The sequence below is a fragment of the Hypanus sabinus genome, chromosome 5, assembly GCF_030144855.1.
Source record: "Hypanus sabinus isolate sHypSab1 chromosome 5, sHypSab1.hap1, whole genome shotgun sequence".
NCBI classification, from domain to species: Eukaryota; Metazoa; Chordata; class Chondrichthyes; order Myliobatiformes; family Dasyatidae; genus Hypanus; species Hypanus sabinus.
The window spans coordinates 111400426-111522321 of NC_082710.1; the positions used below are offsets into that span (position 1 = coordinate 111400426).

Here is a 121896-nt window from a genome sequence, read left to right on the forward strand (position 1 = left end):
GCCCAAAAATGATGTTGTATTTGTCATAAGAAGCTGCCAGACTTGGAACAATGGACCCTCAACGTCAAATGGAGGGATTTCATCTGGTGAAAAGCCACAGGTGAACAAGCAAGCCTGGGGTGAGGGAGGCTGCTGACACTGCAAGAGGGTTTGCATTTACCTCGGCCTTACTGAGATACTACTGCTACCCACCCTGCTTCCTTTCACCTCCTGAAGTTAAATCGTCCAACCGTGGCTGCCAAGTTCCTTAGTTCGAGATTTGCCTCTCGACATCTACTACCTCTGGACTACATAACAAAATAGGAGTGGGAGTAGAGTATCTGGTCACTCAAGCACAAAAGCATCAATATACTGCTCTGGAGGATTTTATCAGGTGCATGGTCTCTTTCTCTCTCAGCCTTTCTGTCCTGTATACACAGTCCAGTGCCATATTCTGATGTCGTGCTTGCTTGTTACAATGTGCTGGTGTTGGATTCTTGTGAATTTTCTATAACTTGCCCTCTAAGTATTTTCAAAAGGAGGCTGGGTAGGTACCACGAGGTACACAAAGATTAAGGAGATGAAATATGAGTAGATTTGTCACACATTCCTCAAGGTATCAGACCACTTAATTTGGTGGCATCCGTCGGTCTCGAGAGACCATGGATCTGCGCCCGGAGTTTCCAGGGAGCAGGCCTGGGCAGGGTTGTATGGGAGACTGACAGTTGCCCAAGCTGCAGGCCTTCCCCTCTCCACCGCACCGATGTTGTCCAAGGGAAGGGCACTAGGAACCATGCAACTTGGCATCGGTGACGTTGCAGAGCAATGTGTTGTTAAGTGCCTTGCTCAAGGACACAAACACACTGCCTCAGCTGAGGCTCGAACCAGTGACCTTCAGGTTACTAGTCTGATGCCTCGCCCACTAGGCCACGTGCCAACACGAGAGCATTTAATATTAGCATAGTAATTAGAGACTAAGGGCAGTGATGGGGAGCTACGACATGATTGGAAGCCCATTACCAGTGGCATATCATGGGCATCTGTACTGGGACCGACTGTTTATTATATACACTAATTACCCTAATACTAATGTCAGAGGCGTGATTGGATGACACAAGAATTAGTGGCATTGTGGATCGTGTGAAGGGTAGTTTCAGGCAACAAGAAGACTTTGATCTGCTCAAAATCCAGTTTAATATCAACAACATGTCATGGAATTTCTTGTCTTTGCAGCACGGTACAACACATAATAACAGGAAAAATAAACTGAATTACAATAAATGTATATTAAAGAGTTAAATTAAATAAGTAGTGCAAAAATAGAAACAAAAAAGTAGTGAGGTAGTGTTTGTGAGTTTGTTGTCTATTCAGAAATTGGATGGCAGAGAGGAATAAGTTGTTCCTGAATCGCTGAGTGTGTATCTTCAGTCTTCTGTACCTCCTACCTGATGGTAGCAATGAGAAAAGGGCACGTCCTGGGTGATGAGGGTCCTTCATGATTGATGCCACCTTTTTGAGGCATTGCTCCTTGAAAATGTCCTGGATACAATGGAGTCTATACTGCCCATGATGGATCTGCCTAAGTTTACAACTGTCTGCAGCTTATTTCGATCCTGTGCCCCTCCCCATTCCAGATGGTGATGCAGCCAGTTAAAATGCTCTCCATGGTACAACTGTAGAAATCTGCACATGTCTTTGGTGACATACCAAATCTTCTCAAACTCCTAATGAAATAATAGCCTCTGTTGTGCCTTCTTTGTAGCTGCATCAATATGTTGGGTCCAGGTTAAATCTTCAGAGATATTGACACCCGGCAACTTGAAATTGCTCACTCTTTCCACTGCTGATCCTTCTATGAGGACTGGCATGTGTTCCCTTGTTTTACCACTCCCGAGGTCCACAAACAGTTCTTTGGTCTTACTGATGGTGATTGCAAGGTTGCTGCTGCGCCACCACTCAACTAGCTGATATATTTCACTGTCATCACCAGCTGAAATTCAACCAGCAATAGTTGTATCACCAGCAAATTTATAGATGGCGTTGGAGCTGTGCTGAGTTACATAATCATGGGTGATAGAGAGAGTAGAGCAGTGGGCTAAGCACGAGCCTGGAGGTGCACCAGTGTTGATTGTCAGTGAGGTGGAGATGTTATTTCTGGTCTACACAGATTGTGGTCTTCTGGTTAGGAAGCTGAGGAACCAGTTACAGAGGGAGGTACAGAGGCCCAAGTTCTGGAGTTTTTAAATATTAACCCCTGAGCTATAGTCAATAAACAGCATTGTGAAGTAGGTATTTGTATTGTCCAGGTGATCCAAGACCTTGTGGAGAGCCAGTGAGATTGTATCCTCTGTAGACCATTGTGGCAAAGGGCAAATTGCAGTGGGTCTAGGTCCTTGCTGAGGCAGGAGTTGACTCTAGCCATAACCAACCTCTCAAAACACTTCATCATCGTAGATATGAGTGTTCCTGGGTGATAGTCATTAAGGTAGCTCATCCTGCTTTTCTTGGGCACTGGTATAATTGTTGTCCTTTTGAAGCAGGCGGGAACTTCTGACTGTAGCAGTGAGGAATTGAAAATGTCTTTGAACATTCCCCCGCTATTTGTTGGCACAGGTTTTCAGAGAATCACCAGGTATTCCATCAGGACTCGTCACTTTGCGAGGGTTCGCCCTTTTGAAAGACAGCCTGAAGTCATCCTCTGAGACAGAGGTCGCAGGGTCGCTGAGTTAGTGGGTGTTGCAGGAATCCACATAGTTGTTGTTTTATTCTCCCTTTCAAAGTGTGCATAAAAGGTATTAAGCTCATCTGGGACTGAGCATCACCGGGGCAGCAGATGGAATTTAATCCTGATAGGTACTGAATGATATACCTTCAGAGGACAGATAATCTCCAGGAATGACTTGACAGAGGGGACCGTATGCAAGTTATCTGGGTTTGCTGGTAACATGAAAGTAGGTGTAGGAAAAGTTGGACTGAAGATATTTGGACTCAGATACAGGTACACTGAGTGGATAAAATCTTGGTAAGTGATGTTTAATGAGGGCGTGGACTGAAGTAGGAAGAATTACAAAGCTTTCTAAAAATTCTCAGGCTGCATCTGGAATATTGCATTCAATTTGGGTTGTCCCATTACCTTCTAACCCTCTTTCTATCACAATTAAGGGTGATAAGATGGGCTCTTGAGCTCACAATCTACCATTATGATCTTGCACTTTTATTGTTTACATGTAGTGCACTTTCTCCCTAGTCATTACACTTTATCCCGCATTGTTACTGTCTTACCTGGTTCTACCTCAATTCACTGTGCAATGATTTGATCTGTATGAATAGCGTGCAAAACTAGGTTTTTACTGTATCTCCCTACATGTGACAATAGTAGACCAACTCCAGTAATAACCCAAATCCAATTCCAATACAGGCTTTGGAAATGTGCAGAAGAGGTTTTCCACTATCTACAGAGGACAGGTGTTATAAGCAAAGACTGGGCCATCTGGGGTTGTTTTCTCAGGAGTGGTGGATGCCTGATATACAGGATGAAATTATGAAAGGCATAGATAGAATAGACAACCAATATCTTTTTACCCACAGGGTGAAAATCACTAACAATACAGGGCATATGCTAAAGATGAGAATGCAAAGTTCAAAGGAAATGTGCAGGGTAAGTTTTATTTACCCAGAGTGTTCTGGGGGTGTAGAATTCACTGCAAGGAGTGGAAGGAGATGCCACAAAGGGATTTAACAGGCTTTTAGATGGTTATGCGAATAGCACAGAATGAAGAAACGAGCACTACTGTAATCAGAAGGGTCTGAGTAATTAGTTCCTGTTCCTGTACTGTACTGTTCTATGTTTGAAGAATCAAAACTCAGTATTATCAAAATGAAGAGAGATTTTACATTTAATACAGAGAATTGAAGTGACATGAACATGTGTCAAGGACAAAAACACATCAAAACATGTGCAGGAATAGTCCATCCTTCTCATCAAGCTTATCCTGCCAATACTCCCACTGCTGGGGTGTGAGCAATTTATCCTGTGAAATTTCCCTTCCTGTACATACAGCCCATTGTCAAACATCTAATACATGTTGAGTATTAGATACATGTGGTGCAATACAATACATGTTGTGGTGGGGAGGGAGGAAGCTGAAGGTCAGTAGGTCAGAGTGGGGAGGGTTTGAGTGGTTCTGTGGATGAGGGGTTGGGGCAAATGGGGTTTGAGGCAGGTGCTGGATGTCAGGAGAAGGGTTGGGTACAGCGAGAGGAGGAGGAATGGGAATATCAGGAGCAGGGTGGGTCTGGGCAAGCATAGACCATGTGTGTCCTGTGGTCAGACGGCTAATGGGCTACAGAGCAGGAGATGTGGGTAACAGTGAGTGGGTGGGTGGTAGGCTGTCTGTCTCTGGGCAAGTTCTTTCACTGCACTTGGTATTCAGATGCAGCTGATTGGACCATCTACAGCAAAAGTCATGAGACAAGTATGAGGGGATGCACTTTGGTAGGACCAACCAGGGTAGGTCTTACACACTGCACGGTAGGGTACTGAGGAACCTCATCCTCAATAATGCACTGCATCATTTACCCAGCCACTGAAGTCAGGCTAACTGACCAGTAATTTCATTTCTTCTGCCTCCCTCCCTTCTTAAAGAGTGCAGTGACATTTACAATTTTCCAGTTCACCACAACCATCAGAATCTAGTGAATATTGAAAGATAATTACTAATGCCTTCACAACCTCTTCAGCTACCTCTTTCAGAAGCCTGGGGTGTAGTCCATCTGGTCCAGGTCACTTATCCACCTTCAGACCTTTCAGCTTCTCAAGCACCTACTCCTAGTAATAGCAACATTCACTTCTGTCTCCTGACTCTCTTGAATTTCTAGCATTCTGCTAAGGTCTTCCACAGTAAAGACTGACACAAAATACTTAAGTTCATCTGCCATTACCTTGTCCAGCATTACTACCTCTCCAGCATCATTTTCCACTGTCACCTCTCTTTTACTCTTCACAGGTCTGAAAAACCCTTTGGTATCCTCTTGTACATTATTGGCTAGTTTACCTTCATATTCAGTTTTGCCTCACCCTCCCATAAGGATACTTTTTCTTCTTTGGGATGTATCTACCCTGTGCCTTCTGAATTGCCACCAGAAACTCCAGCCCTTGTTGTACTGCAGTCATCCCTACTAGTGTCCCCTTCCAATCAAATCTGGCCAGCTCCCATCTCATAGCTCTGTAATTCCCTTTACTCTGCAATACTGAATCATCTGACTTTATCTTCTCCTTCTCAGCTGCAGGGTGAATTCTATCATAACATGACCTCTTATCCTCAGGGTCCCTTTACCTTAAGCTTCCTAATCAAATCTGGTTCACACACACACATGGAGAGAGGCACATATGCACATACACTGACAGCAGAGTGGGATATAGACACACTCGCAGACAGAAAAATGGACACACACACGCACAGAACTGCCAATGGCCTAACTTCTCCTGTCACCTGCTCCAACTGGTGTTACCTGAGATCTATGAACTGCCACAAGTGACCCTGAGATGCAGGCAAGCAAAGGCTGTAATTTATTGACACAACTATCCAGATCCAGAGGGTTGACGTCCACTGTGCCCCAACCGTAAGCAAACATGCCTGACCCATCCACCTAAAACTCATCCAGCAAGGTAGCCCAACCTGAAGCACTGTTTCCATCACATTTAAACTATGCTGTTCTGGAGTGTGTGACAGGACTGTGTGGAGGGAGCCTCACCCTGTGTCTGATCCTGTCCCTGAGAGTATGTGACAGGATGGTGGGAAAGGAGCCTCACCATGTGTTTGACCATGTCACTAGGAGTGTGTGATGGGACGGTATGGAGGGACATTCACCCAGCATCTGATTCTGTCTCTGGGGTTGTGTGATGGGACAGCGCAGGGGGATTACCCTGTCTTTAAGAGTGTGTGGTGGGACAATGTGCAGGGAGCCTCACCCTATGTCTGACGCTGTCTCTGGGAGTGTGTGATAGGACAGTGTGGATGGTCCTCACTACTTCCCAACAGAGCTCCTCTCCAGCCCTCTGCTCATAACAGCATGTGGTTTAGAGGCTCTTAGAAAGGAGGCAATGCCAGAGACAATGGAGCAACACAACCTCACTAAAACCCAGCGGTCATGAGCAGGTATCCTGAGGTGATGATGGAGCGATAAGCATTTTCCTGGCTGGGGCTAACATTGATGATTTCCCTTAGGATGGAGGGAGTAGAATGGAAGGTTGGAACAGGGTGAAATCCTTGGCAACTGCCATGTCGGTAAACCTATTACTGCCCTGAGAATTTATGCCTTCCATCTTGAAATTGCTTGGGTGTCATGGAACTCATGGGCCACTAAGTAAACAGCTTGACTGGAAAAGAGCAAGAATTGGGCAATCCTGGAATTTACTGACATACATGGAAACATTGACTGGATTTGAGGAATGAGTGATAGGGGAGATTTCTCCTTCTATTGTTGCTTATTGGCAGTTGGCAGACCAAGTAAAGAGGTGCATTACTGCCACCCACTGAACTTGAGTGTGAAGAGGATTCAAGAGAATCAACCCAATACCTACCACCACCACTACCACCCTCAAGAAGAAATAATACTAATAATAAATACAACACCCAATGCCATTGACTTAAACTGTATTAAACAACCCAACAAGATTTGAGAATTTAAATATTTGCTCATGCTTCTCTTGTGCTTCTTGACCATACACCATACTATCCAAAGCAATGATATTGCTTCCCAGGATCTGCCTTCTCTCCACTCATATGCCCTATATTTCAATAGTACACGTGAGACTGTCTCTGGAAGTTGATGCTATCCACATTCACCTGAAGTATGTTTACCAAGTCTAAACAATGTGATAGCTTTTAAACTAGTATGGCCAAGTCTCTAACTAACCGTAATTTCACTTCTGAGCACTCTTTTCCTCAAAAGTGAAGTAACATTTTTCAAAATTCCAAATAAATATCTCCCTTTCAATTATGTGTTCCATGGTCTGCTCCCCACCCCCCCCCCCATCAGAGTGAGAGAACGTGGTCCTTAATTAAAGCTTTTGCCTCCCCCTTATTTAGTGGAATGTTAATATCAATACCACTGACCTTCACAGATTGTTTAACCAACCTATCAACTACTTAATTTCCTTCCAGCACACTGGAAGCTGGCATCCACATTCCTACATCTGGATGACTGTTGGACACACCCACTATAAGACTATACAATACAGAGAGGAATCAGAACAGACTACAATCCAGTTTAACTGTACATCCTCTGTACAATCAACGCAAAAAGGATTGCCACCATTTCAATAGCATAAACTGAAAGTTTATTGGCACCATTTTTCTAATTAACACCCAAAATTCTGGAACACAGACTGCTGGATCAATGTAATGAGATGCTGGGTCTTCAGAGCCATCTGAACCGAAACCATTCCATAATATTGCTGATGCAATATTGTCAACACTACCTGTTCAGTTACCCACTGGGCATGTTCTGACATCCTCTCCCAAAGAGTCAAATCTACCCAAGGTAAAGGAAATAGCCAGGGAGGAAAAATGGATAAAGCCACACTCAGAGCCTAAGTTATATCAGACAGAACAATGTTTTCTGCCTGATCATTTCCTTCCCACCCAAAACGGCAAATCTTGTGATCAACAATTCCCAACAATCTTTCAATATATTGTTAGTTGGATGACCACTGAGGTGTACCCAATAATTCATAGGCATCCGCAGTCTCTGTAAATACAATGGCAACTGAGTCATTTCTGACTTCAGAGTAGCAATGGAAGGAGACCGAACAAAACCACAACACAAACATAAAATCTGGGGCTTGAATAACATCCAGTGATTTCAAAAGTGAGGGGGCAGCAGACCTATATGCAACACAGCCATAATCCAACTGCTCTAATTAATACATAATACAAAGTAATCATAGAGACCATATTAGCACTACCCCCCCCCCCCAAATCATATCCCACCAAACACCACAGTACATTAAGGACAGTCTTAAGTATATCCCAAGTATTTTACTGACAGGAAAGTTTCACATCCATCCACAGACTGAGGAACCTAATCACTGACACCTGTTCCAATGTCTGTCCTCACAACCTGAAGTCAACTATGGGCTTATTGATCCATGTACTAAAACAAATAAACTGAGTTATTCCTACTGAAAACTCCCACTGCTCACCCCACTCCAGCAGCCTGAATCTTAACAAGTATACATTCCCGCACCTTTTCCATACAGCCCCATCATCAGCACACAAGGACTTAGTTTTGGTATAATCATTTTTGCTGGCGGTTAGAAGTTCTTTATATGATGCATGGCTCCAGGGTTGAATAGCTAATGGGTTCTTTTTTCCTCACCTTTTTCTTGCTTTAGTACGGTTTTTTCTTTTCTTCTCTTTTTTTTTTGGTGTGTCACCATATTTTTCAATCCTTAATATGTTTTTTTTTTCTCTTTTGAGACATTGTAGGTGTTACTTACTTCAATATACTCTTGTTATTTTGGATAATAATAATAGTAATAAAAAGATTTGAAAAGAAATGTCAGGATCAACTTTAGAAAAAAATATCATTTATTATAATATTAAACAGGACAGGACTATGAACACTCCCTTGTAGAGTGCCATTATCCATTGGATAAACCTTAGAGTGCTTCTTACCCACCCTGACCTGTATGGTCTGAATCAAAAACATCTTTAACCCAATTATGCATTTGTGATGGAGAACATTTGGTAAATGCGACACACACACACACAAACATTGCCTTGTGTGTCATTACGCTGAGAGTACATATTGTGTGTGTCTTCCCATATATTCTCATAACGTGAACTAAACTGTGTCACAGTCCCGATCGTTTATTCCCTAGTTTCCTTTTATTTCATTTGATTGTGCCACGGTTCTGACCGTTAATTTCCCAATTGCTTCTAATCTTCTTTGATGATGGCACACCTGGTTTCCATCAGGGCCTGCAGTATAAGAACCTTGGTGTTACAACCACTAGTCGCCAGATTGTTGGTCTTCTTCCTGTTTCCCGACTACTTAGAACCGTTTGTTCCAAGTTTAGTTCCAATTTCTAGGTTTAGCTATGAGACTCCGTCTCTCTGAGTCGAGGCTCCGTGTCAAGATCTCTCCCGTTTGCTGTTTGGTGTTTATGCCCGTGTAAGCATCCAAACTCAATCTCCATCCCTGTGTCCTGCACTTGAGCTCACTTCCTTCACTCTTTGCAACAAACTGATGTGCTTAGATTGGCTTTATGGTGTCTTTCCTGCCATCTATGGTGGAATATTCCATTTCTTTAGTAACGGGGATATGTAAATATGTTTTATGTTGTTTGTATACTGTATTTAAGTTAAGTCCTGATGAAGGATCTTGGACCAAAATGATGCCTGTTTTCTATAGATGCTGCCTGGCCTGCTGAGTTCCTTCAGCATTTTGTGTATATTACTTTGATTTCCAGCATCTGCAGATTTTCTCTTGTTTATTAAGGTAAATACTTCTGTTTATTTTGTAATACGATTGTAACTACATTGTGCGGTGCATCATATTCTAGTTCATGTTAACTTTGTGGGTAATTAAAGATGATATATCCTGGTGTCTAATAAAACAGGGCTCTCACCTTTAGTAGGAGAGAAAGATGGAGACTACCAACAGTTCACACTGGCCAAGTGTGAGAACCAAAATATTATTGTGTTTTCTGGTAGATATCTTTTTATGAATATTGGCAGTTTTCTTTTCACTATTTTTGCTGATTTTTGTATTTTGATGTAACTATCAAACACCCTTGCTCTAAAGTGCTAAGTGACTCCAGCCATACTTTATTTGATCATAACCCATGTTTCTAATAACATACAGTATGTCCACCAATCCCAAAACTTCTCAGTTTTTCCAACCATCCCTCCTTCCAGAGCACATCATAAGCCTTCTTAATATCAAAGAAGACTGCCAATATGATCTCCTTATTCACCTGCCTTTCTATTATCAGATTCCAGGCACAACACACAGTCTAGAGTCATCCTACCTCATGAAAGCCACATTAATATAATGATAGTAATCTACTTCCCAAATAAAATACTAACCTGTCAGTCACCAACCTCTCCATAAGTTTACACATATTTGAAGTCAAAGTAATTGGCCTGTAATTAGAAGGATCTGACTATTCTTTCACAAACAAGAGAACATCTGCAGATGCTGGAAATCCAAGTAACACACACAATATGCTGGAGGAACTCAGCAAGCATCTATGGAAAAGAGTACAGTCAACGTTTCAGGGCCAAGACTCTTTGGCAGGGCACCTGCTGCAGACACTCCTGCAGAAGGGTCTCAGCCCGAATTGTCCACTGTTCTCTTTTCCATAGATGTTGCCTGGCCTGCTGAGTTTACCAGCATTGTGTGTGTGTTACTCTGACTATTCTTTGCCTGGCTTCAGGACTGAAATTACCACAGCTTGCTTCCACACTGATGGAAGATGACCAGCAATCCAATGTTGATTGAACAAATCTACGTTGAAGCTTGCTGTCAGACATGTGGGAAAACATACAATAACAATGCCCATTTTTTTCTGGTCATGCATGTTTAATCCTATAAAATACTTGTTTGAGTTCAGATAATGAAAACATCAAGCACTGAATCAGTACAGTGCCTATCCCCATTAACTCCAGAATTAGCCAGGCCACCAGATCGTTAATGGCACCTTGCTTACCCATAAAGCTCCGCGCTTCAGAAGTCGCTATTGGTGACCCACCGATCAAATGCTTATGCGTAAAAGTTGCAAATAATTCCCGAAAATTGCACATGGCTCAGTGGGAAAAATGGCACTGGAGGATACTTGGGAGCAGGGCTCGGGGCGGGGGCTTCATCAGTACCAGCGTCCGCACACTGACTGAGGGACAATTGCTGCTTGCTCCGGACAGACCATGGCGCCGGACGATCCTGTTCCTTTCTCTCCCTCAGCCTCATGATCCGTCCCCGGGACACGGGGAGCTCTCTGCTGACGAGCGCAGGTACTGTACTGGCGAATGCGCATCGCAGAGGCAGTAGCGGATAGATGGGACTCCCGTTCTGGATACAGAGGCACCGCCAGCGCTTTCCCCGCTGTCTGTAAGCCAGGTTTGGAAGCGTCGGTGGAGAGAGTGGGAGTGGGTGGATCTCGCAGAAACCGCCAAGCTCCAGCTATCTCAATCCAAGGATTCGAAACTCGGAATACAAAAATATCTCCGAGTTGATCTCGGATGAAAAATACATCTTCCAGTCAATGAAAATGTCAGTTAGTGCTGCATGGGGGGGGGGGGGGGGGGAACAAAATTCTTCCATCAGCTTTAGTCCTCGTGAAAATCATCTTTGTTCTGCCTCCTCTTGTTCAAGACCTTTCTACTCGTGAGAACGTGTTTGAGTGAATAATAATATCAAAATACCTTTGTTTCCTGGGTAACCTGTAGCTTTCACATCACAAAAATGCCACAGTCCAGTGAAAAATCTACTGTCCTCCCCTTCATGTTCATTGGCATTGCCGTCGATGAGTTCATCACGGTCACGGGGTGGGGGGACTCAAAGTAAAAAGTCTCCAGGAGCAGCCGGGGAATAGCTTCTGCCCTTTGTAGTGCTGGAGGACGTGACCAGAACATGACATAATCCCAATGGAGGAAGATTAACTAAATCAAGTCACAGAATGAAGACAGCTAGAATCCAAACAAGAATTTATCAACCTTTGCCTTAAGTATACCCAGTGACTTGCCCTCCACACCTGTCCCGATCAGCTAGTTCCACAGAGTCACTACTATTGAAATTTCCCTTCATCTCCGTTTGTAATGGACGTCCCTTTATTGAGGCTGTGTCCTCTGGTCTGAGCCCCTCACTGTAGGAAATATCCTCTCCATGTCCACTTTATCGAGACCTTTCAACATTCGATGGATTTCAAATAGGTCACCCCTCATTTTTCTGAATTCCAGTGAGTAGGGGGCTTGTCCGGGATGTTTCTGTTGGATGATGTGGGATCGCCCTGTTTAAATCAATGCTGGTGTGCCTCGGTGGGATTGTGGTTAGTAATGCGTGCATATTGAGTGGGGTGGATATTTGTAACCGGGATGAAGTGTTAATTCGATTTTTGAGTATGGTTAAAGCTGGTGGCAAAGTTAAAATCGTAGCATGAATGTTTGATAAAATGGCGGGCTGAGATCTTGTTCTAGTTCAGACTAGTGCTGATGTGAAGGTGGTGGGACTGCCAGAATCTTTCGGTGCCCCAGGGGAGGCGAGGCCACGGCCTGACAGGCAGCTGCCGGAATTGAGTTCTGGCGAAGTGGCAGAGCTGAGAACTGAGATGTTCCAGGTGGTAGCAGCGGATGTGGATCCTCTGTATGATAGGACTGGCAGAGGCCCCCCCCCCCAAGGGGATGGAGTACGCAGAGGGTTATGGGCGGCTGGGGTTCCGCGAGAAGAGGGGCCGGTAGCGTGTGCTTTAACAGTGGGGAAGAGGGACCCTTCCGGCTGGAATGTGAGTGACAGGAGGTCCCTCGGAGAGCAAGCCCATGGGTGTCTAAGCAGGGAGAGTTGCTGGGAGACATAGGAAACCCAGGGGGGTAACAGCCTGGTGTATCTGGGGGAACACGTTACCAGCAATATACCAAGGAACACCCGAAAGAAAAGGACCCTGTTTCTGAAGGCTCAGTGGGACCACGCTCCAGTGTGTCATTATGGATAGATGGAATCTATGCTAAAGCCATACCCAACAACGGGTCGCAGGTCACATTACTGTACCATTTGTTTTTCAACCGGTATCTGAAGCATTTACCCTTGACGCCATTCAGTACACTGGAGATTTGGGGTATCAGTGCTGGTGATTACATCGGTTATCGGTCAGTGAAACTGGAGCTCTCGGAGGCTGATGTGTGGGTGCCTGAGGTTCTGGAATTGTTCATTCTGATGTGTCCGGACCCTGTTGAGACGGGCGGTGTTTCATTTCTGGAGAGAACCAACACCCCGCTTGTTGTGATGGAAAATAACTGGTTCTTTGAGTCTCAACAGTAGAGGCCTGGACACACACAGTTATAATAATAAGGTATTTATTTACAAGGGGAAGTCAGGTCAACACAAGCAACTACAATACACAGAAAGCAGTGTGGGGACAGGGTACAGTTACACATACAAAGAACAATGGAAAAGCACTACAACAGCTACCCCCCTTGACCTTGGATAGCTGTGGCTCCTTTATCAGGAGAAATGATTGACCTTCCCAAACATAAATCAATGCACTTACCTACAATGAGGTGGTCTGTAAGAGAGAACGAGCCAAGGCCAAGTCTCATCTTTTAAAGCATGGGGCTGGACGACATAATCCAATTAAGGTGACCAATAATTCAAGTGTGCATTGATTAGTTGGGAGGGACCAAATGTTGACTGGCATGTGGTGTTTCCTCCGACCAGCCAGGTGGCAGCGCGTCTGTCACGTGGCCGGTATCTCTGGATACACCCCAACCCTCGGAAGACGCACCACATAGCCAACACACATAAGAGGGTGACACAAAATCGCATATCCCAGAAATAACCAATTTTGAGCAGCTAAGTAAATGCAGAGACACTCTTAACCCGCGGGCATGCGCAACATAGTATAGAAATGGCTATGATTACAAGAATGAGTGCGCTGGACCAGTGAATGACAGTTGCCCACCATCCCTCCAGGGACCCAAACGGCCACCAATTGCCCCATGAGGTGTTGTGCTGGAGGAGCTGGTCCCTTGATTTTTGAATTTGAGCCACCAAGTCCCGAATGTGAGCAGCCAAGTGAGTGATGTTGCTGGACTCATCAGGGATAAAGGTACAGCATTCCTTTCTGCACACGTTCCACCATCAGCAGCGAGTAGTAGTTCAGTGCCATTCGGTTCTGCAGGGCGACCATCCTGACAGCTGTCAGTTCAGCCGCCGTTCGGGTGAGGGCATCCTCCGTGTGTTGCAGTGCCACTGCCGTCTCCTTGGCCAGAGTCTCGAGCACACTGGTCATCTGGATCACCTCCCGGGACAGCCGGGCCGGACCATCCTCCGTGTGTTGCAGTGCCACTGCCGTCTCGTTGGCCAGAGTCTCGAGCACACTGGTCATCTGGATCACCTCCCGGGACAGCCGGGCCGGACCATAACTGGGAAAGGCTATCATCCAGAACCTCCCTGCCTCTGTAATGGCCCTCTTGTCCCGGTGGCCGCTGTACACCGGATGCTCCCCAAGGTCATTCAGGGGGTGGATGAAGGGCACCACATATGCTAGAAAGCAGCAGCCGTACCAGCTCGTGGGGAGCCACGGGTAGGCATGGTGGCCGCAGATCCAGTGGGTCCCGTTCAGGGTCCAGGGAGCTCCCAGCTGAGCGGTATCGTCGGCAGTGGTCACTGGGGCACCCGGGTACCAGTTTCGCTCACAGTTGCTGTGACCAACTGAAAAGTTAGAAGTGTACTCAGTGCGGAGTCTGCACCAGCATTCGTTAGGTCTACTCAGTGGCTGTGGAATAACTCTGAGGGTGGGGACTCGGGTGGAGGGAAATACCAGTTCCTGAAGCACCCACCCCATCGGGGGTCAAGGGAAGAGATGTTGTGTAATGGGGAGGAGAGTGGTGGGGGACTGCCAGCAGGCCCCCCCCCCCCCCCCCACACACAGATATGCCAAAACCAGCAGGGGCAAACAATCTGTGTAAACAGTTCATCTCAATGTCATCTGGCGGGATTGGCGTGAGTGGCAGCACATCATCAGCGTGCACTGGGGCCCACAAGCAGATCCAGCAGTCCGATCTGTTGGAGTTGCTGGTAAACTCGTAAGCGACCCTGAGGAGGGTGTTGGCAGCTGTCACGGAGCCAATCATCGCAGCGACCAGGAGGGATGACTGGAGTCGCACTATTGTCCTGTGGAGGGAGGCAGGGGTGAAGGGGTGGGGGTAGGTGTAGGAGGAAACTCATTCCCGTCTGGTTAAATGCCAGGTATGTATACAGGACAAATCAGATTTACCCGGAATGGCAACCCAGCGGGTGACCCTGGACCGCGCGTGACAATTTCTCCCTTTCTGGGGAGGCTTTGTGGCTGTCGGATCCATACTCTGCCCGAGTCCTCGGTCTCAGGGGGTTCGGTGGATTCCCAGTCGGAAGATGGGGACTGTGCCAGGTGGCGGGCCAGTGGGGATCCCCCTTGGCTAGCGGGCCGTGTGTTTAACTGGTCAACGGCCTGCTGAAGGACACTTAGCCACCCCTGCAGCGTGCGAGAGGGTGACCGAGTGCGTATTTTTTCCTTGAGCAGGCCGTTCAGTCTTTCAATTAAGCCCCGATGCCTGGGGGTGGTGGGGTATATGGAACAGCCACGAAATCCCCTTCTCAGCTGCCCAGGTCTGGGCTTTGGTCCCAGCAAAGTGTGAGCCCTGATCGGATTGTACCTCCCATGGGACCCCATAGAGAGAGGAGAGGTGCTGTAATCCTCTGATGGTGCCGTTCTGGTTGGCCCTCTCACAGGGCACCGCCACCAGGACACCCGAGTATGTGTCCACCATCGTGAGGACATACTGCTTCTTATTCTGTCGCGGGAGCGGTCCAATATAGTCAATTTGACATACCTGACCCGCCCCCGTGCCGTGACGAATGTGGCCCGGTGGCCCTATCAGCCAGTCCTGTGGCTTGACTTGCTCGCAGATGGGGCAGTTATCTACAGAGGTTTTACATTGATCAAGTGTCAAGGCGACACCGAATTGTTCAGCCCAGCGCCACGTGTCATCGGTCCCTGAGTGGCCACCTTTGTGGTGTGCCCATGCAGCTAGTGCACTGGGATCTGTGTCGGGGTGGAAGTGGTGGCAGATGATATTTGGGCAGCCTGGTCCACAGCAGCACTAAACTTTGCCTTGTGGCGACCCATTTCCTGGCACATCCGAACCGACTCACAATTAGATAGCCTACGGGGGTTTGCGAGCACAGAGCTTTGGAGCCTCTGCGCCATGGGGGGCAGGTTGAGGGAGGCTTAAAAGTGAGGCTGAAGATTTCGAATAAAGTTTTTTCCTTCGACTGCAGTTACCGACTCCGTGTCGTAATTTTAGCGCTGCGTGTAGCACACCGCTACAGCCTCTTCATTATCTTTCTGGGTATGGGCATCCACATGGTGGACAGCCGCCAGCTCGGCAAGTTGACTGGAACCCCCCTCCCCCTCGGTGGTTAAAATTTTACCCGTGGCGGGATGAAGTGCTGCCGCTTTCCAAAATTGTTTACCCCCTTTCCAGCGGCTGGAACCAACTGTGAACCAGGCGCGCAGTTTGCTGTCGGGGTCGAGGGAATCGAAGGGTTGACCCCAACATGCTGGGGAGGGTTGTACCTCGGGGTTGTCCGGGGCAGGGTCCTGGGACTGGGGGAAAGCCATCTCTTGTTCATGGAGGCGGCTGACTCTTCAGGATGTATCACTTCCACTTGACGATGGAGGACCTCTGGGCACAGCTCTCCTTGTGGGTAGAATCGGGGGACTTGACCTATCGCGTTATGGGGAGATGGGGGCAACGGACGACAGGGTCGGTCCTGTTTGGTATTCTGTGGCGAGGAGCGCCAGGTAGCAGGCTAGTAGCTGGCGCTTGAAGGGGCTGTAGCGCACTGCCACTTCAGGTAGGGACTTAGTCCAGAAACTGAGGGGGACTCTACGCCCTGGGGTCTTCTGCCAGAGGCTCCTCTCAGCGACCGTCTCGCTCGCTGAGACCTGTAACTCAAAAGGCAGACCCGCCTGGCGGGAAGAAAGTGGCATGGCTTGTTCCACCGCTAGTTTCGCCGTATCAAAGGCAGCCTGTTCCGCTGGCCTCCAGGGAAATGTGGATTTTTTCCCAGAGATCCTATAGAGCGGCTGGAGAAGCATGGTCAAGTGGGGTATCTGCTGCCGCCAATAGCCCAGGAGCCCCACGAATCTCTGTGTGTCAGTTTTATTCGAGGGGACAGCAAAATTAAACATTTTATTTTTGGCGGCATTGGGTATGCTTCTGTGCCCGGAGTTCCATTGTACTCCGAGGAAAATGACACCTTGGCTGGGGCCCTGTATCTTTTCCATATTAATGGCCCAGCCCCGTCCCCTGAGGGATTCGATTAGCATGTGAAGGGCCTTTGACACAATGGGCTCGGAAGGACCTTGGAGAAGAATATCGTCTATATAATGTGCAATCGAAATGTCCGGTGGGAATTGGATGTTGAGTAAATTGCGGGAGACAAGGCCATGAAATAGTGGAGCTGTGAATGTAGCCTTGGGGTAGGCGATTAAATGTGTATTGTCTGCTGTCCCAAGTAAAGACAAACTGGTCTTGGTTATCTGAGTGCAGGGGAATCGACAACAGCGTACCAGGGTTTGTGGGGACGGCCTGCGATGTCTTCAATAAGGGTGACAATGTCAGGTACAGCGGTGGCGAGGGGGGGGGGGGTGCAGCCTTGTTCAATTGCCTATAATCAATGGTCATCCGCCTGGAGCCATTCCTCTTACGGACGGGCCAAATGGGGCTGTTGAAAGGCGAGGCAGCGGTTCTAATAATTCCCTCCCGTAACAGGGCTTGAATGGTGTCTGCGATTTCTTCCCCCCCCCCCCGCCCCCGGCACTCTGTACTGACTGTTACAGATGATCTTGGGGGGAGGGGGAATAACAATTGGCTCCCACTTAGCCGCCCCGACGACAATAGTGGCTCGCGCGATGCCGAAGGTGAACTTGCCCCTGTTTGTTTCAAGTGATTGTCCCTTTAAAACATTGATCCCGAGGATACATTCCGGGGAGGAGGCAATAAGGACTTGTACACGTCTGGGGGAATGGTTGCCTATGGCTAGGCGAAGGGTGACCTCCCTAGCTGGTAACAGGGAGCCCCCCAATCCCTCTATCTGCATGTCCGTACCCCTCCATAAGGCAGGATTGCCTGGGATAATCGTGTGCTGGGGGCCAGTGTTGACAAGCACCATCCACCTCTGTGTGCTTCCCTTTCCCCAATGTACTGTGACGGGTATATGTGGCCTCAGGTCCACCTCTGTGTGTTTCCCTTTCCCCAGTGTACTGTGACGGGTATATGTGGCCTCAGGTCCACCTCTGTGTGTTTCCCTTTCCCCAGTGTACCGTGACGGGTATATGTGGCCTCAGGTCCACCTCTGTGTGTTCCCCTTTCCCCAGTGTACCGTGACGGGTATATGTGGCCTCAGGTCCACCTCTGTGTGTTTCCCTTTCCCCAGTGTACCGTGACGGGTATATGTGGCCTCAGGTCCACCTCTGTGTGTTTCCCTTTCCCCAGTGTACTGTGACGGGTATATGTGGCCTCAGGTCCACCTCTGTGTGTTTCCCTTTCCCCAGTGTACCGTGACGGGTATATGTGGCCTCAGGTCCACCTCTGTGTGTTCCCCTTTCCCCAGTGTACCGTGACGGGTATATGTGGCCTCAGGTCCACCTCTGTGTGTTTCCCTTTCCCCAGTGTACCGTGACGGGTATATGTGGCCTCAGGTCCACCTCTGTGTGTTTCCCTTTCCCCGATGTACTGTGACGGGTATATGTGGCCTCAGGTCCACCTCTGTGTGTTTCCCTTTCCCCAATGTACTGTGACGGGTATATGTGGCCTCAGGTCCACCTCTGTGTGTTTCCCTTTCCCCAATGTACTGTGAAGGGTATATGTTGCCTCAGGTCCACCTCTGTGTGTTTCCCTTTCCCCAATGTACTGTGACGGGTATATGTTGCCTCAGGTCCACCTCTGTGTGTTTCCCTTTCCCCAATGTACTGTGACGGGTATATGTGGCCTCAGGTCCACCTCTGTGTGTTTCCCTTTCCCCAGTGTACTGTGACGGGTATATGTGGCCTCAGGTCCACCTCTGTGTGTTCCCCTTTCCCCAGTGTACTGTGACGGGTATATGTGGCCTCAGGTCCCCCGGGCGGGAAAGGGCGAGAGAGCAAATGCGCCGGGGGCCTGGCCTTCATCCTATGGGAGGGGGGAGGAGGGCTGCCACGCCGGGGGTGAGCTGTCTGACAAGCTGTCTGAGTTCTGCTTTGAGGGCCTTCGAGACAGTTTCGGGCAGGGGAGGAACGGAGGGTGGCTCGGTGTGGGCATGGTCTGGTCTGGCGGTCTTTTTGTAACTAGTCTTCCCCCTGCAATGCTTCTTCCACAGGGCATATAGGGTGGGGGTGGGAATGCCATCTATCTGGTTACGATCCACCCCTGCATGCAGCAGGTCCATGTACAGCTGCTTGCGTGTATATCTGCGAAGGATAGTGTCTAGGGCCCTTGTCTCGGTCTTCCGGACCTGCGTAGGTGCCCCCCTCTGCATATATTCTAATCCCTTCAGGAGGGTGATGGCATCCCTTATGGTCCTATCGCTGGCTGGTGCCATGATGGGCAGGATTACAGACTTCAGATCGGGGCGCGCGGTCGTGACCAAGTATCCCGCTAGGACACCAGTCACTCGTGTGTTTTCAAGGAAGTTGCGGTCGCAGGCACCTTGAAAGATGCCATTGACCAGTGCCCATTCCCTGATAACCCGGGTGCCCTCACTGACCGTACCTCATTGCGGGCGCCCGTGTAGATCCCACTCCAGAAGTGTGGGACAGCGAGCTCGTACCGTGGTCACTACCCGATCCCACAGGGTTGTGCCGTCGCAGATTTCCGCTTGTGGCGCCCACAGCGCATTGTTTATGCTCTGCTGGTCAGAGGGGCTTCCCAGGGCGCTTGTCTCCTGACGGGAGAGGCTTCCCGGGGCGCTTGTCTCCTGATGGGAGAGGCTTCCCAGGGCGCTTGCCTCCTGACGGGAGAGGCTTCCCAGGCCGCTTGTCTCCTGACGGGAGAGGCTTCCCGGGACTCTTGTCTCCTGATGGGAGAGGCTTCCCGGGGCGCTTGTCTCCTGATGGGAGAGGCTTCCCAGGCCGCTTGTCTCCTGACGGGAGAGGCTTCCCGGGACTCTTGTCTCCTGATGGGAGAGGCTTCCCGGGACTCTTGTCTCCTGATGGGAGACGCTTCCCGGGGCGCTTGCCTCCTGATGGGAGAGGCTTCCCAGGACGCTTGTCTCCTGATGGGAGAGGCTTCCCGGGACTCTTGTCTCCTGATGGGAGAGGCTTCCCAGGACTCTTGTCTCCTGATGGGAGAGGCTTCCCAGGGCACTTGCCTCCTGATGGGAGAGGCTTCCCGGGACTCTTGTCTCCTGATGGGAGAGGCTTCCCAGGACTCTTGTCTCCTGATGGGAGAGGCTTCCCGGGGCGCTTGTCTCCTGATGGGAGAGGCTTCCCAGGACTCTTGTCTCCTGATGGGAGAGGCTTCCCGGGGCGCTTGTCTCCTGATGGGAGAGGCTTCCCGGGGCGCTTGTCTCCTGATGGGAGAGGCTTCCCGGGGCGCTTGTCTCCTGATGGGAGAGGCTTGCCAGGACTCTTGCCTCCTGACGGGAGAGGCTTCCCAGGGCGCTTGTCTCCTGATGGGAGAGGCTTCCCAGGGCACTTGCCTCCTGATGGGAGAGGCTTCCCGGGACGCTTGTCTCCTGATGGGAGAGGCTTCCCGGGACGCTTGTCTCCTGATGGGAGAGGCTTCCCAGGACTCTTGTCTCCTGATGGGAGAGGCTTCCCAGGACGCTTGTCTCCTGATGGGAGAGGCTTCCCGGGGCGCTTGTCTCCTGATGGGAGAGGCTTCCCGGGCCGCTTGTCTCCTGATGGGAGGGGCTTCCCGGGACGCTTGTCTCCTGATGGGAGGGGCTTCCCGGGACTCTTGTCTCCTGATGGGAGAGGCTTCCCAGGACGCTTGTCTCCTGATGGGAGAGGCTTCCCAGGCCGCTTGTCTCCTGATGGGAGAGGCTTCCCAGGGCGCTTGTCTCCTGATGGGAGAGGCTTCCCGGGGCTCTTGTCTCCTGATGGGAGAGGCTTCCCAGGCCGCTTGTCTCCTGATGGGAGAGGCTTCCCAGGCCGCTTGTCTCCTGATGGGAGAGGCTTCCCGGGACGCTTGTCTCCTGATGGGAGAGGCTTCCCAGGCCGCTTGTCTCCTGATGGGAGAGGCTTCCCGGGGCGCTTGTCTCCTGATGGGAGAGGCTTCCCGGGGCGCTTGTCTCCTGATGGGAGAGGCTTCCCAGGCCGCTTGTCTCCTGATGGGAGAGGCTTCCCGGGACGCTTGTCTCCTGATGGGAGAGGCTTCCCAGGACTCTTGTCTCCTGATGGGAGAGGCTTCCCGGGACGCTTGTCTCCTGATGGGAGAGGCTTCCCGGGGCACTTGTCTCCTGATGGGAGAGGCTTCCCGGGGCACTTGTCTCCTGATGGGAGAGGCTTCCCAGGACGCTTGTCTCCTGATGGGAGAGGCTTCCCAGGCCGCTTGTCTCCTGATGGGAGGGGCTTCCCGGGGCGCTTGTCTCCTGATGGGAGAGGCTTCCCGGGGCACGTCTCCTGATGGGAGAGGCTTCCCGGGGCACTTGTCTCCTGATGGGAGAGGCTTCCCAGGCCGCTTGTCTCCTGATGGGAGGGGCTTCCCGGGGCGCTTGTCTCCTGATGGGAGAGGCTTCCCGGGGCACTTGTCTCCTGACGGGAGAGGCTTCCCGGGGCACTTGTCTCCTGACGGGAGAGGCTTCCCGGGACTCTTGTCTCCTGATGGGAGAGGCTTCCCGGGACTCTTGTCTCCTGACGGGAGAGGCTTCCCGGGGCACTTGTCTCCTGATGGGAGAGGCTTCCCAGGCCGCTTGTCTCCTGATGGGAGAGGCTTCCCAGGCCGCTTGTCTCCTGACGGGAGAGGCTTCCCGGGACTCTTGTCTCCTGACGGGAGAGGCTTCCCGGGGCGCTTGTCTCCTGATGGGAGAGGCTTCCCAGGCCGCTTGTCTCCTGATGGGAGAGGCTTCCCGGGGCGCTTGTCTCCTGATGGGAGAGGCTTCCCAGGCCGCTTGTCTCCTGATGGGAGAGGCTTCCCGGGGCGCTTGTCTCCTGATGGGAGAGGCTTCCCAGGCCGCTTGTCTCCTGATGGGAGAGGCTTCCCGGGGCGCTTGTCTCCTGATGGGAGAGGCTTCCCAGGCCGCTTGTCTCCTGATGGGAGAGGCTTCCCGGGACTCTTGTCTCCTGACGGGAGAGGCTTCCCGGGACTCTTGTCTCCTGATGGGAGAGGCTTCCCAGGGCGCTTGTCTCCTGATGGGAGAGGCTTCCCGGGGCACTTGTCTCCTGATGGGAGAGGCTTCAGGCTTCCCAGGGCGCTTGTCTCCTGACGGGAGAGGCTTCCCGGGGCACTTGTCTCCTGATGGGAGAGGCTTCCCGGGGCGCTTGTCTCCTGATGGGAGAGGCTTCCCAGGGCGCTTGTCTCCTGATGGGAGAGGCTTCCCGGGGCACTTGTCTCCTGATGGGAGAGGCTTCCCGGGACACTTGTCTCCTGATGGGAGAGGCTTCCCGGGACTCTTGTCTCCTGATGGGAGAGGCTTCCCGGGCCGCTTGTCTCCTGATGGGAGAGGCTTCCCGGGACTCTTGTCTCCTGATGGGAGAGGCTTCCCGGGCCGCTTGTCTCCTGACGGGAGAGGCTTCCCGGGGCACTTGTCTCCTGATGGGAGAGGCTTCCCAGGACTCTTGTCTCCTGACGGGAGAGGCTTCCCGGGGCGCCTGTCTCCTGATGGGAGAGGCTTCCCAGGGCTCTTGTCTCCTGATGGGAGAGGCTTCCCGGGGCGCTTGTCTCCTGATGGGAGAGGCTTCCCGGGACTCTTGTCTCCTGATGGGAGAGGCTTCCCGGGGCGCTTGTCTCCTGATGGGAGAGGCTTCCCGGGACTCTTGTCTCCTGATGGGAGAGGCTTCCCGGGGCGCTTGTCTCCTGATGGGAGAGGCTTCCCGGGGCGCTTGTCTCCTGATGGGAGAGGCTTCCCGGAGCGCTTGTCTCCTGATGGGAGAGGCTTCCCAGGCCGCTTGACTCCTGATGGGAGAGGCTGAGGTTGAGGCCCCACCTCGTCCCACAGCTGGAGCAGCCAGGCGGCCGGGTGCTCGCCCGGTCGTTGGCGGTACCGCTCCGCCAGTTGGGTCAGCTCCTTGGGGGAGAAGTCCCGGGTCTCCGTGGTCTCGGAGTGACTAGGGGAAGGTCCGAAAGTCTCCCCCTCATTCCCTTCCTCCCTGCGGTGAACCTGGGACCATGTGGTGACGGGTCGGGTATGTTGGAGCTCGGGTGAGAAGGGGGAAGGGTGGTTGTGGGACCTTGGTTCCTCGGGCATCCCCTTGACGCCACTATCCAGCCGGATGTCCCCATCCCCCAGCCATGCGTCCAGCTTGTCGCCGCACTGGACGAAGGCTCGAATCTTTAACGGGTCCGGCTGCCAGCCAGACCGACGGGCTGCCCTGGCCTGCTGAAGTTTTATGAGGCGACAGGCAAGTTCAGTTCCCCTAACTTCAAGGTCATCGGCTCGGACCTGGGTAGCCTGTGCTGCTTCCTTCAGCGTGCAACAACGCTGACTGAGGTGTTCAATTTCCCTGTCCTTCTGACCACACAAGTGCTGCAGGTAATCAGTAATTCTAACCTGGCCTCCGCAAACAACCAGAAGGCACCCCTTTGACTCCCCTTGGCTTTGGGGAACCCTGATTCCTTCAGGAGGGAGACCACATGAAGGCCCAGCTTCTCTCCACGGGGCTCTAACTGCTCAGACCAGTCCACTGGTTTTCCGTGGTCTGTCAGCATGCTGGCCGGACTCTCAAATCCCTCCCTTTCATCAGCCCACCCGGGGTCTTATCCTGGGTGCCTGCACTGGCTTTCTTTCCCTTATTCCAGAACATTACCCCGTGCTTGTGTCCAGCCCAAATCTATGAGATCCTGCTTGCAGCCCCAAATGTTGTGATGGAAAATAACTGGTTCTTTGAGTCTCACAGTAGAGACCTGGACACACACAGTTTTAATAATAAGGAATTTATTATTAAAGGGGAAATCAGGTCAGCACAAGCAACTACAATACACAGGAAGCAGTGTGGGGACAGGGTACAGTTACACGTACAAAGAACAAGGGAAAAGCACTACGACAGCTATCCCCCTTGACCTTGGATAGCTGCGGCTCCCTTACCAGGACCAACGATAGACCTTCCCAACCCTGCTAGTGAGGAGGCTCATGGGGGCCTGTCAGAAGACGGCGGGTGAGAGTGGTTTGGGGACATTGTCCATGCACCCAGAGTTTTGAGCTGCTTTTGAGGAAGTGCGTGGCAGCATTGGGCCGAGTATTGAATTTAAACGAGGGACTGTGTGGTTCACCCATTCAAATCCAATGGTGGTATGGCCCGGGGAAGTAGCAAGAGTGATGGGGACTCTAAAGTTTCCCGGAGTGTCTGAAGTTGAAGCCCTCTTAGTAGACGCTCCGGAATACCACGAGGGGGAAAAGTTAACTGCTGAGGACACTCCGTTTAGAGAGAGGTCAAGGCAACTGGTCCCTACAGACGTGGAAGTCATGTGGCACAGCATTTCTGTGAGTTGAAGGAAACCGGGATCATCGCTGAGTCTCGAAGCCCCGATGCGTCCCCAATAGTGGTGGCCAGGAAGAAGAAAGGGGAAGTACACGGGTGTGTGGACTACAGGACTCTGGACAGGCGCACCATCCCTGACCAGTATGCGGTCCCGAGGGTCGGAGACGCGCTGGCCTATCTGAGTAGTGTGAAGTGGTTTACTGTGCTGGATCTGAGGAGTGGATATTACCAGACCCCGAGGAGTGAGGCCAACAAAGAGAAGACAGCCTTTATATGTCTCCCGGGATACGTCCAGTCTGAAAGGATGCCCCAGGGCATATCGGGAGCCCCTGCAACCTTCCAGCGGGTCATGGATAATACGGTGGGGGATATGAACTTGCTTGAGGTGTTGCTGACCCAAATGCCGGTGCTGGCTTTTGTCCGATTGCCATGTGTATTGCACACAGACGACAGCCACGAAGGTTTAGGAAGCATCCGGTATCAGGATCAGGGCACTGAGTTGAGACCCGTGGCATTTGTCAGTCGGAATTTGTCACCCTCCGAGAGAAATTATCCCCTGCCCAAGTTGGAATTCTTGGCAGTGAAATGGGCGGTGGTGGATGAGCTGTGTGACTGTCTCTATGGGGCCAAGTTTGGGGTGAGGACAAACAACAACCCCCTAACTCGTATCGTGACCTCAGCGAAAATGGATGCCACAGGCCATCGGTGGTTGGCAGTGTTGTCTGTCTATGATTTCAGCCTGAAGTACCAGCCGGGGAGCCGGAACAGGGATGCGGGTGTTTTGTCACGACGGGTGCGTGAGGGGCAGGACATGGATGAGGAGTGGGAGAGCGGTTTTGCCCCTGGGATGAAGGCTGAGAAGAAGGAAAGGAATACTGAATCAGAGGATGAGTCAGCTTGCCATCAGCGGGAAGGCTGAGAAAAATGAGAGGAATACCGAATCAGAGGATGATCTGGATGTGTGGTACATGCTGCTTTTCGCTAACTCCCCATTGATTGAGGAAGAGACTCCTGGCCCTTCTCCCACTGAGTGAGGTGAGGTGGGGGAGGGCTATCTGTGGGCTGCCTGGGTTACAGCAGGACCCTGAAGGAGAGGAAGTGGGGCCTGGACATGGAAGAGGGCGCTCTGAGTTGCAGGGGGCATGAGTGATAGATCTGAAGAGGTTTTGGCAAGCAGAGCCGAAGTATCCCCAGTAGCATCCGAACCTGAAGAGTTAGGTGAGGGGGTATGGAGGTCCCAGAGAATTAAGAAACCACCAGATAGGGTGGCCTGTGTAGCACCTGGGGGTCAGGGTGTGATATCTACTGTTTGGGGAGCTATGTCACTGGTTTTTGCATCTGGATTGGGTTTGTGTTTTGCAGGAACGTTTAGCAAACTATCTGAACGTCATGAGGACATGACTAAATTTGATGGGGGCAGAGTGTAACATGCTGTAAGGCTTCACTGCTAAGGCTAACGTAATGACTTCTATGTAATGTTAATTGACGAGGTAATGGTTTCTCTGTATTAGTAATGTTTGGGTTATAACTAGAGATAACAGGTGACTATCCAATGGGGGAAATGTTATTCTTTTGTGTGTGTCTGAAAGCTGTTGGTTTTGTAGGCTTTTGCAAGAAGGCACAAGGGGAATGAAGAAAGGAAACAGAACTTGAGCGAGTTGGTGGGCCGCCCAATCAGCCGGGGATCGACAATGCACGGACCAGATCGAATGGTGGATAGAAGATCCTGCTGAGTGAGTGCCATGATTTGTGCACATGACTGTTTAATAAGATTATTGGTGCCTTTTTCTTTTATATTTTGTTTCTGTACTAACCATTATAGTCAAAGTAAGAATTATAAATCTTAATTGTTTAACCACATATTTTGTACTGTTTGTTATTTCGGGGTACTGATTTGGCACAGGGGACACATCGCGCAGCATCCACTCAAACGAGATTTATTAAGTTTAGCTGGGCAAGGGGGTTATCACCCCCTAGATTAAGTTCACAGTTCACAATACTCCAAGTGAGGCCTCACCAGTGCCTTATAAAGCCTGAGAATAACATCCATGTTTTTATATTTCAGTCCTCCCAAAATAGATGCTAATATTTCATTTGCTTCATCACCACTCACTCAACCTGAAAATTAATCTTTAGGAATCCTGCAAGTTCCTTTTTACAACCCCGATTTATGAAATTTCTCTTCATTTAGAAAATAGTCTAACTTCTACTAAAATACATGACATACACGCCAAGACACTGTATTCCATCTGCCATTTCTTGGCCCATTCTCCTGATCTGTTTAATTCCTTCTGTAGCCACTGCTTCCTCAGCACTACCTGCCCCTCCACCTATCTTCGTATCATCTGCAAACTTGACCACAAAGCCATCAATTCTATCATCCAAGTCGTTGACATATAATGTAAGAAGCAGTCCCAACACAGACCCCTGTGGAACACCACGAGTCACTGGCTGCTAACCAAAAAAGGCTCCTTTTATTCTAACTCTTGGCCTCCTGTCAAGAAGCCAGTGCTCTATCGGTGCTAGTATCTTTCCTGTAATACCACAGACTCTAAGCATGTTTACCAGCCTCCTGTGTGGCACCTTCTCAAATGCCTTCTGAAAATCCAAGTACACAACATCCACCGATTCTCCTTTGCTTAACCTGCTTGTTATTTCTTTAAAAATTCCAACGGATTTGTCAGGCAAGATTTTTCCTCAAGGAAACCATGTTGCCTACAGCATATCCTTAGCAATTGACTCCAACATCTTCCCAATGTCAGACTAACTTGCTTATAATTTCCTTTGTTCTGCCTCTCTCCATTCTTCAAGTGCGGACTGACATTTGCCACTTTCCAGTCCTCAGGATCCATGCCAGAATCATACTTGTGTCTAATTGTCTTTCATTACAAATACTACTTCCCCACACATCAATTAGTAGAATAAAGACAGCTGTGGTCTCCATTTAACAAGCTTATCATCTCGCATTGAAGGGCATAATAGTGTGGGTTTTATATGTGTTATGTTACAATTGATCGAGCAAATAATTATGTCGAACTACAATGGCCAATTTCAACGTATCATCTGTCTGTTGACGTTGCAGTCGCTGACTCACAAATGTCATTGCGTAGTGTCAGGACTGCAGAGTGGAGATGCATTTTTCTTTTTTTTGTACTTTATTTTTTATTGAAATTCTGCAATTATTGAAGCTGTGTGCAGTTAGTTTGCCGCACTTCAGTTCATTTTTCACTGAGCGACGAAGTAGGACGGCGGTACGCTTTTGATAAGACAGCCACATGTGCTTCCGATATACTGTATTGTAGAAAATTTCTTATAAACTACTGTCAAGACAAGTTGCAATCAATCTTGTCCTCCAGTAACTAGTTATCACTTATGCAAGTGGTCACCAACCTTTTTAAGACCAAGATCCCCTACCTTGGCCTTAGTGAAAGGCAAGATCGACCCCAGATCAATTAGTTACACACATGTGCACCGGGGCAGAAAAGACCGGAAGTAAAACCCCGCAACCCAGAAGTAGAAATAATGTATGAGCACACACGCAGTGAGGTAGCTGCTCTGCTACTTACAAAACCCTGAGCCTGGATTAGGTCATGTGTGAATATTTTAGCACCAGGTTCCCCACAAACATTCAGTGTGCCAAACAGGTTTAGAGGCGGTGCCCATCTGTCCGCGCTCCAGGCCTGTAGCAACGACACTTCCCGCTGGCTGCGCGAGGGTGTCACTGCACTTAGGCAACTGATGACCTCGCATGCATTCAAGTTCAACAGTGGGCGTGACAGGAAATGAGGAAAGGTGCAGTTGACTGACATCATTTCCTCGCGGCCTGGTGGTTGGGGACCACTGAATTACAGTGTAGTGTGGGGAAGCTACATGCATGCTCACTGGGCAGAAAGAACGGAACTAAAACCCCGCAACCAGGGAACAATCTCTCAACAGTATTTGTATATTTAATTTTCATTTTTTTTTGGGATCTACTGGGAAAGTCTCAAAGATTGACCAGTCGATCGTGATCGATGGGTTGGCGACCACTAGCTTATGCAAACCACAAGTACCATTTATTTACTGACGCCCTGCTGCCTCCTTTACTTTGGAGCCTGGATTCTTCATGTATAATACACCTTAAGAAAAGTTTCGAATAACTTTTGATTCATTGCAAATACAGCGTGACCTACATATCGTGCTCATTCCCTAACATTGCATCCTTCTGATTATTAAATAAAATAATTCTTGCATCAAATGTATCCTAATCAATTATATGAATATCACAGATACCCTTGAAAGCCATGGATGTCTATGACGTGGAGCCTCTGTGTCTGAAGCTGTTCTCTCTCATTTATTTGTAGATACGGTGACACTTTTATTTTACTAATTATAACCAAAAGCTTGGCCTTTAGTAATTTTTAGAGCATATTACCCAACTTGTACTCAGTTGAGTTAACAAAGCTGTGTCTATTATCTTTGCGTACAAGAGCCGTAGATTTATGGACAGCCTGTGATTTATGGTAGGACGTGAAAGCTTGTCAGTTTCTTGCACAGCTCTCTGATTTCATAGTATTAGTTAGATTTACAAAGGTTCACAATTCAATCAAAGAACCGTTTTAAATCATGTTGTGTGACATTTTGAAACCCTGCTTTACGTGATTCCTCTTCATATAATAAATAAAAGCTTTATTTTAGTTTACTGTTTCCCCGACTCTGGAATTTAGAACCTCTATCACATCCAGAAAAAGTAGTTCCTCCAACTTCCAGCCAGCTTGGTAGTAGGAGTGTGCAAATGCAATTTCAATCTGACTCCACCATTTCATGATTAACACAAGGATAACATGCGCTCTCAGCTGGAATGGATGCTAAAATCTCGATATTTTAACCTCTTATTGCAAAGAAAGTTATGTTTTTAAAATGTGATACTGGGATATGAAGCTGCTTCCCAGTTATGTCCCGGCACCCCTAATTCCGCTGAGAGTCTCTATATTCAACACATCCTTCCTTCTCAACATGTTCTAGTGTGAACAATTTCCACCAGTTCTTTTTTTCTCAATGCCAACAGGACAAAACTTCCTACTAACTTAACGTATTTGAAAATATGAAATTGACATATATGAACAATTTTTCGATTTACATTTGAACTTAAACTTCAGCAATTTCGGATATAATATCAACACGTGATATAATACAATTCGGATATAATATAGACACAATAATCAAACGAAGAACTTAATTTTCAACATTAACTTCTGTTACAGAGCCGAAGCAAAGAGAGAGATGATGTTGTGCTGCTCTGTAGAATTACAGCGAAGTTATTGATAAAGTTGTGGCGGATCTCCTGACCACGATCAATTAGTTGGTTTGTTTGTTTCCGTTTCCTTTATCTGGCAACGTGCGTGAATGATTGAAGAAAAACTGAAGTAGCAACAATAACAGAAAAGGCGATGGTGTAGCGGTGTGCTACACGCAGCGCTAAAATAACGACACGGAGTCAGTAAACTGCAGTTAAAGAAAGATTTTATTCGAACTTCACAGTTTGCTTTAAAGCCTCTGTAATCCCACCCTCCCCGGGTTCGGATGCTGTAAGGGGCACGTACTCACAATCCCCCGCAGGCTTTTCCCTTTGTTGGTGAAGCAGACCTGGCGCCCTTTTGGGACTGGCCTTTGTGCCGGTGCGCTGGCTATTTGTGAGCCGGTTCGAGTGTGCTAGGAAGTGGGTCACCACATAACCCTCCCCCCCCAGAACCGGCGATACACCCCCCCAATGTCCACAGTCTGGGCCGGACCCTGTTTGGGAGGTCGGCCTCTGCACCGTGGTGCAGGAAACTCGACCGGTTGCGCAAAGTCCACATGGGCTGGTTTGAGTCGGTCCACCGTGAAAACCTCCTTTCTCCCCCAATGTCCAGCACGAATGTGGACCCGTTGTTCCTAAGCACTGTAAATGGCCCCTCGTAGGGCCATTGCAGTGGTGGCCGATGCCCGCCCCTTCGTACAGACACAAACTTACAGTTCTACAGGTCTTGGGGTACGCAGGTCAGGTTCTGCCCATGCTGCGAAGTGGGTATGGAGGCCAGGTCACCGAGCCTCTCACGTTGTCTGCCCAGGACTGCTGCGGGTTCTTCGTTGTGCCCCCTTGGGGCTGGTATGAACTCCCCAGAGACGACCAGGGGTGCGCCGTACACCAACTCGGCTGACGAGGCGTGCAGATCGTCTTTGGGCGCCGTGCGGATGCCGAGTAGGACCCAGGGAAGCTCGTCCACCCAGTTAGCTCCTCGCAGGCGGGCCATGAGGGCCGACTTCAGGTGACGGTGGAAACGCTCCACCAGCCCGTTCGACTGTGGGTGGTAGGCAGTGGTGTGGTGCAGCTGTGTCCCCAAAAGGCTGGCCATAGCTGACCACAGGCTGGAGGTGAACTGGGCGCCTCTGTCGGAGTTAATGTGGGCCGGTACACCAAAGCGAGATATCCAGGTGGCGATCAGTGCCCGGGTACAAGATTCGGAGGTGGTGTCGGTGAGCGGGACCGCCTCTGGCCATCTTGTGAACCAGTCCACGATAGTGAGGAGGTGCCGCGCTCCTCGCGACACTGGCAGGGGGCCCACAATATCCACATGAATGTGGTCGAAACGCCAGTGGGTGGGGTGGAACTGCTGCGGCAGAGCTTTGGTGTGCTGCTGCACCTTGGCCGTCTGGCAGTGCATGCACGTTCTGGCCCATTCACTGACCTGCTTGCGGAGACCGTGCCAAACGAACCTGCTGGAGACCATCCAGACGGTTGTCCTGATGGAGGGGTGTGCTAAGTTATGAATGGAGTTGAAAACACGTTGCCGTCAAGGTACCGGGATGACGGGACGGGGCTGGCCAGTGGCGACGTCACAGAGTAGGGTCCTCTCACCCGGGCCTACGGGGAGGTCCTGGAGCTGCAAACCAGAGACTGCGGTTCTGTAACTCGGGATCTCCTCGTCTGCCTGCTGCGCCTCTGCCAGCGTCTCAAAGTCTACCCCTTGGGAAAGGGCATGAATGTTAGGGTGAGAGAGCGCGTCCACCACGACATTGTCCTTTCCCGAGACGTGCCGGACATCCATCATGTATTCAGAGGTGCAGGACAGATGGCGCTGCTGGCGGGACGACCAGGGATCGGACACCTTCGTGAATGTAAAGGTAAGCGGCTTGTGGTCCGTGAACGCGGTGAAGGGCCTATTTTCTAAGAAGTTCCTTGAAATGCCGGATTGCCAGGTATAGCGCCAACAGTTCCCGGTCGAAAGCACTGTATTTGAGCTCGGGTGGCCGCAGGTGTTTGCTGAAAAACGCCAGGGGTTGCCAGTGACCCGCGATGAGTTGCTCTAGTACTCCACCGACTGCCGTGTTAGAGGGCGGTAGGGACGTACATTCTGGGGTGCACTAGCATCGCGGCGTTTGCCAAGGCTTCTTTCATTTTAATGAAAGCGGCGGCGGACTCCTCTTTTCAGGTAATGTCCTTGCCCGGACCCGACATCGGGGCGAACAGGGGGCGCATGATCCGGGCAGCTGAAGGGAGGAAGCAGTGGTAGAAATTCACCATACATACGAATTCCTGAAGGCCTTTGATCGTGGTGGGTCGGGGGAAATGGCGGACTGCGTCTACCTTAGCGGGCAGGGGGGTCGCCCTGTCTTTAGTAATCTTGTGGCCCAGGAAGTTGATGGTGTCGAGCCCGAACTGGCATTTGGCCGGGTTGATTGTTAGACCCTATTCACTCAGTTGGGCGTAGAGTCGACGGAGGTAGGACAGATGCTCCTGACGACTGTTGCTGGCTATGAGGATGTCGTCCAAATAGATGAAAGCGAAGTCCAGGTCGCGTCCCACCACGTCCATTAACCGCTGGAACGTCTGTGCGGCATTCTTCAGTCTGAGCGGCATGCGGAGGAACTCGAAAAGGCCGAACGGGGTGATGAGAGCCGTTTTGGGGACGTTGTCCAGATGCATCGGGATTTGATGGTATCCCCGGACAAGGTCTACCTTGGAGAAGATCCGTGCGCCGTGCAGGTTTGCTGCAAAGTCCTGAATGTGCGGCACAGGGTAGCGGTCCGGTGTTGTAGCCTCATTCAGCCTGCGGTAGTCGCCGCATGTTCTCCAGCCCCCTGTCGCTTTGGGCACCATGTGCAGGGGGGAGGCCCATGGGCTGTCGGACCGCCGTATGATCCCCAATTCCTCCATCTTCTTGAACTCCTCCTTCGCCAGTCGGAGCTTGTCCGGGGGAAGCCGCCGAGCACGGGCATGGAGGGGTGGTCCCTGGGTCGGGATGTGGTGCTGTACGCCGTGCCTGGGCAAGGCTGCCGTGAACCGCGGTGCCAGAACCGATGGGAAATCCACCAGGACTCTGGTGAAGTCGTTGGACAGCGAGATGGAGTCTAGGTGTGGGGCCGGCAACTGGGCTTCTCCCAGGGAGAATGTCTGAAAGGTCTCGGCGTGGACCAGTCTCTGCCTCGGCAGGTCGACCAGTAGGCTGTGAGCTCGCAAAAACTCCGCTCCCTGGAGCGGTTGGGCTACAGCAGCCAGTGTGAAGTCCCACGTGAACCTGCTGGAGCCGAACTGTAGCTGCACCTGACTGGTGTCATAGGTCCTTACTGTGCTGCCGTTCATGGCCCTCGGGGGGGGGGGGGGACCCGGTGCCCTGTTGCTGGTGTCGTAATTTGTCAGAGGTAAGATGCTGATCTCGGCACCGGTGTCGACCAAAAAACGGCGTCCTGACCTCTTGTCCCACACATACAGGAGGCTATCCCGATGGCCAGCCGCTGTAGCCATCAGCGGTGGCTGGCTCTGGCGTTTCCTGGGAACTTGCAGGGCGGGCTACAACGGCGGGCTTTTGTGCCCCACCGCTGGTGGTAGAAGCACCTTTGTTCATTGGTCTCCTCACCCCTGCCCCTGGGGTTAGCGGGCTCTGTGGCCAGGCCTGGTCTGGTTTGCGGCTGGGAGCGTGGCCTGGTGATCTGTGCGACGGACACCTCACTCTCCTTCTTGGCATTCCACAGCAAGTCCGCCCGGGCTGCCACCTTCCGGGGGTCGCTGAAATCCGCGTCAGACAGCAGCGGGCGTATGTCCTCGGGCAGCTGCTCCAGGAATGCCTGCTCAAACATGAGGCAGGGCTTGTGTCCTCCGGCCAGAGACAACATCTCGTTCATCAAAGCCGATGGCGGTCTGTCTCCCAAACCATCCAGATGCAGTAAGCGGGCAGCCGGCTCGCGCTGTGAGAGTCTGAAAGTCCTTATGAGCAGGGCTTTGAATTCCGTGTACTTGCCATCCGCTGGGGGAGACTCCTCAACCTGGGCCGCTGTGTCCTGGTCAAGGGAGCTCACTACGTAGTAGTAACGTGTGTCCTCTGAGGTTATCTGCCGAACATGGAATTGGGCTTCTGCTTGCTGGAACCAGAGGTGAGGTCGCAGCGTCCAGAAGCTTGGCAGTTTCAAAGAAACTGCATGAACAGATGCGGCGTCATTCATATCCGGTCCAAAAATCGTTTGGACCGTCGGGGTCACCAATTGTAGCGGTGTGCTACACGCAGCGCTAAAATAACAACACGGAGTCGGTAAACTGCAGTTAAAGAAAGATTTTATTCGAACTTCACAGTTTGCTTTAAAGCCTCTGTAATCCCACCCTCCCCGGGTTCGGATGCTGTAAGGGGCACGTACTCACAATCCCCTGCAGGCTTTTCCCTTTGTTGGTGAAGCAGACCTGGAGCCCTTTTGGGATTGGCCTTTGTGCCGGCGCACTGGCTATTTGTGAGCCAGTTCGAGTGCTCTAGGAAGTGGGTTGCCACAATGGTCCAAAAGAATGACGTGGTGTAGATCTATCTAGTGTCATGTACATTAATACCGGCAGTTACTTATGGGCGAACAAGCGAAAATCTGCAAATGCTGGAAACTTGAGCAACACACACAAAATGCTGGAGGAACTCGACAGGCTGAGTGGCAGCAATGGGAACTGCCGAAAGGTTTCGGCCCGAAACATCGATTTTCTCTTTTCCGTAGATGTTGCCTGGCCTGCTGAGTTCCTTCTGCATTTTGTGTGTTACTTACGGACAGTGTATTTTCATGAAGACATTAAATTGAGCCTTAATCAACAAATATTGGCTGGAAACCATCAACTTTTCACCCTCCCCCTTTTGAATGCTGTCGACCCGATCTGAGACATATCTGACCCTGGAACTTAGGAGTTAACATATTACCCAGGTGTATATTGTGCCAACAGAATCTCATCTCTATTCCTCTGACTAAGGAAATTCCTATTGCCATTGCAGTCTTCTTCACATCTCTTGTCTTCTGAGCCACAGCACCAGATTCAGTGCCAGAGACTCGGTCACTGTGGTTGCCCCCCCTCCCCCGTAGGTCACCCTCCTCAGCAGTATCTGAAGTAATATATTATTGAGGGAAACGGCCATGGGGTACTCTGCACTGCCTTTGCATTCCTCCTGACAGTCACCCAGTTACCTGTCTCCTGGTGACTACCTCTCTGTAGATCTTATCTATCACCTCCTCATTCTCCCGTATGGGCCGAAAGTCACCAATCCGCAGCTTCAGTTCCTTAATACTTTCTCAATACACTGCAGCTTGCTGCTGCTGGTACAGATGTCTTTCTCCTGGAGACTGAAGGTCTCCCAGAATTCCCACATCTCACACACAGTACAACACACTGCCCCTGGAGCCATTCTCACTACTGTGCCCCACCAGAAGAGGAATGAAGAATTAAGAACAGAAAGAGTAACCTACCCCATACTTTACCTCGCCCAAGCCTGATCCTGCTGAAGCCTGATGAGCCAAAGCCCCTCCAAACACTGGCGCACTCACAATAGTCATTCCAAGAATGGCAACTCCAATTACACTTGCTTTTGTAAAATTTTATTTGCTCTTTCTAATGAATCCTGCTCAGTGATTGGTCGCAGTCCAACTCTGGAAAAACTGCCCCCAAGTCCTGCCTTTTAAATCTTGAGTGTGGACCCGATTGAAAAGGTAGCTCACTTCACATACTCCTGCTCAGCGATTGGTCACAGTCGTGCACCTCCTGCAAACAAGGCTCGTTAATGGCTACAATATCACAATTCCAGGTGTTGGTCCATACCCTGAGCTCAACCGCCTTTCTTACGATACTCCTTGCACTGAAATATATGCAGCTCAGGGCACTAGTCGCACCATGTTCAGCCTTTTGACTCCTGATTTTATCTGAGGTCTTACCACCATCTGTCTCCACAATCTCTCCAATAACTGTTTTAGTACTCTGGTTCCCATCCCCCTGCAACTCTACTTTATACCTCACTGGCAAACCCTCCAGCTGGGAGATCAGTCCCCCTCCAGTTCAGGTGCAAACCGTCTGGTAGAGAACCCAATGATCCAAAAGTCATATGCTCTCCCTCACAGACCAACTCCTTAACTGTATAAGCTTCCTATTTCTGGCCTCACTAGTGTGTGGCACAGGTAACAATCCGAAGATCACAACCCTTGAGGTCCTGTCCTTTAAGTTAGCGCATAACTCCTTGAACTCCCTTTGCAGAACCTCATCACTCGTCCTATCCATGTCATTGGTATCTACGTAACTGATGACTTCTGTTCACCCTCCTTCTTAAGAATGCTGAGGACTCTATCCGGGATATCCTGTACCCTGGCACCCAGGAGGCAAGATACTACCTGGGGTTTTCATTCTGTTTTCTGTACCCCTGACAGAAAACATATTTAGTCATTTCTATTTGTTTCTCATACTCCATCGTCCCCTCTGATTGTGTTTAGTGTTCTAGCTCCATCACTGCACGATATGGAAACTGCACTGGGGCAGCAGACAGGAAGCTCTACCTTGGGAAGTCAAAACCACTCAAAACGTCACTGACACCAGCTTGCCTGCCATCAAGGTCATGTATACAGAAGAGGTATTGGAAAAGGGCCAGTAACGTCATGAAGGATCCCACCAACCCTGATCATGAACTGTTTGTTTGTCCCACTCCCAACAGCAAAGAGACTAGCATTCAACTCGGGATCATCAGACTCAAAACCTTACTTTTTCCAAGCAGCAAAGCTACCTCTAACCCACTTCTCCACACCCTCAACAACCACTACATTATTATTCCCTGTCAGTCACCTTATGTACAGGCACCCCTGTGCCCAGTGTCACCTTATGGACATACAATTAATCTATGTATATGAGCCATCTTAAGTATTTAGATTTATTGTGTTGTGTTAAGTGTGTTTTTTGTGGTGCCTTGAATGTGGAATAACAGGTATTTCATATCCTTTACACTCGGCACTGCAAATTACATTAAACAATTTTGAATTTTAACGCTTGTGTGACCCATGTGGCAATTTTAATCCAAAAAATTACCCTGACAATTACATCTTTTATCAAGTTATCAGGAGTGCATCTTGATAGCCCCTGCTGGTTGTGAATGGAGTAACAGCTTCTTGCAGTCACTCCTACCTTACTTACTTTGCTGTTTCCAATCTGTTCTGAAACCTGACTTTTAAACGTGATATTTTTTACTATGAGTACGAGGAGTGACAAAGGTACTAAAGAAGAAGCTCTTGCCTTTTTGGGTTCTATAATGGATTTGCTTTGAAAACACAGAAAAGAATCTTCCAACGAGTTCCAACAACTTAGATCTGAATTTAAACTAATGGATGCAAAATTGGATTCTATTCAAAAAACCTTAACATGCCATAAGGGGGGCGTTGAAGGCAGACCCAAATGCAAGACACAGTCACTGAAGTACTGGGAACTGGATTGGACTAGAGTTAGGGACGGGACTGGACACAGACTAGAAGCTGGGACAGGAGCACAGACTTGTGCTAGGACTTTGGCTAGGAAAGCGGGGCCAGGACGAGGAACTGGGAACTAGGAGCCTGGGCTTGGACTATGAGCCAGAGACTGGACAAGGACCCAGAACCTGGGTCTTGACTCGGGCTTGGACCCCGGAACTAGGCGAAGACATGACGTGGCTACAGGACTGGACGAGGTTAGGGTTCTTTGAGGCACTCCTGGGCAGGACAGGGCACTCCTTCTTAGAGCACAGGGCCAGGCCCCTTCCTTGGATGCTGGGCCGGGATGACTGCCGAGGTAAACCGCCAAGGAAACTGTCAGGAATTCAGATGGGGAGGGAAGAGAACAGTCCTGCTTCAGGGTAACGGCAAGGATGGCCTGACTTACCCCACGGAGGGAAGGACAGGAAGGGAGTTCAATCCGGGGTGGCTTCGAGTCTCGGGGCGGCCAGCAACCTTGGCTGGCTATGGAAACTGCCGAATTCATAATCCAAACTCAGGTTGGAGGAACAACACCTTATATACCGGCTGGGTAGCCTCCAACCTGATGGCATGATCATTGACTTCTCTAACTTCCGTTAACGCCCCTCCTCCCTTTCTTACCCCAACCCTGACATATTTAGTTGTTTGCCTGTTCTCCATCTCCTGAGGCCTCCCGTCCCATGATCCTTTCCCTTCTCCAGCTCTGTATCACTTTCGCCAATCACCTTTCCAGCTCTTAGCTTCATCCCACCCCCTCCAGTCTTCTCCTATCATTTTGCATTTCCCCCTCCCCACACTGCTTTCAAATCCCTTACTATCCCTCCTTTCAGTTAGTCCTGACGAAGGGTCTCGGCCCGAAACGTCGACAGCGCTTCTCCCTATAGATGCTGCCTGGCCTGCTGTGTTCCAACAGCATTTTGTGTGTGTTGTTGTTTGAATTTCCAGCATCTGCAGATTTCCTTGTGTTTGCTCTTTGAATTCATATCTTGCTCGGAGTAGCAGACAGCCACTCAGCTGGCCCCGGAAACGGTTGAACCCATACTCCAATGATTACTCCGACTAGAGCAACAAGGCTCCCACCAGGCCTAGAGATCACGAATGGCTGCTCTAGCCTTCCCCTGGCGGGTTGCTCCAAGGGGATACTGACGAGACGAACCAGCACTCACACTCTCTCTCACTCTCCGTCTTGTTTTACGGCGGTTGGCACCCAGCTTAGTGGTGCATTACCGCCATCTTCTGCTCCGGAGTGTGCGAAAGTCTCACATTCTAAATGCCTTCACCCAATCGCACACACACACCTACCCTAACCTACACTTTATTCTCCCCATCCTAGTACCCTATTCCTGTTTATCCATCATATCCTATAAAAAACCCCTGTACCCTTAAGAAAGCTAAAAATACCCTAACCTGTGTTCTTTCACCCATGCCCAGCAACCCTTATAATGTGAATTCCTGCACCCCCAATTCCCTTAGATTAATTCTCATCATCTCCTTTGTATCCCATACTTTCTGCAACTCAGAAATACATGTTCTACTGACTCCTCTTCCTGACATTCCTCACGCAGTCCTGTCTGGTGTTTCCCTATCAATTTCAATGTTTGGTTTAGTGCACAGTGCCCCAGCCTTAACCTAGTCCACACAATTTCCTCTCTTCTGTATCTACTACCTACCCTAGCACCTGCAACACTTTTTTGTATTTGATATAAATGCCTCCCTTTCCCCTCCCTGTCCCATCTTTCTTGCCACATTTGGTTGATTTTTTTCCCAGATTACACACTTAACCTCTGCTTTACTGATACTAAGGTGCATTTCTATATTTTCTTTCTTTAACACCCTCTTTGCCAACTCATCCACCCTTTCATTACCCTTCACCCCTACATGAGCTGGAACCCATAGAAATTTAACCTGACCTCCCTGATTTGCAACTCTTGTGACTGACTGAAGGACTTCATGAAGTACATCTTGCCAGCTGTTTGAGTGAGAAGACCTTAAACTTGCTAGTACTGAAGATGAATCTGAGCATATCAACGCTTTGACTAGTCTAGCTTTCTCCACCCAACACTGCCATCATCTCCACTGTATACACCGCTAACTTATCAGATGTTCTTCTGCTGGTTGCAATTGCTTTTGATGGTATAGCCACCCCAAACCCTGTCACTCCTGTTTCAGGTTCCTTAGCACCATCTGTATAGACCTGAGTATAATCACTATACTTTTCCATCACATGACAGTTAAATGCACTTACCAAATCAGTTTTATATTTTCCTTTCCTTTTTACCTCTAACAAATGCCAGTCTATGTCAGGCCATACCAGCTTCCATGGAGCTACAACCGGATAAACTACTGAAGGACTTATCCTTAGATCAAACACTCCATTCTTTAGCAATATCATTCCCTACCCGACTAAAGTTTTCCCTCTGAAACTTCCCATTTTCCCAGGACTCCTGCAACACTCCTTTAGCAGGGTGAGAATCATTGTGTCCCTGCAAATTAGCTAGTAGTTTGCCATCAATTGCATCCTTCTTAATTCCAAAGGCATTACTCCCATTTCTACCTGCAGGGCTGATACCGGTGATGTTTTAAAAGCCCCACTGCACACTCTCAAAACCTGAACCTGAATCACATCCAGTTTCCTTATAAGAGACCGAGCTGCTGATCCATAAGCTGCACTTTTATAATCCAACACCGATCTTACTAAAGCCACATACATTCTCTTCAATGCTGAACAACTTGCTCCCCATTCCCTACCAGTCAAACATCTCATCACACTTATTACTTTTTTACATTTCTCCTCAACTTTCCTGATATGGTCTGCCCATGTTAATCATGAATCAAATATAAGTCCCAGAAATTTAAATGATCCAACCCTTTCTAATTCAATCCCATACATCCTTAACTTCTTCCCTACCTCAATTCTTTTCCTAGTGAAAAAATACAATTTGAGTTTTTTCTGCTGAAAATCTACATCCCCAATCATAACCCCACTCTACCACTTCATCAATTGCTCCTTGTAGTTTCCTGATTATATGCTCCGTGTTCCTGCCTCTTTTCCACAAGGCCCCATCGTCCGCAAACAGTGACCTACCTATATCCACTGGTACCTTTGTGAAGACATCATTGATCATAATGATGAAAAGTAACAGGCTAATCACACTACCCTGAGGTGTGCCATTTCCCACTATGTACTGTTTTGATCATTCTGATCCAATCTGAACTTGAATTTTTCTACCAAACAAAAAATCTTTAATCCAATTAAAAACTCTCCCCCAACCCCCATCTTGTGCAGTTTAATTAATAATCCTTCCTTCCACATCATATCATAGGCTTTTTCAATGTCAAAAAACACTGCAACTACTGATTCTTTATTCGCCTGGGCCTTTCTTATTTCAGTCTCTAACCTTATCACTGAGTCCATGGAATTCCTTCCCTTCCTAAAACCACTCTGATAACTTGCCAGCATTCCTCTCTTCTCAAGATCATACGATAACCTTTCTGTTATCATCCTTTCCATTACCGTACATATATTTGATGTTAGTGCTATTGGCCTGTAGCTAGTGGGTTTTGACGGATCCTTGCCAGGTTTCCTTATTGGAATTGTTACTGCTTCTTTCCATGCACTTGGTAATCTTCCCTCCTCCCACACTCCGTTGTAAAAATGCAATAACTTCAAGAGCGCTCCTTCTCCTAGATCTTTCCCTGGGGAGGTTGGTCTCGATCTCTTTATTGCTCTCACCATTTTTGCCAAAGTAAATGGATCATCAATTATTTCATCTGTTTCTTCCCTCCTGTTTAACACACCTGGGTATAGACTCATTGTTCTTTCCCTTCTCCTTCTCCCTTCTTCAGACAGATTTTCTGAACTGTGTATCTGTACAAACAACTTGGCCATGATCTCAGCTTTATCCCTGCAGGAGACTGCTGTTTCCTCCTCAGATATCATTACTGGATATTCCTAATCCCTTCTATCTCCCCCATCCTCTTAATCATTCCTCATACCTCTCCCACAGGCGTTGTTCTTCCTATTTTGTTGCAAAAACTCCTCCAACTTACCCTTTTAGCTTGACGTATAGTTCTTCTTACCACTGCCTGTGCCTTCTGATATTGAATCAAATGTTACATATCATGGGTCCTTTTAACTAGCCTGAATGCTCTATTTCTGTTTTTTACAGCCTGACAACATTCCTCTGACCACCATGGTACTAGTTTTCTATTCATCCTATTTTTACTCCTGGGTATAGATCCTTCTGCTGCCATAATAATTGCTGAAGTCACCTGACTGTTTAATTCATCTATATTTCCAGAAATGTCAATCTTTGTCAATGCTTCTTCACTTATCTTCTGGAACTTACCCCAATCTGCTTTTCCAAACACCCACTTTGGGATTCCACCACCTGGTCTTACTTCAACTCTTTCACCCACTGAATATAAAACTGGGTAGTGATCACTGCCTGCTATTGAAACAGTCCAAACTCCCCAGTTACTAATGCCAGTCAAGACATTAGACACTAACGTAATATCAAATACCGCCTCAGTACCTGTTGTTATGTTTATCCTTGTTCCTCTACCATCATTAATACATACCAAATCCCTTTATTCCATCAAATCTTCAATTACCGTTCCATTTGAATCTGTAATCGGATCCCCCCCATATTGTGCTGTGAGCATTGAAATCTGCACACCACACTATTTTATGTCTGTTTTGTCCTTGTATCCTTAGTAGGCTGTCCAAATCCAACCTTTTACATGATTGTAGTAATTAATTATAACCACTCCCTCCCCTCTCTCCCACACTTCCACCACTATGTATTCCTGATCATCTCCTTTTTCCAGTACCCTATATGGTATACTTTGCTTGATTAACATAGCATAACCCCCTCCTCCCCCTAGATTTCTATCTTTCCTTATCATTGTATACCCATGAACCACAAAGTCTAAAGCTGGTTTCAACCAAGTTTCCTGAATTCACACTACATCTGGTTTTACAACCATTTCCTTAAAAAAGTCCTTAAATTCCTGGCCATTGGCCAGTAAACTCCTTGCATTCCATTGCAAAAGAATCACCATAATGAGTATTAACCAACCTATGACACTTCCTGGCTTGACTGATTAGTGAGGTTCTCCCTCAGTTCTTCCCATGTCAGTCCTACTAACCCTAAATGGTTTACTGCTGCTTTGACCACCAGCTGAATTTGATCACTTTTTGACTTTACTTCAGCCGTACTATTAATCACTCCTGCAATGAATGTTACTAGAGCGTTTTTGTCTACATAAATCCTGTCATTTACTCTTCGCTGCATCTCTTGCATCCCCATTGCTCCCTGTTCATTAGGAGCATTATTCTGTTCTCTTGACATTCTTACAGCTTCTGCATAAGTAATCTTTCTTTTCACTCTTATTTCTTGAATTTTCTTCTCCCATCTCGAAACCTCACACCCACTATATGCCACATTATGAGCTCCTCCACAATTACAGCATTTTGCTTGCACTCCTGTTCCGCACTTTCCATATTCATGATCACCCCCAGATCTAGCACATCTCCTCTGCCTTTTACAGTTTTTAACAATGTGTCCAAACCTTTGACAATTATAGCACCTCAATGGCTTTGGCACATATACCCTTACTGGGTAGCTCATGAAACCCAGGAACACTTTCCTTGGCACTCTTTCTTCTTCAAATTCAATCAATACTGATTCACTTTCCTTTTTCATTCCCTGCTTCATTGTTTTCAGTCTTAGAACATTAATTACTTTTCCCCCTTTGATATTCCTCTTTAACTCCTCCATGTTTATACTCATTGGTACACCCGTGATCACTCCTTTACAACCACCATTTCGTGCTCCCACCCTCCTTGTATATTCCACCTTGCATTTTCCTATCTCTTTTAGCTTAAGTGCTTTCTCAAGTTGTTCCTCATTCACACATCTTACCAATAGATTGCCTTTGTTAAGGATTTTGCAAATACTATTTCCCCTATCTTATTTGCCAGAGTTGTTAGCACAAATGGGTTAATTTTCTTCATGTGTCCTTGCGCCTTCTCATTAAACCTAATTATGACAACACCTCCTCTCTGAACTTGTTCATCTTCCTCACTTTCAGAACTATCTCCACTGTCATTTCTTGTTCTTTTATTCCCTTTGTCTCAGTTTTCATTCATCCATCTCCTCACTATCTCCTCATTCCCTTTATTTCTCCCTTCACAATAATCCATTTCTCCCCAGCTGCCTACCTCTGATCCCAAATCCCTATCCCACTCCTTTTCCACTCTCTTTCCCTCAGCCCCTCCTCTTGCCTTGTCTGCCATTACCAGACCCGGGCAGCCCCCTCCCAGCAATTCCCACCTCTATCCAGCACCCCACTTGACCCTAGGGCCACTCATATTCCCAGCCCCAAAACGAGCATCAGGTGCCCATGATTAAGCCCAAATGAAACAAGGGACAGCCAGAGGACCTGGAGTCCAGAGTCCACGGACCGGACCATGAACCGGAATGCGGACTTCATGGACCAGTCCATGACATAACTGAGCATGATAAACGAATAGAAGAGAATGAAGAAACACTGACGATTTTGGGTGCAAGAATGGATGACCTGCAAAAGTTTTGTGAAAAACAATCTAAATCTAATGAGAAATTAAGACAGAAGATTATCAATTTAGAAAACAGAAGCAGAAGAAATACCTATGAATTCTGGGTCTTGAAGAGTTAACAGAAGGTGATCAGCCTACTGAATTCTTTGTAAGCTTTTTGGTACAATTATTTCCTAAAATCTTACCGTCTGCACCTATGATCGATTGAGCTCATAGATCGCCTATCCTGAGACCACCTCTGGGAGCCAATTATCAGTTATAATTTGTTTTCATGAATTTCAAACGAAGGATCTAAAGTAGCTAAACTTCCTTGTGATTTAAATGCTTTACTTAGAGAATAGTATTTTAATGAGTTAATACCGAGTGTGATTATATGTTATGAATTTTATTGTTTTTTTATTATTTCATACAATTTTTCTCAAGGTTTTTTATCAATATGGCTTAGTTTGGGTATTTTTTGTTCTATTGTTTTGTGCCTATAATAATTAATCTATTTGTGTCCTTGTTATGAGGGCTAAGCCTTTTTTGCCTGTTATTTAGTCTAGCTTGGAATACAGTTGATCTTGGAATTAATTAGGAGCCCATCAGCAGGCTGTTTTGGGAGGGTGATGTCATTAGTTGCAGCTGCCAGCCTTCTTTTTGCTGGCCCTTCTGACTTTGGTAGGGAGGAGTGGGGGATGGCTTTTTCTGGGAGTTGTTTTGGGATGTTAGCCAATGCTGTTGCTTGGTTACCCTATTTCAAGGCGTATTGCTTGGTTTCAATGTTCATTTTACTGGTTATTACTTTAATTGCTGCATTAAATAGTATTAATACTGGGTCATACTATTAACTTACTCTGTCTTAACGTGAAAGGATTAAATCCCCCTGAAGCAAATAAGATTTTTGCCTATGTTAAAAAATTCAAGGCCTCAATTATTTTTTTTTACAAGAAACATATATACATAAGTGTGATAACTTACATCTTGTCAGTAGATGGAAAGCACTACATTTTCACTCCTCTTTTCAGGCTAAGTCTAGAGGAGTTTCGATTTTTATGGATAATACATTTTCCCTTCTCCAACATAAGGTAGTGTCTGATACTAATGGGCGTTTTGTCATAGTGTCAGGAAAATTAGATAATAAATTAATGGTATTTACCAATCTGTATGCTCCGAATATGGATGATCCAGGATTTTTTGAGCGTTTTTTTTTTCCATTTTTGCCAGATTTGAGCCTTTACTCATTGGTGATGGGAGGAGATTTTAATTGTTGGTTAGATCCAGTTTTAGATCGGTCATCCTTTAAAACAGCGACACCTAATAAATAAGCTTTGTTTATTCAATCTTTTTTAATGAAATGTGGTATTGTTGATGTATGGCGTTTCTTACATCCACTAGATAGGGAGTACCCATTTTTTCCATGCCCATCATACATATTCCAGGATTGGTTATTTTTTTATTGATAGTCAAATGATTCCTTTCGTTCGATCCTGTGAATACAAAGAAATTGTTGTTTCAGATCATGCTCCTGTGCTTTTTTCTTTAAATTATTCCCTGGTCTTCTTCAAATAAGCAGATCTTGGCATTTTAATTTAACTTTGTTATCTGATAAAGTTTTCTTAAAATTTCTGGAGAGACAGATTATTCTTTTTTTTGAAGAAAATACTTTGTAAGAGACTTCTAGTCTTATTAGATGGGATGCATTTAAGGTCAAATTATTTCTTATACTGCAAGTGTCAAGAAAAAAGCTAATAAAGAGAGAATTGAGTTAGCTAATCAGTTAAAACAATTAGATCAAAAGCATAGGTTCCAGATCCTGCTTTATATAAAAGGCATGTTGAAATTCAAACTATATATGATCTTCTTTTAACATATCCAATTGAAACTCAACTTTTAAAAGATAAAAGTCAATTTTATATCCATGGAGACAAAACAGGTAAATTATTGGCCGTTTAAAAACCTTTATAGCTAAATGGCAAATTAAAGGAATTTGTAAAGCCAATGGTGATAGGACAACAGACCATTTAGAAATAAATGATATTTTTAAAGAATTTTATTCTAAACTTTATAGTTCTGACCCTCCCAAAGATAACAATGTAATGAATATTTTTTTAGATTAATTAAACATTCCTATACTTTCTATTGATAACCAAAAACAGTTGGATCAACCTACTTCGTATGAGGAAATTGCCGAGGCTGTACATTCCTTGCACTCAGGGAAGGCTCCAGGTCTTGATGGATTTTCTGCAGAAATTTATAAGTATTTTTCCTCACTGCTTATACCTCATTTATGTGTAGTTTTTTTCGGACTCCTTTAAGTTGGGTAGGTTGCCAGAATCTTTTTATGAAGCTTCTATATCGCTTATTCTCAAAAAGAATAAGAACCCAACCAAATGCTCTTCATACAGACCAATTTCTTTACTTAGTGTTGATACTAAAATCCTATCTAAAGTCCTGGCCTGTAGAATTGAAAATATTTTACTGATATTATTTCTGATGATCAGACAGGATTTATTAAAAATCAATATTCCCACTTTAACATTCATCATTTATTAATCATTATTTATTCCACTTCCAAGGAGGTATCAGAATGTGTGATTTCTTTGGACACTGAGAAGGCTTACGATCGAGATGAATGGAATTATTTATTTAAAACTGTAGAAAAATTTGATTTTGGGCCCAATTTTATTCACCGGATTAAATTACTGTATCTATCTCCTTCTGTCAGGGTCCTTTCTAATTTTCAGTATTCCAAACCTTTTAAACTTCAACATGGAACTAGACAAGGTTGTCACTGAGCCCTTTACTCTTTGATTTGGCCTTAGAACCCTTAGCTATTGCTTTTCGAGAATCTATTGATGGTACTGGTATTCTAAGGAGAGGGACTGTTCACAAAGTTTCACTTTATGCTGATGATCTATTGCTTTTTATTTCTAATGTCCAGACTTCATTACCTCCTGTGCTTTCTTTACTTTCTTGTTTTAGCCAGTTATCAGGATACAAACTGAACTTATATAAGAGTAAACTTTTTCCTTTGATTAGTTTGTCATCAATTAATACTAACCTTCCTTTTAAAATTGTAAAAAATCAATTTACCTGTTTGGATGTAACAATGACCAAGAATTATAAACACCTATTTAATGAACATTTTCTTACCTTACTGAATTTTGTAAAAAGGACACTATCAAACTGGTCGCCCTTTTCATTATCCTTCATTGGCTGAATCAACTCTATTAAAATGAATATTTTACCTAAATTTATATACCTTTCAGGCATTACCTGTTTTTATTCCTAGATTTTTGTTTTGATTCTCTTGATTCTATTATATCTTCTTATATATGGAAAAACATTCTCCACTAAATAAAGTTCATCTTCAAAAATCTAAGAAGAATGGAGGTTTAGCTTTACCAAATCTCAGGTTTTATCATTGGGCAGTCAATATAAGAAATCTTACGTTTTGTACATATTATATTAACCGTGAGGACAGTCCGATATGGGTTTCTTTAGAAGCTATGTCAGTAAACTTCCTATTATTTCTCTTCTTGGATCCTCACTCCCTTTATCTTTTAGTAAACTAACTGAAAATTTGGTAGATAAACATACTTTGAGGATCTGGATACAATTTAGGAGATTCTTTGGTCTATGGAGATTTTTTTTGTCTAGTCCCATTTGTTTTAACAATTTTTTTAAACCTTCTCTGGCCAACTCAGGTTTTAAAGAATGGGATAGATTGGTTATTAAATGCTTCCAGGATTTGTTTGTTGGAGGAAGTCCTCCTTTGTTTGCGCAAATGTCACCTAAATATAGTTTACCCAAAACTTTTTTTTGGTTGTTTACAAATTAGAGACTTTCTGCAGTTTCAATTATATACATTTCCTATTAGTTCCGATAAGGACTTATTAGATGTAATTTTCCATTTGAAACCTATTTTACAATGGTTCAATATCCAATATTTATGGTATGTTGTTAGGAATGAGAAACATCCCTATAGACAAAATTAAAAATCTTTGGGAACAAGATTTACAGACTTCAATTTCTGAGGAAACTTGGAATGAAACTTTTAAATTGGTTAACACTTCATCGTTATGCACCCATCATTCCCTTTTACAATTTAAAGTGGTTCATAGGGCGCATGTCTAAAGATAAGCTATTTCGTTTTTATTCGGATATATCACCTTTCTGTGATAGCTGTAGTAATGGAGAAGCCTCATTAATTCACATCTTTTGGACATGTCCGAGCCTTGAAAGATACTGTAAGTATTCCAACCTTTCTCGGTACTTTTCAAGGTAAATTTTAAGCCTAACCCTTTGGCCACATTATTTGGTATTGTTGGAGGAAAAGACTTTATTTTGGAGACACCCGATTTGCATATTTTGACTTTTATTTCTCTTACAGCTAGGAGGGCGCTCTTGCTTAAATGCAAGGATGCTGTTCCGCCTACTCATGCTCAATGGTTACAGGATGTTATGTCATGCTTAATTTTAAGAAGATCTGATGTTCAGTTTTCAGTTTTTGAATCTAGTCAAGACTTTTATACATTGTGGGGACCATATTTGAGGTTTTTCAAAACCATCGATTTGTTGTGAAGTACAGATGGTGGCTAATATATTTTATTATAAGAGTTTTTGTCCCCCCTTTTTTTTCATGTTTTTCCTAGCAGCTCTGACTTTGGTAGTGGGTTTAGATTTTTTTTTGTATAACAAAATTATTATACAGTATTTCAATATTACAATTTAATTTTTATGAATACAGGGTTTTGTGATTGTAACTATTTTTAATACAATGTATTTGGTACTATTTCACTTATAATCTACATCTTCTTGTACTCTGTATTCCTTTATGCAGAAACTAATAAAAATATTGAAAGAGGAGTGCATCTTAGAAGGCAAAAAACACATGAATACATTAGGAGGAATAAAAATATACATTAATCTTTAATCAAACTTTTCAATGAGTTATGTTACATAATAACCACTTTATGCATTGGCAATGAGTAAACTCATTCACTACGAACACAAACTGAAAGATTTGACAATCCATCCAGAACGTTCAGTTCTGATAGCATCCAAAGAACTCAAAATCTGGGGGGGGGGGAAGAGGGATGGAAATCATCCCAACACCTGCTGAGCTAATTCTGCATTTTCATTGCAACAATTTCTTTACGTGACTTTGAATACATTTTAAACTAATTTCATATCTAATGGAAAGGTGTTAAAAGAAGCCTTAAAAGCTGTGTTTTGAAATGGGTAGAAACAAGAAAATCCCAAAATTGCTTTGTGCAGTATAAGAAGAATGTATGGAATTTTTTTTCAGGTACTGGAATCGAAGATGTTACATGTTTGATGTTCCAAGGTTACTTAGGAGGCACTTTCCAGATAAAATGCCTACAAGATTCTGATAGCACAGACTTTCTGTCCCAAATAACGTACACAAGATGTTTTCTTTGCAGATCTGACTCAGAATCTAGCATCAAATATATCCTCAATATAAAGAACGCATTACAACAATTTTCCAAATTCAACACTCTGGTGATCAAAGGACACAAAATGTAACACGAAATCCAGATTGCTGAAGTAAACATGGACAGAAACCTACAAATCACCCTTCAGAAAGATTATGTTCGTATTAACTGCCAGAAATTTTGAAATAACATATTAGATCATGAAAATGAAGTGCTGCACTTCTCCAAATGTTGAAACTGAAGGAGACTAGTTTAAAGAGAAATCATAATTCCATCAACTAACAGCAGGGGGACCCAACCTTAATGCCACTGAGCAATATCATTAAGGGGTCCATACCCCAGGTTGCAAACCCCTGATGTATAGTATGGAATTGAGAATTTGTGTAAAGAAGCAAAGTCAGAATTAAGGCATGCAAATAATTTGCCAACCATTCTAGCTTTACAAACTTTGCAATAAATTGTAGACAAGTTCAATTTTGAAAATCTTTGCTCTATTTTGAGAAATCTATACATGAAGACATTATCTGTAGCAAGTATATTTCAGTTTTAAATCCCCAGATATCTACCAAAATTGTTATGAAGCTCCTACCAAACAAGGTTGACTACATGGTGAATGATCCTTTTTTTGGCTAAGAGTAAGAACATTACAATATCCACATTTCAGTGGATCCATTAGGTCAAATAATGAATGAAACAAATGTATGTACAAAGTAAGAGTTTTAGATCTTTAAATAGGATGCATACTATTCTGATTTAAAAAGTGCAAGTTTTATTTGTGATTTTCAAGAATTTCCTCAGTATGCAAAGTATTGAGGTCAAACAGGTAACAACGTAAGTCAATATCCACCTTCATTCAATCAAAAATAGTCCTCAGTCCAATTTGTTATGATGCATAAGAAACCAAAAATGTTCACACCACCTATACACAAAAAAAAACTCAGAGAATAAATTGTTTTCAATTAGATCAGATTTATAAGGCAATTCACTTTGTTAAATGTGTACTTCGCTTTTCATTATTTTTCAGGAAAATATTTGCAAAACTTTTAAAGAGTGCAAGTATCTGTAAAATACTATATGCTGGACACTTTTGGCTGAACAAAAAGATTACACTGTTTGAACTTGAAGAGTTTCTGGCATCATGTTCAACATTCTTCTTTCTTAAGTCTTTTTTTCTAGAAGTGAGCAGCCAATAATCAAGACTTAGTTAAAATGAAATTTGAAATTAAAAGGTCCTCCCGAGCCAAAAGGATTGAATCCTTGCCATTGATTCCATGATCTATGAAAGTGATGACCACCTCCACCCTGTTGATTTTCTGGATCCAGAGGATCCTCCCCCGAATCAAACTTCTTCCTCATCTCTAGAAAGAAGAATGAACAAAAAGGTAATTAAGTCATCTATCTCTACAAGTAAAATTGACTTTAATCAATATTTTAGGTTTAGTATATTCAACGCACTTCAAAAATCATAAGTGTCAAAAGACTACAACATATCCAATTTTACTGCTCTTCAGAATGAAGAATGTTATGTAAATAAATTCTACATTATCTAACAGCAACTAAATTCTAACTAATTTTATATTTAATTGTAGTCATTATAGCCTTCATTACAAGACAAATGCACCTCTATTTAGGAATGAAAAAAGTATAGCACAATTAGAAAACATCCAAAAACAAAATCCCCGATGAGCAGATTTGAAATAGATTTTATCAAAGTTCCATCAACTTTATAATTTTAGAGGGCATGTATTTAAAGTAAGAGGGGTTAAGTTCAAAGGTGTGTGGAAAGTACTTATTTTATTTACACATAAAGGGCATGTGCCTGGAATGTGCTACCAGAGTTGAGAGTGCAAGGAAATATGATAGAGGCATTTTAAAGGCTCTTGGGTAAGCACATGAATGTGCAGAAGGAGAAATGTGGATGCTATGTAGGCAGAAGTAATTAGATTTCTTTTATATTTAATCAGTTTAGCACAACATTATGGCCTAAATGGCCTCCTCTTGTGCTGTACTGTTTGATAGTCTGTGTTCAAACCTCAAAGTGGTTTACATTTTGTGTAATTGGTCTGAATTCTGAGAAAGTCCGGTCAAAATGGTGCTAGTGAACAATGATTCCATTCTCCATGTGGACAATATGTTAGTTTTTTGTGCAAGGGAGGGGAGGTTTGTTTCTTTCTCATGGGGAGGGGGGGTTTGATGTCTGTTCATTCAACAACTCCCATGGCCTTTCTGTGTTTCATGGCTATCTGGAGAAGCCGAATATCACAGTTGTATAGTACATGCATAAATTGACAATAAAATGAACTTCTAAACCTTTGAACTTCAGTCATTTTGTCATTGACCACATTACAACTTCATAAATCACAAAATATCAGATGCTATGATTCAGTTCATCCCTACATAGAGGTAGAAACTGAAAATGGTGAAGCCTTCTAATAAAGTCATAAAACTGTGACCTGATAGAGAAGCAGAAGAAGAGGCTGTTTTGATTCTATTGACTGGAACATCTTTGAAATTAATACCAACAGTATTGTTGAATACATTGACAGAGTTACGTCCTATATCAGCTGTTGAAGATGCCTGCATCACCACAAAAATAATTCACCAGATTCAGCAATAATACATACACCCTGGTTCAATGCAGAGCTTAGACAGAGAAGGAGGTGACCTTCAGGAATGGAGATAAGGGTGTTCAAAAAGGCCACGTACAAGCTGGAAAAGGCAACCAAGAGCTGCCAAATACCTATATTCAGTCAAACTTAAGAGTCCTTAGGAGTCCGCAGAGATTCAGCATGACATCAAAAGCATTGACACACTTCTAAAGATGTGTAATGGAGAGTGTATTGACTGGCTACATCATGACCTGGTATGGCAACACAAATGCCTTTGAACAGAAAGTCCTACAACAGGTGGTGGATTTGGCCCTATACATCATGGGTCAAGCCCTCACAACCAGTAAGCACATCTACCACTGTCATAGGAAAGCAGCATCCAACAAAGATCTGCACCACCCAGGCCATGTTCATTTCTTACTGCTGCCACCAGGTAGAAGATACAAGAGCCTCAGGACTCGTACCACCAGGTTCAAAATCGATTACTACCCCTCGACCATCAAATCTTGAACAAAAGAGGATAACTACACTCATCTATTGAGATGTTCCCACAGCCGATGATCTCACTTTAAGGACTTATCTCGTTATCTCATGCTCTCATTATTTATTACTATTTATTGATATTTGCATTTGCACAGTTTGATGTCTTCTGTACTTTACTTGATCTTTCATTGATCCTGTTAGTTACTATAGATTTGCTGAGTATGCCTGTAGGAAAAAGAATCTTAGGGTTGCTTGTGGTCACATAAATCTTCTCTGATAACATTTATTTTGAACTGGTGAAACCAGTTTTCTACAAATGACTCCCCACCCCCCCCCCCAGGTCTGGAAATGCCTTCAGTCCATTAGCAACTCCAAAAAACAGGTACACCCTGCCTCAACCTCCTCCCCCAAACTAGGTAAACAATTTGACCCTACTGCAATGGCTACAGGCCAGTTGCACCTATATTGGTCATTATGAATTTTTGAAAGGCCAGTCACATCATTTCTCAAACCATTCTAGATCTGCTGCAGTTCACCTAGAGAGCCATCAGATCTGTAGATGATGCACTTAACATCAGTCTGAACTTCACAGTACAGTAATTCAGCTCTCCGGTACATACTGTATGTCAGAATTCCCTTTGTTAATTACAGTTTGATTGTCAATACCATGAACCCTGAGCTTCTCCGAGAGAAACTCTCCAAACTTAAAGAACCAGTTCCCATTTGCAGGTGGATCATGAACTTCCTCTGACAATGAAGCAGTATGTGAAAGCACACCTCCACATCCTGCTCTCTCAGCAGAGGTGCGCCACAGGCATGTGTTCTTCCCTTCTCTTATTTTCCCTATGAACCAATGATTGCATCTCTATTTCGTGGATGACACCACTATCATTGGATAAATTACCAGAGGCCTCGAATCCAAATAGCACCAGGAAGAAACAGCTTATATTCTGGTGTAATCACAACAACATGGAGTTGAATGCCCCAACACCACGGAAATGCGTATCAACTTCAGGAACAATGGGCTGCTTCTCCACCACTCATTAATCAGCACAGTTTCAACATTCAGGTTCTTGGGCATCATTTAGCTGGACCTCATGTGGGAAAAGTACATCTTCATGAACAAAAAAAACTTGGCAGAGGATGTACTTCTTGTGTCAAATGCTAAAATTCCATCTTCCCTAGAACATACTGATGCAATTCTACACTGCCATCATAGAGCATCCTCATATTAGCTATTACTATCTAGTTGGTGGAGCATCCTCTCACAATATACAAAAACTACATTGAACTGACAGGTCAGCAGAAAAGGTCGATGGCTGCAGTCTACAGTCACTACAGGATTTGCAAGTGTCCAGGACGAAGTAGGCAGGAGAATTATCATGGACACTACCCATCCTGCAAACTACCCTTTCCAAAAGCTCCTTTCTTGAAAGAGCTGCAAGGTCATTAAAACAACTTCATGCCGTCGTAAAATTTTCCTCTCCCAGGCAGTTAATCTAATCAACTATTCCAGTTAGTTTGTTACTGTACTGCAGATTTTAAACCACCTTTTATAATGCTTTCTACTTTGTAATTACATGCTATTTGTGGACATGCGATTCCATATCCATTCTTTAACCTCTAACTTTATTTTTTATGTAATTCCTTATTCATTATAATTGTTGAATATTTTATTTTGTTGCATGCCACCCTGACCAACACACCACAGCAAAGTCCTAATACATGTAAATATATATATGAATAAAGTTGATCCTTGATATGGTTGAGAAACAGATTTTGACCTAGATACAGGAGAAAATGCCCTGCTCTTAAAATAATTGTTTCAAGAATTGCAGTGTTTAGCATCTTGTAATGTTGTATTTTTCATACAGCACATTAGTTCCTTAAATTACTTGAAGAGGAGTTTGAACTATCAACCAATAACAGCCAAAATTCATTCTCATTTTAACCAGTTGAAAACAAACCTTCTGGATGCATTTTCTGAGTCATATTATAATGACTTATTCATTACTAGACACCAGGATGGCATACAGAAAGATAAAATAGTCATTAACTTAAAAAACACAACAGGTACAGGATAAATTGGAAAATTTAAATATATCCAAAAATAAACTAGTTGCATAGAGCAATTTGTGTGTTTTAACATTTAGTTTGAACTTTTAATAGTTTTGGAAGTTTTATTATCTACAGTTAGCACCACAGGAACAAATTGCATATCATCTGCAAATTCTTTAAAATGAAAAAACACGCAAGTTTACAAAAAAGACTCGTACAAATTGCAAAGATTTTGACAGAGTGACATGAATCTGGATAGAATACTACAGCACATAAACAGGCCCTTTGGCCCATCTGGTCTGTGCCAAACTATCAATCTACCTAGTCCAACTGACCTGCACCTGGATATCATAGAACACTAGAATCCATCTTAAAAGTTACTTAATTTAAAAAAACTGAACTTATTTTTAAGCATATTATTCATAAGGCATGGCTAACATGCACTTAATCAACATTGCTAAAGTTACAAAAAAATTAGAAGTATGAACAGAAAATACTGGAGCTATTAAGCAGTTTATGCAGGATCTGTGCAAAAAGAAACAGAATTATTTCAGTTCAATGACCTTTCAATTACTAAAGAAATTATCTTGTTATTATCAAATGTGGGACAACCCACACAAAGTACTGGAAGAACTCAACAGGTCAGGCAGCATCTATGGAGGGAACTTGACCAACACTCCTCATCAAGACAGGAAAGGAAGGGGTCAGAAGTCAGAATGAAATAGTGAGGGGAGGGCCAGATGCACAAGCTAACAGGAAATAGTTAAGGATACCAGGGGAGAGGGAAAAGGGGGGGATGAACAGGTTCTTGATTAGTAAGGTTATGGGGAGAAGGCTGGAGGATGGGGTTGATAAATCAACCATGATGGAATGGCAGAGCATACTCAATGGGCCAAATGGCCTAATTCTGCTCCCTCTGTCTTATGAAAGGGAATAATGTGAGAAGCTTGGTGATAGGTAGAAGAGGTAAAGGGCTGAAGAAAGAATCTGATAAGCAAGGATGTTAATCAGTGTAATAAAGGGCAGGCAATGGGAAAAAAGTGGAAGGTGATGAACAGGTCATGAGAGTGGAAGGGGGATGGGAAAGAAGGGGTGAGAGGACCACAGGAATCAGGGAAAACAGGGAGTGAACAACAAAGGGGCGTAGTTACTAGAAGTTAGATAAATCAATGCTCATGGCATTAAGTTGGAGAATGATGTCAATAAAACTTGAAAGAACATACAGAAAATTTACTAAGATGTTACAAGTTATAAGGCAATGTTAAATAGGTTAGGACTTTATTTCCTGGTGCGTAGAAAAAGGAGGGGAGATCGTATTGATATATTTTTAAAAATTTAGTTAGAGTTGCAGTGCAGAACAGACTCTTCTAGCCAAGAAGCCGCACCACCCAGTAACCACCTATTTAACCCTTGCCTAATCACAGAACAATATACAATGATCAGTTAATCTACTAACTGGTATGCCTTTGGATCTTAGAGGTGTATAAAATTATGCCAGGTACGGAAAGGGTGAGTGCATGCAGGCATTTTCCCCTCAGGCTGGGTGAGACTCCAAGTAGAAGTCATAGGTTTAGCATCAAATGTGAAATATTTGAGGGGAACTTATTCACAGAGGATGGTGCAAGTGGAAGTGGCAGATGCAGGTTGAACTATAATACTTAAGAGAATTTTGGATAGGTACAAGAGAGGTGCAGAGAGCCATGGTCCAGGTGCAGGTACAGTATAAGCACAAGTAATGAATGTGATTTTGATTTCAATGTTTAAGAGAAGCTTGGATAGATACATGCATGGGAGGGGTATGGAGGGCTATGATCATGTGCAGGCTGGTGGGACCGGACAGTTTACGTGGTCTGTCTTGAACTGAATGTGCCGACAGCAAATACCTCCTTCTCTGTAATCAAAACAGAGTCCTTGACCTTGCTGCTGTTTTCTATTTCTATAGAATCTGTCTCTGTCTCCCGATTAAATACAGGTAGTGTTCACAGGTTCAATGTCCATTTAGGAATCAGATGACAGAACGGAAGAAGCTGTTCCTGAATCACTGAGTGTGTGACTTCAGGCTTCTGTACCTCCTACCTGATGGCAACAGTGAGAAAAGGGTATGCCCTGGGTGCTGGAGGACCTTAATAATGGACACTGCCTTTCTGAGACACCGCTCCCTAAAGGTGTCCTGGCTACTTTGTGGGCTAGTACCCAAAATGGAACCGACTAAATTTACAATCCCCTGTAGCTTCTTTTGGTCCTGTGCAGTAGCCCTTCCATACCAGACAGTGATGCAGTCTGTCAGAATACTGTCCACGGTACATCTATAGAAGTTTTTGTGTGTATTTGTTGACATACCAAATCTCTTCAAACTCCTAATAAGTATAGTCACTGTCTTGCCTTCTTTATAACTACATTGATACATTGGGACCAGGTTAGGTCCTCAGATATCTTGACACCCAGGGACTTGAAACTGCTCACTCTCTCCACTTCAGATCCCTTTATGAGGACTGGTATGTGTTCCTTTGTCATACCCTTCCTGAAGTCCACACTCAGCTCTTTCTTTGTACTAATGTTGAGTGCCAGGTTGTTACTGTGGTACCACACTAACAGTTGGCATAGCTCACTTCTGTACGCCCTCATGTCACCACCTGAGATTCTACCAACAATGGTTGTATTGTCAACAAATTTATAGATGGTATTTGAGCTATGCCTAGCCACACAGTCATGTGTATATAGACAGTAGAGCAGTGTGCTAAGCACACACCCCTGAGGTGTGCCAGTGTTGATCGTCAGCGAGGAGATGTTATCAGTAATCTGCCCAGACTGTGATCTTCCGATTAGGAAGTCAAGGATCCAATTGCAGAGGGAGGTACAGAGGCCCAGATTCCGCAACTTCTCATTCAGGATTGTGGGAACGATGGCATTAAATGCCGAGCTATAGTTGATGAACAGCATCCTGACATAGGTGTTTGTATTGTCCAGGTGGTCTAAGGCTGTGAGAAGAGCCACTGAGATTGCGTCTGCCGTTGACCTATTGTAGTGATAGGCAGATTGCAATGGGTCCTCTTGCTGAGGCAAGAGTTCAATCTAGTCATGACCAGCCTCTTAAAGCATTTCATCACCATAGATGTGAATGCTACCGGGCAACAGTCATTAAGGCAGCTCACATTATTCTTCTTACGCACTGGTACAATTGTTGCCTTTTTGAAGCGTGGGAACTTCTGCCCGTAGCAGTGAGAGGTTGAAAATGTCCTTGAATACTCCCGCTAGTTGGTTGGCAGAGGATTTTGGACCCTTATCAGGTACTCCATTGGGACCTACCGCCTTGCAAGAGTTCACTCTCTTTGAAGACAGCCTAACATCGGCCTCTGAGACAGAGTTCACAGGGTTCACAGTAGGCTTCTGTGGAAGTTCAGACGACAGAGAATACAGGGTGACCTAACCAAATAGACAATAGGTGCAGAAGTAAACCATTTGGCCCTTCGAATCTGCACCGCCATTTTGAAATCATGGCTGATCAACTACTATCAATACCCAGTTCCTGCCTTGTCCCCATATCCCTTGATTCCCCTATCCATAAGATACCTATCTAGCTCCTTCTTGAAAGAATCCAGAGAATTGGCCTCCACTACCTTCCGAGGCAGTGCATTCCAGACCCCCACAACTCTCTGGGAGAAGTATTTTCTTAACTCTATCCTAAATGACCTACCCCTTATTCTTAAACCATGCCCTCTGGTACTGGACTCTCCCAGCATCTGGAACATATTTCCTGCCTCTATCTTGTCCAATACCTTAATAATCTTATATGTTTCAATCAGATTCCCTCTCAATCTCCTTAATTCCAGCGTGTACAAGCCCAGTCCCTCTAACCTCTCTGCGTAAGACAGACCAGACATCCCAGGAATTAACCTCGTGAATCTATGTTGCACTTCCTCTACAGCCAGGATGTCCTTCCTTAACCCTGGAGACCAAAACTGTACACAATACTCCAGCTGTGGTCTCACCATGGCTCTGTACAAATGCAAGATGATTTCCTTGCTCTTGTACTCAATTCCCTTTGTAATAAAGGCTAACATTCCATTAGCCTTCTTCACTGCCTTAGTGAAGGAGTCAGAGTGACAATGGAGGGTTCTTATTTAGGCCTGTGTCCAGTGGTATGCCACATGACTAGTGCTGGATCCACTGTTATTTGTTACCTAAATTAATAATTTGGATAAAATGGTGGCATGATTGCATATGACACCAAAACTGGCAGAATAGACGATTGTAAAGAACATTATCCAAGATCATAACAGGACCTGGATGAATTGGGAAAGTGGTTGAGGAATGGTGGATGGAACCTAACTGATGAGCACAAGGTATTGCATTTTGGTCAGTCAAGCCACAGCAGGATTTGTGTAGTAAATGGCAGGGACCTGGAGAGGGACCAAGGCTTGCAAGTACCCAATTCCCTGAAAGTGGTGACACAGGTGGACTTGCTGGTGAGAGTAGCATTTGGCATGCTTGTCTTCATTAGTAAATTACAATTCTTTGAAAAAAACAGGAACAGGGACATAAAAACACCTAGAGGGTATGAGCCAAAGACAGCAAATAAAACTAGCTCACATCTTGGTTGACAGACAAGTTGGGTCAAGGGCCCATTTCTAATGCTGGCTGACTATACACTAAGTGGCCACTTTATTAGGTACACCTGTACATCTGATTATTAATACAATATTTAATCAGCCAATCATGTCACAGCAACTCAATGCATATAAACATGCAGACATGGTCAAGAGATTCAGTTGTTCAGACCAAATATCAGAACAGGGAAGAAATGTAATCTTTGTGACTGTGGAACGACCAATGGTGCCCGAAAGGGTGGCTTGAGTATTTCAGAAATATTGATCTCCTGGGATTTTTATGAACTTCAGTCTCTAGAGTTTTACAAAGAATGCTGTGAGAAACAAAAAAATAATAATAATAATCAAATGAGCGGCTGTTCTGTGCGCAAAACACCTTTTAATCAGGATGGTCAGAGGAGAATGGCCAGATAGTTTCAAGCTGATAAGAGGGTGCCAGTAACTCAAATAACGTTACAACAATGGTGTGCGGAAGGAGATCTCTGAACACACAACACATTGAACCTGGCACTGGATGGGCTACAGCAGCAGAACACCATATCAGGTTCCACTCGTGGCCACTTTGTTAGGTACACTTCAATGTACATAACAGAGTGGGTGCTGTGCCATTTGTGCATTGAATCTACCTGTATTTGCTGGGCTCTCATGTGGTCCCACTTACAGACTTGTCACAAATGCACCTTCTCAACTTTGGAGCATGGGATTCCCAGGAGACGGTGATAGAGCACCACAGGACAGAACAGACCTTAAGTGCATCTAGTCCATGCTAATCTGATCCCTTCTACCTCTCTGGATGACATCCCTCCAAAGCTCTCCCATTAGTGTACCTATTCAAACTTCCTAATGTTACAACTGAAATTACATTTACCATTTCCACTGGCAACTTGTTCCACTCTTGCGCTACCATGTGAAGCTTCCCCTCAGATTTCCCTTGAATATTTCACCTTTCACTCTGAACCTATGAGCTCTATTTCTATTTGAGCCCAAACTGAGGGGAGAAAGCCTGCAAGTATTCACCCTATCTATACCCCTCATAAATTTGTATACCTCTACAAGATCCCTCTTCATTCAAAGTTTGCAGATGCCAGCAATGTGAAATTACAATGGATGTTGGAAACATTCAGGAAAAGGAAATGGGACTTCCAACCATCTCTGTTGCCCTGTTCATTTCTCAATAGTTTATTCAACACCTTCTCTGAAACTGGTCCTCTCTCTCAGGGCCAAAAGAGACTGCAGATGCTGAAATCTGGAGCCTTACACAAAACAATTTCTTTCCCAGGTAAGATTGAAAGTCTTTGACCTGAAACATTAACTGTTTTCTCCACAGATACCAGATTACACACTCAACTCTTATTTTTTCAAAACTTCCTGAAAATTCAATAGATATGCAAAATATATGGAAAAACAGGGTTCTGGGAAAGAACTTTGGGGTTCTGATGTTTCTATCATTCATTCTTTAGGGTTTCTTGCTTCATGGATGTCTGCCAAGAATAAGAATTTCACGTTGTATACTGTACACATTCTCTGATATTAAATTAAACGATTTGAACCATTTGGTAAAAAAAGGTTTTAAGAAAAGCCATTCCACACCTGGATCTGTGAGTACTTCTTTAGCAGCTGCTATGTCTATAAATTTTTTTTCAGCTTGTTTTTTCTCATTTTCTTCCTGGAAGTTATCAGGATGCCACTGCATTGCTAGCTTCCTGTATGCTTTTATTATCTCCCGTTTTTTTGCATTTCTGTAAAGAGAGCAAGTCAGGGAAACTGTGAACAACCATTAATCTGTTTAATAAACTGCACTAGTGCACATTTACTATCGTTTTCTTTTTATTGAGAACACTGAAATAGTTTAATTTTCATTAAAAGGCCCTTTTGCAAATGATTTATTGATGAAAGACCAGCAGTATAAAGGCATAATACTTGCCAATGAGCAGAATTATTTTGATATTCAGAATCTAGACAATGCAAGTGATACTGCATAAGCTCAATCTATATTTGCAAATACTATGCAAAAACCATTAAATATCAAGTACATTTTTTCCAATACAGAAGGAACTCAAAGCAATGAATCATTTTAGACATGTACAATATTTAACAAATTGATATGTACCTTTTTACTCCTAGTATTTTATAGTAGTCTTTCTTTTGTGACTGCTTTAGAAGTTTCTGTGCTTTTTCTAGTCCTTCTTTTACTGCTTGATCATGCTCACTGTGGTCTCTAGCAATTTCATAATCTTTGATTGCTGTAAAAAAAAGCAATGACTTAATTCTTTAGAGCTCGTTGATTTTGGTCATATTCCTCAAGATTAAGCCTTCACCTTGTCAATTAATCAAGGAACAAAGGAAAATTGATGGTATAAGAAGGTTGTTGAGAATGCATCATAGATTTACTGGAAAGTTGGGTGAAACGATACAAAATAGTTAAGAAGTAAGACCTTGAAGGTAGTCATCTCCAAATTATTCCTGGTGCAACATGCTGGCGAGGTTGGAAAAAGAAAGATGAGACAGGTTAGTATGCAGGCTGAGGGGCTGGTAAAATGGGCATGAAATTAGGACCTTAGATCATTGGGATATCTTCTAGGATACGGGTGACCTGGACAAAGAGGGACAGTCTGCACTTGGACCAGAGAAGAAACCAATAATACTTGCAGGGAAATTTGGTACTGCTTCAGGAACAGGTTTAAAATTAGATTGGCAAGGGGTGGGACTCTCAGCAGGAGCAGATCATGGTATAAGCAGTAGCCAGCGAGAACAATTTCAGTAATCAGGATAGTCAGGGGATCGGTAAAGGGAGTGAAAGTTAAAATGTGTTTTACATTAATGCACAAGGTTTAATACGCAAGGCAGATGAATTTGGATTTACTTTGGGGACTGAAATGTTATAGCCATTACAGGATTATGGCTGAGAGAAGAGCAGGATGATCCAGTCAGCATTCCAGGAAACTGATGCTGTAGGCGGATAGAGGTAAAGGTAAGCAAGGAGAGAGTGTTGCCATCTGATAAGGAAGGACATAGCAGCACTCAGATGATATTGTTGGGGCATCATCCAAAGAGGTCATATGGGTAGAACTTGGAAACAAGGGTTCAGTATAATTGGGCTGAATTCTAGACACAACCCCCACCACCCCCACCCCCTGTGGATAGCAAGAACTTGGGAGAGCAGGTGTGTAGAGAAACTGTTCATAGATGTAAGAATGAGTTGTATTAATAGGAGATCTCAGTTTCCTGGGCCACCAGAACTTTAAGGACCTGAACCAGGTGGAATGTGTGTCCAGGAAAGATTTCTGTGTCAATACATTGAGGGCCTTGCTTGGGAGGACTCGATCTCTTTGTGAATGAGACAGGGCAAGTAACTGAAGTATCATTTGGGAGCACTTCGGCTCTAGTGACCACAATTCTATTACGTTAAGATAGTGAAGGAAAAGGATAGGGCAGGTCCACTGATTAGGGTCCTAAACTGGAGCAGGGCTAATTTTGGGAAAACTTTGGATACAACAAGTCAATTGGGTAAGCCTGTGAAGTGAAAGGAATGAAAGGCAAGTGTGATATCAAAAGTCAGGGACTTTTGTCCTGTTACCGTAACAGGTTAAGTTGGCAAGTTTAGGGAACCCTGCTGATGAGAAATAGAGGCTCTGATCAGAAAAAGAAAGCATACACTGGGTTTAGGAAGTCAGGGATGAGAGAATACTCAGAGTCATAGAAAAGTACAGCAGAAGAAACAGGCCCTTCAGCCCATCTAGTCCACAGCAAACCATTTAAACTGCCTACTCTTTTCGACCTGCACCGGGAGCATAGCCCTCCATACCCCAACCATCCACGTACCTATCCAAACTTCTCTTCAATGTTGAAACTGAGCTTGCATGCAGCTCTTGTGGTGGCAGTTCATTCTACACTCTCATGACCCTCTGAATGAAGAAGCTTCCACCTATGCTCCCCTTAAACATTTATCCTTAACCCATGATCTCTGGTTGTAGTCCCACCCAACCTCAGTGGAAAAAGCCTGCTTGCATTTACCCTATCTATACCTCTCATAACATAGTATATCTCATCATATCTCCTCTGTTCATGTTCAAAATAATGAGGGCATGGATAAATGAATAGTAACTATCTTTACCTAGGGTAGAGGAGTCCAGAATTAGAGGGCATAGAGTTTGGGTGAGAAAGGGACCCAAGGGGCAACATTTTGTATGCAGAGGGTGGTGCATATATGGAATGCCAGAATAAGTGGTTGAAGCAGATACAGCAGCATCATTTGAAAACCACTTGGATAGGTACATAGAGGTGCTGGGCTTAGAGGGATATTGTAAAAATGTAGGAAATTATGACTTGCAGGACGTGCACTGTGGTTACATGGCCAAGGGATGTCCTGAGAGAGGTACATAAAATGATTGGGGGGGGGGGGGGGGGCGGGCTAGATCAATAGTACAATTCATACATTTGTTCTGTACTATTTAATAATCCCCGAATTTTTTAATAGATATATCTACCTCCTCTTTAAATACTATTAGTGATCTGACTTCCTTCTTAATGTCAGGCTTCAATCATCACAAGCAATCACTTGACTGAGGCCTTTCAAAACTTGGTAGCTGGCTTCAATCATAACAATCTATTAGGCATTTGGCAAAGGCAAAAAATAAAAAGATTTAAGAGGAGCAGCTGCTATGTGAGTGGGTCAGTGTTAGAGTGGTTAGGCTTTGGCTCAAGAGGATTATGCAAGAAGAGGCAAAGACTCTAGGTAAGATTTGGTAAGTTTCTGTCTCTGTCTATTGTTGTGCGGTGAGAATGGGTTCAGGGTCAGCCTTCAGTTCTTCATGTCAGATGTGGGAATTCTGGGAGACCTCCAGTCTCCCTGATAACCACATCTACACAAGCTGCAGCTCCTTACAAACTCTATTCAGGAACTGCAGCTGCAACTGGATGACCTTCAGCTCATATAGAAAAATGAGTGGTGATAGATAGGAGCTACAGGGAGGTAGTCACCCCTAAGATGCAGGAGGCAGGTAGCTAGGTGACTATCAGGAGAGGGAAAGGGAATAGGCTGACAGAGCACAGTACCCCCATTGCTATTCCCCTCAATACCAGATACCGTTGGCTGGGACAATCTACCAAGGGAAAGCCACAACAACCTGGTTTCTAGCATGGAAGCTAGATTTGTGAAGGGAGAGAGGAGGGGAGGAGTGATAAGGGGTTACACTGTCAGAGGAGCAGACAGGAGATTAGGTCGATGTGAAAGGGACACTGGATGGCATGTTGCCTCCCAGGTGCCCTTAGGAGGCAGCAATCATAATATGATAGAATTCACCCTGCACTCAGAGTGAGAAGCTAAAATCAGAAGCATCAGTATTACAGTGGAGTAAAGGGGACTACAGAGGCATGAGAGAGGAGCTGGCCAAAGCTGATTGGAAGGGGACACTAGTAGGGGTGGCAGCAGAACAGTGATGGCTGGAGTTTCTGGGTGCAATTTGGAAGGTGCAGGTTAGATACATCCAAAAGAAGTAGTGGTATTCTAAAGGAAGAATGCGACAACCGTGGGTGACAAGTGAAGTCAAAGACACCATAAAAACAAAAGAGAGCATATAATACAGCAGGATTCACTGGGAAGCATTTAAAAGCCAAGAGAAGGCAACTAAAAAGCCATAGAGAAAAGATGTACTGTATAAAAGGTAAGCTAGTTAATAATAGTGCCTTGAAAAGTATTCAGCTCAACTATTTTCACATTTTACTATCTCATTTTTGAAATTTATAGAAGTAGGATTACCTTGATTTAATCTACAAAACATATCAAAAGAAAAAAATCCGAAAAGCTGTTAACGACTTACTAAAAATTTAAAATCACATGAGGCTGAAAAAGTACTCAACCCCTTTGTATTGTAATTACCACGTGAACTTCCCTCCAGGTATAATACTGTATATTACCTTACCAACTCATCCAATTTGCTGATGTAGAAAATTGGAAGATCCCCTTTTTTAAAAAAATAAATTCATAAGAATAAATAGCTCCTCTCTCTGTTAGGTTCATCAGCATGGTAAATTTTCAACAGACCAAACCAAAATGCAAACAAAAAAACACCCAAGACAAGTCAGGGACATAATAATAGAGAAGCACTAATCTGGGGAAGAGTACAAGACCTTTTCAAAGGCACTGAACACACCTCGGACAGTGCAGTTCATCTTGAAAATGTAAAAAAAAATATGAAACCAGTCATACTGCCTAGGTCAGGCTACCTCTCTAAACTTAGTTGCCAGAGAAGAATGACACTTGTAAGAGAGGCTTCTGTGACACTAACAGTCACTGAGTGAGCTGCAGAAGCTGGTGGCTGCAAATGGGATTAAGTTTATGGCTTCAAAATTTGTAAGGCCTCATACAAAAAGGGTATTTATGGAAGAGCATTAAGGAAAAAAACCCTGGCTTTTAAAAATAAAAGCACATCCTTGGCTGTAAAGACTTCACAAATCTTCACTTAGAAGATACTGTAAAGATATGGAAGAAGGTCTTGTGGTCTGATGAGACTGAAGTGGAAATTGTTGGTCTCAATACTAAGGAGTACCTATGGCATAAATCTAATACTGCACATCAGCCAGATGACATCATACCTACTGTGAAGTATAGTGGAGCATCATGCTATGGGGATGCTTTTCAGCAGCAGGGACTGGAAATCTGGTCAGCAATGATGGGAGGATGAATACTACTAAAAACAGAGATCCCGGATAAAAACCCATTAACCTCTGGCAGAAAACAAATGGGGGATGAAGACTGTCTTTCAGAAAGACAACAACATAAAGTACACTGCCAAAGAAACCATGGAGTAGCTTCAGTGTCCTTGCATGTCCCACTTAGAGTCCTGACCTTAATCCAATTGAACATCTCTGGCGAGACCTCAAGAGTACCATCCACCACCGCTTCCCAACTAACCTGGCATAGCTTAAGCAATTTTGCAAGGAATGGGAAAAAGTTGGTCCATCATGTTGTGCAAAGCTTAGAGAAACTTATCCAAAAAGACTAATAGCTGTGAGAGGTGGTCAACTAAGTATGAGCAGAGGGTATGAATACTTTTGAACTGCTGACATTTCAGTTTTTCATTGCTTGGAAAATTCATGGAAAAGTTAATTTGAGTGGTAGTAATGAGGGACAAAGAAATGGCAGATGAACTCAGTATTTTTCATTAGTCTTCACTGTGGAAGACACCAGCAGTAAACCACAAATTCAAGAGTGCTGGTGGGGGTGGGGGAGCAGAAGTGAGTGTAGTTGATGTTACCAAGGAGAAAGTATATGGAAAACTGAAAGGTCTGAAGGTAGACAAGTAATCTGAACCAGATGGACCAGACTCCAGCATACTGAAGAAGGCAGCTGTTATGCAGGCACATAGCAATCTTTCAAGAATCAATAGATTCTGAAGGACTGGTTCTGGAATAGTTTGGAGAATAAAAAGCTTGTATGTGTCAGTCAGAATAAAAGATAAAGGTAATAAATATAGGGAACTTGTAAGCCAAAACAGATGGAGAAGATCCTAAATATATTTGTTGCATATGTATTTACTCAGGAGATGGACACAGTCTATAGAAGTGAGGCAAAGCTACATCAACATCATGGAACCCTGTACAGATTAGAGGCGGAGGGGTTTACTATCCTGAGGCAAATCAGGGTGGATAGATCCTCAGGGTCTGACAAGGCATTCCTTTGAACTCTATGGGAGGTAAGTACAGAAACTGTTAAGGCCCTAGCAGCCATTTAAATCATCCTCAGCAACAGGAGAGATGCCAAAGGATTGGTAGACAGGCAATGTCACTCCACTGTTTTAAGAACTGCTCTAAACATACACCAGGAAATTACAGGCCAATGAGTCTGTCATCAGTTGTAGGAGCTATTGGATGGTTTTCTAAGGGGATGGATATACAAGTGTTTGGATAAACATGGACTGATTAAGAATAGTCGGCATGTCTTTGTGCATGGCAGGTCATGTCTAACTAATCTGAGAGTTTCGAGGAAGTTACTAGTAAAGTGGTTGAAAGCAAGGCAGTTGATATCTACATGTCTTTAGCAAGGTACTTGACAAGGTCCCACATGGGAGGTTGATCAAGAAGGTTCAGTCACTTGCCATTCAAGATTAGATAGTAAACTGGATTAGATATTAGCTTTGTGGGAGAAGCCAGAGAGTGGTAGTAGAAGGTTGCCTCTCTGACTGGAGGCCCGTGACTAGTGGAGTGCCACAAGTATTGGTGTTGGGTCCTTTTTTGTTTGTCATCTATATCAATGATTTGGATGATAATATGGTCAACTGGGTCAGCAAATTTGCAAGTGAAGATTGGGGGTGTAGTGGACAGCGAGGAAGGCTATCACGGCTTGCAGAGGGATCTGTATCAGCTGAAAAAATGGCAGATGGAACTTAATGCAGACAAGCATGAGGTTTTGCACTTCAGTAGGTCCAAACAGGGTAGGTCTTACACAGTGAACAGTAGGGCACTGAGGAGTGTGGTAGAGCAAAGGGATCTGGGAATACAGATACTCAATTCCTCAGAAGTGGTGTCATAGGTAGGTAGAGCCATAAGGTTTTGGCACATTGGTCTTCATAAATCAATGTTTTGAGTACAGGAGATGGGATATTATGTTGAAGTTGTGTAAGAAATTGGTTCGGCCTAATTTGGAGAATTGTGTGTAGCCTTAGTCACATATGTACAGGAAAGGTTGAGGAAGTACAGAAAAATAATTATAAGGTCGTTGTTGGGTCAGGAGAACCCGAGTTATAAGGGAAGATTGAATAGGGTAAGACTGTATTCCTTAGAATGTAGAAGACTGAGAGGACATTTGATAAAGCTAGACCAAATTTTGAGAGGTATACTCAGGGTAAATGCAAGCAGACTTTTTCCCGAGGTTGGGTGGGACAACAACCAGAGGTCATGGGTTAAGGGTTAAAGGTGAAAAGTTTAAGGGGAACATAAGAGGAAACATCTTTATTCAGAAGGTCATGAGATGAAATGTCTTCACTCGGGGTCATGAAAGTGTGGAACGAGCTATCAGCACAAGTGGTGCATGCAAGCTGAATTTCAACGCTTAAGTGGAGTTTGGATAGGTACATGAATGGTAGGGGTATGGAGGGCTACGGTCCCAGTGCAGGTTCATAGGAGTAGGTAGTTAAAATGCTTTTGGCATGGACTAGATGGGCTAAAGGTACTCACTTGAGTTTTGAAGAATGAAGGGGGACCTCAATGAAACCTATCGAATATTGAAAGGCCTACTAGATAGAGTGGAGCGGAGAGGATATTAACTGTAGTGGTGAAGTCTTGGACCAGAGGGCATAGCCTCAGAATAGAGGGGTGTCCTTTTCTTTAGCTAGAGAGTGGTGAATCTGTGGAATTCATTGCCACAGATGGCTGTGGGGGCCAAAATATTGGGCATATTTAAAGTGGAGCTTAATAGTTTTTTTGATTTGGAAGTGTGCCAAAAGTTACAGGGCGAAGGCTGGAGAAAGGGGTTGAGAGGGAAAATGAATCAGCCATGATGAATGGCCTTGGTTCTGCTCCTGTCTTACAGTCTTCCATAACTCTTGTGAATTTCAGAGATTTACCATCAACCATGAGAAGAAATCCCAACAGATATTAAAATAACCGTTTTTACCTTGTATAATGTCCCCTTGTTTGTGTGTGCATGTTGCAAGAGTTTGATTATTAAAATTAACTTGTAAATCACTTATTCATAAATTTCTCAATAAAAGGGTATTATTCTGGTATGACTGGTGGATGAAGATTTAGTCAGTCTGTTGCTAGAGTCCTAGCAACATCCTCAAATCTCTTCTGTACTCTTTTCAGTTTAATGGCATTTTCCTGTAGCAGATTAACACAATATTCTAAATGTGGCCCCATTAATGTCTTGTAGAACTGCAACATAACATCCCAACTTCTATAATAATGCCCTGATTGACGAAGGGTAGCATGCCAAAAGCCTTCATTACCATTCCATCAATCTGCAATGCCACTTTCAGGGAACCATGTGTAACACTCCCAGACCCCTACCATTGACTGTGAATGTCTTACGCTGATTTACTTTCCAAAATACAACACATGACATTTATCTGAATCAAACTCCATTTGCCATTTCTTGGCTCAGTCACCTGACTATCTTGATAACCATCTTCATTGTCAACACCATGTATTTTAGTACCAACTGCAAGCTTGCTAACCATGCCTTTTACATTCTCATCCAATCTACTAACATAAATGACAAATAACAATGTGTCTAGCACAATTTCTGGGAACACGACTAATCACAGGCCTCCAGAGCAAAACACAACCATCTACCATAATCCTCTTCTTCCTACAATCAAGTCAATTGTGTATCCAATTAGCTAGCTCACCCTGGATCCCATGCAATCTAACTTTATATAGCCTATCATGCAGAGCCTTAAAAAACCTTAAAGTCCATACAGACCACGTGCAACACCCTATCCTCATTGACCTAGTTAATTTCTTCAACAAACTCAATCAAATTCAAGAGACACAATTTCTCTTGCACACAATTGTGCTGCCTCTCTCTAATTAAACCTAATCTTTCCAAATGCTCGTACATCTTATCCCTCAGAATCTTCTCCAGCAACTTTGCTGCCATAGAAGTTTGACTATTAGTCTATAATTCCCAGGTTTTTCTCTGCAGCCCTTCTGAAATAAAGGCACGATATTAGCCATCCTAGGTCTGTTGGCACCTCGCCCTTTGCAAACAATGATGTCACCGCCAAATCACCTGCAATTTTTTTCTCTAGCTTTACCAGTACTCTCCGACATTCCTGACCAGGGCCTGGAAATTTTACTACCTTGATTCATTATAAGAACAAAGAGCACTCCTCTGCTGTGATGTGTGTTATCCCCAAGACATTCACCATCTGAAGTTTCAAGTCTTCATGTACTTCTCCATGGTAAAATGGGTATCCTCACTTAGTCATACAGCATAGACACTTTGACCCATCTAGTCCGCACCAAACTATTATTCTGCTCAGACCTATCAAGCTGCACCTGGATCATAGTCCTTCAAACCCCTCCTATCTATGTAGTTGTCCAATTTCTTTTAAATGCTGTGAATGTGGGTTCGATTTCCACTTCTGCTGGTAGCTCATTCTACATTTTCATCACCTTCTGAGTGAAGAAATCCTCCCTTATATTCCCTTTAAATATTTCATTGTTCACCCTTAACATCTAGTTCTAGTCTCACCCAACCTCAGTGGAAAAAGCCTGTTTGCACTTATCCTATCTATACCCCTCGTAATTTGTATAACTCTTTCAAATCTCCCTTTTAGATACAGTGTAAAATAGGCCCTTCCGACCTTTCAAAACTGCACTGCCCCAGCAACCTCTGATACAACCTTAGCCTAATCAAGGGGCAACTTACAATGACCAATTAACCTACCAGCCTACATCTTTGGACTGTGGGAGGAAACTGGAGCACCCAGAGAAAAGTGACGCATTCCATGGGGAGGACAGACAGACCACTTGTAGATGACATTGGAATGGAACTCCAAACTCTGACTCACCGAGCTGTAACGGCATTGTCCTAACTGCTGTGCTACCATAGCACTATTCTTCTATGCTCCAGGGAATAAAGTCCTAACCTATTTAAACCCACAAATTTGCTGATCCAGTTTATCACATTATCATCTACATTGTTGATAAAGATGACAAACAGTAATGGACCCAGCACTGATCCCCTCAGCACACCACCAGTCTCAGAGGCAACCATTCACCAACAGCTTCTGGCTTCCTCTGCAAAACAATATCAAATCCAATTTACTATCTCATCCTGAATGCCAAGCGACTGAACCTTCTTGACCAACCTCCCATGCGGGACTTTGTCAAAGGCTTTGCTGAAGTTCACGGCACTTTCTTAATAAACTTTCCTGGTAACTGCCTCAAAGGTTGGTTAGACATGACCTACTACGTACAAAGCAATGTTTATTGTCCCTAATCAGTCCCCATCTATCCAAACACTTGTATACCTGGACCCTTTGAATACATTCCAATAACTTACCCACTACTGATGTTAGGCTCATCGTGCAACAATTTCCTGGCTTACTCTCAGGGCCCTTCTTAAGCAATGGAACATTAACTTTCCCTCCAATCCTCCAGCACCTCACCTGTGGCTAAGGATGTTTAAAATACCTCTGCTTAGGCTCCTGAAATTTCTGCACTCACCTCCCATGAGGTCCAAGTGAACATCTTGTTAGACCCTAGGGAATTATCCACTCTAATTTGCCTCAAGACAGCAAGCACATCCTCTTTTATGCAGTTCATGACCTCAACGTTGTTTTGCTTCAGTTCTATAGACTCTGCCTGTCTCCTGGGCAAATACAGATGCAAACATTGATTTAAGATCTCCCTCATCTCTTCTGGCTCATGTGTAAATGACCACGCTAATCTTCTCCACCTCTAATGTTTATTAGGAGTTTTCACTGCTGTTGCCAACAGCTTAGTTTGTAAATGCAATTCAGGCAAGCACTGCACCAGTCTACAGTTAAAAGTCTAACATCAGTTAAGGTGTCAGCACAATTGCAATTACTGGCCTTATTCGTTGAAAACAATGACAGAGGAAATGGAGGTAAATTGTAAACCCCTGCCTCTGGGTGCATGTCTAGAAATGGAGACAAGGCAGCACTGACTGATGTACTGATCAGACTACCCATTAGAATACCATGCTCACAAATTGCTGTCTACTCTCACATTACAATGAGTTTGGTGCAGTGCAAGTTAGCACGAGTAGGTGAAACACTCAAACAATGAATGTTGTCATATAGTCTCACTTAACTACTAATGCTTAGTTGCAAATAACGTAGATTTTGCAAATGATATAATTGATCTAAAAATCAACTGTGGCTGACACAACACTTGTTGTTGTTTCACAGAAAAGCAACGTGGGAGACAATAATTCTTTCCTGCATCTATTAGGCATCTTAGACTATCCCAGGTTAATGCTGAGCTGCTAAATGCTCAATATAACCAAAACAGAGGCTTAGAAAACTGAGCTCTGAGCTAAAATGCATTTACCTAAACTATATACATTATGCTATAGAGTGTAACACTAGCAGACCGTACCTTCTTCATACTGTTCCTCTAAAATATAAGCTTCTGCCCTGTCTTTCAATGCATTGACATTGCTTGCATCTTGTTCCAATACTTGCGTACAAGTTCTGATGGCTTCTTTTGCTTGCTGGTTCTATGTAAGATATTACAATATTAAAAAAAAACTTTAAATGAACACTTTATTCAAGAATTATTTGATCTTCTGAAAAAAAAAGTGCTACATAATTGTCCCATATGCACCCAACCCCCTTCCATCAAAATGCTCTGGCCAGTTCTGATGTCACACACAGGAAACAATAAATTTATTTCTCTTTCCTCAAATGCAGTCTGACCAGCATTTTGTTTTCTCTTTCTCCAATGATTTGAAATAATAACAGAAATGGATTGAGACTGGTCAAAAAAGAAAAACAATGGGAATCCAGGAAGAGTGACAAATTTAAACTGAGTGGAACAATGGTTATGTTTAACTGGTGTTTGTACGACTGCACAGCTGTTAAGCATTTGAGTTACACAGTGACTACCTGCACAACAAAAACTGGTTTCATGATTGAGAGTGAAATGCAGCACATAATAAATGTCAGGATACTGGTATTGTGAGGGAAAAGGACCTTGGATTACATGTTCAAAGATTCTTACAAAGTTGTAAGAGATTGGCTTTTTTCATCCATTTGCTAAAACATTAAGTATTATAGTAGGGAGATCATGCTAGAACTATATACAGATCACAGATTTAGTGCCTGAAAGTACTTGATCCAGAGGACTCATAGGGAGCCAGAAATCATTACCTGCATTAACTGGAGAAGTTAAAACCCTGACTACATTTTAAAAGAACTTTGAGGTGGGTATAAAGATTGTTGACCTTCAAGATTAGACTGTGGCCTCAGGTGACATATTTTTTAATTAACATATGCAATATAATTGGAGTCAATAATTAAGTGGACAGACAGCTGCCAGTGTCAAGGAGCAGCTACAGAACATTCTCAAGGTGGAGGGTGCATAGCCAGAGGTTATGAAGACTGATACCAATGACGTACGTAGGAAGGGGAAAAGAGATCCTGCTTAATGAGTATAGGGAGATAGCATTTTGCATCTGCAGAAGGATGTAGAGGATCAGTGTGGAGTGTGCCAATGTGCTGGACATAAAGGAAGATACAGGGTACACTCTCTTACAGAACATTAAGGTGAATAAGCCTCCAGGGCCTGATGGTATTTTCCCTAGATTATCGAGAGGCAAGAGATGAGATTGCTGGGTCCTTGACATTCAAGGTCCCAAAGGACATGTATGAAGCTAATATTGTTCTACTATCCAAGAAAGGAGATAGGGACAATCCCAGAAATTGTAGACCAGTCTTACACCAGAGCTTAGGAAGCTATTGGCGAAGGTACTTGGGGATGGGACTTAGGAGCATTTGGGTAAACCAAAGCCCAATTATGTTCAGTCAGCATGGTTTTGTGCAGGACAAGTCACATTTTACTAACCTGAGGTTTAGTGAAGTGATGAAGGTACTGCAATGGATGTTGCCTGCACGGATTTTAGCATAGTGTTTAATAAAAACCCTCATTGCATGCTCATTCAAGATAAAGATGCATGCAATCCATGGTAACTGATCATTTGGACTCAGAATGAGCTTGCCCAAAGAAGGCGGTGGTTGGTAGGATTTATTCCAGTTGGAATTCTGTGACTAATGATGTTCTGCAAGGATCCATACTGGCACCCATGCTGTTTGTGATATATAGTGGATTCAGGATGCAAATTCAAAAACCAGCCAAATTTTTGATAACTTGGATCTTGGATTACAACACAACTTCATGCAGGAAGGCAATGAAGGTAGTTCATTATCTGCTGTAGGTGTCTGCGCTGACATTCAGAAACAGTCAATCAAGCAGTGTGTATGCGATGAATTCCCCCGTTGGTAACTATTAGGAACTAATTGTTTTATAGCACTGTAGCAATATTGGTAGTGTTCTAATTCATTTTGCATTAAATTTAAATAGACAAATTTGATACTCAGTGAAACCATAGTTTGTCTTTTTTTATACCTTTTTAACCATTTCCATGAAATTCTGGCTAATTGGGCCAAATGTATTGGCCCTCATGTGTACCAATTCACCAGAATCTACTGTGGATATAAATGATCTGGATAAAAACATGAATGGGTAGGTTAGCAAGCTTGCAGATGATATAAAGATTGGCAGTGCTGTGAACAGCATAGATGACTGCTAAAGGATACAGTGGGATACAGATCAGCTGCAGATACGTGGAGAAATGGCACATGGAGTTTTATTTGGCCAAACAAGAAACCTAAAATGAAGGTGCAGTATATTGTTAATGGCAAGATCTTTAACAACGTTAATGTACAGAGGGATCTTGGGGTCCAAATCCATAGATCCATAGTGGCTGAAGCAGGTGAAAGGATGTTAAAGGCATATTGACTTTATTAGTTGCGGCATTAAGTTCAAGAGTCAGAGAGCTATGTTGTGGCTTCATAAGGCTGCATCTGAAATATTGTGTTGAGCTCTGATTATAGGGAGGATGTGGATGGCTGAGGGTTGCAGAAGAGGTTTAATAGTCCTGATGAAGGGTCTGAACTCTAAACTTCCAACAATTTATTCTCCTCTAAAGATGCTGTTTGATTTTGAGTTCCTCTAGCATTTTGAGTGTTGCAACTGGTACATTTCCCAGGATCAAAATGTTTCACTTGAAAGGGCATTCATTTAAAGTGAGAGGGGGCAAGTTAAAAGGAAACGTGTGGAGCAAGTTTTATTTAAAAACACAGATTGGTGGGTCCCTAGAGTACGCTGTCAGGGGTGGTAGTTGGAGACAAATATAAGTGTGCAAGAGATTCTTAAACAGGCATATCATGGGCAGAGAATGAAATAATGTACACATTAGTATGCAGAAGATATCAGTCTAATTAGGTATTTAGTTATGAGCTTAATTAGTACAGCACAATTCCTCACCATAAGTATTTTCAGGAAGCGCTATCTCAAGGAGGCAACATTCAAAGATTTCCACAATCCATGCTATTTTCTTACAACTACCATTAGGCAGAAGGTACAGAAGCCTCAAGCCCCACACCACCAGACTGAACAGCCGCTACTTCCCTTCAATCATCAGGAACATAAAACAGTGCAGCACAGGAACAGGCCTTCGGCCTATAATGTTGTGCCAAACCAATTAAATTAGTAATCCAATGGTCAACCAAACTACACACACAAAATGCTGGTGGAACACAGCAGGCCAGGCAGCATCTATAAGAAGCACTGTTGACGTTGAAACTGTTGACGTTCTCCTTATAGATGCTGCCTGGCCTGCTGTGTTCCACCAGCATTTTGTGTGTGTTTGAATTTCCAGCATCTGCAGATTTCCTCGTGTCAACCAAACTAGGGTCTCGGCCCGAAACGTCGACAGTGCTTCTCCTTATAGATGCTGCCTGGCCTGCTGTGTTCCACCAGCATTTTATGTGTGTTGTTTGAATTTCCAGCATCTGCAGATTTCCTCCTGTCAACCAAACTAGCTTCTTTTGCCTACACAAGTTCATATCATTCCATATTCCTCACACTCAGGCATCTATATAAAAGTCTCTTAAACGTCTCTAACGTTTCTGCCTCTTATCATCACCCCAGGTAGTGCATTCCAAGCACTCACCAATCACTGTAATAAAACTTGCCCCTCACTCCTTTGACATTAACTCCACTTCCCCCACGTTAAATGCATGTCCTTTATGTTAGACATTTCAACCTTGGGGAAAAAGATGCTGTCTATGTCTCTCAATCTTTTAAACTTCTATCAGATCTCCCCTCGGCCTCTGCCATTCCAGAAAAATAAGCCAAGTTTGTCCAACCTTTCATAGAGCACATGCCCTGTAATCCAATCAACACCCTGGCAAACCTCTTCTGCACCCTTGCCAAAACCTATAATATGGCAACCAGAACTACATACAATACTCCAGATGTGGAGTAATGATTTTTATAAAGTTGCAGCACAACTTCCTGACTTTTAAACTCAAAGCCTTGACTAGTAAAGGCAAGCACCATATACTTTCTTAACCACCTTATCAACCTGTGTAGATACCTTCAGGCAGCTATGGTCTGGGACTTCAAGGTCCCTCTCTCATCAACCCTGTTAAGTGTCCTATCTCTTCACATTTGACCACCAAGGTACAATACTTCATATTTCACTGGGTTAAATTGCATCTGCCATTTTTCCACCCATATGTGTAATTGCCTATACACCACTGAATTCTTTGCTAGTCATCTACGCTAGCCACACCACCACCAATCTTCATTTATCATCTGCAAACCTACTAACCCACCCATCTACATATTCATTCAGATCATTTATATACATCACAAACAGCAGAGGTCTCATTACAGATCCCTGCAGAACACCACTAATCACAGATCTCCAGCTAGAATAAGTCCCTTTGTCTTGTATGGGCAAGCCAGTTCTGTATCTAAAATGACCAATTTATCAGGAATCCAATGTGTCTTAATCTTCTGGATGAGCCTCCCATGAGGAACTTTATCAAATGCCTTACTAAAAAAAAAAAAATCACATAAACAACATCCCACAGCTCTACCTTCATCAATCACCCTCATTATCTCATCAAAGAATTCAATCAAGCTGGCAAGACAAAGCCATGCTGGCTCTCCCTAATTTGGCTTTCCAAATGTTCATAAATCCCATCTCCAACAACTCTGTCCAGGAACATTCCTACTGTTCACACGAGACTCACGTTCTTGAAAAATGCTAGCTAATTGCCAGTCTTCCAGTATTTTGGCTGTGGCTAGAGGGGACACAAGGATATTGGTCAAAGTTCTTGCCTCTCTTAATAACCTCCCGTAGATTTCATCAGGCCCTAGGGACTTATCCACCTCAATGCTCTTAAAGAGACTTAACACTACCTCCTCCTTTACTTCGTGATATCCTAAGGACATCAATATGCTCAGCACCTGATCTCTTCATCATTCTCCTTGGTATGATGTGAAGTACTCATTAAGGACCTCACCCACATCCTCTGCATCCAAGCAAGTGTTCCTCCCTTTATTCTTGAGTGGTCCTACCTTCTCCCTAGTTATCCTCTTCTTCTTGATGAATGTTTAGAATGCCTTGGGACTCTCTTAAATCCTACTTGCAAAAGACTTTTCATGGCCACTCCTAGCTTTCATAATTCCCTTCCTAAGTTTTCTTTTCCTGGCTTCTCTATAATCCTAAAAGGCTTCGTTTAATTCTAGATTCCTAAGCTTCGAATGCATTTCCTTCTTCTTCTAGACTAACCCTCCGTTGACATCAATGTTCTTTTACCTTGCCACCTTGTCTTTCTTTCTCAACGGAACGTACCTGTCCTGTACTGTACACAGTGCAATTAGACTTCAAAGACTCTCCACATCTCAGATGTGGACTTGTCCAAAAATAGCTTTTTCCAATTAACCCCATCTAGTTGCTGCCTAATTTTCTCATCGTTCCCCCGCTCTAATTTAGTCACCTGGCTAGGCTCAGTACCCAACCCCTGGTTCAGTACAGCCCTTCCATTTGTTGGCCAATCTCCATATTGATTTAATAAAGCTTCCTGGAGGCACCTTACAAACTCTGCCCTATGTAAACCTCTTTTACTCAGAAGGTTTCAGTTTATATTTGGGAAGTTAAAGTCTCCTATGACAACAACCCTATTGTTTTCACACCGTTATTTAATCTGCTTGCATACCCATTCCTCAATTTCTCAGTGGCTACTAAGTGGTCTGTAGTACAATCTCAATGTGTTTGCACCCTTCCTACTTTTGAGTTCTACCCATACAGACTCAGTGGAAACCTTCCATTATGTTCTCTCCAAGTGCAGCTCTCATTAGTTGTGCATCTTCCCTGCCTCTTATCTTTTCTGAAACATAGAACCCCTGGATTCAGCAGATATTCCTGGCCTTCGCTTAACCGAGTCTCTATAATGGCCACAACATCATAATTCTATGTATTGCTCCATGCCCTAACCTCATCACCCTTACCCAGAATGCTCCCGAGCATTAAAATACACACACTTCAAACTATCCATCCCATTGTATCTATTACTTTGCTCCAACCTGTTTTCAGTGTCCTTACGTCTACCTTCTTCTCTATCTTTCCACTTTCTGACCTGGAGCTCCAGTTCTCCTCCCCCACCAAACTATTTTAAACCCTCCCGAGTGGCATTAGCAAACCACCCAGCCAAGATATTGGTTCCCCATTTGGGTCTAGAAACAATCAGCAAAACCCTAATCCCACAGTTAGAAACACTGACCACTTTGCGGTGAAATGGACTTCAGTTTGTTACAACCGTATTCTATCTTGTAAAAATGTGTATAACTTATGCTTAATTTGGTTTATCCTTTGAATGTTGCTTGTATACGTGCATATGATACTGCTGAAAGCATGCTTTTCATTGTACCCATGCATATACTTATGTATTTGACAATATAATCACCTTTGTCAGCATCATGGGCTAAACAGCCTCTTCCTGTGCTGAAGAGTTCTGTGCTCTATGTAAATTTTATATGATTCTTAAAGATTGCCAGCTATTTCAGGTCTACAAAATACCTCTAAGTTACATCAGGAATGACAATGTTAAAAAATCTCAGAAGTAAAACATTGTGTATGGATAGCTGAAACTATAGTTATAAAACATAGAAAAATGGGTATTTTTGCAGGACATAGATTTTTTTTTTAAAAAGTGATATGGTTTCTGCCTTTCAGACTACATTTGGCTGAATACAAAGTTATGCCCCTCTTCCCACATTTTTCCACCGAATATTGACCTCTGCCAAAATGATTCTAATCACCTAACTGGATTTGTTTTGAGCATCATATTTAAAGAAAATAAAACACCAAATAGTTAATTTATTAAACTTACCTTTGATAAACAATGACAAATACGCTCCTTTGCATACAAAGTGAATTGAAAAACATTTGGCTCTGTTTTCATGGCAGACTCATATTTATTAATAGCGTCAGAGTATCTATAAATCAGAAGAAAATAATGTAATACATTGTGAAAAATGTCATTTTTTGTAATAAACATAGTGGCTCATTTTCTGGGATTAAAGAACATCACATGAAGTTACTTTGATTAATGGCTAAAACATCCAATGGATACATTTCTAGTTGAATTATCAATCCTGGAAAAATTGTATGATGCACTTACTTTTCTTGTCTTATAAGATCTTCTCCTGTTGTCAACTGCTTATTAAGCTTTTTCACTTGCTTATAATGGGCAAAACAGTGTTTGTGATCTGGGTCCAACTTGAGGCATTCCCGAATTTCACTGTGTGTAAATCATAACAAAATGTTACATATGCTGTGAATCCTTAATACTAAACTACTTCTCTCAAGCAACTGGGCTGACAAATAAAGTGGACTAACATGACATGGGAATAGGTTCAACTAAAATTTTTATGGTTGATTTCTTGTCCTGTGACAGCATTTTTAACCTCAATTAATACATGAAAAATATTGAATTGTAAGAAATAGGGATTTGTATTAAAAATACAACAGTGAAGTACATCAGCAATAAATGATACACCCTTTATACTGTAAGCCATTTTAATTCATTCCATCAAGGACACTCACTTCGTACTATACAGTCGGCCCTCCTTATCTGCGGGTTCCGCATGTGCGGATTCAACCAACCGCGGATCGGGAAAACCCAGAAGTTCTCTCTCCAGCCCTCGTTGTTTGAGCATGTAGAGACTTTTTTCTCTTGTCATTATTCCCTAAACAATATAGTATAACTACTTACATAGCATTTACATTGTATTAGGTATTATAAGTAATCTAGAGATGATTTAAAAGTACAGGCAGTCTTTAAGTCGGATTTGTATGCAAGTCGGAACAGGTACATCCAGTATTATTTAGCTTGCCTTATATAGTATATATTTTATCTTTATATGCACAGAAAACACTTAAGAAATGCATGTATTTCAATAATTAAACCACTGTGTTGCTTAGTAATAATTGTAGCTTTCATTAGGGCAGAGCCTTTTGCATGCTCCATTATTCTCACTTAATCCTTTAAAATTTTTCTGATCGTTGACCGACTGTAGCCTAACGCTTTTCCAGTGACTGATGGCGTTTCACCTCTTTCCGATCGCTTTATTATTTCCACTTTATTTTCAATCGTGATTGCTTTCCGTCAATGGAACAGAATTACTGCGGATTCAGCAGCAGCCGTGGGGGGGGGGGTCCTGAGCTCCACCGGGTCCTAAAGTCTACCGCACTGAGACATGTTAAATAAGGAACTTGAGCATCCGCGTTTTTTGGTATCCGCGGGGGTCCCGAAACCAATTGCCCGCGGATAAGGAGGGCCGACTGTACATCTCTCCCGCGCCCTCTCTCCTACTGAGAAGGGACATGCTGGGAAACATGATGTTTGCTCTTTCAATTGGTGCTGTTCTGTTTCCGATTTCCAGCATCTTTTTAAAAAAATATTTGAGTGCAACTTCATTGTTGTGATGTATTTTTAAAATCTTAGGCCAAATTCAGTGAGACCAAGAACTAATCATATTCTTAATAATATCCTGCTTTGCAAGGTAGTGTCAAATTAACAGCTCAGATTTGGGCAAAAGTATATATAAAAGTTATTTATGCCATATCAAAATGGTAGTAACTAAAATTCTAGGTTTTTAAAAATAGATAAAAATTCATCCTACAATCCTTTGCATCAATAAAACGCCACCAAAAATATAACAACTAACAAAAGGTACAACACTGACCAAATTAATAGGTAGTATAATTTGATCAAAATAAGAGGATACTAAGATGTGTATGTCCAGGGACATGGCTGGGCTCAGACGTCAGGGCATATAAATCATCCTTTGAAATGACCAAGTTAGCTAAACATTGGGACAGGGCTGATGTTGATTTAGATTGGGTAGTTATAGAATGGAGCTTGGCTGCACCACATTCTCCTCTTAACATTCTCTCAGAACATGTGGAAAACAAGACTAATCTAAATCCTATACTATTTCACTCAAGGAGTGTGTGGAGTACAATTCATAAAACTTGTAAAATATCATACTTAAATCAGTTATACTCCTCGCTCTGGAATAACCCTGCGATATGCATTGGGAGAAGAATGGTGTACTGGCAAGAATGGAAGAGTCAAGGTGTAAATACAGTAGGTGATCTCTATGAGAATGGGATTTTTATGTCGTATGTGGATTTGCAGAGGAAATATAACTTTGTAGATAAAGGGAAATTCTGGAAGTATTTACAAATAAGACATTGTGCTAGTAGCATATTTAAGAATGTTGTCCCACAAAGTAACCCTTTAACTGAATACCTTACACTACCATTGGAAGTTCATAAAGCATCAGCATTTTATAAAATGTTCAAGCACTCTGTGGGTGAACCGTGTAACAATCTCAAAGCAGTATGGCAGAAGGATCTTGGAAGTGATATTGAAGATAATGAGTGGTCAAATATTTTATCAAATGTGGGTAGACCTATTAGGGAAGCGAGAGGGAAATTTATTCAGTATAAGATAGTATACAGATATTATTGGACACTAAATAGACTCTACAAAATGGGGATTGTTGATAATCATTTATGCTGGAAATGTAAAAATGAGGTGGACACATATTTTCTTATGATTTGGGAGTGTTCCATGGTTCATCCACTTTGGTGTAAAGTTCTTGATTTGTTGGGGAATTGGTTGGGTCCTACACTGCCCTTGTGCCCACGGCTGTCTCCTGGGTGATAGGACAATGATACCTAATGTAAACAGTGACAAATTTACTATTTTAAAGGTGGGTCTCATCACAGCCGCAAGAATTACAAATCCCATTTCCAGAAAAGTTGGGATATTTTCCAAAATGCAATAAAAACAAAAATCTGTGATATGTTAATTCACGTGAACCTTTATTTAACTGACAAAAGTACAAAAAGATTTTCAATAGTTTTACTGACCAACTTAATTGTATTTTGTAAATATACACAAATTCAGAATTTGATGGCTGCAACACACTCAACAAAAGTTGGGACGGAGTTAAAATAAGATTGAAAAGTGCACAGAATATTCAAGTAACCCTGGTTTGGAAGACTCTACATTAAGCAGGCTAATTGGTAGCAGGTGAGGTATCATGACTGGGTATAAAAGTAGCGTCTATCAAAGGCTCAGTCTTTGCAAGCAAGGATGGGTCGTGGCTCACCCCTTTGTGCCAGAATTCGTGAGAGAATTGTTAATCAGTTCAAAAGGAACATTTCCCAATGCAAGATTGCAGAGAATTTAGGTCTTTCAACATCTACAGTACATAATATTGTAAAAAGATTCAGAGAATTCAGAGACATCTCAGTGCGTAAAGGGCAAGGTTGGAAACCACTGTTGAATGCACGTGATCTTCGAGCCCTCAGGCGACACTGCCTAAGAAACCGTCATGCTACCATGACAATTATAGCCACCTGGGCTCGGGAGTACTTCGGAAAACCATTGTCACTTAACACAGTCCATCGCTGCATCCAGAAATGCAATTTGAAACTGTATTACGCAAGGAGGAAGCCATACATCAACTCTGCAGAAATGCCGGTGAGTTCTCTGGGTCCGAGCTCATCTCAGATGGACCGAAAGACTGTGGAACCATGTGCTGTGGTCAGATGAGTCCACATTTCAGCTAGTTTTCAGAAAAAACGGGCATCGAGTTCTCCATGCCAAAGATGAAAATGACCGTCCTGATTGTTATCAGGCAAAGGTGCAAAAGCCAGCATCTGTGATGGTATGGGGCTGCATCAGAGCCCACAGCTTGGATTAGTTGCATATGTGAAGGTACCATCGACTCTGAGGCATATATTAGGATTTTAGAGAGACATATGTTGCCATTAAGGCGACGCCTCTTCCAGGGACATCCATGCTCATTTCAGCAGGACAATGCCAGACCACATTCTGCATGGGCTACAACAGCATGGCTTTGTAGACACAGAGTGCATGTGCTTGACTGGCCTGCTGCCAGTCCAGATCTATCTCCTATTGAAAATATATGGCGTATCATGAAGAGGAGAATCAGACGACGGAGACCACGGACTGTTGAGCAGCTGAAGTCTTATATCAAGCAAGAATGGACAAAATTTCCAATTGCAAATCTACTACAATTAGTATCCTCCATTCCAAAATGATTAAAAAGTATTATTAAAAGGAAAAGTGATGTAACACAATGGTAAACATGCCTCTGTCCCAACTTTTGTTGAGTGTGTTGCAGCCATCAAATTCTAAATTTGTGTATATTTACAAAATACAATTAAGTTGGTCAGTAAAACTATTGAAAATCTTTTCTTTGTACTTTTGTCAGTTAAATAAAGGTTCAGGTGAATTAACATACCACAGATTTTTGTTTTTATTGCATTTTGGAAAATATCCCAACTTTTCTGGAAATGGGATTTGTATATTGCAAAACTGGAAAAAACCCAGATGTCCCACTGTGAGGGAATGGACTGAGGAAATGGTTAAGATTTCATCACATGAACACATGTTGGGAAGAATTAACAGTGAGGGGAAAATGCAAGACGCGTGGGATCAATTTTGGTTGTATGTTAATTTAAACTTAAATTAGAAGTGTTTTTCTGTTTCTTAGTTTTATATGTTTTCCTGTCATGGGATGGCTGTGTAAATATGCTGTACTGTATCTGCTCTACGATATGCTGTACTGCTTTGTAAAATAAGAATAAATAATAATGAAAATTTCAATTACAAAAAAAATAAGAGGATACTTACCCAAGGGACATTTCATGATCTCCAAGCTGATAATAGATAGTACTAATTTTATAAAATGCTTCAGTGTTGTCATTTTTAAGTTTTGATGAAGCTTTCAAATCACTTATTGCTTTTCCACTTTCATTGATCTGTATGTAGCACTCTGCCCGGAGTTCCCTTAAGTCGGAATCCCAAACACAAGTCTAATGTAGAGACAAATAAAATTTCAGTACTAAATAAAAAACTTCTGACAGCTCGCAAATATAATATGTGCCAACAGTGAAAAGTAAGACCACAAATAGGAACAGAATCAGACCATTTGGCCCATTAAGTCTGTCCTGCCATTCTATCATGGCTGTTATCCCTCTCTACCCCATTCTCCTGCCATCTCCCCATTATCTTTGATGTCCTAACTAATTGAGAACCTAACAACCTCTGCTTCAAATATACTCAATGAATTGACCTCCACAGCCATCTGGAGACAGATGATGGGTATGCTAAAGCAGATACCAGAAGGAATTTCTACTCATGGAGTGGTGAAATACATGGGATGGGAACTGTAGGAATTTTGAATTGGATATTACAGTTAACAGACCGGATTACATCTCAAAGATATGTGGAAAAGCTTTAAAGGGATGTAATAACAAGGACAAGAAGTTGGAATTTTAAAGTAAATGCTAAGAAAGATTTGAGTTTTGGTTAAATAGAGTAGACTGCCTGCGCAGGAGTGAGTACAAGAAGAGTTCATGTTTCTGGATGAGCAAAAGGGTATTCCAAAAAAATGGGATGTCAATTGATTTTCAATGGTTCAATTGTTCCTTCATATCAGAGAATGTATACAGTATACAACCTGTAATTCTTACTTCTCCACAGAATCCTCAAAACAGAATTAAAAACCCCAAAGAATGATTGACAGAAAAAAAGTGCAAGAACCCCCAAGCCCCCTGCCCCTCTCAGGCACAAGCAGCAGCAAGCACAGCATCAACCCTCCACAACCTACCTTCCACATTCCAGCAGAAAGGATCACGCTCACCACCCACCATGCAACAGCAAAGCCCCAAAGAGAGACCATCAAAAACGACTGTTCATCCCAACATCCCACAGAGTCTCTCTCCACCCACCCACACTCTCTCTCTCACACACACACAAACAGCTATCCTTCCACATCAAGATTGCACGCCACCATTTCCACAATTCTCAACCTCCAGCCATCACAAGAACCACAGATCTCATATGGAAAATCCACAGGACGGTAATAGATTTCATGAACTTTGGTTAAGCTTCTGGAACACAAGCATGTCTATGGTAATGAAATGGGTGTGTGCCATGAAAAGGGCTGAATTCGAATGCTAGAGTTGAAACAACACACCCACACTTTCCCTGACTGTTTTAACCATTTTTAGCCCTCCTGTCTATTTTCCCTACTCTCGACAAACCTGAGGTTTTCTAAAACTTCATCGTCCAGATTCTGATCTGCATCAAGTCACATCTATCTCCTATATTTTTACTGTGTTATTGCTTAAGCTGGAGCCAATTTAAAAATTCTTCCCTGGTTCAGCTTCAGTATTATATCTTACTCTGGCTTTACAAATCACACCCTGAGCACAACTATTTTTAAATTGATGAGTTGGGTGCTTGAGCAGTTCCACCACATTTCTGACTTCAACCACCTTTTGGATGGGAACAATAATTTCTTCCTCAAGTCTTTTCAAAACCCATTACTCCTCAACTCAAACCTGTGTCTTCTTTTCTTACGAAGGTTCTGCTGTGAGGAAAGTCTTGTACCATTTCTTTTCTTAATTATTCCTGGCAGTGTGGAGGATCAGAGGGATCTTGGGGTCCAAGTCCATAGCTTGGTCAAAGCAGCTGCGCAAGTTGACTCTGTGGTTAAGAAGGCATATGGTGTATTGGCCTTCATCAATTGTGGAATTGAATTTAGGAGCAGAGGGGTAATGTTGCAGCTATATAAGACCCTGGTCAGACCCCACTTGGAGTACTGTGCTCAGTTCTGGTTGTCTCACTGCAGGAAAGATGTGGAAGCCACAGAATGGGTGCAGACAAGATTTAGAAATATGTTGTCTGGATTGGGGAGCGTGCCTTATGAGAATCTTTTGAGTGAACTTGGCCTTTTCTCCTTGGAGCGACGGAGGATGAGAGGTGACCTGATAAAGGTGTATAAGATGATGAGAGGCATTGATCATGTGGATAGTCAGAGGCTTTTTCCCAGGGCTGAAATAGTTGTCACAAGAGGACACAGTTTTAAGGTGCTGGGGAGTAGGTACAGAGGAGATGTCAGGGGTAAGTTTTTTTTTAAACTCAAGAGTGTTGAGTGCGTGGTATGGGCTGCTGGCAACTGTGGTGGAGGTGGATACGATAGGATCTTTTAAGAGACTTTTGGATAGGTACATGGAGCTTAGGAAAATAGAGGGTTATGCGTAAGCCTAGTAATTTCTGAAGTAGGGACATGTTCGGCACAACTTTGTGGGCCGAAGGGCCTGTATTATGTAGGTTTTCTATGTTTCTATCTAAGTTCTTAATCTTCTTACTATTTATAGTATGTTCCTCTAGAATGCAAGGGACTAATTTGCAAAGGTTTAATTCAGTATTGTGTGCAGCGCAGACTTCATGGGCCAGAGGACCTGTGCCTGTGCTGATCTACATTCTATGTCAATGTCTATCCAACAGGTCTCTTTGGTGCTGTTGATTCTATTCTTTCCCTGGTTACCTTTTTTTTTCCCATAAACACACTACTCATATAATACCTGGGATTTTCCTTAAACTTGTATGGCAAAGATATTTTGTAGTCTTTCTTTGCCCACCAAATTTCTTTTCTACATACCCCTCAACAATATTTCTGTAGGGCTTCCTCCATTTTCAATGAACCTACCATTCCCTTTTCCTAATTGAAAGGACAATATCCCTTGAAATTCTGTGTTCTCCATACTCGCTGTTCTTATGATTCATCCTTACAGAAAACATTAACTAACTATTTCCACTCTTAAATACTCCCATTTCTCAAATATCAATTCTGTACTTCAGTACTCCCAATCAGTTTACAAGGTCCTGTTTAAAGACAGGGAGATGGCCTACCTTCAATTCAGATATTTAATGCCTAGACTATCTTTCGCCCTTTAAATCATTACTATGAAACTTAATGAGTTCAGGTTACTATCCCTAAAGTACTCATTCACTATGTAGCTGACTTCATTCCTTACGATTATACATAGGTCTAGCACTATGCAACCCTTAGCGCAACTCTACAGACATTAAAAACTCTCAATGCACTTTTAAAAATTCCACATAATCTAATCCTTTTATATCAAGGTGATCCCACTTAATATTTGAGAAATTAAAATATGCTACTGCTATAACCGTATCTCTCTTCCACTTCTGAGATTCACCCAAATATCTGCTTTATCTCCTGCTGACTGTCAGAAGGCAATATAATCTGAGTAAAGTGATCACCTGGCCTCATTTGAAGAGCTTTCTCATATATCCTCCCTCATCAGTGCAGCAATGGTCATGTTGCCCAATAACACACCACCACTTTTTTTACATCACCACCAAAACACATCTGAAACTGCTACACTCTGGAATATTAAACTGCTAGCCCTGCCTTTTGTTCAGCCATGTCTTCAGTTGCTTTCATCCTAAATTATAAGTTGGTTCCCTGAACCAAAGTTCTCCACCAATTTCAAGATGATGTTTCATATCTGCCAGATCTGTTCTTGACTTGGTTGTAAGCTTTGCTCGAATATGTCACAATGATGCAATTTGAAGCATGTTCATGAACCAAATACAAATATCTGCTGACTTTGAGCATTGGGTTGACAATATTAAACAAAACAGCATCCTGCTGCACTTTGTCCAAGGTGTAAAACTGAGCTAATTAGGAAGTGAGAAGGCAAAAATGTTCAATACAAATATGGTGCACTTCTGTACCCTTACAGCAGGTCAAATCCAAAAAATAGTTTTCTAAATTTCAAAAGCAAATGAAAATGGCGTTTATGTCCATAATCAATAATACGAATAGAATGTACACTTATGAACTCTTAAACATTCTTACTGTATAGGAAATTACTACAGAAGAGACCATTCACTTTAACATTGCCATTGCTCCCAATGAAAAATTACAGCCAAGACTTGCCTCCAGAATAATATTTAATAAATCAATAGCAGTTGTGTAATCCTGGTTTTCAAAAGCAGCTCGCGCTTCCACAATTAGCCTTTGTAATTCATCTGCTTTTGTTAACTGGGCCTTGGCTTCATTTTCCTCTTTCTCACTGGGGTTAGACTGTACCTGAAAAATGAATGAACGGTTATTAATATTGACTCCATGCATGGATTACTGCCCAATTAAAAACTATTATGCATGGTGTTACTAAAAGCAGTGGGTAAAAATGTTATTTCCAAAATCACAATTCAAAGCAAGATTATAAAATATTGATTGGTACTCAAAAAAATGCAGATGTAATTTTTCTGATAAAACACTGGAAATACTCACATCATAGATACTGCCTGTACTTCTGAATATTTCAAGTGTTTATGAATTTAGTTAGCAAATACTTCAGCATTTCAAGCACAATAAAATTGACCAATCCAGATGGATGATACTCAGTAGCTTAAAGTTTGGTAAATATTATTGCTGAATATCAACACATATGGTTTATGAAATTATTGTGAGTTAGAAACAAACTACTGGAGAGGTTTTTCAAATTTTGGATTACATCCCCATGAACAGAAGAGGAAGCGTGTAATTAAACAAAGCTCACTTTGGAGTTAATAAGAACAGATCAATGCCCCTCAATTATTGTCACTGAATCTGGTATTCATTTGAAACTTTTCAATGAAGAGTAAGAAATGCAAGCAGAAAGCAGGTGCCCAGTCCCCAGCATCTGCCTGCTTCAACTACCATTCAATTCCCCATTCTGGAACAGATGCTAGTTCTAATGAAAAAAAACAAGTAAAATAATTTTGACATAGTAAGTGTTGAATGTGCCTGATGAATGGCATTTGTCTAAAGAAATTAATAAACAGGACTGAATCCAACACAGAGGCAACACTTGGTGTAAAACAATGGCTTGTCAAATATTTCCTTCACACTAGTTCCCTCCTAAATATACACCATATACTATAAGCCTCACTGATGATTGTCATCTTATTGTCATGGAGAGTAATCCAAGTTTCTGAGAGAAATACTATCTGGAGTTTAGCCATGAGGTTCTCGGCTCCTGGTAGGGTCAATATGGTGGTAAGATCAAGGAGGTTCCAAAGAGCCTCCAAAGAAGTTCTAACCAAAATCTCAACAGTGGAGCTGGTGGATGACACATCACCATGGGACTGAAAACAGAGGAAGGCTTGCAGTCATCTTGCATGTCATGCCACTGGACCCTGATCCCAATCTGTCAAAGAGCATGTGTTGCCTGCCCATGCATCGGCCTCCCCATGTTAAACAAAGTGACACAAAGGCATTCTCCACTAAGGGAATCCAGCCGAGATTAAGTCCTGTGGTAATCAGCAAGTGGCAAAGGGGGCAGGATTGAGGTCTGAAAACCCCTAGCTCACACTGGACAGCAGGTGCTTGATTCAATTGCTGGGCTCTTGGACTGAGGCAGAAAGATGTGGCCTCTACGGCTACCTGAAGACCTACCAATAGACAACCCCTCAGGAAAACATTCTACTAGCATAAAGCGATCCATCTACTACTACTATTATCTTGAGATTTATTTTCTTGCAGGCATTCACAGTAGAAGAAATACAATAAAATTAATGAAAAATTAGACAAAAATAAAGACTGACAAACACCCAATGTCATGGACAACAAATTACTCCAAAAAAAAACTGAGAATGCAAGTTGTAGCATCTTCAAAAGCAAAATGTAAGTTGTGGAATTGGTTCAGAGTTCAGGCAAGTTATCCAAACTAGTTCAGCAGCCTGATGGTAATAACTATTCCTAAGCCTGGTGATGTGGGACCAAAGGATCCTGTGCCTTCTGCCAAATTGCAGCAGCAAGAAGAGAGCATGGCCTGGACGGTATTCCTTTATGATGGATGCTGCTTTCTTGTGGTAGCGCTTCTTGCAAATGTGATGGACTGTAACCAGCACTTTCTGTAGAATTTTCCATTCCTGGCAGTTTCTTCAATCTGTCAGGCAGCTCGACAACAGCCATCAACTTTAGAGTACATCTGCAACATCATCATGTGAATTTCCCCTCTCGTGAGTCGCAAAAGATAGTCACAGAGGTTCACAAATGAGTTATGTGCATGGCACATCTGAAGGAATGGACCAGTACACATGCAGAGTTCAAAATAGGATGGATTAAAGAGTTGGCATAAGAGCTTACCATGGAATTACTGCCTCCTCAGCTCTGGCCTCAGTTTGGACATGAGGGAAGAGGACCTACAGTACTCTGCTAGTCTTGAGACTGTGAGCATGAGAGGAATCTTTCTCACATCCTGCTGACCACTGCCCAATTATTTGTCACCCATGCCTGAAACACAGAGAGGAAGCATTTTTCTTCCCCCAATCAACTAATGAAACTCCTAAATTATATCCACACAAGGGTTTGAGAACGTGGGCAACTGCAAGCACGTATGTGTGACAGTATTTTAGGAATATGAAGTGCTTTAGCTCCCAATCTGATATATATGAAGTAGTACATCTTCCCTGTATTGCTGTTACAAGTGCCATTCCAGGAAATCAGGATGTCTGTTGTCCTCTTTAGATTGCTGCCCACAGATCTACTGCATCTTCCACACTATGTCACACTCCCTCCCACACCAAAGTACAGTGGTACACTAGGTCTTGAAATCAACATGAGAAATAGTTTCCAAAATTTCATAAGTAGGAGTTGCTTTTCCTTTCCTACCTCTCCTCCTCCTATATCCTGCACTGTCCCAATAAGGTTCACAGCTTTGCCATTACTGCTTATTACTGGAAATTCAACAAGCAGACATCATAACCTTTTCTTGCCAGGTAAAATGCACTTGTACAATTATTTTCTTCCAAAATTGTACTTGTGATCAACAAAGCCCATTTATTACAGGGGCAGTGTGCACACATAATTTCAATGCTTCACATTAGCAGTTAAGCAAAACAATTTTTACACATCTGCATAATTTTTCTTTCCAGTACTAGTCTGATATCAGAATCTTGCTTTCACAACCCCCCACCATTTCTGATAGAATAATTATTTAAAATTGTACAATTGAATTCTTAACTAACCTACAAGAACAGCCAAAGACTTTAAAGACAAGAAAATTCTCCACTGAGAAAAACTTGCAAACTGAAATAAAACTATGAAAATATCTGTGACATTAAAGATAAACCCAAAATATATTAAACTCACAACTTACACACTTACCACTTTCTTAAAGTCTTCCTCAGCTTCATCCAACTTCCCTTGTTTTAGTAGCAAGTTTCCTCTCTGTAATCTCGCCTGAAAATAATCAAGACCATTTTAACTGAACACACACCAAATATTAAAAATAAAATTGATAAAATCCTATTCAAGCCCCACTTGGTATGCAATCAAAAAAAAAAATCTATTACTTACAGATGTGAAATCTGGTTTCAGCTGAATGACTTTACTTAGGTCTGGGAGAGCAGATTTTGATTTGCCCATAGCGAGATAGACTGTAGCACGTCTATAATAAGCAATATAGTTATCAGGATCTCCATCTGTAAATACAGATTATCATTGTATTATCCAATCTTTTAGGATTAACAATACTAGGTATAATTGTACAGACTTTTAAAACTGTTATATTCACATTTTTATTTTATGTTAGATTACCATGCTTTTTAGCCCACCGACTGAATTCACCATCAGTAAGCTTAAAAGATCTGGTCCTACACTAGTTTGACTTCCCAAACTGCAGCAGTTCACACTTGTATGATCTGAAAGCCATTATAGCTGAGGATCCACCTGTAATTTTGATAACTTTTGTCACCATCTACAAATCAACAACTTTAGCATTATTCACAAACCTAAGCATTCCTTTGCAAATGTTTGCATATATAATTCCATGGTTTAAGTCTGTGTTTCATTTTATTCAGGGGTAGGCAACCTTAACCACAAATGATTTTCTAGCATGCATTATTAACTTGAGGCAAAACATAACTAGATGTATTTAAATGGATAATTCCCCATATTTCAAGTTCTTTTAAAAATGGCATTTATCTGGCCCACTTTCCACTCATTAACACACGATCTGGTACACAGAGGCAAAAAGGTTGCCGACCCCTGATTTTATTAATAGTTAAGCTGTTGGACATTTTATTTTCAGTAGATCTCAAAATGCAGATAAGTGTTCCTTTAATTACATTATACGACTGAGTATTTAATTTATTAATGTTTAAAATAAAAATTCAGTTGATTAATAAGTTTGGCTTGTTGTAATTAGCCAATAGGATTTTTCTCATTAACATTTTGGCCAACAAGACGCCTATGAAAAGAACAGGTACAGGCAGTTCTCGAGTTACGAATGTCTAACTTACGAACAACTCCTACTTACAAACGGCCTGCCACAAAGCCTATTGTATTGAAAATCCGAGTTAAATACAATGGGTCATAGTAACAAACACACGCACTACGTTGTTACCCTCATGAAAACACTGTGTGGCTTCAGCAGTTCGTCGCCTTGTGGAAGGCCGTCCTGCCATTTTAAGTCGGATCACATTGCCTTAGTGTGTAATTTTGTACAGTATTTGGCTTAAAATTTTCTTTTAATTACCCTTGTAACCATGTCTCCAAAGCGTAAATCCGATGCAAGTGCTGGTGATGCGTCAAAGAAAAGGAAAACAATCATGGTTGAAAATAAAGCCGAAATAATAAAGCGATTGGAAAGACCCCCACTTGTCCTATTTAACCTGTCGCAGTGAGGGTGGACTTTAGGACCCGGGGGAAGTCATGTCCCGCCGCCCGTGGTCTACAGTACAGTACGTACTGTATCTGTTCCATTGACGGAAAATGATCACGGTTGAAAATAAAGTGGAAATAATAAAGCAATTGGAAAGAGGTGAAATGCCATAGGTCATTGGAAAAGTATTAGGCTACAGTCGGTCAACGATGGGAACAATTTTAAAGGGTAAAGTGAGAATAATGGAGCATGCGAAAGGCCCTGTCCCGATGAAAGCTACAATTATTACTAAGCAATGCAGTGGTTTAATTATTGAAATACATACATTTCTTAAGTGTTTTATATGCATAGAAATGTAAAATATATATTATATACTAAGATAAACGTTTGACTGACGCTAAATAATACCGTATATACCCTATTCTGACTTACGTACAAATCCGACTTAAAGACAGACTCATGAACAGAACTCGTTCATAACCCAGGACTGCCTGTAGTTATTTTCCAGTGAGAGCACGGGATTGAAGGAGTTTTAAGAAGGAGAAAGATGGAGAATGGAAATGGACAATGAACAATGGCGGAGCGGTACCGCCAATGACCAGGCGAGCACCCGGCTGCCTGGCTGCTCCGGCTGTGGGATGAGGGGGGCCCCAACCTCAGCCTCTCCCATCAGGAGGCAAGCGCCCCGGGAAGCCTCTCCCATCAGGAGACAAGCGCCCCTGGAAGCCTCTCCCATCAGGAGACAAGCGCCCCGGGAAGCCTCTCCCATCAGGAGACAAGCGCCCCGGGAAGCCCCTCTGACCAGCAGAGCATAAACAATGCGCTGTGGGCGCCACAAGCGGAAATCTGCGACGGCACAACCCTGTGGGATCGGGTAGTGACCACGGTACGAGCTCGCTATCCCACACTTCTGGAGTGGGATCTACACGGGTGCCCGCAATGGGGTACGGTCAGTGAGGGCACCCGGGTTATCAGGGAATGGGCACTGGTCAATGGCATCTATCAAGGTGCCTGCGACCGTAACTTCCTTGAAAACACACAAGTGACCGGTGCCCTAGCGGGATACTTGGTCACGACCGCGCGCCCCGATCTGAAGTCTGTAATCCTGCCCATCATGGCACCAGCCAGCAGTAGGACCATACGGGATGCCATCACCCTCCTGGAGGGATTAGAATATATGCAGAGGGGGGCACCTACGCAGGTCCGGAAGACCGAGACAAGGGCCCTAGACACTATCCCTCGCAGATATACACGCAGGCAGCTGTACATGGACCTGCTGCATGCAAGGGTGGATCGTAACCAGATAGATGGCATTCCCACCCCCAACCTATATGCCCTGTGGAAGGAGCATTGCAGGGGGAAGACTAGTTACAAAATGACCACCAGTCCACAGCCCCCAGACCGCCAGGCCAGACCATACCACTTTCTTCCCGCCAGGCGTGTCTGCCTTTTGAGTTACAGGTCTCAGCGAGCCAGACGGTCGCTGAGAGGAGCCTCTGGCAGAAGACCCCAGGGCGTAGAGTCCCCCTCGGTTTCTGGACTAAGTCCCTACCTGAAGTGGAAGTGCGCTACAGCTCCTTCAAGCGCCAGCTACTAGCCTGCTACCTGGCGCTCCTCGCCACAGAATACCAAACAGGCACCGACCCTGTCGTCCGTTGCCCCCATCTCCCCATAACGTGATAGGTCAAGTCCCCCGATTCTACCCACAAGGAGAGCTGTGCCCAGAGGTCCTCCATCGTCAAGTGGAAGTGATACAGCCTGAAGAGTCAGCCGCCTCCAAGAACAAGTCATGGCTTTCCCCCAGTCCCAGGACCCTGCCCCGGACATCCCCGAGGTACAACCCTCCCCAGCATGTTGGGGTCAACCCTTCGATTCACTCGACCCCGACAGCAAACTGCGCGCCTGGAAAGGGGGTAAACAATTTTGGAAAGCGGCAGCACTTCATCCCGCCACGGGTAAAATTTTAACCACCGAGGGAGAGGGAGGTTCCAGTCAACTTGCCGAGCTGGCGGCAGTAGCCCTCACCCTCCAAAACACTACCGGACCAGTCCACACCTATACTGACTCCTGGGCAGTAGCTAATGACATTGCGGTGTGGATGGCCCGTTGGCAAGACATGGGGTGGGAAATACACGGACGTCCCCTCTGGGGACAGCACCACTGGTGTTTCATTTGGGACCAGGCTACCCACAGAAAAATTTCTGTCCACCATGTGGATGCCCATACCCGGAAAGATAATGAAGAGGCAAAGCTTAGTGCTGCTGTGGACCAGGCTGCCCAAATATCATCTGCCACCACTTCCACCCCGACACAGATCCCAGTGCACTAGCTGCATGGGCACACCACAAAGGTGGCCACTTAGGGGCCGATGACACGTGGCGCTGGGCTGAACAATTCGGTGTCACCTTGACACTCGATCGATGTTAAACATCTGTAGATAACTGCCCCATCTGCCAGCAAGTCAAGCCACAGGACTGGCCGATAGGGCCACCGGGCCACATTCGTCATGGCACGGGGGCGGGTCAGGTATGTTAAATCGACTATATTGGACCGCTCCCGCGACAGAATAAGAAGCAGTATGTCCTCACGATGGTGGACACATACTCGGGTGTCCTGGTGGCGGTGCCCTTTGAGAGGGCCGACCAGAATGGCACCATCAGAGGATTACAGCACCTCTCCTCTATCTATGGGGTCCCATGGGAGGTACAATCCGATCAGGGCTCACACTTTGCTGGGACCAAAGCCCAGACCTGGGCGGCTGAGGCGGGGATCTCATGGCTGTTCCATATACCTCACCACCCCCAGGCATCGGGCTTAATTGAAAGACTGAACGGCCTGCTCAAGGAAAAAATACGCACTCGGACACCCTCTCGCACGCTGCAGGGGTGGCTAAGTGTCCTTCAGCAGGCCGTTGACCAGTTAAACACACGGCCCGCTAGCCAAGGGGGATCCCCACTGGCCCGCCACCTGGCACAGTCCCCATCTTCCGACTGGGAATCCACCGAACCCCCTGAGACCGAGGACTCGGGCAGAGTATGGATCCGACAGCCACAAAGCCTCCCCAGAAAGGGAGAAATTGTCGCGCGCGATCCAGGGAACACCTGCTGGGTTGCCATTCCGGGTAAATCTGATTTGTCCTGTATACATACCTGGCATTTAACCAGACGGGAATGAGTTTCCTCCTACACCTACCCCCACCCCTTCACCCCTGTCTCCTTCCACAGGACAATAGTGCGACTCCAGTCATCCCTCCTGGTCGCTGCGATGATTGGCTCCGTGACAGCTGCCAACACCTTCCTCAGGGTCGCTTACGAGTTTACAGCAACTCCAACAGATCGGACTGCTGGAGCTGCTTGTGGGCCCCAGCACACGCTGATGATGTGCTGCCACTCACGCCAATCCCGCCAGATGACATTGAGATGAACTGTTTACACAGATTGTTTGCCCCTGCTGGTTTTGGCATATCTGTGTGTGGGGGGGGGGGGGGGGGCCTGCTGGCAGTCCCCCACCACTCTCCTCCCCATTACACAACATCTCTTCCCTTGACCCCCGATGGGGTGGGTGCTTCAGGAACTGGTATTTCCCTCCACCCGAGTCCCCACCCTCAGAGTTATTCCACAGCCACTGAGTAGACCTAACGAATGCTGGTGCAGACTCCGCACTGAGTACACTTCTAACTTTTCAGTTGGTCACAGCAACTGTGAGCGAAACTGGTACCCGGGTGCCCCAGTGACCACTGCCGACGATACCGCTCAGCTGGGAGCTCCCTGGACCCTGAACGGGACCTGCTGGTTCTGTGGCCACCATGCCTACCCGTGGCTCCCCACGAGCTGGTACGGCTGCTGCTTTCTAGCATATGTGGTGACCTTCATCCACCCCCTGAATGACCTTGGGGAGCATCCGGTGTACAGCAGCCACCAGGACAAGAGGGCCATTACAGAGGCAGAGAGGTTCTGGATGATAGCCTTTCCCAGTTATGGTCCGGCCCGGCTGTCCCGGGAGGTGATCCAGATGACCAGTGTGCTCGAGACTCTGGCCAACGAGACGGCAGTGGCACTGCAACACACGGAGGATGGTACGGCCCGGCTGTCCCGGGAGGTGATCCAGATGACCAGTGTGCTCGAGACACTGGCCAACGAGACGGCAGTGGCACTGCAACACACGGAGGATGCCCTCACCCGAACGGTGGCAGAACTGACAGCTGTCAGGATGGTCGCCCTGCAGAACCGAATGGCACTGAACTACTACTCGCTGCTGATGGTGGAACGTGTGCAGAAAGGAATGCTGTACCTTTATCCCTGATGAGTCCAGCAACATCACTCACTTGGCTGCTCACATTCGGGACTTGGTGGCTCAAATTCAAAAATCAAGGGACCAGCTCCTCCAGCACAACACCTCATGGGGCAATTGGTGGCCATTTGGGTCCCTAGAGGGATGGTGGGCAACTGTCATTCACTGGTCCAGCGCACTCATTCTTGTAATCATAGCCATTTCTATACTATGTTGCGCATGCCCGCGGGTTAAGAGTGTCTCTGCATTTACTTAGCTGCTCAAAATTGGTTATTTCTGGGATATGCGATTTTGTGTCACCCTCTTATGTGTGTTGGCTATGTGGTGCATCTTCCGAGGGGTGGAGTGTATCCTGAGATATCGGCCACTTGACAGACGCACTGCCACCTGGCTGGTCGGAGGACACAGCACACGCCAATCAACATTTGGTCCCTCCCAACTAATCAATGCACACCTAATTTATTGGTCACCTTAATTGGATTATCTCATCCAGCCCCATGCTATAAAAGGTGAGACATGTGCCTAGCTCGCTGTCTTGTACAGACTACCTCATTGAAGTAAGTGCATTGATTTATGTTTGGGAAGGTCTATTGTTTGTCCTGGTAAGGGAGCTGCAGCTATCCAAGGTCAAGGGAGATAGCTGTCGTAGTGCTTTTCCCTTGTTCTTTGTATCTGTAACTGTACCCTGTCCCCACATTGCTTTTTGTGTATTGTAGTTGCTTGTGTTGACCTGACTTTCCCTTGTAAATAAATTCCTTATTATTAAAACTGTGTGTGTCCATGCCTCTACTGTTGAGACTCAAAGAACCAGTTATTTTCCATCACAACACCATTGTAGAAACTTGGTTGAGAGAGGGGCAGGAATGGGGATTGATATACCATGTTATCAAAGTTTTGAAAAAGAGGAGGCAAAGTTGCATTACTAATCAAGGGCAATATCACAGCTGCACTGAGGGAGACTGTTGGTGCTTTAATACCCCATGGAGTGTTGGAATGACATGGACAAAACAGGCAAACGGGACTAGCTCAGAATTTTGCATGGTCAGATAGGCAGGAGTTATTTCTATGCTGTATCTCTATGACTTTTCAGAAAGCATGGCATCCTTTGATTCTGCCCCCTCAACTAATTCTGTACCACTACTTCAGCTGTTTAAGGGACATGTCAATGTACAAAGTTAGCTGTTTTGTTTACCATTTTTCACACAAACACTGTTACCTCAGCCTTTCCATTCTTATTTTGGTAGGTAGTCATTGGGATCATTTACTCCCTGACTAGTTAATATCCAATAACTAGTTTCAAGCTTTGGTTTTATCATGTCAATCAGACAGGCAGTTAAGGATCACAACCATCCATTGGCAATCCATTTTCCTCCACAAACATGGCCAACCCTTCTATATATTGTTTGTTGCTCCAGATTCCGGTATTCACATCTTTGTTTTAGATCAACACATAATTTTACTACAAGTGGTATTAAATCAACTACAATGGTCAGATTAACACAGCTAATGGAGGAAAGCTGACTTTTAAAAGCAATTTTTGTACCACAATAAGTTAGCTTAGACCATAAGATATAGGAGAAGAGTTAGACTATTTGGTCCAGTGAACTTCCTAAATAACTAAAACAAAGTGCATACATATCTTTAATACTATTGCCTTATTACAGACAAAAAAATCTTTCGTAGTAAGGAATTGAACAAATGTGCCACAAATAATTAAACTTGGCAGTAATAAAGTGCCCATAAAATTATTAACAAAATATTCATTGTTTTTGGACTGCTAAATACTATGCCACAGCTTTTAAAATTAAAATACAAACACACTTACCTACAGCAGCATGAAAGTGTGACAATGCATCTGCTAACTGCCCTGCAGCTAAAAGTTTCTTCCCCATTTCAAGGTGTTTTTCAACTTCAGCATTTATACCACCTTCTATTCCTGTAAAAGATACACAGTAAAAGAGGATTTAAAACTCAGCATTTATTCTCAAAGCAGTTGAGCTTTACAGTAGAAATGTGTTTGAAGAAACAAGGAGCAGAACACTCAACAGCACTGTACCTTAAAAAAAACTACTGCTAGGGCAATTACAATTTTAAAGGTACCAAGATGCTAGCTGCTTTTTCCTAGCTGGGATGATAATCAAATATAGTTAGTCCTGCATTCACCCAGCAGAGTTTTCCACTGTACCTAGTCTGTACTTCAAAGATAAAAGAAGTCTTTGGAGAAACAAAGATTCACCTCACAATAAACATACAGCCAAAATTTATTTACAGGCAAGTGCACCTAGATTGATTTTTCACTCATTTGACCTCACATTTCAGTAATGATTTTAGCTTCCATTATGACAGAGCCTCATTATAAGTATTTACATAGTTAGTCCAGTTAAGTTTCTAAACAATGGATTTTGTCATAATCAATTTTTTCTTGGAGTCAAGTAATTGTATATCAATAATTTAGTCAAACCAAGCTAAACTTTTGCTCATGCTAATGGAACTGACAGTGAGGAAAAAAGGTAAGGGGCAAACAGGATTGTGTGCTAAAATAAAAGGCAAATTAGAATACTCCTTATCTAAACACACGTCACATTTGCAGCTGAGGGTGCAAGTAATCCTAAATAGTGCAATCTATTACCATTATAAAAGACTATTTCCAGGGTAACTAAGACTTGGAAGCATTCCAAGGAACTAAATTTTGAAGGAAGACAAGCAAAATTTAAAAGCAGAGTGGTTGGTGTTGCTATTATGGAGCATTGAAAGACCAGCCCTTCTAGGTAGGAAATTACTAGACATTTGCCTCATATCTCTCTGAACCTTTCCTATCTACCCATTCAAGTATCCCTTCAATGTCATTGTACTTGCTTCAACCACTTTGTCTTTACAAGTACCATCCACTATGGTTGCCCCTCAGGTTCCTTTTAAATCTTTCCTTTGTGTAAAATTATGTCCTCAAGGTGCCTATTCCCTTGTCCGGGGGTGGGGGGGGGGGGAATGTGCTGTTACCCTCTTTATGTCCCTCTTGATTTGTGTATCTTGATAAAAAGGTATCCTTCAGTCTCCAATGCTGCCATAAAACTTAGTACTTCAAGCCCCTGGCAACATTTGCATAAACTAAAGTCAAAATTATTAAATGCATACAGTTGCAAGAAAACATTTGTGATCCCTTTGCAATTGGCTGGTTTTCTGCATTAATTAAAAATTGCAGTCTGCTCTTTATCTAAATCACAATAATTGACAAACACAATCTGCTGAAACTAACAACACAAACAATTGTACTTCTTCTCGGCAATACTGAGCACACCATTGAAACAATCCAAGTTTAAAAAATATACATGTGAACCTCTAGGGTAATGCTGTCTACAAAAGCTATTTAGAGTCAGGTACTTCAATCAATGAATGCTGAAAGAAGTGAAAACGAACCCAAGGGTAACAGCAAAAGACGTGCAGAAATCTCCAGAACTTGCTAAAGTCCCTGTTTGTGTCCACTATAAGAAAAGCACTGAACAAGAATGGTGTTCATGGAAGGACACCATGAAGGAAATCAATGCCCTCCAAAAAAATCATTGTTACATGTTTCAAGTTTGCAGAAGACCACCTGGCTGTCCCACAATGCTTCTGGGATAACGTGGATTGATAAAGACAAAAGCTGAACTTTTTGGCAGAAATGCTCACTGCTATGTTTGGAGAATACCACGTGCAGAGGGTTTACCCTCTCTTTCCTGCCACCCAAGGGGCCCAACTTCAGGTTGAACTTGTGACCAGTCCTGAAGGACACAGAGAAAGACACACAGACCCCCCCCCACACCCACATCTGTTTTGTTAAGTATCCACTCGTAGCATGCTTACTACTTGGGTTTTATAAATTGGAGGTTCAGCAGAGTATCCGTTCATTTAAAGGGTAACTTGAATGTATAGTGTAATGTTTTGGGTAGCTTAAATGAATACTGTATTTCTTTAGTTAGATGCCCAATTCAGTGATTCACTGTTCATTTCTTAAATAAATTACTCACAAACTCATTTTAAAATCTGTGTCCTGTCTCACTCATTGGTTCCTGCTCTCCTGCATTACATTTGGAGTATTTGTGGCACGATCCAGTGTTTGGGACAGAAGGTGAGTATTTTTAGACAGATGAGTAAGAGAGATGCTGAGTCCTTGGGTGGGCAGGTAACAGTGTAGGATTAGGTAGTCTTGCTAACCTCAGGCAGAGTTATGGACCACCTGTGGATTGGTCAGGTCAGTTAGATTCTCCCGAGGTTGAAATCTGACACCACTTGTTAGGGTTTCCCGGAAGAAAGGGGAGCTGAAGGGATGCTTTCTGGCTGCTTGCAGCCATGGTAAAGCACCAACACAGCAGATCATAGGACTTAAGTATGAGAATGCAGAGTGAGTGCTGTATTGCCATGGAGGAAGCTGCCATAATGGCACAGACCCTGAGCCACAGCACTAGAAGATAAGGGTATAGAGTTAGCCTATTGGCTAATGAAGGTGCAGAATTTAGAGACAGCTCGAAGGGCTAATTGACAACCAGATCCCGTTAAGGTTCGAGGCATGATGAGGAGGGGCAATGATCTCAACATGTGGATAGGGAATGAGATGTTTGGCTAGAAGGCGAGGATGGGGAAGAGGGGATAGAGTGGAGTTCTGGGATTCCTTCTCAAAAAGTTCACCCACCCCCTAAATACCCAAGACCTTACAGGCCATGATCCTTATTGAGCAAGCAACCTCTTCCATCCCAGAGGCAGAGAAGTTTGGTCAGGAGTTCTCCCCTAAGGAATGGACAGAATTAGGAGATCGATACAGAGGTCTGGGGAATCTCTAACACATCACAGTTGAGGATATGGGATAAGGAAGGTACTGGAGTGACCCTATCTAAATCAGAGAGGGTATTTTAGGGGACTCATCATCTCAGCATGTGATTAATGGAGCTCCAAGGTCATCACCCATTTCCTAGTACAGGGGTCCCCAACCTTTTCTGCACTGCAGACCTGTTTAATATTGACAATATTCTTGCAGACCAGCCGACGGTGGGGGGAGGGGGTGTGGGGGTGTTCAAGTAGGGTTGCCAACTTTCTCACTCCCAAATAAGGGACAAAAGTAGCAGTCAAATACGGTACACTTGTGTTTACCCCGAGAAGGACTACCATGAACATTAAGTCTTGAGCGGGCACCTGAGCTTGCATGCATGATGTGTGCATACATGATGTGCACAAGCATGTATGTGCCAATTTTTTTCCCTACAAAAGTTTTGCCTTAATCTTCCTGATTCTGTTAAGTGAAACTACACTGTACATACATTATTTCTACTTTATATAGGCCGTGTATTTATCATATCATTCCTGCTTTTACTATATGTTAGTGTTATTTTAGGCTTTGTGTTATTTGGTATGATTTGGTAGGTTATTTCAAGTTCAACAGTGCGTGACATGGAATGAGGAAAGGTGCAGCTGACTCCTATCGTTTCATATCGCCAAATCATATTGTTTCCTCGCGACCTGGTAGCACATGCTTTGTGGCCTGGTGATTGGGGATCACTGTCCTAGGAGGCTAATTTAATGCTATGGGAAAGAGTGGCAGCAGCAACAGTTAGGGTCAGGTACCCTTCCCTCTTTGAATGGAATTTAAAGCCTCAGGAAGAGTGGAGCACAGTAGAGGGAGGCAGCAAGGCCCTTCACAAGTGGGTTCTCATTACAGAATTACACAACAGTATGAAAACCCTCTAGAGGATGTGGAATTAACCTCTACTATGAAAGAACATCTGGTTATGGTAGTGGTCACCCATCTGAAAGGAGTAGCTCTGTCTTTAACAGGGCCAGCAATGGGTCGTCCCATAAGTGTAGCAATATACCTTTTACAAGGATTGGAGTATACAGACAAAAGTGTGTGTAGTCAGGTGCAGAAGACTGAAAGGCAGATGGGGGCAGGGGGAAATGCTGGATCCCTTATGAGCTGTAAGGAGATGGTTTTAGCACTCAGGGCAGGATACCGAAGGAGGGGATCAATGGCTTTCCTACTTCTACCATATATGAGATATGAAGGGAACACTGCGAGGGTAAAGACGAGAGGGGTGTCATCTTCCAACCCCTCCTCGGACAGAAGCTTGCTTGATCCCGCGCCACTTTCCACATCTCAAGGTCAGGATTCCACACATCCCGCACTGGAGTCATTACGAAGGACAGAAGGTGACCTCCAGAGGGTGGCGTGCTCCCGTGGGAGGGTGGTCAGGTCTACAGGTGGATATGCTCGGTGGCCCTTGCCCCGCCGGGTGACCCAAGGCCTTGCACATCTATTGCAGTGCACAAGGGAAAGGGGAATGTGTAATAATGGATGGCACTGGTAGATACTATTGTCAGGATTATTGGAAATGATTATATGCTTGACATTTGGCAGGGTATCTGAGAGATTGGGGGGGGGGGGGGGGGGGGCGTGGTTTGGTCCCTTCTTCCTGCCTGAGATGTTACTTTGGAGGTGGCCCTCCAAGCAGGTGTGCCAGGATGCATGACTGACTTAGTGCCAGCATCTCCTGAATGTATTCTGGGCATGAAGGTGTTGAGGGGTAGATCACTGCAAACTAGAAAGGGTCGTTTTTCCTTTGGAGTAGCTCGAACAAAAATGTAGATGGGATTGGCCAAGTGGGAGGCTTTAGTGATACCGCTCCCCTCAATACGTGGTCAACACCAAACAGTACCAGACCCCAGGAGGCACCAAAGAAATCAGGAGACAATACAAGTCCTACTACGTGAGGGAATCATTCGCCCTACTGTCTCCTTATAATAGTCCGGTGTTTCCAGTGCGGAAGAGAGACAGGACATGGCACACGATGGTTGATTATCAACAATTGAACAAACACACACCAGCTCTCACAAGCACTGTTCCAGATGTAAATACCATCGAGGACAAAAGGGGAAAGCACTGGTGTGCAGTAGTGTCCTTATCTCAATTCCCGAGTCCAGAATCGCAGGACCAGTTTGCCTTTACATGGGAAGGGCAACAGTACAGGCAGTCCCCGAGTTACGAACATCTGACTTACGGACAACTCGCACTTACGAACCAAAGAAGGAGACCGCCATCCGCCATTTTAAATCGTTGCCGTTGACACTATGTTGAGTCTTTAACTTTGTACTTGGCTTGAATTCTTCTTGGTAAGATTCACCCTGACACCACCCCCCCCCCCCCCCCCCACCGTTCCAGTCGGATGGTGGCGCAGTGAGATCAGCGCTGGGCTCAAGAATGGAGGTTCAGTCCAGTGACAGACCGCTCCCGTGCTGGGTTGACGTTGATCCAGTGACTCCCATACCATCCGTGCCAGGTTGATGTTGAACTCACAACTCAACCTCGTAAAAAAAAACACTGCCACCTCCAGTTTAAATACCCACACAGAATATTGTGGAGGATCAAATACCCAAACTCAGCACAGCCCCTACTTGACCCATTTACACTGTCTTAGTGAGGTGGTCCTTAGGACCCGGCGGACCCTGGAAATCGCCGCCCACAGTGTTTCTGTTCAATTGACAGGGTGCAGAGGTCCTTGGACCCAGAGGACCTTGAGAGCCGGCGGAGCTCGGGACTCGCTGTCCACAGTGTTTCTGTTCCATTGACAGGAAGCAATCGCCATTGAAAGTAAAGTGGAAATAATAAAGCGTTTGGAAAGAGGTGAAACGCCATCGGTTATTGGAAAAGCGTTAGGCTACAGTCAGTCAACAATCAGAACAATTTTAAAGGATAACAGATAAAGTGAGAATAATGGAGCATGTGAAAGGCCCTGCCCCGATGAAAGCTACAATTATTACTAAGCAACACAATGGTTTAGTTATTGGAATATATACATTTCTTAAGTGTCTTATATTCATAGAAAGGTAAAATATATACTATATACTAAGACAAATGTTTGATGAACTGACGCTAAATAATACCAGATGTACTTGTTCCGACTTACGTACAAATCCGACTTAAAGACGGACTCAGGAATGGAACTCATACGTAACCCGGGGACTGCCTGTACTTTTTTTGCCACCTCCCCCAGAAGTGTGTATACAGTTCTGTTGCGCCATAACCTGATAGCCCGAGATTTACAGGAAATACAGTTACCTCTCACTGCTAAAGCCAGAAGTTCCCACTTGCTTCAAATAACAATTATACCACTGCCCAAGAAGAATAACTTGAGCTGCCTTAATGACCATCACCCAGTAGCACTCACACCTACAGTGATGAAATGTTTTGAGACTGGTCATGACTAGAATGAACTTCTGCATCAGCAAGGACCTGGACCCATTGCAATTTGCCTTTTGCTACAATAGGTCGACAGCAGATGCAATCTCAATGGCTCTCCATGCGGCTTTAGACAACCTGGACAACGCAAACACTCATGTCAGGATACTGTTCATCGACTATAGCTCAGCATTTAATACCATCATTCCCACAATCCTGATTGAGAAGTTACAGAACCTGGGCCTCTGTACCTCCCTCAACCAATGCAGATTTGTGATAACATCGCCTCCTCACTGACAATCAATACTTGTGCACCTCAGGGGTGTGTGCTTAGCCCACTGCTCTATATACACATGACGGTGTGGCTAGGCATTGCTCAAAGGCCATCTATAAATTTGCTGATGATACAACCATTGTTGGTAGAATCTCAGGTGGTGACGAGACGGTGTACAGGAATGAGCTATGTCAACTAGTGGTATGGTGTTGTGTTGCAGCAACAACCTGACACTCAATGTCAGTAAGGTGAAAGAACTGATTGTGGACTTCCGGAAGGGTAAGATGAAGCAACACATACCAATCTACATAGAGGGATCTGAAGTGGAAAGAGTGAGCAGTTTCAAGTTCCGGGGTGTCGAGATCTCTGAGGATCTAACCTGGTTCCAACATATTGATGCAGTTATAAAGAAGGCAAGACAGTGGCTATACTTTATTAGGAGTTTGAAGCGATTTGGCATATCAACAAATACACTCAAAAACTTCTTTAGTTGTATCGTGGAGTGCATTCTGACAGGCTGTATCACTGTCTGGTATGGGGGGGCAATGGCACAGGACTGAAAGAAGCTGCAGACGGTTGTAAATTTAGTCAGCTCCATCTTGGGTACTAGCCTACAAAGTACCCCGGACATCTTCAGGGAGCGGTGTCTCAGAAAGGCAGCGTCCATTATTAAGGACCTGCAGCACCCTCTGGCATGCCCTTTTCTCACTGTTACCATCAGGAAGGAGGTACAGAAGCCTAAAGGCACACACTCAGCAATTCAAGAACAGCTTCTTCCCCTCTGCCATCCGATTCCTAAATGGACATTGAACCCTTGGACACTACCTCACTTTTTTAATATATAGTATTTCTGTTTTTTTACACTATTTTTAATCTATTCAATATATGTATACTGTATAAAGTATACTAAATAAGATTTACTTATTATTTTATTTTTATTTCTCCTATATTAAGTATTGCATTGAACTGCTGCTAGTAAGTTAACAAATTTCAAGTCACATGCCCGATTCTGATTTACAGGAAATACAGTCAGATCGTGTCCCACCACATAGACGACGTGCTGCTACAGGGGGTCTCGCAGAGGTAGTGCAGCAGGCACTGGATGGCTTAGTTACCATCCTGGGTAAATAGAGGGTGATCCATCAACCCCAAAAAGATACAGGGCCCCAGTCAGAATGTTCTATTCCGAGGAATACAGTGGCATTGTGGACAGCAGGAGATACTTGAAAAGGCCAAGCGCAAGATTCTGAATATAGCTGTCTCCACCTCTGAGGAGATGCAGTGTTTTGTCGGGCTCCTGGGGTATTGGTGCCAACATATACCCCATCTGACCATTGTATTACACCCTCTATATCAGGTTTTACACAGAAACATAGAAAACCTACAGCACAATACAGGCCCTTCGGCCCACAAAGTTGTACCGAACGTGTCCCTACCTTTGAAATTACTAGGCTTACCCATAGCCCTCTTATTCTAAGCCCCATGTACCTATCCAAGAGTCTCTTAAAAGACCCTATTGTATCCACCTCCACCACCATTGCCGGCAGCCCATTCCACGTACTCACCTCTCTGAGTAAAAAACTTACTCCTGACATCTCCTCTGTACCTACTCCCCAGCACCTTAAACCTGTGTCTTCTTGTGGCAACCATTTCAGCCCTGGGAAAAAGCCTCTGACTATCCACACGATCAATGCCTCTCATCATCTTATACACCTCTATCAAGTCACCTCTCATCCTCCATCACTCCAAGGAGAAAAGGCCGAGTTCACTCAACCTATTCTCATAAGGCATGCTCCCCAATCCAAGCAATATCCTTGTAAATCTCCTCTGCACCCTTTCTATGGCTTCTACATCCTTCCTGTAGTGAGGCAACCAGAACTGAGCACAGTACTTCAAGTGGGGTCTGACCAGGGTCTTTCCCAAAAAAAAAGACAGTTTTCCAATAGGGTCCCAAATAGCAGGCGGCCTTCAAGGCTGCCAAACAGGCTGTGGAACAGGCTCTCCCATTAGCCTCGTGACAGAGTCGTGTACCCCTTTGAATTGCAGGTTACGGCTACTCCTTGGGTGGCTGAATGGAGCCTGTGGCAGGTTTTGAAAGGGCGTTGCATCCCCTTAGGGTTTTAGACTAAGACTCTCGCTCAGGCAGCAACCCAATACACCCCCTCTGAGAGGCAGTTATTGGCCTGCAGGCCACTGAACACCAAGCAGCCTCTGAGGCAGTTGTGCAGCAACTGTGTCTTCGTATCATGCAGTGGGTAAAATCCAACAATCCGATTCCCAGAGGGCCATGCTCAGCGGTCTTCAATTGTCAAATGGAAAAGGTACGTCACAGACTGCGCTGAGCCGGCTCCAGGAACAGGTTATGACTTTGCCCGAAAATCACCATTAAACTCTCAATGAGATCCCTTCAGTTGACCCCTCACCCACACAGTGGAGTAAACCATAATACGATTTGACCCCTGAAGAAAAACAGCAAGTCTGGTTATCCAGCTTCTTGGGTTTTGGCATCTTGATTTGGGGAAAGCTGGAAGTGGCCTATTCTAGCCAACCTCACCCCATATTATGACTGTGGTTTTAAAGAACATGAGCCTAAAACCTGGTGGAATAAATGTTTTAGGGGCTTGTACTTCCCTATACATGATTTGTTTAATTCCAAGGTTTCAACTCTGAAAGTAATTCCCCACAAAGGAATGTTGGTGCAGACTGTATAATGAGCACAGGTCAAACTAGTCAGTAGGATGCAGCTAGTGAGAGCAGGAAAGGTACCCTGTGATGGCTATGTCTACACTGAATTGTGCCGTAAAAGGTGGGTACTCCTTATAGACTATACGGCATTTACTGGATATGTGGCTCTTGGCCCTACCCGTGGCTTCCAACGGAGTGGTACAGTTGCTGCTATCTGGGATATGCCATGTCGTTCATAAACCATTTCAGTGCTCTGGATGAGCGCCCTGCCTACACTCGGTGTAATAAGAGGGCTATTACGCAGGGAGAACGGTTTTGGATGATAGCCTTTCCCATGTATGGTACTGCAAGGCTATCCTGAGAAATTATGCATATGGCCTCTGCAATAGAAACACTGGCTAATGAGACTGCCAGAGCTCTCAAGACATACTGAGGAAATGTTAACCTGGGTTTTGGCTGAATGATCGCCTTACAGAAAACAGAAAGATTGGGTTTTAGATTACCCAATCACAGAGAAAAGTGGTGCTGGTGCTGTTATTGGTCGAGAATACTGCACCTACATTCCTGATGAGTGGAGCAACATCACTTTGGCTGACCACATTAAACAAGCAGAATAAAATTATGAAGGTAGGGGATCATTTCCATACCAGTTACACTTCAGAGTTAAGCTGGTGGCCATTTGGGGCACTGGAAACTGGTGGACCACAATAACACACTGGAGTGGAACTACTGGATTTGTAATACTGGGTATTATACTTTTGTCTTGTGTTTGTAGTGTAATGGAGCATGCTGTTCCTGGACTTTAATAGCTTTCCACTTATTCTTCATTCCTTTCTCTCCTCTGCTAGACCCTGCCTAATTTCCTCAAAATTAGCCCTGCTCCAGTTTAGGACTGTAGTGTACAAGAGGAACGATGATTTCTCATCTGGACTACTGGTGTACAGTACCACACTTCGCATCCAATTTTAAAAATGCAGACAATTATAAAGCAGTAAAAGAACTACCTTAAAATTTGGAGATATCTGAAGCAATGTACAATCTGTAATTTTAGAAATGTCAGATTTAATTTAAATTACCTGGTGTTTCTTGGTATGTTCAATGTCTGTGTATTAGAGCTGCTCAATTGGGTCAGAATAGACAACTTCTGACTTCCGAATCAGATTTTCATGGCTGACTAATGCCCTTCAAGAAAGTAACCCATCATAGCCTGGGTTACATGATAGCAGGCCTGCAGATGGGGTTTCATTCTTAGGTATAAGACACAAGCAACTGCAGTAGCTGGAATCTAGTAAAAAGTTCTGGAAGAACCCAGCAAGTTGAGCAACATCTATAGAGGTCAACATTTCAGATCTGCTTCCTTAATCAATCCTGGTCTCTGGTTTGTTAATAGTGAAGATGCTCCTAGTTCAATTTAGTTGGTTCCTTCCTCCATATAACAGTCTATGGCCTGCTGTTGAACTTGAGAGAGCAGTTATAGAATTGTGGAAAATTTGCAATATTGTTGAATCTTTTCTATTACTTTTGGTCTATTTCCTACACTCCATAAGATCACAAGGATTTCAGTTTTTTTTTGTAAGGGTAATTTGCCACGTGGACATTGTCAAATAGCCTTGCACTCATTCCTGGTCGTGTCCAGGAATTCTGTCCTCAGGACATTTTGACTAGAGGGGTAAGAGGATGCCAACACTAACCAAGGAAGAAAAAGTGGTAGTAAAGTTGAGGGCAAGAAAAATGGTATGATAAATAAAACTGAAAGGATAGCAAGAGATAGGCTAATAAACATGGTGGATCTGATGACCAAAAATGTATTTATTTCATGTTTAAGTTATCTTGGGTAAGGATGCTCAATTTGGAGCCTGGAACTGTACATGGAATTACAATGTTGTTGCCATTACAGAGACCTGATTATATATGTGATAGGACTGGCAGCTCAATGTTCCTGGGTTAACATGAAAGAGACGGGAGTAAAAGAGGGAAGGGGTTGTACTAATGACAAAGGAGAATAGAGAATAGAGTACTACAGCACAGAAACCACTCTTCTAATCCATGCCAAACTATTGTTCTGTCTCAACTCACACCTGGATCACAACCCTCCAGACCTGCCATCCATGACTACCCAAAACTTCTATTTAATGTTTAAATTGAATCTGCATCCATCATTCCAGTGGCAACTTGTTCCACAATCTTACCACTTTCTGAGTGAAGGGGTTTTTCCCTCAGGCTCCACTGAAATAGTCCACATAACACACTCAATTTTTGACCTCTAGTTCTAGTCTCACCCACCCTTAGTGGGGAAAAAGCCTGCTTCATTTGATGTCTATAGCCCTCGATTTTGCATACCCTATATATGGCAAAACTAGTTCAAGCTGACAGGAAGGAGACAGTAACTCAAATAACCGCGCATTACAACAATGGTGTACAGAAGAGAACCTCTGTATGCCAAAGTTGAATCGTGAAGTAGATGGGCTATAGTAACAGAAGACCACACAGGTTCTGCTCCTGTATCTAATAAAGTGATCACTGAGTGTAGCTATGGGCAGAGAAGAGGCAGATGGAGTTTAATCCAGGCAACTGTCAGATGTTGCTCTTTGGGAGTACAAATGAAAGGAGAAAGGATGTAGTTAATGATAAACCCCTTAATTGCAGAGGAATCTTGGGGTCCAAATCCACAGTTCGCTGAATGTGGCCACGCAAGTTGATAAGATGATAAAGGTGTCTTCTGGCATGTTCATTGTCATTGGTAGGTATGTTGAATATATTGATAAGGAAATCACGCTGCAGATGCATACAAAACTTCAGTCTGACCAAGAGTATTATGGAAATTTCTGGTTGCCCCATTATCGGAGGAGGACGTGGAACCTGTGAAAAGGGTGCAGAAGAGGTTTACCAGGATGCTCCCTGATTTAGAAGGTAGAGTTGCAAGAAAATAAGTTTGTGAACCTTTCACAAATACCCAGTGTTCTGCACTGATTACTCATAAAATGTGATCTGACTTTCATCTGAGTCACAACAATAAACAAACACTATCTGCCTAAACTAATAACACAAACAATTGTACTTCTTGTCTATACTGAGTAACCATTTAAACAATCACAGTCTAGGTTCAAAAAAATATGTAAGCCTCTGGGGTATTGCCTACTGCAAAAGCTATTTGGAGTTGGGTGTTACAATCAATGAGATGAGATGAGATTTTAGGTGTAGTTTGTGGAGGTGCCCTGCCCTATATAAAAAAAAGACTCATCAAGTCAGGTTACAAACAGAACCTGTTCTTCTCAAGAAAGAGCTGTTCATGTGCACCATGCCTCGATCAAAACAGCTTTCAGAGGACTAGAGAAGAAGTACTGCAGATGAATGGAACTGGAAAAGGCTGTGAAAGTATTTCTGAAAACTTGAGTGTTTATCAGTCCACAGAAAGAGAAATTGTCTACAAATGAAAGAAATTCAGTACCGTTGCTACTCTCCCTAGGAGCAGGCGTCCTGCAAATATCACACCAAAAGCACAACATGCAATGCTGAAGGAGGCGAGGAAAGAATCAAAGGATAACAGCCAAAGACCTGCGGAAATCTCTAAAAATTTGCTACGGTCTCTGTTCACGTATTCGCTATAAGAAAAACACTGAACGAGAATGGTGTTCATGGAAGGACATCACAGAGGAAATCCACTGCTTTGCAAAAAAATTGATGCACATTTCAAAAGGTCACCTGGCTGTCACACAATGCTTCCATGACAATGTTCTGTGGACAGATGAAGACAAAAGCTGAAATTTTTGGCAGAAATACACACAGCAATGTTTGGAGGATAAGGGGCACTGCATACCAGCACCAAAACCTCAACCAAATCTGAAAAATGGTGGAAGGAACATTGTAGTTTAGGGCTGACTTGCTGCCTCAGTACCTAGAGAGCTTGCAACCGTTGAAGGAACAATTAATTCAAAATCGTGTCAAGATATTTTCCAGGAGAATGCTGGGTTAGCAATCCATCACCTGAAGCTTAATAAAAGTTGGATGATTCAACAAGATAATAATCCTAAACATAAGAGTAAGTCAACAACAGAATGTTTTAAAAAAAAGAAAATGTGTTTTGGAATGGCCAGGTCAGAGTCCAGATCTTAACACAATTGAGATGCTGTGGCACGACCTGAAGAGGGCCGTTCATGTAAGGTATCCCAGAAAGGTTTAGAAATGCTGATCAAGTAAAATATTAATGAGCACTTGGACAAGTCTGAATTCATAAGAGCAAGAAGGAACATAGGATATTAAATGTAACATAAAAGGTTAACATACAGAATGCTTCCTATTAATGGGCAGGATGCAATACACAAAGCCAGGGTGGTCATATCAAATTGTATGTTATGTTAAACATGATCTATCCCCACACTGCAGAAAATGTGAAATTACACCAAGCAGAACTTGAGACACTGCCTAATATCTGATGTTGCTTTCCTTGTAACAAAGAAAATAGCACTGTAGGTGTCCAAAATTAAGCAATTTAAGATCAACATTTCCCTCAGCAATGAAGTCAATTGTTAAAGGGTACAGGTTTAAACAAACATCAGTTGAAAATAGAATGCAATTACATGTGTTTCCCCCCCCCCCCCCGTTTTTCAAATATTCACTCTACGTCACCTCGCTATTACGAAAGACCTACATTAGTTACCTGTTTTAGCTAACAGAAGGTGTTTTCACTGTTACGAAAAAAGCTGGTGCGCGCTGAGCAGCCAGGCTCCTCCCCCGGAACTGCATTCTAGCCGGCATTGCTTAAACACGTGCCTGTGAGCATCTGTGCTTTATGTTGATTTATTTTGTGCATCTGTTAGCAAGATGAGTTCTAAGGTATCAGAAAAGCCTAAAAGAGTGCGTAAGGGTGTTACACTTAGCGTAAAACTAAACATAATTAAGCATTTCAATCGTGGTGAACAAAGTAAGGATACAGTGAGTTTGGCTAAGGGTTTGTGGAAGTTGACGAAAATGATGCTGAAGTGGAAAAGATAACAATTGAAGCCGAAATCAGTAGCAAACGGCCCGAAAGTGAACTCATCCAGGAACTAATGGGAAGCAATTGCGTGAGATTTTCGCTGCGATTAACAACTCTGCAATGGTTGCAGGAAAGTATGACTTTAATTTTGAAAGGGTACGTAGGTTTAGGGCATATTTGCAGGATGGTTTGAGTGCTTACAAAGAACTATATGATAGAAAAATGCGCGAGGCTAAGCAGTCAAGCATACTGTCGTTTTTCAAGCCTTCCACATCAGATGACGAAACTCAACCTTCGACATCGAGGCAGGCAGACATAGAAGGTGGTGACCTGCCTGCCCTGATGGAAACAGATGACAATTGGATGACACCCGAGTCTCCCACCACCCCAACCTCTGACGACTCAGCTTAACGCACCATCATCAGTGTGCTCACTGCCTTCCCGATTCCAGTAAGTGAAACTACACTGTACATACATTATTTCTACTTTATGTAGGCTGTGTATTTTTATGTGTTACTTGGTAGCTTCGTAGCTTAAAGGTTACTGGAAAGAGTGATTCTGCCGGGAACGCTTGCGTGAGATTTTCACTGCGGTGGATAGTACTGCAATAATTGCAGAAAAGTATTCCTACATTATATAGACTGTATTTATCAGATCATTCCAGCTTTTACTATATGTTACTGTTATTTTAGGTTTTGTGTGTTATTTGGCATGATTTGGTAGGTTATTTTTTGGGTCATAGACCATAGGTGCAGGAGTAGGCCATTCAGCCCTTCGAGCCAGCACTACCATTCAATGTGATCATGGCTGATCATCCACAATCAGTACCCCGTTCCTGCCTTCTCCCCATATCCCTTGACACCGCTATCTTTAAGAGCTCTATCTAACTCTTTCTTGAAAGCATCTAAAGAATTGGCCTCCACTGCCTTCTGAGGCAGAGCATTCCATAGATCCACAACTCTCTGGGTGAAAAAGTTTTTCCTGAACTCTGTTCTAAATGGCCTACCCCTTATTCTTAAACTGTGGCCTCTGGTTCTGGACTCCCCCAACATCAGGAACATGTTTCCTGCCTCTAGCATGTCCAATCCCTTAATAATCTTATATGTTTCAATCAGATCCCCTCTAATCCTTCCAAATTCTAGTGTATACAAGCCCAGTCGCTCGAATCTTTCAACATATGATAGTCCCACCATCCCAGGAATCAACCTTGTGAACCTACACATCATATCAGGCAGCATCATGAAGAGAGAAGCATTTAATGTTTCAGGCTGATAAACATTCAATCAAGAATTTGGAAAACTGAGTAAATTATTGGGTGATAATCTGGTCAGTGTTTAAAAAATAAACAAGCAAAGTAATCACACTGCATTTAATTCATTAACTGAATATATGAACAATTGTAGCTTCTTTTCAATATTTTGGCCATGAAATCTTCTCCAGCAGCAACAATGCTCCTGAGGTCACTATCCAGACTTGCGCCTACACTTTGCAGCTCTAGTGTATGAAGTGATTGGTCCCTCAATAGCAAGAATGTCCTTCCTCAAATTTGGACACCAAAACAGAATACTCCAGCTGTGGTCTCACCAGGACCCTGTACAACTGCAGGGCCAGCGAACGCTCACAAATTTTTCCCATATAAATAAATGGGTAATTGCTTCTTTTCTTTACGACATTCCAGCTTATGAACCATTTCATAGGAACGCTCTAACTTCAGATAGCGGGGGAAACCTGTATATGTAATATGGGGAAAATGCACTCACCAGAGATTGCAACGTGGAACGCATAAGTCAATACACAAAAAGGCAGCTCGGGTTTTCGAACTGTTCCCACAACCTATGGACTCATTTTCTATGACTCATCACATGCTCTCGGTATTTGTTGCTTATTTATTATTATTATTTATTTTTGCATTTGCACAGCTTACTGTCTTTTGCACATTGCTTGTTTGCAACAACCCATTGGGTTCAGTCTTTCACTGATTCTATTATGGTTCTTGGACTTACTGAATATGCTCGCAAGAAAATGAATCTCAGGGTTGTACGTGGTGACGTACATGATTTTTGACAATAAATCTACTTTGAATTTAAGTGTAGCATGTTCCTGCATCGCCCATTTCATTTCCTTTTATTTTTTATTTTATTTTACTGCCTAGGGAAATCTATAACAACATAATTAATCATTATTATTAAATCCACATTCTAACAAATTTACAAACACAGATGTGGGAGCATTATTTCAGTTTTAAGAAATTTTTTTGAAGCAGAAGAACAAATAAGCAACCATGTTGCTGCAAATTTCGATGTTTTCTCAAATTGTGTATTCTTATCCAGGTTTTAGTTGCTGATATTTCATCACTTAAACCTGCTACAATTGTCTCAATAAAATATTTAATATTGGAAAGAAGCACAACATGGTTCATGCTCATTTTTAGTTTTTCCCAATTAGGGGAGACACAATCTTAATTTAATGAGGTGGTTCTTTTTAGGGCTGAAATATGGAGAAATTCCTTTACTCAGAGCATTGTGAATCTTTGAAATTCTTGACAGCAGACTGCTATGGATTCCTGCTGCTGGGTTTAACTCAAATCTCCAGGCAATGGCCTTTTAGATTCCAATGAAATTAAGGGATTTGGGATTGGTTAGTAACATGTAGTTGAGGATAAAATCAATTATGATCTAAATGGCATGTTGAAGAGACCATATGACCTGCACTCATTTCCACTTCATTTATTCATTTTGTATGAAAAATCTGCAAATATTGACAAACCAATTATTCTAATTCATATTATTTTTAAAAGAAAGGATCAAATTTTAAGTATAATGATGATAATGTGGCATTTCATACCCTTATCTACTACCAGGAGTGGCTGACCATTTCCTCGAGGGCAATAAACATCCACTTTTTTTATACAAATTTTTTAAATTTCCTGACCAAATGTAAAAGGCATGATCCAAGCTGTTTAATTTTCTACTAGCTTGTGCATAGATTTCCCTGTTAATTTAAAATTATTTCAACACACCATTAATGGAGAAAAATCTAAAATATTGGAACAAAATATACTGCCACGGAGATGGTTAAGACTATTTTGTTTAAGGAGTGATCAAGATTGGGAGAAAGTCTAGGCAACCAAAAAAAAATGCAATTGGTGCAAACTGAATGTAATAGAAACATCATATCAGGCAGCATCATGAAGAGAGAAGCATTTAATGTTTCAGACTGATAAACATTCAATCAAGAATTTGGGAAACTGAGTAAGTTATTGGGTGATAATCTGGTCAGTGTTTAAAAAAAAAACAAGCAAAGTAATCACACTGCATTTAATTCATTAACTGAATATATGAACAATTGTAGCTTCTTTTCAATATTTTGGCCATAATCTTCTCCAGCAGCAACAATGCTCCTGAGGTCACCATCCAGACTTGCACCTACATTTTGCAGCTCTAGTGTATGAAGTGATTGTGTATGTTGGCACTTTAACCATTATGATAGGCACAAAAACCCACAGATGCATTTTAATTTCAAAAGGTACATGCAAGCATTTTTCATGATGTAGTTCAACCTTGTTATTTTGAATTATTCTTCACGCTTTCACAGCACCACAAACTTCATTTTTAGAGTGCATTGACAGATAGCAGTCACTTGCTTCAATTTTCACATTAAAACAATTATATTTCTGCAGATTTCAATCATATTAGTCTTCATTTAGGATTCCATTAAAATTCCTTAAGGTTGATGCCAGGTTGGGGGGGAATGGGGACAACCTCCCTCCACCCTTCAAATGCTCCTGTCGGCCTGCATCTCAAATAGCCCCTGACAACCAAGCTCAGCCTGTTAAACTGCAAAGAGTGCAGAAGAGATTTACAAGGCAAAGAGATTTACAAGACTGTTGCCAGGATCAAAGGGCCCAAGTTATAGGGCTAAGCTGGCCAGGCTAAATCTTGAATTCTTGGAATATACAATAAGGGGAGACCGTATAGAAACTTGTAAAATTATGAGGGGCATAAAGGTGAATAATGAGTGTCCTTTCCCTAAGGTAGGGGAATCCTAAACTAAGGCACAGAGATTTTGGGTAAGATTTCAAAGGGACTTGGACAACTTTCCCCGGCAAGCAGAGAGCGGCAAGTATATAGAACGAGCTGCCAGAGGAACTGGTTGCGACTCATATCATTTAAGGATCACTTTGATAGGCACATGGATCACAGGAGCAGAATTAGACCATTCAGCCCATCAAGTCTGCTCTATTATGAATGAATAAATCATTCATAAATTATGAATGATTTATTACCCCTCTCAGCCCCATTCTCCATGGCATTAAGCCCTCTCAAATCCTAATGTTATACAGTCATAAGACACAAGAGCAAAAGTAGACCATTCATCTCATCGAGTCTACACTGCGAGAAGAGCGGACCTTTGAGGATACAGGCTTAAAGTGGGAAATTAGGACTAGCTGGGTGCATAACATGGTCAGTATGGACTCCTTGGGCCAAAGGTCATGGTGTATTGTTCTATGGCTATTCACACTTTTAACAGAGACCTCAAAATTGGGAACAATAATATACAATAGAGTGATTACCAAGTGATAACATAGAGCTCTCCAATTCATCCCATTTCACTGTAATATACCCATAGCTGTACAAAAACCCCTCCACGCATTTATCCGAGAATAGGAGGAACAGTTAAGAGAACAAATAAATTGTCTGTTTTTAGCTGCGGTATCTAGATATTAGGATCAAAATAATTAACGACTGTAGTTACGTGTTGAAAGAGTAGACCAATAAATGGTCAATTTATATCCCATGTTGTGCTCCAAACGAGAGGACATGATTTGAGTTAGGGGGCAAAAGTTTAAGGGAAACACGAGGGGGTATTTCTTTACACAGAGAGTGATAGCTGTGTGGAATGAGCTTCCTGTAGAAGTAGTAGAGGCCAGTTCAGTTGTGTCATTTAAGGTAAAATTGGATAGGTATAGGGACAGGAAAGGAGTGGAGGGTTATGGGCTGAGTGCGGGTAGGTGGGACTAGGTGAGATTAAGAGTTCGACCCGTACTAGCAGGGCCGAGATGGCCTGTTTCCGTGCTGTGATTGTTCTATGGAAAACTCAGTTACCCCAATCCCGATATTAGGAGATACTTCCTTGAAAGCATGAAAATATGTTAATACTTCTCAGCAAAATGACCCTCCCCCCCCAGGTTTCGTGTAATGTCGGGCCTACAACATTCATGACACACGTTCAGTTTTAGATCAAGAGTAGAATAAACTTGGTGAACTGGAGCGCAAATAGTGTGGGACCGACCACGATTCGCAAACCGGAATGAATGACAAAGTTTGGGTAAATAAGACAAATTATCTCGAGAACTCGGTGAAGGCCCACCCTTCGCCCTCCGCACAAATGACATCCCCTCATCCTCTTTACCTTCGCACTGGAGATCAAGAAGGACCAACAGGAAGGGGAAATAGGACAACACTTTAGTCAAGCACGCTCGCGGTGCCACCATCCTGCCCGACAAGGTGACGGCCTAGAGCCTGCTTCGGTTCTCCACCCGCCAGCGGCCGATCCGGCTCCCAGCTCGTCCTGAAGCTTCCTTCCCGCGGTTTCACCACAGGTTCGTGCCCACCGTACCCCCTAAGGCATCCGGCAGTTCAGCAGAGCTTCAACATCCACCTGACATAACAATCCCCTGTGCGGATCCCGAACGTGAAGCGAGAACCTGCCCCGAAACCTTAACTTCGACGCGAAATTTCTCGGGATCAATCGTGGTTCGCTCTGATTGGGCGAGCAGGCAAGTATTGATTTGATTCGACGGGAACCGGTCAAGGTCCCGCCCACCATGTATAATATTCAAGACGTGGAGCTGTGGCATGAGTGAGTGCGCACACGTTATCCTTGTGTCAAACGTTTCGTGGTTCTCAGTGCACGTTGAGATGAGGAAGGTGTACCAAAAAAAAACTTGTGGTTTATTGCAACTTTTATCCACGTAATTCATTCTTCCGGAAATAGAATTTTTGATTATTTTCCTTATACTTTAATAATATATTTTCTTCATTAAAAACACCAGTACATGGAATATAGACGGAAAGCACCACAAATGCTCGGTAAATCTCGGTAATTTGGAGAGACCCCCCCCCCCCCCATCCTCGGTTTAAAAAGCCCACCTTCGGACCCAGAACACTTTCATCACATTGGTGGACGTTCATAGAGTCCAATACCTGCAGTTTATCCTGTGAAATTTGGATCATGTTATCCTGATGATGTACCGAAGAACCACGGTCCATATTAAATGGGAAGTAACAAATACTGTAGCAGCGTTGGACATCTCTGATCCAGTTGAAGATGGCCTCCCAACAGTCGACTGCAAAATGCTGGAAGTGATGCAATCTGAGATCTTGGAATCATATAGTCCAATGAGTATATTTGATCTTTAGTTATGGTTCTTAAGGAACCCTATCAAGATTTAGCTACAGAAAAGGCCCAGGAAGAGGGAATTGAAAAACAGAAGGTAAAATGTCTGAAGGAATATCAAAAGGGATGGGTGTGCAAAGTATGTAAAGACAGGACTGTCAGGAGGAGGAGCAAGTGAAGAATAATATGAACTTTCCAATGAAATGTAACTAGCTGCTGGAAATCTAAAGTAAAACTTTGTGTACTCAATCAGAAAATTTCTTACCACACCCCACAGAAGCTGTTCAATCTGTTGAGTTCCTTCAGCAAATTTTTGCTGAGAGTGATAATTATTTGTTGAAAACTGAAATATCTGAGACTGATGTACTCAATAGAAAAATAACTGAGACTAGTTTTGATCAGTGCAGAAGATCAAGAGGATCGATTGCAGTGAGTAAGATCCTGTGCTGATTTATTGCCAATATACTGTCTTATTTCTGTTTCTGTGCACCTGCAATCAACCTCAATAATCACACCCTTTTATTTTACACAATTAACTTGCAACCAGTTTATTAGCTTTTGGTGTGAGCACTGTACTCTGAGGATTCCAGTATTCCTGACCCTTTCCAAGTGTCCAGTCACTTCAGCTCTAAACTTTATCTGACACTGGGATGAAGTGTTCATTTCAGCTATCCTTATCTCCTGCAGTGAATCCAACTGTGCCACATCCTCAATAATCCTCAGCATGAATTTGAGCAGTTGAACTCACTTCTTGAAAAAAAAATTGGCTTCTGGGAGACCTGTAGAGCCTGAAGTCCCCCCCCCCCCCCCCGCACTGTGTAAGAAGTGCTCACTTGAGGGTATACTTACTATCTGACCTGAAGGACTCAAATGACATTGATGTGAAAACATTGGAAGGAATTATACTATTTAGTTACACAGTTATATACGGGATGATAAATGGCAACTTTCATTTGCATTACAATATTATGAAACACTGACCATCTCCAAAGGAAAGTGTCTAATCAGGGCCCTTGATATTCACCGGTATTGCCAATGTCATGACCCCAACAATCAACATTAGCAGGTTGCCACTGAGTATAGCCTTACCTACATAAATACTATGGCTACAAGTGTAGTAAGAAGCAGGCTATTATGTGGCAAGTGAATAATTTCTTCAAAATTCCTATGTTATTTCCTGTATATTCCTGAGTACTCCTATATCTTCCCTTGGAACATTCTCCATTTAGAACATTCAATGGTACACGAGAGGAACAGATCATTCAGCCCACCATGCCTGTGCCAACCATGATGCTTAACCAAACTATTATTATACTTGCATATTGTCCATACCTATCTATTATATCTGCTTCTACCACCAACCTGGTGGCATGTTCCAGGTTCTTAGCAATTTCTGTGTTAAAATAAACTTGCCTCACAAAATGTTTTTAAACTGCCCCCCTCTTTCCTTAAAATTATTAAATGTCCTATTTCGATAAATGTAGCTCTGAAGCACTCAGTAAATTCAACTCCATCCAGGACTACTTGTTTTATTGATTCAATATCCACCCTCATAAAAGTATATTTTTAGGCTTGACTAGTGTATCTTAAGCTACGTTGCCTTTATTGTCATATGCATGGTGCATCTGCAAGGCTCAAGATTTTATGAGAGCATGGTTAAAGTGACAATCACACTACAGTTTACGAGCATGTAGGTAGAAAGTGAATGGGTGACCACCAAGCAGGTTGGGCATTCAGGTGATCCAGATTTCTGCTGAGCTGTAATCTGTAATTTTGATGGGCTCAGTGTCTAGTTCACCTGGTTTGAACCAGTTAATAGTGAAAAGAACAAAAGGCATGAGGCTGAGGGCATTGGCCATTGCACAATACTGTTTGTAGTCCTGGACCAGAGCCAATAAGGAGGTGACACAGGTCGGTCGGGTGACCTTGAGACAACAAGGTTAAAGTGCAACATTTGAACTGGTGAAGAAAGGAATATTCTGAGAGCACAGGCTGCAACAACTCTCCAGAGGCCAACCATCGCGGATGTGGAATACCTCAACGTCATACATTTGGAGATTAGATTGGAACCACAAGGAACACCTGGCCAGCATAGACTTCTTTCCCAGGTATCACCTTCTCTATTCTTTGAGTGTTTATGGAAGGGCAGGGAAATTTAGCAGGTGTGCACACAGGTATTCGATTATGTAAATTCATATGCTTTTTAGCTGAGGCAATAAAGGCACTTAGTAAATACAGATTCTCTATGTGCTTAACTGATCATTATTACTAAGGGGTAAACCTTGTTAACATTTGTAACTGGTAAGTTACATTATTTATCCTGGATTTTCTACTTCTATGTTATCTATCTCTTCCAAAATTTTGTATGTTGCTGTAAGATCCCCTCTCATTCTTCTGAACTCCAGAGAGTATAGTCCCAGGCGACTCAATCTCTCCTCATACATTAACCCCTTCATCCCTGGAATCAACCTGGTGAACCTCCTCTGCACTGCCTCCAAAGCCAGTATATCCTTCCTCAAGTATGGAGACCAGAACTGCACACAGTACTCCAGGTGTGGCCTC

General features: G+C 43.8%; 1 protein-coding gene across 1 annotated transcript; it reads right to left on the minus strand.

The window, feature by feature from the left end:
- Positions 1 to 48574: 48574 nt before the first annotated feature.
- On the minus strand, positions 48575 to 118697 carry dnajc3a (DnaJ (Hsp40) homolog, subfamily C, member 3a). The gene is made up of 12 exons (XM_059970338.1): positions 118348 to 118697; positions 98627 to 98737; positions 91206 to 91330; positions 91014 to 91088; positions 87798 to 87950; positions 83672 to 83853; positions 79115 to 79234; positions 78824 to 78929; positions 71955 to 72075; positions 60994 to 61126; positions 60474 to 60622; positions 48575 to 50484 (listed from the first exon to the last, which is right to left on the minus strand). Exons 1-12 carry the CDS (start codon positions 118427 to 118429, stop codon positions 50327 to 50329), a joined length of 1515 nt encoding a protein of 504 aa, XP_059826321.1. The 5' UTR covers positions 118430 to 118697; the 3' UTR covers positions 48575 to 50326.
- Between the last annotated feature and the right edge of the window lie 3199 nt (positions 118698 to 121896).

Bases quoted from the DNA above. Each gene is read 5' to 3' on its own strand.
- dnajc3a (XM_059970338.1), bottom strand. From the start codon at position 118,429: ATGGTGGCACCGCGAGCGTGCTTGACTAAAGTGTTGTCCTATTTCCCC. The intron at 79,235-83,671 runs GTAAGTATCCTC...ATTTACACACAG, and splicing joins GATCATGAAATGTCCCTTGG to TGAAATTCGGGAATGCCTCA. The intron at 60,623-60,993 runs GTACATATCAAT...CTCTCTTTACAG, and splicing joins AAAATACTAGGAGTAAAAAG to AAATGCAAAAAAACGGGAGA.